Source organism: Pecten maximus, chromosome 3, assembly GCF_902652985.1.
Source record: "Pecten maximus chromosome 3, xPecMax1.1, whole genome shotgun sequence".
NCBI classification, from domain to species: domain Eukaryota; kingdom Metazoa; phylum Mollusca; class Bivalvia; order Pectinida; family Pectinidae; genus Pecten; species Pecten maximus.
In genome coordinates, this window is record NC_047017.1 from 5,697,713 (window position 1) to 5,834,883 (window position 137,171).

Sequence of the window (137,171 nt, forward strand, 5' to 3'; positions counted from 1 at the left end):
TTATCATCTTATTGTGGGGCTTAAGTCATATAAATATTTAGTTATGAGTAAATTTTCATCAAATCCAGTCACAGATTTTGATCTCTTAAAGTCATTGTAGAAATATGTATGTTTTCATTGAACAACTAATTTTCTATGTGTTAATCATGTGTTTTGGGGTAAGGTTGTAATAACTTGTGCCTTATTCATTGGTCATTATTGATTGACAATAAATATGTTAAATTTGATCTACTATTTCATCTACTCGTCAATATTTGCCGGAAGTTACATCGCGGTATAAAACCACTTTTGCTGTGTATTGTACGTATTTAATGTATTGTGTTGTAAAAGTATAATTAAAATGTTGGAAAATTTTGGTTAGGAAAATAAAACAAAGACATTCAAACTTGGAATTCGGACATTTCACTGGGTTTGTGTCTCCATTCCTACTTCCGTCTCTTTATCCTTCCTTCTCTCTCTCTTATTCCCTCAACCACTCCTAAACTTTTTTGAGGTTTCAATGGAAATTAATACTATTTATAGCCTGTATGTAACACTACGTGTTTGCATATAAACCTAAATTATATATATCTAGAAAATACCGGAGTAAATAAGTTTGTCTGTCAATATTTTTATCTGTAAAATTAATATAAGTATGGCCTCTATCTTAATTGATTTTAGTTAATTAATATACAATTGTAGTTCAGGATATCAGTGCGATATCCATGTGGTTCTGATAGAAATCCATTTTATCTACGTTACAATATGGACGCCAAATATTTTTTTTATATCAGTCAGCAATTTAAAACTCCAAGAATATTTAACTTTTTCCAACTTTAAAATCGTTTTAAGTTCTTTTATTTAACAATTATTAAAAGCTGATAATATGTTCCACATATGAGCGCGTTAATTTGATCAAAAGTCAAAATTGATAATTTCAGTAAACTACATGGACCCTCGTCTGATATTATTTCTTCATTTAAGATTTAGATACATATGACATGTATCTATTTTTACTTACTACGCAACATATCATTGCCTGTTAAGTGTTTTTCAATGCAGCTACTAATACAGGAGAGTGGGCCTAAAGTCTAGTAGGCCTAAGTATGAGAATTAAAATGTAAATTGAAAAACGAAAAAATGTAGAATTAGCAGCGATACCGATAAAGAAAAAAAGTATAACGCAGAAAGTCTAAATATAGTATCACAAACCTGTTGAACAATATTCATTTTTTTTTCTCGGTTCTTAAGTTCAATATGCATTGAAAACGACTGCGTTATTAATTTATAAAAAAAAAAGCATACGTCAATGTAGTTCGAGTTATTTATAGATATACAACATGTCGATATTATCTTTTAAGTAATGCTAAAATAATATGATGAAGATCACCAGCTGAAATTGTCTAAAACATGTAAGCGCCTTGAGAAACACTGTATCGTACACATGTGTGTATCTAAGAAAGGGGGCGTGTCCCTTTTTGTTGACATGAGGTTTTGTCACAACTCAAAACGCAAAAATAACGTTCATAATCCAATATCTCTTATTATTAAATGAATTAAGAATTTTATAGATGGTTTCCAGTATTTATCAAAACTATGAAACACTGTTAAAATCTTAAAACGGAAATATTTTATCATGCCAGAATGTGTTTTGACAGATCTCGTGACGATACTAACGTTTAGTACGTTACCCCACGAGAACTGGGCGCAGTGGAAAATGGCGATGAACTACGACAACCTGAATGGAGGTGAAATGGACACTTCTGACTCAAGAAAAAGGCCATTGGACACAGAAGTAGAAAATGGGGTCCCTAAACGATCTAACCAGGGAGGAGGTTAGACCATATGTTCATTATTCTATTTATTTCAGCGATTTTTCTGCAACCACTGTGGCTTATTTCCATTCAATATGGCGGCCTGTCAAACCCGAGCCGGGCCAATGTTTAGCAAGGGTAGAATTTTTTTTTGGAATTTCAATGCCATTTGTGTTTTTGGATAGCAATTTGTGATGTACTTGTAGTTTGTGCACTTTTTTAATACGTGGTTTGAATTTCAGTTGGTTTCTATGGAATTAGTGTATTTGTTTTGCCCATTGAACACATGACGATCCAGAGGAACGAAATTGATTCCGAGTGGAAGCATGCATGTTGTAACATGTGCCAACTGTAGGTATTATACGTACAATCCGGGCTCCCGGTGAACACACAAATAGGTCTTCAGTTTGACTAGAGACCAGAATAGGTCTAAACAGCTCTGGTGAAACAGGCAACCGAACAGCGGGCAGGAACCTACAGAAGGAAAGAACGAACGGAGGACATTTTGATTTTAGCAGACAACATTTCGTCACATCACTGAAATGACCTTACTCGACCTGTCTGGACCGAGCGGTCTAAATAGGGCTGAAGAACATATGACAGATTCTCAAGAGTTTATGAATTTTAACGTGTGGAGAGGTATAAATTAACTTAACAATTTTCACTATTTTATATCTCATCACTACTTGCCAACCGATGTTATTGGGCTACGTTTCTCCGCATGGCTGTCGGCAAACTGCAGCATACTGAATGAGGCATTACACGTGTCAGACAGTTTCATTCGGGAGAAACGATCTCGTGAAAAGTTTATAACATATATGGTTATTTCCTGAATGTAAAAATCTTTTATTTTATGTTCATCTTAGCCACAAGGGTGTTATATTGGAAAGTGTATTTTGTGCTATTGACTTCGCCTACTAGCACACATGTGTCAGTGTGTGTGTGTGTACTTGGATACTAGTGGCCAAGGGTATAACAGCTGTGCCCATGTTTGGCAGTTGGAGTACGTGTGGAATATTTCTGGAATGTTATCAATTTATTTAAGATATTTCTCTCTTGTTTTTGGTTTGATAATCCATTTCTTTTCATGAATACATATTTACTTTTTACATGGTACACATCTTAGAGAGAAATTGCAGTGAGATCTGCGTAGGATAAATATCTCAGGTAGTGTGTATGTGAGGCTCTCAACACACATATGACCTCTACACCAGCAAGCTGGGGCTAATGCACAGCTGATGGTTTCCCTAGGTAATGTTAATAACATTACAGAGTCTGTATTATCATATATATGTTGACTTTGAAGGATTCTGAGGGTTTTCACTTACGATACACAGGTAAGATACAGATGGATCTTCACTGCTGTTCTGTGTAGGTACAAACATAACTCTGACTTGGATGCTGTGTATTGGTACGTTTGATGTATTTATATATTGTATGGTATTAATAAGTCTTCTGAGCTACTGATTCTAATCAATGACCAGTTCATGTCTTGATAGTTCCATATGCCAACCAGGAGTTTGGTAGGGGGGGGGGGGGGGGGGGGGGGGGTGCTGGTGTAAAGTTGATTTAAGGATAATGATTTTATTTCAGGGATGGAGGATTTTCACTTCAATGGATAATTTGTTTTTAGTAGTGTTTCAAGGTGGGGGGGGGGGGGGGGGGGGGCAGGAAGAAGACATGTTCAGATCTGTTTGTTTGTTGAGGAATGATGATTTATTTTGTGTGTGTGTCAGGGGGGGGGGGGGGGTCAGAAATGGATGATGGCATAGTTCAAATTAAATGCCTCTTACCTTCCCCCCCAAAAACACATGTACACTGAAATTACAACACACATTTGTGAAACAGCATGCATGTGTGATACAAGTCATGTCTGTGATACAACATACACGTGTGTGATACAACATTAATGTGCGATACAACATACATGTGTGTGATACAACATACATGTGTGTGATACAACATACATGTGTGATACAACATACATGTGTGTGATACAACATTCATGTGCGATACAACATACATGTGTGTGATACAACATACATGTGTGTGATACAACATTCACATGTGTGATACAACATACACATGTGTGATACAATATACATGTGTGATACAACATACATGTGCGATACAACATACATGTGTGTGATACAACATTCATGTGCGATACAACATACATGTGTGTGATACAACATACACATGTGATACAACATACATGTGTGATACAACATACACGTGTGATACAACATACACGTGTGATACAACATACATGTGTGGTGATACAACATACACATGTGTGATACAACATACACGTGTGTGATACAACATACATGTGTGTGATACAACATACATGTGCGATACAACATACATGTGTGTGATACAACCTACTTGTGTGTGATACAACATACATGTGCGATACAACATACATGTGTGTGATACAACATACACATGTGTGATACAACATACATGTGTGATACAACATACATGTGTGTGATACAACATTCATGTGCGATACAACATTCATGTGTGTGATACAACATACATGTGTGTGATACAACATACATGTGTGATACAACATACATGTGTGTGATACAACATTCATGTGCGATACAACATACATGTGTGTGATACAACATACATGTGTGATACTACATACATGTGTGATACAACATACATGTGTGATACAACATACATGTGTGATACAACATACATGTGTGATACAACATACATGTGTGTGATACAACATACACATGTGATACAACATACATGTGTGTCATACAACATACATGTGTGATACAACATACATGTGTGTGATACAATATACATGTGTGATACAACATACATGTGTGATACAACATACATGTGTGTGATACAACATACATGTGTGATACAACATACATGTGTGTGATACAACATACATGTGTGTGATACAACATACACATGTGATACAACATACATGTGTGATACAATATACATGTCTGATACAACATACATGTCTGATACAACATACACATGTGTGATACAACATACATGTGTGATACAACATACACATGTGATACAACATACACGTGTGATACAACATACATGTGTGATACAACATACACATGTGATACAACATACACATGTGATACAACATACATGTGTGATACAACATACATGTGTGATACAACATACACATGTGATACAACATACACATGTGATACAACATACACATGTGTGATACAATATACATGTGTGTGATACAACATACACATGTGTGATACAACATACATGTGTGATACAACATACACGTGATACAACATACATGTGTGATACAACATACACATGTGATACAACATACATGTGTGATACAACATACACATGTGATACAACATACACATGTGATACAACATACACATGTGTGATACAATATACATGTGTGTGATACAATATACATGTGTGATACAACATACATGTGTGTGATACAACATACATGTGTGATACAACATACATGTGTGTGATATAACATTTGTGATACAATATACACGTGTAATACAACATACATGTGTGTGATACAACATACATGTGTGATACAACATGTGTGATACAATATACACGTGTAATACAACATACGTGTGTGATACAACATACATGTGTGTGATACAACATGTGTGATACAATATACATGTGTGATACAACATACATGTGTGTGATACAACATACATGTGTGATACAACATACATGTGTGTGATACAACATACATGTGTGATACAACATACATGTGTGATACAACATACACGTGTGATACAACATACATGTGTGATACAACATACACGTGTGTGATACAACATACATGTGTGTGATATAACATGTGTGATACAATATACACGTGTAATACAACATACATGTGTGTGATACAACATACATGTGTGATACAACATACATGTGTGTGATACAACATACATGTGTGATACAACATACATGTGTGATACAACATACACGTGTGTGATACAACATACACATGTCATACAACATACACGTGTGATACAACATACAAGTGTGATACAACATACATGTGTGATACAACATACATGTGTGTGATACAACATACATGTGTGATACAACATACATGTGTGTGATACAACATACACATGTTATACAACATACATGTGTGATACAACATACACATGTCATACAACATACATGTGTGATACAACATACACATGTGATACAACATACATGTGTGATACAACATACATGTGTGTGATACAACATACATGTGTGATACAACATACATGTGTGATACAACATACATGTGTGATACAACATACACATGTGATACAACATACACATGTGATACAACATACATGCGATACAACATACATGTGTGATACAACATACATGTGATACAACATACATGTGTGATACAACAAACACGTGTGTGATACAACATACACATGTCATACAACATACACGTGTGATACAACATACAAGTGTGATACAACATACATGTGTGATACAACATACATGTGTGATACAACATACACGTGTGTGATACAACATACACATGTCATACAACATACATGTGTGATACAACATACACATGTCATACAACATACATTTGTGTGATACAACATACACATGTCATACAACATACATTTGTGTGATACAACATACACATGTCATACAACATACATGTTATACAACATACATGTGTGATACAACATACATGTGTGTGATACAACATACATGTGTGATACAACATACACATGTCATACAACATACATTTGTGTGATACAACATACACATGTCATACAACATACATTGGTGTGATACAACATACACATGTGATACAACATACATGTGATACAACATACATGTGTGATACAACATACATGTGTGATACAACATACATGTGTGTGATACAACATACATGTGTGATACAACATACATGTGTGATACAACATACACGTGTGATACAACATACACGTCTGTGTGATACAACATACATGTGTGATACAACATGCATGTGTGATACAACATACATGTGTGATACAACATACATGTGTGTGATACAACATACACGTGTAATACAACATGCATGTGTGATACAACATACACATGTGATGCAACATACATGTGTGATACAACATACATGTGTGTGATACAACATACACGTGTAATACAACATGCATGTGTGATACAACATACACATGTGATACAACATACATGTGTAATACAACATGCATGTGTGATACAACATGTGTGCGATACAACATACATGTTACACATGTGTGTGATACAACATACACGTGTGATACAACATACATGTGTGATACAACATACATGTGTGATACAACATACATGTGTGATACAACATACATGTGTGTGTGATACAACATACATGTGTGATACAACATACACGTGTGATACAATATACTTGTGTGTGATACAAGATACATGTGTGTGATACAACATACACGTGTGATACAACATACACGTGTGTGATACAACATACATGTGTGATACAACATACATTTGTGATACAACATACACGTGTGATACAACATACACGTGTGTGATACAACATACTTGTGTGTGAAACAACATACTTGTGTGTGATACAACATACATGTGTGTGTGATACAACATACATGTGTGATACAACATACATGTGTGATACAACATACACGTGTGATACAACATACATGTGTGATACAACATACATGTGTGATACAACATACTTGTGATACAACATGAATCAGCCAATTCAGTGTTATCATGAACTTATATTGATACGGTAAATCTCCTGTCAGTTTGAATAGGTGGATTGTTTGAACACCTAAATTTAAAAAAAAAACAATAATTTTCTAGAGCTCTAGTAATAGTTCCAACTTTGATTAGTTATAACTTACCCTAATTCTGATAGTCTGACCTTCTCAAATGAAGAACATAAAGAAATCAATTGGGATTCTTGGCGATATCAACTCAGATAGTTTGAATGTTAACTCACACTTGTTTTCTAAAGCATAATTTTGTATGAATCGAACTGACTTAATGTTTTACTGTAGATACAAATATAGGTAATGATCCTTGCATTGTTCAATATACTGCTTACGTGTTTTAAACACTTCTCCTTTGGGTAGGAAGCAAGGGGCCTCCTGTATGATGTTCTGTGAGGTAGCTGCCAGCTACTACAAGGACCCCAAGGTGACGATTAACATGGCAATTTACCAAGCAGATAAACAGACATTAGCAGGAGTTAGGATTTTGTCATATAGCCAAATCAATTACATTTCTTCAAATACTGACATATACTTTTGAACCGAATTGAATAGCTGTATTGAAGTTTGCATAAAAGCATTAATTTTCTTTTGAACTATGTTTTTTCTCAGTACATTTTTAACTGCCAGGTATATATGTGTATTAGGTAATGTACATAGTGTACTAGTTTTGATGTTTACACAGGTAAACAACTGATTACCACCAGACCTATCTTTTAGACAATGGTGGTTCAGTGAGGGATACAATTGTACCAGGAAGGCGATGTACCGCATTATACCGTAATTATTCTACAAACACCTCCCGGTCTCCTGTTAGACATCGTACCAGGAAGGTGATGTACCGCATTATACCGTAATTATTCTATAAACACCTCCCCATCCTGTTAGTGTTAGACATTGTACCAGGAAAGTGATGTACCGCATTATACCGTAATTATTCTGTTAACACCTCCCGGCCTCCTGTTAGACATTGTACCAGGAAGGTGATGTACCACATTATACGGTAATTATTCTACAAACACCTCACGGTCTCCTGTTAGACATTGCTCAAGGAAGGCGATGTACCACATTATACCATAATTATTCTACAAACACCTCCCGGTCTCCTGTTAGACATTGTACCAGGAAGGCGATGTAGCGCATTATACCGTAATTATTCTACAAACACCTCCCGGCCTCCTGTTAGACATTATACCAGTTAGGTGATGTACCACATTATACTGTATTTATTCTACAAACACCTCCCGGCCTCCTGTTAGACATTGTACCAGTTAGGTGATGTACCACATTATACTGTAATTATTCTACAAACACCTCCCGGCCTCCTGTTAGACATTGTACCAGTTAGGCGATGTACCACATTATACTGTAATTATTCTACAAACACCTCCCGACCTCCTGTCAGACATTGCACCAGGAAGGTGATGTACCGCATTATACCGTAATTATTCTACAAACACCTCCCGACCTCCTGTTAGACATTATACCGTAATTATTCCACAAACACCTCCTGGCCTCCTGTTAGACATTGTACCAGGAGAGAGGGCGGTTACACTGATAGGCATATAAAAGAAAAAAATGATATTTTAACAAAACTGTTTGTGCATATTATTAAACCAAAAATTGAAGACAGCTCCTTTACTTTGAAAGGATATCAGGAAGCAAAAATTATAAATGTACCTACATTACTCATTACACGATTGACTTTGTAAGTGCTAAAGGAAACCAGACAGTTTCTAGAAGTTTATTAATTTATCAATGATAATGAAAAATACTTGATAGTATAATCCAACTCCATGAAGTTCTAGGGAGGATCAAGGAAGGGACCTATATTTTCCAAGTTATTCAAAAATACATAACCAATATTTTTTTCTTTTTACACATGGACCATGAAATTACACTCTATGAGAAGTTATAACAAAAATTTACAATATTGAACTATTGAATCTGATTTATTGAATTTCAAATTGTTTTTTTCTGTAAAGTGTATATACATACATGTACCATTGTAGGAGGAACAGCTGTTACTAAAGAATAGCTGGGCTGAGTTTATGTACTAGTATTACAGTGGTATTGATACTCGGCTGAGTTTATGTACTATACAGCTGTATGGATACGCTGGGTCGTGTGCTTTAGTTCACTGGTTATTTGTTAAAAATTAGACAGATGGAGCACCAAAGTACAAAACCAAATTGATGCAATAAAGTTTGTAGGATTGGCCACTGCTAGTCGGACCTCCTTCCATCACGGTTTGAGTTCATGTTAGTCGATACATATGCACTCCTCCACCCAAATACCTACTAAATCATATGAAAACATAGTGGTTTTCCTTTTATTGAATTAACTGTACTTAAAGAGGGGTTGTGCATTTTTTTCCGTCTGTTTTTCTGTACAAATTATGTCTTGAAGAGTGGAACAAAATTCACAGAGAATTTGATGCTGGTACCATTAACATATTTAACATCCTGGCTACGTGGTACCTTCTTTTGGGTTTGGAGGAGAATGGTTCTTAATTATTCCTCAACAAAGAACCTTTTCTCTCCTCTGCTATTATGATAATTAGTTATAGGGGTAAAATGCTGACTCTGCAAGAATACAAATGCCTCAAGTCCATCCGCCTGTGTTTGGTAGTATTTCGATATTTTAAATGTGGTTTGTGAATATTCTATTTTTATTGATGTATTTGAAGAAATCAACTCAATGTTGAAGGATTTTATATTGGTGTTCTCTGGAATTGAGGTTGATACGTGTAAGAATAATATACCATGGGTTCAATAAGGAAAGTGGTAGATATATAACCTTTCATCAATACATCATTGATCCGCCAGCGTCAAATAGAGTTGCTTTCTGTAAACATTTCTGGTTTAAATCTATAGTATGTTGAATATACCTGTTAGACAAATGTTACCAGTTTGATATTTACTGGAGATTGGCAAGTTTTGGTGAAAAAGGGCCATGGTGGTCGCGTGGTTAAGGTGTCCCGACACTTTATCACTTGCCCTCAACCTCTGGGTTGCTAGTTCAAAACCTACATGGGGCAGTTGCCAGGTACTGACCGTAGGCCGGTGGTTTTTCTCCGGGTACTCCGGCTTTCCTCCACCCCCAAAACCTGGCACGTCCTTAAATGACCGTGGCTGTTAATTATAATAGGACGTTGAACAAAAACAAACAAGCTTTGGTCACCATGGAGATGGTGCTGTTTTACTGAAAATATATTCAGTAATTAGCAACATATAGCACATTGAACTGGCAAACTTATCTAGCTGATCCATCTATTTGTGGATCCTTTGAAATGCTTGTTCTGGAACTTACACAGTCTCCACTGAACTTTTCAATTATTGATAAATCTTATCAAAGTTGCCTGAATATATTGGTATGGAATTTGAACTGCAATGATAGTGTACAATGTGTGATTAATATAAGCAGCTTGTAGTTATTATTTTCTCCCTGGCTCGAATAGACTAAAAAAATAGATATTGAAATTATATTTTACTCTCGAAAGAACCTTGATCACATGAAATCGGGATCATGGCTAGGATATATTCATGAATTCTATAATATTTTGTGACTATTTATATAATTTATTTTGAAAGTCAGCTTCTGCAGGGAATATTGAGTTCACACCCATGTTATATGCTCGTAGGATTTATCTGTTTGTGAAAGAAAATTGACAATTTAGTTTTGGCTCTACAAAGGATGTATATATTTATTCACATTGTGAAGTTTTCTTTCCCTTTTTTATGGCAACTTATTTCTGCATCTATACACACAAAAGCGTCCGATCCATATTCTGCTGTTTGGGATTGCATGTCGTGTGATCCCTTGTCAGAATACCTTCATCAACCTCCAGGTTTATTATACATAATGCTGCTTTTGGAGAATAATCTTCTGTATGCCATGGCAACAGAGATAAGTTGGTGGGTTTGAATACATGCCATGGTTGTCCACATCGCAGGTGTTATACCAGAAATATTCCTCATAACGCTATAGTTCCCGATGAGGACGTTTTACTGGAAATATTCCTCATAACATGCGAGTTCCTGACAGAGCTGTTATACTTGAAATATTCCACATAACACTGAATTTTTGGCGGAGATACTTTACTGGAAATATTCCACATAACACTGAATTCTTAGCGAAGGTGTTATACTGGAAATATTCCACAAAACACTGACTTCCCGACAGAGGTGTTATACTGGAAATATTCCACATGACACTGACTTCCACATTGCAGGTGATTTACCAGAAATATTCCTCCTAACACTTGAGTTCCTGACGGAGTTGTTATACTGGAAATATTCCACGTAACACTGACTTTCTGACGAAGGTGTTATACTGGAAATATTCCACATAATACTGAGTTCTCGACAGAGATGTTATACTGGAAATATTCCACATAACACCAACTTCCCGACGGAGACGTTTAACTGGAAATATTCCACAAAACACTGACTTCCCGACGGAGGTGTTATACTGGAAATATTCCACATAACACTGAATTCTTGGCGAAGGTGTTATACTGGAAATATTCCACATAACACTGACTCCCGAAAAAGGTGTTATACCAGAAATATTCCTCATAACACTGAGTTCAAGGCGGAGGTGTTATACTGGAAATATTGCACATAACACTTGAGTTCCCGACGGAGGTGTTATACTGGAAATATTCCACATAACACTGAATTCTTTCTTGACGAAGGTGTTATACTGGAAATATTCCACATAACACCAACTTCCCGATGGAGATATTTAACTGGAAATATTCCACATAACACTGAATTCTTGGCGAAGGTGTTATACTGGAAATATTCCACATAACACCAACTTCCCGACGGAGATGTTTAACTGGAAATATTCCACAAAACACTGACTTCCTGACGGAGGTGTTATACTGGAAATATGCCACATAACACTGAATTCTTGGAGAAGGTGTTATACTGGAAATATTCCACAAAACACTGACTTCCCGACAGAGGTGTTATACTGGGAATATGCCACATAACACTGAATTCTTGGCGAAGGTGTTATACTGGAAATATTCCACATAACACCAACTTCCCGACGGAGATGTTTAACTGGAAATATTCCACATAACACCAACTTCCCGACGGAGATGTTTAACTGGAAATATTCCACAAAACACTGACTTCCCGACGGAGGTGTTATACTGGAAATATTCCACATAACACTGAATTCTTGGAGAAGGTGTTATACTGGAAATATTCCACATAACACTGACTTCCCGACAGAGGTGTTATACTGGAAATATTCCACAAAACACTGACTTCCCGACAGGTGTCATACTGGAAATATTCCACATAACACTGAATTCTTGGCGAAGGTGTTATACTGGAAATATTCCACATAACACCAACTTCCCGACGGAGATGTTTAACTGGAAATATTTCACAAAACACTGACTTCCCGACGGAGGTGTTATACTGGAAATATTCCACATAACACTGAATTCTTGGAGAAGGTGTTATACTGGAAATATTCCACAAAACACTGACTTCCCGACGGAGGTGTTATACTGGAAATATTCCACAAAACACTGACTTCCCGACGGAGATGTTTAACTGGAAATATTCCACATGACACTGACTTCCCGATGAAGGTGTTATACTGGAAATATTCCACATAACACTGAATTCTTGGAGAAGGTGTTATACTGGAAATATTCCACAAAACACTGACTTCCCGATGGAGATGTTTAACTGGAAATATTCCACAAAACACTGACTTCCCGACGGAGGTGTTATACTGGAAATATTCCACATAGCGCTGAGTTCTTGACGAAGGAGTTAAACTTGAAATATTCCAGGTGTAACCCCAGTTGGATAGATATCCAAAAAGATTCCACAAATTTGAAGCCACCATATTTTTTCTCCATACATTTGTTCAAGGAGGCATAATCATTAGAAACTGATATAATCACTTGAAACATATAACAAAATTTTGACCCTATAGATGAGGTTTAAATGGTGGTCTTTTTAAAAGTCATTATAGAATCTTAAAAATTCTTTGCTATATTTCAAATAACAGAAATCTGAAATGTTTAAACTTTGCACAAACCGCAGTCTGTCAAATTTGGAGCAAGTTGCCTACAAGCAATGTAGGGTTGACAATCTTCCAAACTAGAGATAATCAAGTTATGTAAATCTTGTTAGGAACATATTGATCGTTAGCTGTTGGGGTTTCACGTCTTCATAGCAGATGAGGTCATATGGCTGTGGTTTGTGATTGGGTCACAGCCACTTAGCAGCTAGTTTACAGTGCTGTCAGCCTGAAATGTCAATACTTCAGACTAAAGAACGATGGTAACTCTTCATTTGTCATTCTGAAAACTCTGACCACAGAAACACAAATGATGTCAGGGGTATGTGGTGAAAAGCAAAGTATAGGAAAAGAGATGAGGCTTCAAGGATTTGGAGACATGAAATCAATTTTGGTCTATTTTCTGCCCTGAATTGTTAACAGATGCAGAAAAATTATATAAAGTACTATATCGCCCACCATCTGACATGACAAGGCCCTTCTGCATTATTTTGGAATTTTGGATGGTCAACAGGAGGTTTGCGATTATTCATTTAGTGTCCAGTTGATTGACAGGTTAGGACAAGAAGTGAGGCTATAGGTCATCATTATGTGGCTGATATGTAGGTATTTACTGTCAGAAATCCCATTGGCTGGCTGCCTAACAAGCTCATTCTACACCAAGTATTTAATGTATTCCTCAGGTATGCAATGGCCCAACATTGATTTTGTTTCTATCTCTCGGAAGAGAAGCCGCAGTAGAGCTTGTGTCATGTCGGTTTCTGCAAAAAAAAAAAAAAAAAATCCAGTCTTGGGTTTGAAAAATGAATGAAACTGTGAGATTTTCAAACTAATGAAGCTCTGAATTTAATCGTAGATTGGTATGAGATTTCTTGAATATGCAGTCTCTAGTTTTCTATGTTCCAAGAATACTGTACACAAGATATCATATTCAGTGTTACTCAACACAAGATATCATATTCAGTGTTACTTGACACAAGATATCATATTCAATGTTACCGTACACAAGATATCATATTCTGTGTTACTCGACACAAGATATCATATTCAGTGTTACTTGACACAAGATATCATATTCAGTGTTACTGTACACAAGATATCATATTCAGTGTTACCGTACACAAGATATCATATTCAGTGTTACTGTACACAAGATATCATATTCAGTGTTACTCGACACAAGATTTTATATTCAGTGTACACAAGATATAATATTCAGTGTTACTTGACACAAGAAATCGTATTCAGTGTTAATGTACACAAGATATTCAGTGTATTCAATGGGGAAAGGCTGTGTCTGAAGTGGACAGGGAACAACTCTGCACCAAGTCAAGTATTAGAGGAAGTTATTGATCATACCCATATATGGTGACCTGATCGTTTTTATTCACTGCAAATATCCTGTTGCATTGTAATAATTAGACATTGATTCATCACAGCTTTGGATGGATTGTGTCACTGCCCTTCCTCAGTACTTGGTATAAGTTAATAGGGCTACCTGTCTAAACTGAACTCTGTCTAATCAGGAAACCTGAATATATTGGTCAAATTAATTTATACTTATAAATAGGTTACCTGTGTAATGAGGAAGCCTGAATATTTTGACACATATGGTTTTATCAAACTGTTGCCTGTCTAAACTGAACTCTGTCTAATCAGGAAACCTGAATATATTGGTCAGATTGGTTTATATCTATAAATAGGTTACCTGTCTAATCAGGAAACCTGAATATATATAGCTGAAGACATAGGGTTTGTATAGATAGTGTTACCTGTCTTAAGCGTATTCTGTCTAATCTGGAAACCAAATTAAACATTAATCTGTGTAATATGAAATCTTTGGTTTTGGGAAATTGTGTTTATAGCAACCCATCTTAAAGAAGGATTCTAGGTATACATTGTTTGCATAATTGTGTAATGGATAAAGCACATCCAACATTTAATGCGTAAATTGAACTCTTAAAATCATTTAAAATTTGTGAGATACTGGGACTGTGTCATTTCAAAATAATGTGAGTTTATTTAAGATTTTAATTTGAAATTTAATGAATGTTTATATAGTTAAGTTAGAAAGCTTTGAAAAATTGAAATACATGCAGACACTTATAAGCATCCAAAAGAATTATACAAGTGTGGCTCTGGGTTAGACATCAGTGACACCATCAGATGTGTTATTATAGCTATAGGCTGTTACGATATGGAGACAAATTACTACAAGTTTGTGGTCGACAACATGGAAACTATCAGATACACACATATATATATATGGAGAAGTGTGTAGGGCTGATCAAAGTCCCATACAGACATGCCTTACCTGTAGGGTCAAGTGAGGTCACACAATACATAGCCTTAATGACATATCTGACTAGAGACACCCTAACCCTTGGGCACATCCATAAGGCTGACCTTGACCAAGGTCACCTACGCAACTAAACTGATGAGTGCTCAGTAGTTGTCTTCCAGGGCTTCAAGCTAACTACTACACATCTTTGTTCATGCAGGGACGGAGCATGTTACCTGGTGTTTTGTTTAAGATGTGATTTACTGCTATACTTGTATTTACTTTAAAAGATCTCTAGTGTACCAATCATAGCTATATAGGTATATATATAGGTATACAGTATATGTACAGCATTTTCCATGACCATTTGGGAAAATGCTACCTGGTGGAAATTGGGAATATTTTTACAGTGCAAAATTGTAAAATATGTGGGGAAAAGAGGTTATTATTAGGGTTCATGTACTTGCATGATAAATACCAAATTATAAGACTTGGGTAATTTTGATGACTTATATTAATTAATTTGAAAAAATAAACAGCACATAATTCAGAATTGGGCCTACTAGTTCTAGCTGACTCTGATATCTATTATGTATGGAAAATTCTGGACAGGTACATGAAATGGCTTGGTACAAGATGTTTCAAAGACTTGTGTCTTCTGAAAAACAATGATGCCTGTGACCTCTAAAAAATAAATGTAAATGACATAAACTTTGAACAATGTTCCTCTATAGCTTTACATTCAAGTAAACAATTAAGGCATTAATATGTTAAAAGTGGAGCTGTGTAAGCCAGTACTGGACATTCAGCTAAGGTTAGGTTTATCCAATAATACATTGTACGTGTTTACAGAGGCGTGTATGTGTATTAGAGGTGTATATAACATGCACACATAACACCTGTATTGTGTGTGCCAGTATACATTTATCACACACACACCTACTGTACTGACACATCTCGCCCTCCCTCGGCCACAACTACACACTGGTAATAATAACCTTATTACAAACATTTCCCTGCAAACCATCTAGATCTCCTTCCATGTCACGTCAGCTGTGACTTTGATCTATATGCAGAGGTCTGACTCTTGCTTCATTTTGGAGTTGATAATATAACGTCATGTGATCTATGACATCACAAACTTGTGATGTCATGGATGCATATATGACATCACATCAAATTTTGCTCCTAATCAGAGAATTCCAAATATGTTTGGTATAGAAAGAAAAATTCATATGTAATTTATTTGTATTCAATTTATGATAACCAGATCAGAAATTTATGAAAGTTCATCTCGATTTGTCTTCGCGATTGAATTAAAATACAACAAATGTTTAGCCCATATGTTCATTGGCGCCAAAACTCAACAGACGTCGGGCCACCATTTATTGCAGGGTTGTAAAATTGTAAAACAAAAGGCCAAATCCAAGAAAAATATTGGGACAACAAAGAGAGATTGTAAAACTGTTAAACTGAGGCCGTGCAAATTTTACCAACACTCAAGGGCCCATCCAATCATACAACGTCAAATTAATGGACATGCAAATATACATGTAGACAACAATGACCAACATTTACTGCAAACATCCGACGTTGCATGTCAGCATCAGATCGGAGAGCTCTTTGATAGGTTTATCACAAAGCATTTTGTCCCTGTGACTTTCAGACTGTAATTATTTTTTGTACAAATCTTTTTTCATCTGCTGGCCGATAGCCATTAGTCGGCTTGTTTAAGGATAATGGTACATTGTCTCTACTACTAGTATCACTGTGTTTCAAAAGCTTCTTTCACGATGATGTATCGCTGGACTTCCTACCACATTCATATTTCATTTATATAGCAACTTATATATACGAAGTACACTTTTCTGAGCTAGCATTTTGTATAGCAAATAACCTTTGTTAGGAACAAGTCTAGTTTTGAAACAGATCATGAAAGAAAGTTAGGCAAGCCTTACATTTGCCACCCCCAACCGATATTACCTAATGTAAAAATAATATTTTTCCATAAATGTCTAAAAGCAGTTTTCCATTTTTCGTTTTCCTTTTTTTTGACAATATGAATAATTTTGGGGGGAGGGGCAAATAGATGTCTTTCAGTTTTGCTTCATTCAATAGGAAAAAAATAAAAAATTTAAATTCATAAAATAAGATAAAAAATAAAATAAAAATAGTTGAGTATAATTTTGTAATGCTGTATGTTTTGAATCCTACATGAATGAAAAGAGTGAAACTATACTTTTCCAGGATCTGTTTGAAATATAAATTCCATCTACTTCAGTGCAGTTTCTGTCCAGTGGATTGTGTGTGACATACTGTAATTAAACACCATACATACATGTAGAGTTGATATCATCATCTGGATTAAATTACGATGGAGAGTCGCCAGTGAGTGGAGTATATTTTATACTCATACATATGGGGCACCGGACATTTTGTAACTGTGAAGTACCGTTATAGTTCGCAGTGAAAAAAGCTTTGATGATCTCATTAGTAAGTTGCACAGGGACATCGTGACTGTCATCACGGTAATGGGAAATAAAATCGAAAATAGCAATGTCTACGGGGAAGGACGTTATCAAATTGTCTTGGAATGTGACTATGTTTTCTCTAGGAACTTGTGAAGAGTAGACTATATTTTGATATTTGTACAACTGTATATCACTTTGTGGTTTTACGCAGTATGTACTATATATAGTTGTCTTAACGTTACTTATTGGTGTTTTTTTACATCGGCTATCACTCCATTGGTAGGGTGGTGATCACAGGTATATATGGTGGTGGCTCAATACAAGTCCACATATTGGATTTGGTTTCATTTATTTTTCTGGAAATTTTTTTGTGATATTTTTAAGCTAAATGTTTCTGGTGGGAGCAGGTGATTTGTGCAGATCTATGTAAAATGGCATTGTTTCCTTGTCAGAGCCAGTCACGTTGTTTGTCCACTGGAGTATCATACTGCGATAACACAGATAAAATATTTGTTCAAATTATCTGTTTATTTTGATCATCATCCATTTTTTCACATCTTCCTCCTGAACATGTCCAGTTGCTTCCTTCCTCATTTGTCATGGATTGATTTTCCTTTTCATTTCAAGGTTTTTCCTGGTTGTTACAGGTATAGGAGGATAAATTTAAAAAAATTACTTCAGTTTGGAAAGAGATAATTCAAGATCTAAAGGTCAAATTTTTTTTTTTTCATTCTTCATTAACTTTTCTTTTGCATTTTGATGCTTTACAATATTGACAATGCAAGAAAATACTATATTCTATGAGAGAACTTAAGAAATAGAATTTGAAGAGAAACAATGTAAATGGTGTACAATTGTAGGAGATCATAGTGGAGAATTGGTTTGTTGTCAACAGATTAATGTATTGTTCTATTTATTTTATTGTTTTGCTATATTTTGAATGTTGGTATATCAATTCAGTCATTTATAAAACATTACATAATTTTTTTTGTGAAAATATTTATTGAATCAGTTTTTACCATTACTGTTGGTCATATCAAAATATTACTGGCTTGTTAAATGTGAAAATGCCATCAATTTATAGGCCAAATAAACAAAGTAAGTGTGCAAATTCAAAAATGTATTTACCAACGGTTAGTGTAATGACAAATGAGAATCTGCAGCATTTCTGGAAAGTTTTTTACATTTCATTACAATTTGCATTAATCAGCACAGGATCTTTGATAATTGTTCTGCATATATATGCATATTTGAAAAAAATGAAATAATTTTGTTGAAAAATGAAATGTAAAAGAAAATCAGATATAGATAGATTATACTCAGTTAAGAAATTAAAAAAAATCTTTCAGCTAAATTTAAGGACTGCATTAATAATAATTGTTAACAGTTCTATTTAAGTGTGCCATAGATTCTCATAGATGACTGTTTTATTCTTGAAAAACAATTTCTAAAATATAATTAATTTTTTTAGGGTTACTATTTTTGAAAACAAAAAATATTATTGAAGTTTTTAATAAAAAAATGAAGTGTGAAAAATTGAAGGTATTTAATATTTAACATGGCCAGTTAATTCCTCATTCCTCATCGTGTTTATGCCCTTGCTTTCCTACATCATCGCCACATCATTATCCTTATTTTGTAGGCACGCCCGAACAGCTCCAGCATATGATGACGGATGACTCGAATGGCGACGCTTCTCTCGGTATTTATTTCATCTTCTTATGTCATCCTTATATATAGATATTTGTGATTTTCTTATTTTTTGAAATTTCAATAAAATATTAAGTATTGTTCAGTCTTTGAGCATATCTATAAGCTATCAAATAACAAAAAAAAAAAAAAGATCTTTTTTGCTTTAAAGTGTGCAAATTTACGATTTTGTAAAATATCAAAACCAACTATTTCTGAGCACTGCTTATTCTTGGATATCTGTTTTACAATTTATGCGATCAATTTGGAAAAAGAAATATTCAGAAGTTTGTATCAGTCTTGGAACACGTGATATATAAAAGTGCATGTCTTTATAAAATTATATGAGGTTATATAAAAACTCTCAAGTCATGCACCCAGGAAATTAGGAAATTTATGCTTCCTGTTTAGAAGATAGTTAGGTATCTTGATCAAACATAGTAATGATAACTCGGACATTTTTGATTATTACACCTACATAAAGGTGAAATCTGATAATTATGTACAACAAATATAAAATTTTAAATGTAAACAAACAAACACTCCAAGAATTCAGTGCAGAATATTTCTTAAGTAAGAAAATCACTTGTATAAGTTAACGTCAGCACTTTCGTCACTCAAAACTCCCTGCAATCTTTCAAAGCTCCAAATTTATAAATCACATTTGCCATCTTTTCATTATCATACTGTATCATTGCATCAGTTGGTGACAATTTCTAAATTCATCAAAATTGCCTTTGTTCACCTCATAAACTGTCCGTGTGATGGACGGGTTTTCTGTCATCCAGAAACTGGTGACTATGATAAATAATCAAGTCTGTTTCAAATTACGAAAATACATTTTAATAGCTGTACAATTGGAGCAATTTGGGTTTTGTTTGAGGGACGAGGATGTTTTTGGTCTCCGTGTTGTACCTTTGTCAGTTGTGTATATTAATTTCCATCTGGATTCTTTAGATTTAGACATTTGTTTTGTGCAGTGTACAACATTAACATATATACAAGTTGTTAAAATGTATATTGTGTGCTCAAGAAATAAATTATTTATACACGAATGCGTATACGTACTAGTTGAATGACGGACCTAGTCCCGTGTCCTAAATGAAGGAGATGCATTTTCTAAAAGGATCGCTCTAAATCAGAGTTTGAATATTTCTGTCTAAACAGAAAGGTAATATAATACTTTGTAATTATTAGGTTATCACAGTATCAGATTTTGAAATAAAAAGATTTAGACATGTTATATGAAATTCAATTGAAATGACAATGTCGGGACATTGAAGGACTTTGCTGTATAAAGAAGCTACACTTTCTGGAGCTAAGCACAGCGTGGAGCCCCTCTGATTGGTGGTTCGTTTTACCTGTGTAACGAGGACCATGTGAAATTACATGTGTGACAGGTGTGAGGTCATTTTCACCTGAATTATCACTCTAGACCGGCTTGATGGACAAAATAATTTCTGGACTTGTAAAATTTGACATATATCTGTTTCATTTAATGAGATTTGCGATTGAGCAATAGTTCATTATGATTTATTCACAGAACCATCCCATGACAGGAGAAATATAACTTTCAGCTACTTAAAAACTTAGTAGCTATTTCCAATGCAGTTGTGCATGTGATATCTACATTGAGAAATACTGGAAATTTTGTTCTAAGGACTTGTGTAAGTCTATAATGTGTTGTGTACACAAGCTTATAATTGATTGATTTGTGATATCGGATACATAACATATGGAACAAGAGGTAGGATCTTGGGGCAGCTAGATAGGGTAGGGCATTATAATTAAAGGTTTCTGACAGATGGATGCAAAGATGAAGCTGTGGAATTAGGTAGAGGATATTTGTAGAGACTTACCACCAAGTCTTTGGGCTATATCAGTGATATACCCTGTCTAAAGATTTCAATATATTTAGCTACAGGCATCACATCTGGTAGATTTCGGTGTATTATATATAATTAGTGTTAGGATTATGTCTAGTGGTCATTGTAACACCACTGTATCCCCTTACATAACTAGCATGATCACCCAAGCTATCTGATTTCTGATTAGATCTAGTGGTGTGTAGATAACATAATTATTATGGAGGGATATCTCTTAATGTTAGTATGCTAACACATGGTGTAAAAAGTTAATCACAATCTGGAATTTGTGAAGATGAAATGGGACTTAAAACTTTGATCCGTTTGATATGTTTGTTTAAAGTTTCCGTGTTCTTTACAAGGAGGGGATGACGTGAGAATCCACCAAGACAATTAATGGTTTACAAAAAATAAATTAAGAGCCTGCCGTCTGGTAGCCAGTTGGTATATGGGGGAACGGTTGTGTAATGTAGGAAACTGATTCTATTCTTGGAGCCAGCATGATAAAATATATTAAATTGAAATTGAAAACTTAAGAAAAAAAAATAGAGAGAAAATTTGATAATTTTCAATTATTTCTTAAAAGTTGCATGTTGTAAAAAAAAATTAACTAACATTACCCTAACTACTTGCACTTTAAAAGCTGTCAAGGGTATGAACAGCTGTGAGGATAGCTGACCACTATGTAATAATTAGATAACACACTTGAGAGGGACATAACACCTAAGACAGAGTTTTGGCTACTCTCCACTGTGCTTCCCACTCCCAATTAACAGTGAGAATACAGTAATACAGCGAGACAACAGGTTTCTGCCTGCTCTGTCACCCCTCCCAATTTACTTTCATGTAAATAGCAGGTATGGTGTACCAGACAGGTTGTGTAATTTTATAACTACTAGAGAAATACTTGGTTAACTTGAAACCAGTTGGGTGTAATGCTAATCCCTGCCCCAGGGTAACTTGATAATCAGTGGGGGTCTAATGCTAATCCTTGCCCCCTCCCTCTGTCATACACTCCAGGCAAATACCAGAGATACTGGAGGTGTTGTGTAATCGTAAATGACCATTACCCTGAGATCACAGGTAGATTTACCTGGTGTATGTCTTCATCCTACACCTGTCATATATATATACCTGGTGTTTTATCAGTGCTGTGAACCAGGTACTAGCTTAGGTTAAGTCACAACCAGCTCGTATTGTGTAAAAGGCAATGGACCTTGACTAAGCCTATCTTCTAAACATCTCGGTTGTGTCTATAGCTCTTTGTTTATTTATGATTTAGGATTGTCAAATGATTTCTCTATTAAAATCCTAGTAATAGAAATAATGAAAAAAATAGAAGGAAATATGAAAATAGATAGATAAGCATTTAAACGTTATAGATTTTGAAGCTTTATTGCACTGACGAAATATCAAGTTACGGCAGATGGCACAGTTCCAATCGCCACCAGGTACAAAAAAACAAATATAGTCTGGTAGTACCGGAGTATATATATGATGCTATTCCATGCATACATCAGTACTAAAAAATGTTCTTTTAAGAAAATTATGTCACGTCAAGAAATTTTCTTACAAATTATATGCAACAATCATCTCAATTTGTTTAAAGATATACAAATACATTTAGTTACTTCAGTAAAAAATTTTGTGGAGTAAATTAATTGTCAGATTTTCCCCAGATAAGATAGAAAGTAAAAACAGGAAAGTATGAATAAATTAAGGTCAAGAACATCAATCGATGGCTCTATCGAGGAGGCTCTTCATATTCCTTACATACTTCAAAATATCTTACAAAAAATTTCATTTAGAGATGGAATTATCATTTCCAGCCTTTCAAAACACTGCAATTTACCTAAAGTATGTTAAATACCCAAGTCGTAAACTTTGGCCCATAAGATATTTTACTTCAAAATCAATTCTTAGAAAAAAAGATGTACTTAAACATGTTATGCCCTGAAACTGCTTGTGGTTTATGAAAAAGGGGGGTGTCTTCTGGCTAAATATGCAAATTGTTAAGTGAAGTTTATTTCAACTACTAAACAAGTTTTGACTGTGTATAAATGTATAGATGGTTGTGTATTTGTGGGTGTGAACGGCTCTGTTTGGTACGCAGACAACACACAAAGTATTGCATTATTCTTCATGGGCCTGCAATAAATATATATATATATATACAGGGCATTTGAAATCTAGTATGCAGGTTGTTCGACCGTAAAATTGTACCATAATTGTTTAAAAGTGCATTTTGCACATTTCAGAAACATATTAATCATGTACATGTTTGAACTTGCAGGAAGTACTGGAGATTTAAAGAAGTTTTAGTGAATTTACTCCTCTCCCCTCTTCCCACCTCACTTTCAACCTCTTAACATCAGCAGATGAATTTGTTCCTGTTATCAACATATACAAAAGTTATTGGAACCCATTTACATTATATTTTCTAAAATCAGGAAATTTTCAATACAACAAACACCCCTCCCCCCACCCTTCAAATGTTCTCACTTTCTTTGTGTCTTGATTGCCTATTAAATTTTATTTTTATGATGGACAAGGAATATAGTAACTTTCAGAATTCCGTAGAGTAAAGGTGTCTTATTTGAAGTGATCAGTATTAATTGGTTCCAGCAGCTGTTGGAAGATACTTGCCTATCTGGTAAGGAGAGTGGATGCTGTTGGTTAATTGATGTTTAAAAGGGGTCTGTCAAAGTTGAGGAAGGGTTCCTGAGGGGTCTGAGGTGTGGGAGGGTCCCTGAGGGGTCAGAGAGGTAGGAGGGTCCCTTACGGGTCTTATGAGTGTCGGAGAGTCCCTAGGTGGTCTGAGATGTGGGACAGACCTTTATGGGTAGGTGTGGGATTGTCCCTGAAGGGTCTTGTGCGGTGTGGGAGGGTCCCTCAGGGTTCTGAGGTATGGGAGGGTCCCTGAGGGGTCAGAGAAGTAGGAGGGTCTTTGAAGGGTCTTGTGAGGTGTGGGAGAGTCCTTAAGTGGTCTGAGATGTGGGACAGTCCATAATTAGTCTTATGAGGTGTGGGAGGGTCCCTAAGTGGTCTGAGATGTGGGACAGTCCATAATTAGTCTTATGAGGTGTGGGAGGGACCTTAAGAGGTCTTTGAGGTGTAGAAGGTTCTGCAAGATGTGAAATAGTCTCTAAAGGATCTGAGGGTATCCTAAAGACTAAGGAGGTCTTTGGAGTGTGGGAGGGTCCGATATTGGTCTGTGGGGGTGTAGGATGGTTCCTTAGGGGTATATGTGTGGGGCACGTATGATGTTACAGCCTTTGTGTTGTTGTGATATCTGATATCACCCTGGTAATACAATGATGTGTGTCCTATACCCTATCTCCCTATGGCCTAGATCCTGTACAATCTGTGTCATACTGCCTCCCCTACAGAACATGTACAGGACAGCAGACAGCACCATGTGGTCTTCATATGTCCAGCAGCATAACATGTGGGGGAGGGGGGAGGAAGGGGGAGGGGGGGGGGGGGGGGGGGGGAGCTTCAGCTCTATCATATCTGATCACCCCAGTCCTGAACAGAACCGTTTGTCGGCTAGTTTTTGCTGGATAGTAATATCTATATTGGGCACTTCATCATTGTTTTCAGACCATGATAAAATTGAAATGCATAATTCAAAGAAATTTCATATTGCATCTGAAATGTAGCAGAATTTCAGTTTTGAGAATCATAATTTAGCCAACGCATGCTACAAAAGTGCAAATTTTTTGTTTTTGTTTTGTTTTATAGAAATCTTAAAGAGAAATTTGATCAGTATTATATATATAGTAAATTGGCTTTTTTCCGTCTGAAGCAATTTAATCTCAAAGTGTTGTCTAGATCTAAAAATACATAAAAGCATTAGATAAAGAAATAATAAGAGACTTAATTACTCATATGGGTACATTTTGCTCTGTTGGAAGAAAGGTTGATGGCCGCTTGAGATTTGGATCTTTTATAGAAAATTGTGATGTTGCTCTTGAGAGTGAATCTGCCTAGCAACAAGCCGATTGCCATACCATAGCAACACATTGTCATTCTATTCTTTTGATCATTTCTAGTGTGAAAATGTCATTAAACACAAAACAAAAGGGTTGTTATATTGTAGGATAAAGATTCTCTCTAATCTTTCAAGATGACCTTCACAAATGTGATGCAAGACTGATTATATTATCTTGTCAGAAATATGGCTGGTACATGTAATGAGAAATTATGGTAAGAATACTTCCAGTGTGAGCATTATGAGCTAGCCTCAATTCATTAACATTGAACCATGTACTTGAGAGGAGAAGTGTTTTGGTGCAGTTACATACCACAAGTATTTCTTCGTTTATTCCGTTGATGACCTACATTAAAGGGTTGTGTAATTTAGGGTTTTCAGGTATAAGGCTTTTTAGATTCTTGTGTCTGCTGAGTACTTCAATAATGGAGACAGCAATTGAAATGCATTTGAAAGTTTACAACTTCGACATCAAGCAATTCGCTCCAGTACATCTTCCTCATTAGATATTGATCATGCAGACATTTTCTTGTAAATCATTTTGGAAATTGTGCAGGACAAAGTTTGTGTTTACTTTGAACAAGCCAGTTTTTGAGGAAAAAATTAACAATTTTTCAATTAAAACTTTATTGCAAGTCATATGTCTGTTAATAGAAAATGTTTTTGATTCTGTTTCAAATACTAGAAGAATAAATTATCAAAAGGTGGCAAATTATCATATGAAGTATGGGAAAGTGACACATTTTGATTAAACATTATCAAAAGAGGAAAAATTATGATAAAAATATTTATGATATTCCGCGCATTCAAGATCGCTGAAATTTCAGGTTCAGAATGACTTTAACAGAAAATACAAGCTCAGACAATGGTGGTCCAAACATATTCTCAACTCATAGTTGAATGATCCCCTGATCTATAAATATATAATGACTACCAAGGTGAAGAAAGATTAAAGCAGGCGTATCACTTACATTAAACTTGGAATCAATTCCTGGACTGCCCTTTCATGTAATAGCAAATCTTTCCTTCTGTAGTTAATTTTTAATATTTTCTGTTCACAGAAGTGATAAAACATAGACTTTAAAATAAAAGTTAGTTACTATAAGCATAATTGTTGGTTTAGTACTGGTTACAGCAGAGGTCATGTTAATTTGGTCTCGTCCGAATAATTGATTTTCAAAATGAATATAAGACGCATATATATGTCAAATTTGTGGAGGTCCTTATTTTAATTCAGTTTCCTAAGGGCAATGGGTCAGAGAAACGGAGTCAAAGTTCAGAAAGCCATAAAACAAACCAGTTTAAGAGGGTAAAGTTCAGAAATGCCTACAAAGCTGTTCAGTGAAGGGGTTAAGCTATTTTAAATATCAACATGTAGGGTCAAAGCTCAAAATGGCTAAGGTTTGTAGTGGAGGAGCAAAGGGTTTTAAAGTTCAGATGATCTGGACAGGGGTCAAAGTGCATAATGGCCAAAAGGCAGTCCAGCAAATGTTGTTCAGAAAAGTAGTAAGATATGAAGGTCAAGGGGTCAAATTTAGCTATAAGGGGTCAAGGTCAAGTTCTAATCACCTGATTTGCTCAGATATTCTTGTATAATTTTGTTTTTTGGATACTTCGAATTCTTGTGTGGGGATTATTTGTGTCGTGACAGATTTTTTCCCATAGATTATATGTAGAACAGATGGATTATGGTCTAAGTTATTTATGATAGGTTATTTATCATTACTAATAGAATATTGAATAAGATACCTTACACTTTTTCGAGCTGGGATGACTTTCACAGACAGCCAGAACTGACACATCTCTCTCACGACTGGCATATACAAGCCCACACAAAACAAGTCTGCAACGGCTTGCTACCTAATTGTTTGTCGGTTCAGTGAAAAAACAGAATATGCAAATCTCTGTCTTTGTCTTCAAATACAAGGTTCATCGTTTGGAAACTTTGGTGTTTATATTTTTGTATACAGAAAGGTTGCTTTCCATGGTGGTAAAAAATCTGGTGTGTAATTATGATGTTAATCGACTGGGACTTTCTCCCACTATAGTCGTTCTACCTGCTGGGATTGTCATCATATTATAGCAATCATATTACCTTCGGAAATGTTACATTCCAATCGAGCACACCTGACCATTACTGTAAAATCAATTTGGGAAGATGTTGCCAAGTTTCATTGTCCATCAGCTTTCTCTCTTCTGTAAATAGCAAGAAAAGCAATTTAAGTCTAACTAAATTTTACTGTTAATGTCCAGCATGTCTGTATTTTCTTCAGGTTTTCAAGCTGTTTTCGATTAGAGTATGTACGTACACTTTGGTTCTCAAAAATGGCAAATTTTGATTTCAATACCAGATTTGACAGTTGATTAATTATATAAGGACCTGGGTGGTGACTGGTCCAGACTGGTAACCAGTAGGGTGAGCCCTGGGTGATTGACAGGCCAGACTGGTAACCAGTAGGGTTAGTCCTGGATGTTGACTGGTCCAGACTGGTAACCAGTAGGGTGAGCCCTGGGTGATTGACAGGCCAGACTGGTAACCAGTTGGGTTAGTCCTGGGTGATGGCTGGGCCTGACTGGTAACCAGTAGGGTGAGCCCTGGGTGATTGACAGGCCAGACTGGTAACCAGTAGGGTTAGTCCTGGGTGATGGCTGGGCCTGACTGGTAACCAGTTGGGTTAGTCCTGGGTGATGACTGGGCCTGACTGGTAATCAGTAGGGTTAGTCCTGGGTGATGACTGCTCCAGACTGGTAACCATTAGGGTTAGTCCTGGGTGATGACTGGGCCTGACTGGTAACCAGTAGGGTTAGTCCTGGGTGATGGCTGGGCCTGACTGGTAACCAGTAGGGTTAGTCCTGGGTGATGACTGTTCCAGACTAGTAACCAGTAGGGTTAGTCCTGAGTGATGACTGGGCCTGACTGGTAACCAGTAGGGTTAGTCCTGGGTGATGGCTGGGCCTGACTGGTAACCAGTAGGGTTAGTCCTGGGTGATGGCTGGGCCTGACTGGTAACCAGTTGGGTTAGTCCTGGGTGATGACTGGGCCTGACTGGTAATCAGTAGGGTTAGTCCTGGGTGATGACTGGGCCTGACTGGTAACCAGTAGGGTTAGTCCTGAGTGATGACTGGGCCTGACTGGTAACCAGTAGGGTTAGTCCTGGGTGATGACTGGGCCTGACTGGTAACCAGTAGGGTTAGTCCTGGGTGATGACTGGGCCTGACTGGTAACCATTAGGGTTAGTCCTGGGTGATGACTGGGCCTGACTGGTAACCAGTAGGGTTAGTCCTGGGTGATGGCTGGGCCTGACTGGTAACCAGTAGGGTTAGTCCTGGGTGATGACTGTTCCAGACTAGTAACCAGTAGGGTTAGTCCTGAGTGATGACTTGGCCTGACTGGTAACCAGTAGGGTTAGTCCTGGGTGATGGCTGGGCCTGACTGGTAACCAGTAGGGTTAGTCCTGGATGATGACTTGGCCTGACTGTTAACCAGTAGGGTTAGTCCTGGGTGATGACTGGTCCTGACTGGTAACCAGTAGGGTTAGTTCTGGCTGATGAGTGGTCCAGACTGGTAACCAGCTGTAGGGTTAGTCCTGGGTGATGACTGGTCCTGACTGGTAACCTGTACCATTAGTCCGGAGTTCGGACTGCTCCCTATATCCAGTAACAGTATGTAGCCACACTAAGCCATTATTAGGTATCAAAGATCAGTTCCAGTATCAGTTTTCCCTCACTTAAAGCTGTGCAGACACCAGACAGATACCAAAATAAAATGGCTGAATGTAAATGATTCTGTTTACTGTATCGCCCTATGGATATGAAATCCATTGAGGTGTATCTAGTTAGTTCCACAATATCCCCGTTGCTTTACACTGTCGTAGTAGTGTAGAGCGGGGGCCTGAAATTGTGCTTAGGTAGCAGATTTCACATTGGTGTCAGTAATCAATAGTATGGCTACCAGTGCTAATGCAGCCCATTGTTGCATACGAAGCCAGCATGGCAGAAGGTGTTTGAGTAGTGTGATGCTGATACAACTAGAGCACACCCTCCTGGGGAGGCCTCTCCATGAATGGAGGCTGAATCCTGGTAGCTCACCTCAGGGACACCAGTGTTTACTAGTAAGCCTCACTATTCAGGACTCAGCCAGCCAGTCAGGCAAATTGTTGGACACTCGGGTTATTGCAGGCAAATGTGAAACAAGGTTAAGTCAGTCTGTCAATAGGGAAGTATAGGAGCAAAACCATGATGTTATGTTGAGATCCAGTTGCCTGCACCCCAAGGATGAGCTTTGCAGAGGTTTAATTTTTGAACCCAAAGAAAGAAGAATGGCATAAATTATTAGACTAAAATTTGTAAATTAGACTAAAATTTGTTTTTATTTCTATATTAATTTATTATACTTTATTTGGTCCCTAACTAAGTTGTAGATTTAAAGTAAAGTTCGTCCAATAAATCGATTTTTAAAAATATAAATTATAAGATAAAAGTGACAAAAATTCTGCTTGTGTATATGAAGTTGTGGAGTTCCAAGTGATATATATAGCTACTAGTCACGGATACCTGTGGGAGGCTGGAGTTCCAACAATTACATTAACATCAGGTGTAAGTCAGACTTGTAGCATTCATCACCAAGGGCCCCTCTGGCAGAACCTTGAAGCAGAAGGCTATTGACTGTAGGTCTCAAGGGAACGGCTACTAGTACAGCATGGAGACCTACTCCGGTATAATTCCCACTGGCAGTGACGGATTCCTGGACCAGGGCGACTCTAGCTGTGGCAAGTTTATGTTTTGACGACAAAATTTGTTCCTTTTTCCTGTTGATAGGCCATTATACTTTTTATATACAAAGATAGATCAGGGTCTATTGATTGCTGATTATTGTAGCAACACTGTCAGTTGATGAATATTAATGTCCCTAAATTTTCCTGTTCAAAGATTTACATAGGTATTTTGGATTGTATATACAGTGACTTACACCTATATAATACAGCACTTTGTATATTGGTAAAGCTTATAATGATAAACACCTTTATGTAGTTTTCATGGAAGGTTGGTCCAATTTTTGGATGTTTGTTGGAAGTATTGAATGTGAACAAGCTTAATCACGTAAGCTGTGGCTCTATATGTACGTGTGCGTAATGCATGAACGGTCTGCACTTGTAGTGTATTGAATTCGACTGTTGTTCAAGGTGAGCAAGGCTAATTTATATAACGTGCTTAAGGTAGATATGGTATACCGGGTACTACCGGATACTTGAATATGTTTGATTTGGCCTGAAGTAGCTTATTATCTGCTGAGTTACTCGGTCGTACCTGGTAAGAATTACTGGCATGTAATGGGGCCAAACACTGCCTGTCGTCAGCAACAAATATATAACGATAAAAAATTACCCAGTTACTACTCTAGATAATTATTTACAGAAATTAAACACTGATTAATAATTTTAAAGCAAAAATGTTGACTTAGTTTGAAATCAATGCAATATTTAAAATTACTAAGTAAAAAAAAGTTTTATAGTGTGAAAAAAAAACTCAACGGCGGAATTTGTTCCTGTATTTGAACGAGGACCAACTTTTCCGTGAAAACTGTATATTATTCCGTAGCCAGGGCTCAGTTGGATCAAGCCTGTGTGTTGAAGGTTTCTTTGTATGTTTTTGGAGGCTGGTGTTTGAATTGTGAGTGTTAAAGCAGACATTCATGGTTGTGTGTACATGAAGGGTGGTGCCAGCCTTTCGTACTTCAGCTTTCTTATACAAGTGGAATATACTTTGTGTGTTACACCTGCTTATTAGCATATAAAACGCTCTGATAGAATGTGTAGGAGTATACCTTACCCCAGAGATGATACCGCTCGACCAGACATCAGGCTGACCGCCTTCTATACTTCTTCCTATAAACATGTCCACAAAACAAAACTTTGATGAAGTTTTGTGTTTTCATTGATGGTACAGGGAATGTTTGTGTTTCAGGTATAATTGAAACAACTTTTTTTCTGTCTCTGTGTAGCTAGGGATACAGGAGTTACAACATGAACCAATTTGTCTGCCTTTATCGCCTTCATTTGTAGACAGAATCTTGTCTAGAAAATCCTGGTATTATCATTTTCAGTTGGAATTTTGTGAACATTTTTCTGGTGCACTTCAAGCCGCACTCCCCGGTTTGGCACTTAATGCAATTAAAAATTTTGATTTTGTTTAGACAAATCCTAAAGTTTTCATCCAAATATCACTTAGAATTTTGCATCTGTGCTTATACTGTTTTTGATGGCTTTATTTTTTATCTCTTCATTTCATCAAATCTGTGAACATTTTAATTTATCTTGTCGAGTATATATTGATAAACTTGCCCTCTGTCTCTAGAATATTAAAATCATAAATAAAATTGAGCTTTATGATTTTGGTCTCTTTCCAAGTTTGGTTTCACCCCAAAGGGAGATAATCTGTCATATGAATTTAGCTGGGCAACTGAGGAGCTTTAGGTAGCTGTCTAAGTCATCCATAGAAAATGCCTGATGTGGCTTACACACAATGAAAAGTATGTAAAGATTTCAGCTTACATGTGGTCAACATTGTATGTGTACCTCCATAGGGGTAATTAAATATCAGGACCAGGTCATGTCAGTCAGACCTATCAGATGTTCCTCCCTAGGAACTCAGATGGACTTGGTGATAAAGAGCCCTGCTGGCCATCAGTAGTCTAGGAATGTTGCCTGGCTAAAGTCTGTTCAGATTGATTACGACTTTCTCCTTCAATGAATATTCAGCAGAAAGCCAAACATCTCATGTAACTTTCTGCGTCCTCATAAGGTGTACCAGCAGGCATGTGTTGTCTCCTGTGTAACAGGACAAATTTTCTGGGCAGTCGGCTGCCTGCACCAGCTGTTGTTGACAACATGTTGGACGTGTATATGCAGGATTCTAATATTTTTCATTTCTTTCCATCAAATTGATGTCATAATGGTTGGGAACTTACAGACTTTTAACAGATAATTTCTGAAATCAAATTTGGGTGCTATATATGAGAGTAACATTACATGGTTTGAGCAGATTCTTAAGAACATAATTATGTATACAAATTGTATATGTTAATTTCCTTTACTGATTCTGTTTTCTTAGTGGCTCAATGTCATAGACAGAGCTAGCTAGGTCATTCGATGCATTAAATGTTCTGTGGAAATTAGCTCAGCTTGGTCAAATCTCTGTCACATGTAGATGTGTAAACACAAATTTCTATTTGCTGTCAAACTTTGGTCCAAAAATATACAAATTCAATGTCACTCCAAAGCAAAAGTCCAGGGACTGGGCATTATAGCGTTGCTGTTCAAAGGAATTACGGGGTATCCATTTTGCAATACATAGGGAATTCTTTACAGATATTACAGAGATTAATATGGTTTTTTTTTGAATCTGTTTTAAGATTGATAAGCATGTTTATTATAATGGCTGGGGTTAATTTCAGCAGTAACCTTTAGACTGTAAGACTATATACTACATGACAATGATGGCTTTGTCTGAGCTACAGAGAATAAATACTGGACAGATCATTGGCTTTGTCAGTTGGAAGTCTTCTGTTGCTCTGTTAAGTCTGAAAAACTTGGAGAAGGTTCTCAAGGGGATAGACGGCTCTGTAATTTTAAATTGACGGTTACAAAATAGTAGCCATACAAATTGTCCCACCTGTCGAGTGATATAATGTTTTGACTAGATATACGGTAGGTATATCTAGAATTCATAGACATTTGAATCATATGACTAAAGATCAACAATTTATTTCGCTTCTTTGTAAGATAATGATAAAACTGTGCTTTTAAGACAGATCGATACATACAATTAATGGTATGTAATGGATTAAAGATAAAAAACTGTAAACTCAAGTTTGTCCATAGAAAGCATTATTAGAAATTAATGATAAATTCCTAAAGATCTTTAATGCCTTCTAAGTCCCCAACTAGGAAAGCTTGGTGAGCAGTGTATCATGTTTCAAGCGTAGGTCACTCTGACCTATATTTTGACCTTCTGCCATTATAAATCCTTGCTATACAAGTTTATTCTACTTATATATCTTTGCATTCTCGACATATGATTTCAAATCCACTGGGGGACTGTATATTAAATATGCAATTTGTCTTGTTTATGAAAAAATTTTTGTTAAGAAATTTCTTTATGTTAAAAAATGGGAGCAGGCCCTTTGAACAAGATTTTTTTTCTGGGGGAGTTGGGGTATGTGAAAAATGAATATTTCTCATCGATTTTCAAGCTTTAAATTTTTGTTTTCTTTTCAGCTTGTACACGAACTTGAGTAAATCCTATTATATATTGATTCACTGTAGTGACGTGCTTCACTCTCCCCAGAGAAGTAAGAAATGCTGACTGATATTCTTACAATTCTACTTAGAATCTTTAACTGCCAAAAAGTCAAAGGGTGCTTACAAATAATTTAACAAGATAAATGTAGAACGCTTGGCAGTTGGTAACATTTTCATGTCGGAAATCATTCAAAGTCACCTAATATATAAACGTTTTAAATCTGTCGGAGATCGGGATAAGTCTGGGAAAAATTACTATGATTATATATCCAACCCGAACATTTTATTCCATCACACATTTTGTCAATAATTCTTACTTCGGAAAACATCTCATTCAAAATATTTATTGAAAATCCAGACTGTTTAAACTAGCAGCTTAAGATATTTTATTTGAATTTGATTAAATAAAGGAGGATTTTATGAGAAAGTGTCTGGTACAGAAAGATTTTGTCATTATTCCATGGTATATGGTTTGTATTATTTAAATACAAATACAACATTTTAGAACATAAATATAATGATATACATCAAAAACTTATTGAACATACTGTTTGGAAATGATTGAATCATTGTTAAATACATTTGGGCCTTTTCTTTTGACTGCAATATCTATATTTAATTTTTTTTTTATCTATGTTATTACATTGTCTATAGATAATTTATCATGCATAGCTATCTCACAGTACTGTAGAACAGGAGGGCCCCTTTGACCTCTTGTTATAAACCTATCAAGTTAATAGCTACTTCTATAACCCTTGGAGTGCCTATGCCTGTTAGGTTTAACATTGTGAGTTCTGGTGGGTTTGTGACATAAGGAATAGCATCCTGTTTGAGTAGGGTGGATGTAAGGTTTTGTGGATGTGTGTAGGCTCCAACATCACAGAACCGCATGTGGTACTGATATCCTGTATGTGGTACTGATATCCTGTATGTCTGTCTTATGTACTAACTACAGGATGCTGCTATCAACTTTTGTCCATACTACAGTGCTTTATAAGGTTTCTTACTGAAATGTTTGAAATTAAATAGATTTGGTTCCAAAGGATGAAGTTGATTATTCAACGTTTTCAGGGTATAAATGAAAACCATGATGATTGTATATATTGTTTTTAGGATATAAGTGAAAACAATGATAGTTGTTAATTTTAGGAATGTTCAGACTGAACAACATATTGACCCATCTCGGATATTTTTGTTAATTAATCTACAAGTTTTGAAAAGAAATCTGCACATTATTGGCACTACATGTATAGGTTAATGGTGAGAAAATGTACTCTGTGGTACAAAAATGTTGAAATATCTACTAAAGTTAGCAATATCGACACCAATGATGAAGGGCTGTCTGCATAAACTTTGGATTTGAAGTGATTTTTATAGCGTTAGAGGTGATCATGAGGCTAAAATTTAGCTGTATGTCATTTTCTAACTGGATGTGGAGAAAAAAAAAAAATAAAAAAAAAATGATAGAAACTTTTAAATAGCAAAATAGTTTTATCTCATGACAACAAGGTAGAGAAATGTAAAAATGAAAACAAAAATGATAGAAACTTTTAAATAGCAAAATAGTTTTATCTCATGACAACAAGGTAAAGAAAACATGCCACACTGCACTGTGTATTGTCAACATATATATATGTATGTGGGTGTGTTTGATATCTAAAGAAGACCTACTTGTATACTGGAGTGTTCGAGCGGTTCCACAGAAGAATGATGTCGTGTGTGTTATAAGTATCCAACGATAACACTGTTATCATTCAATGGTATACTTTTAAACTGATATACGTAGGTATCCAAGATACTCGGGCTTCACATTGCATGTCTCTAATATCTTCATATCTATTATCTGCTGTTTCTGTCGGAGTTTGAAGGAGGTCAGAAACAGGTGCTTGTGTTACCAGGATAGATTGTGTATTTTATCAAATCTTTGAGATCTTCTTTTATTGTTGAACTTTATTGATTATGTAAGTAAAGGTTTTATAGCTTCTGTGTATCGTTGTCTTGGATTTTATTTAATAACTCAAGATTTTATCTTAAACTTGCGGTATTGTTCTGTTTGTTACTTAAAGTAGTCCGCTTCCACATACACAGTTGGTTTAGTGATAGTTATATATACAGTAAATTAATTGTTTTTTTGTGAAAATTTTATATGTTGTGAACTTGCGATATATGTTTTGTGGTGCTAAATTCAAGATTAATTGATACAATGCTATTTGAATTTTGTTAATATGATTGTCTAAATATAAAACAGCTCGGTGTATTGATACTGAAATATTATCTCTTCTGAAAAAAAATGCTCTTGATTTAAAAAAATCGGGCAAGATAGTGATATTTGAATATCGGCAATAAGATGTTTCCTGTGGAGGTGTCAAGTGTTCTCCGAGACATAAAACAGGACTAGCTGCTGATCGAGGTTCACTTGGAGTTGTTATTGATTAATGCTGGATCAAACAACATGCGTGTAGTATTTTCTGATATTTCTCCCGTTTCCTTGTTTAAATCAGTTTAGTGTCAACAAATTACACTGTGAAATCAAATCAAACGGTTATATTTTGAATATATGTAAAAAAAAAGGTAGCACATCTAGTCGATTCAATTACCTTGATTTATTGTAGTGTTAGATATGTGGAATTAAACATCATATTAATCTAGCCTCGTCTGACTGAATTATAACGTTATAATTATGGCTGAGCAAATCTAATGTATTCATTGAGAGGAGTGGGTATCATTGTAAATTTAAAATAAAGCGGTTTTTGTGGGGAGTAATGACATCATTGTGAATTAAGAAAGCTGTCGACACATTGTTAGAGTCAATGTTATTTGTTGAGCGCGCGGTGACTATAGAGCTGGCCGTGTAAACGCTGAATCAGCATTATTGTACTAGGACTACCTGATCTGGGCTCTGTACAATACACAGTGGATGACCATGTCACAACTAACACCGAGCCCAGTGTTTTATGACATGTATATGTGTATTGTACTCGCTCATGTGTGGCCGTCCATCATTTATTCTGCGACACACAACAGACCATTATCAGGACTAAATTTCTTCTGTAGAACAATGTTCCATTCAGCATTCGATATTCGGTGAAATATGGTCGTCTTATTTCTCTTATCTTAATAACGGTCTTTATACATGTATTTCTATACACCTTTCTGTTCAATCTTTTTCTGAAATTACTCAAATTCTGATCTTGATTTTTACTATTAATGATCATGATAAGTGTGGGTGTTTGCTGTTTTTTTTTTCTGGCTGATTTTAAATTCAAGATGGCCACTGGCTGTACTCGACACTGACTCAAATACCAATATGGTGTGTGTATTGCAGTGTAGGGAATCATTCCTCAAACAGTTGGTGATCGATAAGTGATTGATCATAATTAATTGAAAGGAAATATTCAATAAAGCATGAACATAAAACAGGAATGTCTGCCGGAGACCAGTGTCACTTAACTCAGTTGTATGTAAATCTTTTCAATAGAATCTCTGTAGGGATGGTGCTAGGTGATTAGGTGCTTTTGTATTTTGTGAAGTGGATCTTTAATATGTTTGGAGTTGTTAAATACTTAATCAAGACATTGTCCTTGATTATATACAGTTGAACCTGCCTTAACCCTGTCTATAAAGATCTGCACCCGTTTTGATCCTCATTGTTAAGTGGCCGTGGTGGCCGAGTGGTTAAGTTGTCTCGACACTTTATCATTAGCCAGGTATTGACCGTAGGCTGGTGGTTTTTCTCCGGGTACTCCGGCTTTCCTCCACTTCCGAATCTGGCATGTCCTTAAATGATCCTGGCTGTTAATAGGACGTTAAACAAAATAAACCAAACCAATCTCAATGTTAAAATTTTATAGTATATGAACCTCTGTATAAAGGCCACCTACTTTTTTGTGTGACCTTTATAGACAGGTGTAAATGCATGCTTACTAGGTATTTTTGACTTCATGATGATTTCCTGCCAGACTTTAGTGTTAAAAAGATCAAGGCTGGGAAACACCATTAAAAGGAGGTCCCAGTGTTACACTGTGATTGTGAGATTTTAATGATGATAAATCTGTCATGCCTGTATGCTGATCAGTACCTTTCTGTTTCCAGGGGACAACATACACCTCAAGATCCTTGTCCCCAGCATCGCCGCCGGAGCTATCATCGGTAAGGGCGGGGAGACCATCGCCCAAGTACAGAAGGAAGCTGGCGCCCGAGTTAAAATGTCCAAAGCAAATGACTTCTATCCAGGTTAGTTTTATATTATTTACAAATTTTCTGCAAGCATAACTCAGGCAAATACATGTTAAAATTGCAAGCTTTAATCACGCCTCTGAGTGCCTCTATAGAGATGCTGGCAGTACAGCTAAGCGATTTGGAAGCATGGATGTTTTTCCGTGGGTTAGATATTGTTTCTCTAGTCTTCAATAGTTTTCCTAAATCTCTACACTTAAATGCCATGATAAAGAATGTTTATTGATTAAACATTAAAAAAGAATCTTAATAGGTCATGCTTTTGACATCGGTGAATAGAGGAGTCGTAGGTGATCGTTGTTCTGATCAATACCACATTTGTATGCTAATAATGGGCCATTATATTGAATTAGCTGTACACGTTTGGAAGGAAACCCTTTAGAATACCTTGCCAAATTCCATTACAGTGTCGGAGACTAAATTCTCATCATGCATTTTAAGTATGGCTTTGAAAATATGAAAAACAATGCTTGATTTGATCATGTGAAGTCGGTCGCTTAGAGAGAAAAGGAAAGAAATATATCAAGAATAATCTGTTTCTGAATCAAAATTTTTTTTCTTAAAATTTCTTTATGTAAACTTATTACCTTTCAAGTAGAGTAACCATACACCATCCTTTAAATATAAGTATCCCCAGCCTATCATAACCCATCCCTTATAAGTATCCTCCAGTGTACCATAACCCATCCCTTATAAACATCCCCCATCTCTTATAAACATTCGCCAGTCTACCATCCCCCATCCCTTATAAACAACCCCCAGACTACCATACCCCATCCCTTATAAACATCCCCTATCCCTTATAAACATAACCCATCCCTTATAGACATCCCCCAGTCTACCATAACCCATCTCTTATAAACATCCCCCAGTCTACCATGACACATCCCTTATAAACATCCCCCAGTCTACCATACCCCATCCCTTATAAACATCCCCCAGTCTACCATAACCCATCTCTTATAAACAACCCCCAGTCTACCATGACACATCCCTTATAAACATCCCCCAGTCTACCATACCCCATCCCTTATAAACATCCCCCAGTCTACCATCACCCATCTCTTATAAACAACCCCCAGTCTACCATGACCCATCCCTTATAAACATCCCCCAGTCTACCATACCCCATCCCTTATAAACATCCCCCAGTCTATCATGACCCATCCCTTATAAACATCCCCCAGTCTACCATACCCCATCCCTTATAAACATCCCCCAGACTACCATCACCCATCCCTTATAAACATCCCTCAGACTACCATAACCCATCCCTTATAAACATCCCCCAGTCTACCATCACCCATCTCTTATAAACAACCCCCAGTCTACCATCACCCATCCCTTATAAACATCCCCCAGTCTACCATACCCCATCCCTTATAAACAACCCCCAGTCTACCATTACCCATCTCTTATAAACATCCCCCAGACTACCATCACCCATCCCTTATAAACATCCCTCAGACTACCAAGACCCATCCCTTATAAACATCCCCCAGTCTACCATGACCCATCCCTTATAAACATCCCTCAGACTACCAAGACCCATCCCTTATAAACATCCCCCAGACTACCATCACCCATCCCTTATAAACATCCCTCAGACTACCAAGACCCATCCCTTATAAACATCCCCCAGTCTACCATCACCCATCCCTTATAAACATCCCCCAGACTACCATCACCCATCCCTTATAAACATCCCCCAGTCTACCATCACCCATCCCTTATAAACATCCCCCAGTCTACCATACCCCATCCCTTATAAACAACCCCCAGACTACCATACCCCATCCCTTATAAACATCCCCCAGACTACCATACCCCATCCCTTATAAGTATCCCCCAGACTACCATACCCCATCCCTTATAAACATCCCCCAGTCTACCATAACCCATCCCTTATAAACATCCCCCAGACTACCATCACCCATCCCTTATAAACATCCCCAAGTCTACCATACCCAATCCCTTATAAACATCCCCCAGTCTACCATCACCCATCCCTTATAAACATCCCCAGTCTACCATAACCCATCCCTTATAAACATCCCCCAGCCTACCATATCCCATCCTTATAACATCCCCAGACTACCATACCCCATCCCTTATAAACATCCCCCAGTCTACCATACCCCATCCCTTATAAACATCCCCCAGTCTACCATACCCCATCCCTTATAAACATCCCCCAGTCTACCATCACCCATCCTTATAAACATCCCCCAGTCTACCATAACCCATCCCTTATAAACATCCCCCAGTCTACCATAACCCATCCCTTATAAACATCCCCCAGACTACCATCACCCATCCCTTATAAACATCCCCCAGTCTACCATACCCCATCCCTTATAAACATCCCCCAGTCTACCATCACCCATCCCTTATAAACATCCCCCAGTCTACCATACCCCATCCCTTATAAACATCCCCCAGTCTACCATCACCCATCCCTTATAAACATCCCCCAGTCTACCATCACCCATCCCTTATAAACATCCCCCAGTCTACCATAACCCATCCCTTATAAACATCCCCCAGTCTACCATCACCCATCCCTTATAAACATCCCCCAGTCTACCATCACCCATCCCTTATAAACATCCCGCAGTCTACCATACCCCATCCCTTATAAACATCCCCCAGTCTACCATCACCCATCCCTTATAAACATCCCCCAGCCTACCATACCCCATCCCTTATAAACATCCCCCAGTCTACCATCACCCATCCCTTATAAACATCCCCCAGTCTACCATCCCCCATCCCTTATAAACAACCCCCAGTCTACCATACCCCATCCCTTATAAGTATCCCCCAGTCTACCATCACCCATCCCTTATAAACAACCCCCAGTCTACCATACCCCATCCCTTATAAGTATCCCCCCCCCCCCCCCCCCCCCCGACCCCCCACCCCTGGTCACTAGTTTCTTGTCTCTTCACCAATTACACATTTTCTTGTAGTTATGTTTCTATTTACCCCAATTATTACCTTTCCAAGTTTCTATATGAATAACTTAAAAAACACATACTTGGTTAAGGAAAGTTTCCTTTAATTCTATGATACCTTTTCTTTGGAAAGTTTAAAGTTAAGGAATATCATAAGTTCAATAAGGTTGATGATAGCAGCCTGGGTGCTTTTTAGAGGAACTATTTTTAAGCATGATATTCACTGTCTGTAAATATAGTTCCCAGTGTTTACAGTTGTATGTCTGTGGGTATACATGTTGTTTACAGTGCATATATTTATATTCACATACCAGTCACAACCTAGTAAGTTCTGGACAAAACAGTTTATTTTCTATTTGGAGTGAAGTTTCTCACTGAAATCATACCTATTTTATGATATAGTCATCCCCAACATATCTTTGAAGATTTGGGAAGAAGTGTGATGGGCCACAGCCCTAGGGGCAGAGAAGTGTGGGCGATGTGTATCCCTGGGGTGGGGAGAATTAGAAGAGGGTTATGTACCCCTGGGGTAGGGAAGGATGAGAATAGGAATCTGTACCCCTGGGGTTAGGGAGGATGAGAATGAGGGATGTGGAAGATATGAATCCCAGAGGTGGGGAGGATTAAAAAAGTGTTGTGATAGATCTGTACCCCTGGGCTAGGGAGAATGAGAATGAATGTGATAATTCTGTACCCCAGGGATAGTGGAAGTGGGATGTGATAGATCTAGTGAACCCCTGGGATAGGGAGGATGAAAAAGAATGTGATATAGCTGTACCCCTGGGGTTGGGGAGGATGAGAAGTGGGATGTGATATATCTGTATCCCCGGGGTTGGGGAGGTGAAGGATGTGATTGATTTGTACTCCTGGGGTGGGGAGGATTAGAAAAGGGTTGTGATAGAGATCTGTATCCCTGGAGTAGGGAGGATGAGAATGAATGGGATAAGTTTGTAACCCAGGGATAGTGGAGGATGAGAAATAGGATGTGATAGATCTAGTGAACCCCTTGGGTAGGGAGGATGAAAAAGAATGTGATATAGCTGTACCCCTGGGGTTGGGGAGGATGACGTTGAGTGATGTGGATGGTCTGTATCCCAGGGGTGGGGAGGGTGAGGGATGTGATTAATTTGTACTCCTAGGGAAGGTAAAGATGAGAATAGGGATCTTTACCCCTGGGGTGGGGAAGGAGAGAATAGGGATGTGGTGGATTTGTACCATGAGGTGGGGGAATGTGAGGATTAGAAAGGCTGTAAAATTAAGCCTTGGGAAAGAGGAGGTGGTGAACATACAGGGTAGGGGAGAATTATCTTTTATTTTTAGGGTTGGGGAAGAAAGCAGGAAGGATATATCTGATAGGGAATGAGGAAGCATAGGAAGTATAAAAGGGATTGTAGAATTGGACTAGGATAGGCATGTACATGTTAAAGGTCTGTTGCTTAACAAAGATTTAACCTTATAAAATCTGTGTCTATAGATTTTGTATCACTTTTAGTTTTAGAGATTGATTGAATCTTACTTACTGCCAAATATATGACCTATACCTGCCTTCAATTGCTTGTTAATGGACAAACATGTACTTGTCAAAATAGGAACAGTTTCCAGAATTATAACTCCATTTATAGTAGATATTAATTGTATGTAATGGATCAATGTCACAGACAACTTTATTGATCCTAATGAATATGGTTACCTGTGAAAAAGTAATATTAGCAATACTTTCTCCACATTCTACACAGTTTCCACTGCGGAGCCCCAGGATGGGGTTAGCTGTTTGTCTGTTGTGCCAAAATTGGCAGCCTCTGGCATGGTGCCAATGTTTGAGATCTGCAGGCTTCACAACCTAAACCAATCCGTCCATCACTGCACTCCCTCTTCCTAGAATCAACAATTTAAGTCTGGGAGATGTGAAATCTGCACTGCCTTCTGATTGTGGGGACCCATCGGTCTGTCCCAACTTTTCCCACAGTTTTGACTCTCCCTTTATCAGAACCATAATTTGGCTTCAACTGGTCATCTCAAATAAGCAAAAGAGTAGATAATGGCACTGTGGAATTGGTCCCTTGGATAGACTTGTGTAGTCCAGGTGTCCGAGGTGTTACTGTAATAATACATCTGATACAACTTTCCATTATCAAGTTGTTGCCGATGTCAATTTGTCCTGGATAGGTTAGTGAGTTTTAGTGAAATGTTGGTGCTCTCCCAATTTGTAGGATGATTTAGTCCTTCCAGGCATATAGTCCTGTATAAACATAGACAACTGGTTAAGGTGTTATCTGGCACATGACCTCTTTTCTGTGAAGTCTTGTTTATGATCTTCTACTGCACATCCCTGATAGACGAGATATATTAATTGAACAGTATTTGAATCCCTTGAAGGTATACATAAATTCTTGTTATTAGCAGGGACCTTAATTTGTTTCTCTTCCACACATATTTTCCTTAGATGTATTTTCAATGTAATTAGCAATTATCAATATAAGTACACACTGAATGATTTTACTTAATGAAAAACAGGTAGCCTGGTGATGCATCACTTAATTAATGATATTTAAGGCAAGATCAGTAATATAACTGAATTGTATTTTAAGGAAGTGAAATTATTTGACATCACTGGAATGCAGACAGCATGATCGATTCCTGTAAAACAGGAATACAATATGACTTCCTTTCTTCAAAACTTGATCAGAATAAGAATGGTGGGACACTTACACGAGTATTCTGTACTGACAATACAAAGCCCCTGGGAGAGTTCTTGTGAAGAAACTGATAAAACACCAGTAGTCTCCTCACAATTCCATCAGAGCCTCCAGCTCTCCCGAGGTGAGCGAGTGTTCGACGCTGAAATGAGCCATCGTCGTTCAACACTACTTGTTAATTGACACACTTCATTTCTCCCCGATAATGAGAACATCAATTGTATCAAAAATTGATGTCCAGTACTGTACAATAGACAGTGTTTAAGAAAGTATAATGCTGGGTTGAATGGATTAGTAAGGGGAGATAACTCAGGACCAGCAATGGGTAAGGCCACTCTTAAAAATATCTTGGTTTGCTGTAACCCGACCAGGGGGTTTTACATATAGGTAGGTAGGTAGGGAGGACTAAATTTTTTTTTTAATTCAGTTCTGAAAACAGATTTTCAGCCTTGAATAGGAAAACAAACCAGGATATGGAAATCATTATTTATTTTCTGTTCCTAAACAAAAGAAACACACACCAACCTTATTTGGGTTTTGAAGACATAGTTTCAAACCTGCACATAACTTCCAGACATAAATATCCGGAATTGTCAAATTGTTAAAAAAAAAAATATTTTTCACAATAACATTTTTTGTGGGTCAGGCGGGTTACACCAAACCAATTATATTTTTATTTTGGCCTAACCTTCATTTAAATCCTGTCAAATCAGCATTAGTATTGACATCATCTTGCATCACACTGGTGCTCGCTTCAAGGGGAGATAATTCAGTCATGTACTGTACTTCAACAGCTCAACAAGGTCACCGGATAATTTCATGCTGAATTATTTGAAGACCTGAGAAACATCAATAATGGAATTGGCAAATCCACAAGGCACCAGGTTAAAATTCACTAGCTTCTCTGTGAGACAGCTATTGATCACGGTTAATTATTTAGTGTTCACACGGGGGTAAAATCTTCTTAATCCTGCTGAAACATAATTAACACTGCTAGAAATATTTCAAGTCTCGCAATATTTCGCTAGTCCTGAATTAGTCCATCACATGTAGCATTGATAATAATAAACACAGATATTTGTTTTGATTTAGTTATATTGTAGACTGTAAGATAGAAGAACCTTTTTAAACATTCACTTAATTCTGAACAGAAATAAAACAAGAATAGAATGAAGGAATTTAATCCTGAAATATGCTGACATGAAAAATTCCGAAAATCAAAGGCTTTATAAATGATCTGGACTTCTGTCGAATAATATCCAGACAGTGTTATAATATTAGTTAAATGCCCAGAGGACTAGTAGAAGCATCCTTGTATGCAATTGCTATTTATTGTTCTGAGTGGTGCAGGGGAAAAAAATAATTTGCCGTCAGGTTTACGAGGGTAATCTGGGATTGGGGGCAAATTATTTCCCTCCAGGTGTGGGGAGGAGAGAGTTATCCTTTCAAAAACCTGAGAGCAAATGTCTGGCAATTATGACCTTTGTTCCATAGTAATAATAACATGTGCCAATCAGTCTGTCCAATCTTTTCCTTTATCTGCCTGTCTTTGCTTTCATTTCCAAAGAAAGTCTTGGCATTTGGAAGTATAAAACCCCAGAAATGCTATATGGCAACACACATGCGAACATCTAAGAAGGGAAGAAAGTATGTTTATATGAAATATGAAGGTCAAATGTCAAGGTCACTGTTTCTAAACCTTTAACATGGAAATATACTGTATTTTCTTTATATATATACCGTATTTGACTGTCACAGATGTCGAGAACATAGTGTTATGAATAAATATTTGGTATAGCCAAATTGCATCATACTTGTACGTAACACCTTTCTAATATACATTCAGGTAGGGAAAATTTCCAAATTTAAATATACAGCCATATAATTTACTATATAATAAAGCTAGTTGTCAAGGTTGAACCTTTGAGAAAATACTTAAGGGTTGTCTTAAATAAATAAATATATAATTGACTGACGTGAAATTGTGGCCAAAATAATTATTTTGACGAGATAATAATGATAGCATTGTGATTCGATAGACGGTCATGTCTTTTTTACAGTCAATTAGAAATTCAAGATGGCTGTCAGGATGTTAATAATGTACTGCTGCAATTTGAACCTAAGAATATCTCATTCAGTTTTTGCTCATTATATTCCTTCAGTCTGTTTAAGTTTAAACAATATACATTAGGTAAGTGGTATATAGGCCTATTGGGTTTATTGTATATCTCCTTAGTCAGCATTGTACCTCAAGGGACAACAGCTGTATTATGTATCAGTATTTTAAATAATACTTACCTGTGTAGACCTATATACCGACAACTATCGGGCATTTATCTATTGCTGTTATATAAAGGAGCCAGGTATATACTTGTGTGTACACACACCTGGCACTGCGTAGAAAATGTATATGCGTGGCCTACAGGTAAGGGGAGGTAACTCTTGTCCATCTGGCCTGTAGCTGTGTGCAATGGAGATATATATGAATGCACACACAATTTGCCACACACATACGTGCTGTAATGAGCTATGTCTCGAACTGTCTCCAATCAGTCTGTGTAAGGGTTTGTAATAAAAGAGGTTTAGTAGAGCAGGTTGGGAAGTCTCTTTGATTATATTATGATCAATAATGTGTATTGAAGGTCACACAGGACTTGTTCACTCAGCAATACACCTAGAACCACAGCTGTACACATATAATATACGGCTGTTATAACCATGCTGGTCTGTATTAATCTCATTTGTACCAGGGTGTAGTCTAAGTATATCAGATCATTAACTCCAGTATCAAGTAAAGCAGTACATATAGTGTTATAACCCTGGCCCATGGGACCTATAGCTAACATTACAGTTAAACATTTATACCAGTGGACATAACACTATATTAAAGCATGTTTTAAAGTTTTACTCCACCCTAGTGAACCAAACACTAGTCAAACATGATTATAACTCCACCCCAGAGGACCTAATACTAGTCAAACATGTTTATAACTCCGTCCCCGGGTGGACCAAACACTAGTCAAACATGTTTTATAACTCCACCCCAGTGGACCAAACACTAGTCAAACATGTTTATATACCCCACCCCAGTGGACCAAACACTAGTCAAACATGTTTATATACCCCTACCCAGTGGACCAAACACTAGTCAAACATGTTTATATACCCCACCCCAGTGGACCAAACACTAGTCAAACATGTTTATAACTCCACCCCAGTGGACCAAACACTAGTCAAACGTGTTTATATACCCCACCCCAGTGGACCAAACACTAGTCAAACATGTTTATAACTCCACCCCAGTGGACCAAACACTAGTCAAACATGTTTATATACCCCACCCTAGGGGACCTTACACTACAGTCAAACATATTTTACAACCCCACCCTAGGGGACCTTACACTACAGTCAAACATATTTTACAACCCCACCCTAGGGGACCTTACACTACAGTCAAACATGTTTATATGCCCCGCCCCAGGGGACCTAACATATACAGTCAAACATATTTTATAACTCTTACCCAAGGGGACCTATCATTATACTGAAACATATTTATATCCCATCTCGGGGACCCAACACTATAGTCAAACATGTTTATATGACCCACCCCAGAGGATCTATATATAACAGTACCCCCCACCCCAGGGGATCTATATATAACACTACAGTCAGACATATTTATATACCCTGCCCCAGGGGACCTTACACTACAGTCAAACATGTTTATATACCCCGCCCTAGGGGACCTTACACTACAGTCAAACATATTTATATACCCCCACCCCAGGGGACCTTACACTACAGTCAAACATATTTATATACCCCCACCCCAGGGGACCTTACACTACAGTCAAACATGTTTATATACCCCCACCCCAGGGGACCTATCACTACGGTCAAACATGTTTATATACCTCGCCCCAGGGGACCTATCACTACGGTCAAACATGTTTATAAACCCCCACCCCAGGTGACCTTACACTACAGTCAAACATATTTATATACCCCGCCCTAGGGGACCTTACACTACAGTCAAACATGTTTATATACCCCCACCCCAGGGGACCTATCACTACGGTCAAACATGTTTTATAACTCTTACCTCAGAGGACCTAACATTATACTGAAACATGTTTATACCCCACCCTGGAGAACTAACAATTCCTTATAGGAAAACATGACCATACCTCAAGCTATGGACAGGGGACAATTTGAATTCTATTGATATCTAGTTAGAAATTTTCAAATAGTGCATTTCATGAAATTTTTAAAATCTTCGTGTTGTATATTTCAGGAACAACAGAAAGAGTATGCCTCATTATGGGAGGGATAGAAGCAGTCAGAAGAGTCCAGAATTTCATCATGGAAAAGATCAGAGAAAAGCCTGACCCCAACCCTAAACCAGAAGAAACAAACAAAAACTTTGAAAGACATAGACAAGTGAGTTTATAACCTGATATTGTTGATTTATACCTAGAACCATTTTGGGGAGATTATTTCTGGTGAAAAAATAGAATAGAATTAAACAATTTAAATGAAGTTGAAATATATCGTCTAAGATGCCTTCATGTTGTTGAGGATGAGAAACTTTTTGTTCCTCTCCAAGACAACAATGAGATCAGCAGGAAGAAAAAATAGTTTTAGTACATCACAAGAAAGAGGATTGTTAAAAACGGCATAACGTTTGTATCTGTCTCTGGGTGGACGTTCATGTTTTCTCTTCTTCGAGTATGCTTATATAGATGTGTCACAGTGATGAAAAAATATCAGAAGTAATGCTGGTACCATGCACAACTGCAGGGACCAGCCTCTATCGTTCATGATGAAATTAACCAGTCAGCTTTTAAGGAAACATATAAATGTGCTCTGTGGTAAATTTGGTAAATTTTGACACTAAACGAAGGCGATCATGGCATAGAGACTTAAATGAGCCCTAGAGAGTCATTTTCATTGTAACATGAAACCACTTTGTCCCGGTCAGTAGTCGCTACTACTATGAAGACCTCGTGTAGTATTCAAAATAAATTTGATGGATGGTCCGCATGGCCACAAAGTCAACATGTAGTTATGTACAGGAGCAGTAAATGTTGGGGAAAGCATGGAGCAGGAACATGCGTTGGCTCTAGTTTTAAGGCCAGAGGCTATTAACATCATTGCTTGCAGACATGCAATAACGACAACATCCCTCCTTGTTGCAGGTGAAGGTTTTAGTTCCAAACAGTACGGCTGGGATGATCATCGGAAAAGGAGGCAACTATATTAAACAGATTAAGGAAGAGAGTGGAGCGTATATACAAATATCTCAGAAGTCCAAGGAAACAAATTTGCCAGAACGGTGTGTCACTGTTGCGGGTAAGTTTGAGGACGGTACAGAGTGAAAACTTATCTTTCCTGGAAGTAGACAATGTGTAACAGAGCGCAGGATTAATTAAATGTAAATCACTGCCTCCGCTAGGGATCGAACCCTTAATATTGAACCCAGACGACTGGTTTTATATCCCATCTCCCGTGATAATTAGCGTGTACATTTTACTGTAGTTTATGGTCCCACTGCTTGCAGATCCATTTCCTTTATTGAATTCAAGATTTAGGAAGCTTCACCTTAAAGCTTCATCTTACAGTTGAATACTGCCAGTCTCGGTCACCAGTAAATATTTTGTTGGGTTATTTTTCATTGAGTTTACCTTAAAAAAGTCGAGAAGTCGCCTAATAATTCTGTAGTCCCTCCATTGATCTTTATTTACATCTGGTAGAGGAGAAAAATTATAGATCATTTTTGAAATAATTAAAAAAAACTTTCTTTATCAATGATTCTAGAGATTCTTAGCACATTATGAGTTCAAGGAGGTGGAGCTTTGCATTAATTCACCAATGTTCCCTTAAATGGGCATTTCTTTGTTCAGATATCAGAAACATACATAATTTCTATATGAATGATGATTATATTAGTGTCTGTGCCTACATATATGAAATTAACGCCGAAATGTATAAGAATAAGGTGTATCAAATACAAATACAAATACTCAGCCCACATCCTGTGCTTGATTGTCCCAGCTTTAAAAATGAAGACACCATGATATGTCAGGCAGAAATCTCCTTAAAAAGTAAATTCATTTGTGTCATGGGGAAGTGTCCTTGGTCTGGACACCTTCATGTCCATAAGGGGACTTGCAGAAATTTCTACAGTCAGAATACATGGTTGCTTCCAAATAGAAATCTCATAATCAGGACACTTATGTTGAAGAGGGAAGTCTTTATTCTCTGTATAACAAAATTCTTTGATGTCTTGGAGATGAAAGCTCCATATGGTAGTTTGAAGATTTTAAACTACTAAACCCATCTTTCAAATCTTATTAAAATACAGATCACCATGGTAGTTTGAAGATTTTATAGTCCTAAATCCATCTGTCAAATCTGATTAAAATATAGAGATCATAATTATTGCCTGAAAGAGGTCATGTTTAGGGTGCCTGAAATTCTTACCGTACAACATCATTTTTTCCACCAATCAAAACATGTCTCTCATGTGTTTGTTGGCAGCGTGGCAGTATGTCAAAATGGTAGTAAAAGATGTAACGATACAATGGGCAATCAAAACGGTGTTGGCTTTGAAGCCACTTATGTGCCTTTTTTTTTTTAAATTTTCTACTTCATTTTCTTCCGAGGTATTGTCAGTTATGATAACGGAAAATCCACAAACTTTGAATGCTTTGTCCAATAAATATACCATTTTAGATGTGAAGTTGCTTGTGATGGGCGTGGCCATCTTACGCTGTCTAAGATTCAATAATGACCAACCATGATTGATGAGCAATCTGATTAAAGTACACATAATCATTATATACTATGTTATAAAGATCTGTCAGTCATTCAGGTGACCTCCTCACCCAACCAATCAATATGTGGCAAAATTTTACCAGAGCAAGTTTCCCCTTGGCATATAGTTAAAGAGAACTTACATGACCTCTCCTGTCCTATATAAGTTGATTGTATACCTCAGAACTACTGTTTTGTAGAAAGAAGGTAAAATATTACACAATATTTTTTTTGTTTATTCTATTCATTGAATATAATGTGTGTTTTTGTTGCTGTTGGTTTCAATGCCTACATTATGATAAAAAGTCATTTTTCTTTATGTGTATACACACAACATGTTACACATCTGAAACAGGTGTGCAGAGATGAACATTTTAATCAATAAGAGGAAAGTAAAATGATTGGTAGTGTTAATTGTATTTTGGTTAAGTCTTTCTAATAGACATGCTTGTTTTACTGGAAATCTACAACACAATAAAACATTCAGTTGGTAAATATGTATCAATCATCATATACAAAAACAGTTCTCATCATTTGTCACAAGCACATTTTCATGGACAGGGACTTTCATGCTGACATGATTAATGGGTTTATAATATATGATAGCATTCATATTCTATCACTTTTAAAAAAAAACAATCGATTTTTATATGAATAAGTCACGACTTTTCATAGAAGAATTATTTTCTTTTCCTTCATTTTCCCCATGATTTTTACGATTTTCTGTTAAACAAATCCGGATTTTCCGGACATTTTATTTTAGAATATCCTTCTTTCCGGAACGGTGTCGAATTTTAGACATAACCTACATAGCGCAGTCTTTAAAACGCTTGACATGTATAGAAAACAAAGAAATTAAAAATCAAAATGGCAGCGAAAAGACCGAGTGACGACGAGAATTTAACTTCTACACCGAAAAAGAAAACGAAGAAGGCACAGCAAAGTAATTGATTAACTATCTTCACATTCATAAATCACAATAATCAGGCACAAAATAAAACGTATTCGCGTTTCAGACTGTAGCGACAGGCGTACATTGTTACTGTAGCAAAACACGTCTTTTACTAGTATTAGGCTGGTTTTGGAAAGAAGTGTGGTTTTGTCCGTGACAGTACTGAGAAAGTAACATTTTAAGTCATTAATATAGCATTCTATTTAGTGTTTTTGGCGGCACTGTTGATTTGTGTAGTATTGTGTCGGCTGTCAGAGTCGGATAGTCAGAAACACACGAAGACATCCAGAAGCTCGTCCAAATAAGTGGCTTTGTCACTGTATGCGCTTAGGTCACTTAATCTCCGCTTGTAAGCATCATTAATAATCCCTTTCGAAAACATGATTACGTAATTTCCAACTGCGACGAACGCTAGTTATACTCTGTTGTTTGGCTATAAATCCTTCCAAACTGAAAGTGAAACAAAGTCCTGGTTTACCACAAGTCGTCTCTTCTAACAGAAAAAAAACGATAACATTTTTCATTTCAAATGGTAAGAATGATCAGGAGTCTTGTGGTCATCTAGATCTGCCCCCTGCCACACATACACAAAATAAACAAATCCATGAATGTAACTTGCACTTGATTTGATTTTGTATACTGGAACACATTTTGATTGGATTAAAAAATGTGTACTGTGGCCTAGTTTGAATCGGTTGAAGAATGACATGTACTTTAATCTGTGTGTAGTCAGTTTATTTATGCCAAGATTGATGTGTACTTGTATTTTGTACTTGCAGGCGATCATGAGGCTAACCGTAAGGCAGTAGACCTGATCTTACAGAAAGTCGTTGAGGACCCGCAGAGTGGCAGCTGCCCTAACATCAGTTATGCAGACTACACAGGCCCGGTGGCTAGTGCTAATCCCACAGGCTCACCCTTCGCCAATACAAATTTCACACAAAATCGTAGCCAGGAGATGGTTGTCAATAACAGCAACTACCCGCAACAGGGTGCTACAGCTTACAGCATAGGCTTCAATGGAAATGGGTTTAACAATAGTATTGGCAGCGGTATTTCAAACCTCAATCTCAATGCCGCCCTGGGAGGTGGTCCTGGTGGAAGCATGTCTAGCGGTGCTCTAGAAAACTTAAAAATGACCCTACGGAGCAGTGGGTATTCAGATCAGGCTACGGAGGAAATTTCCATTGCCATGAACACTCTAGCTAGTTATGGAATTTTAGGGATGATTGGACTTAATCAGGTTCCTGGGGTGAGCAGTGTGGGACCCATGGCTAATATGCCTGTCACAGGGGGTGCTGGTAACGCCCAGATGGCTAGTATAAATATGGCTTCCTCAATGGCGGCCACTAATATGATGGTGACGCCAACATCTTCCCAGCAGAATGTTAACAACGGATCCTACCTGAATACCAGCAGTAACTCAGCAACTGGGAGCTTGTTTGGCCCCGTAGGGAGTGGTACATCGGGACTGGGGAGTTCGGGCTCCACTGGAGCAGGGTCTAGTCTGTTTGGGAGTTCTTCCCCTAGTATAGGCAACGAGAGATATGGTGGCAGTCCCATGTTGAATGACTCTTTTACAGGTGCCACAAGCTATGCGAGCAATCCAGCTACATACCCTCAACAGGCTATGGCAGAGCGCTCTCCCAACATCAACCTGAATCAAAATTCATTTGGTCTGGGTACAGGTATGTGTAGCCCCACAGAGGACAAACAGCCACCCCAGAAACAGGATCTGGAAGTGTCGGAGAGTATAGTGGGCGCCATTTTAGGACCTGGTGGGAAAGGAATTGTGGAGTTACAAAAGTTTACTCAAACCAATATCCAGATCTCTAAAAAAGGTGTATACGTTCCAGGAACACGAAACCGCATTGTCACAATAACTGGCATCGCCAATAACATTCAGAAAGCTACATACCTAATACAACAACGTATACAGCAGGAGGAAATCAAGAGAGCACATCAAGCGGCTCGCTAGGAAATCACATTATATATAGAGGCTTTAAGGAAATAACTCATTTCAAACAAGTATATTGTTCAATATTTTACCAGTCCTTGTCTTTATTTTCATTTTATTAATGATAATTTTTTTTAATTTATTTAAAATTTTTTGTGGTTTCCTAGTGACATATGCACCCATTTGTGATTGCATCATATGTAGTATTGAACCATAGTATAGAAGTAAAACCTGTGTGTAGTTTTCAGTTGATGCTGCATTCTCTGGCACACATTGTGTTGTTATGTACAGTTCTGCAGGGAATGTGATGACACTGTGATGATAATACGTTACGTGATGGCATGGAACTTGGAAAGCATGCAGTTTCTTGAGCATTTCTATCCAGGATTTATTTTGTACAGTGGATATCTTAACTCTATTTGTTAATCTGTTACTGAAATAGTCATGACTGTTGTAAATTATAAGGGTATGTATGTTGTCTTTTTTTTTTTTTTTTTCTTTTTCGTTTCATATTATAAATAAGCCTGTCCTTGTATGGCAGGGAATGTTCAGGGCAGGCAAATACATGTTACGTTGTGCATTCTACACATCACACACCCTATCTCTTCTCACCTTCTCGCCCCTATTGTCCATGATAGGACGATCTGCATGAAAGAAAGGGTTAATCCTCTAGGGAGTTGAGGGGTGGGCAGGTTAGGTTTTTGATGGTACCTCAGTCATACAGAAATGCATAAACTGTGTCCCTTTCATTCACTCGCTGTTCAAGTGGATTCGGCAACATTTCAACATTAATCTTCACTGTGTTTAGCCACATAGGGCATAAACTGTCACTCACCACAGGGAATTGTGTGCATTTTGAAGTGCTCTGTTTTTGATGAAACAAATACATTTCATCACTTTCCTCATTTAGACACCATTTTGATTTTTGAAAGTATACCACTTCTAACCGAATCATTTCAAAAATGGAACTGGACATGTCATCATTTCCACAAATTATAGCAGAAAATTGATCTCTCTCACCCTTTTTTGTTTTGGAAAATATGCTACATATCTTTGGTTACGTAGGTAATATTACATTATGCTCACAACACTGCATTGTTTTAGATGCTATATGTTACAAAAAACATAGTCATGCAGTCAGCAGAGAAGAATCCATTTACTTCATACCCATCAAACGTGGTCAACTTTCAGATTAGGGTTTGAAGCAGTTTGAAGCATATCACATTATGCTTCAACCAAATTGATAAGGGGAAAGTCCTCCGACACAGTACGTTGTCGTGTATGCCTGTTCGTTTACTGTTACTGAAGTTTTATATAACATGGGTTTTGTTTTGTTTGATTTCTTGTTTTATTAAGGCAGAGGTTTGTTACATATTGGTCATCGGTTTATGCTCACTCTGCATTGTATATGAGAGAAGAACCAATGTAGTCTTTCACTGAGGAATGTGTTGGAATTTCTGAGTTTTGTTTTGTTTCGAGTTGTGTAAAAGCCCATTGAAACATGGACATGGGAACTGTTTGGAATGTAACCAGGATTTTCGTTGAAAAACGCCAGTGGATTGGCATGTAACTTCATCATGGACCTCAGATTAGCTAATGAAATCAAGTGTTACATTATTATTATCTAGGATTTAAGTTGACTTGTGTGTTTGCACTGTGTTGAACTTTTTTTTTTCATATTATATAAAGATATAATATATATATATATATATTATTGCTGCAAGGGTGATCTCCCTTGTTTAGCGAGTTTTGTACATTAGTATGCCTTCATAAGTTATATCACTTCTAAACAAATATATGTAATATATAAAATATATTACCTTTATTGGAGTATGATTAAATTTGTTAATATATAATGTTGTAGTCAAATTTGATTGTTATTATTTAACTGAAAGTTGTTAACTATGTGTACTATATATAGAAGTGACCCTTTCCTAACCTCAACGGTTTTACAGGTTTATTTTCTCGACTTCTGATATTTATTGTCATAACTATATATTATTATTATTAAGATAATAATAATGATTGTTATTCCAGCCATTACACATATTTTGTGCTGAAAGAGATACTTGAAGCGCATGATTATTTATTTAACAGACTTCATCACACTAAGTTATAGGGGACACATAGCTTACATTATCAACCTGATTTTTGTGGTTTCTCCCCGCATGGTAAACAACATGTATGCTCCTGAACCACTGGCGTTTATTTTAGCCATTAGGCTCTTAATATGATGGGTATGCAATTCATACGCCACAATTATATATTTTTTGTGTGTGTGGAACAAGCTAGAATATTTTTTCTTCCCTAGCATTCTATCCTATACTGGTTTTTGTTTCCAAATTGCTTGTTGAAGAGACATTTTTCAGCCCATCTCATGTTTATATATATAAAATACATTATATATATAGATATCTTTATAATGAAAATTGTATAACAATATTTTTTTTTTTTTTTTTTGCATGTCTTTCAAAGATACACCATTGAATTTTTTGTTTATTTTTTTGTTCTCACACATAACACACCAACTATAGCATTTGAGTGTTGCATTGTAATATATTGGTATCATAGTAACACACTCTCCTCAGGCACCGTAGCCCCTGTACATCAGACATCTCACCCGTCATCCGCGGCATTTATCATGGTTTCTTGTTATTTGATGATGTGCCAGCTACACAGTCTTTCAAGATACTTTACCTTTGGGTCGCTATCAGTGTGTTTAATAGAATGATGGTGATCGATGGATTAATCATTTCGTACGAGTTCATTTTATTGTGTTTTGAAGGTGTTTGGGTCCTTGCTAGCTTTTTTTTTTTGTTGCGATTTAATATTACAAGCATATAAAGCTAATCACTTTTAGATGACGCTCTTTCACAGAGTGTGTCATTGTTAGTGTGGTGGGCTACACTTGTAGCCCGCTGGCTTTCGGATACAGTTTTCCTCCGAACACAAGGTCTTGATACCTTGAGGATGAATTGTAGTTCTCAAGATGGACCGTCAGAGGTCATTTGAATATTTTAAAGTGTAAAATTTTCTCTCTCTCTCTGTTTGTGTGAGGGAGTCTGTATCCCGATTGCCAGGTAACTGTACACAGTTATATATTATGAAAATGATGAGAGATCATGTGATGAGATGAAGAGATCATGTGATGAGATGAAGAGAGATCATGTGATGAGATGAAGAGAGATCATGTGATGAAAATTTGTGAGAAAAAGAATCATTATAAGTAATTAAGATGTTTATAATGTAATTTATGCAGTAATCATTTAGGACATCAACATTATAAACGTTTTGCCTCAAAATTTCAATATCAATCCGGTTTCAATTTCCATGCAAGTTCAAAATGCAAACAGATATTTTTTTATTTTTGTATACATAGTAAACATAGAAAGTGAGTGAAAACATTCGGTCATATCAAGTTTTTATTATCAGGTATTTTTTTCTCTCACCAGATTTTTTCAAGTCACTGGCATAATATGTTTGTTAACTGCAGCATAGTTACAATGTTTTCTTCCACCTTCTCTTAATCAACACTTTCCTCCATTTATCCACATTGTCAAAGAGCGATATGTGAGTGACCAGTATTACCTTAAGGGACATAGCCATGTTTCTGTTATGAGTTATGTCCCCTGACATAGCCACGTTTCTGTTTTGAGCTATGTCCCCATCCCGCATCCCCCTGATCTAGTCTTCTGCCAGTCTGAACTAAGAATGAGTGAAGAGGTAATATCATAGAGTATTTAGAACCAGAATTTTTTTCTTGGATGATTTTTTACTTTCTACAACATTATATGCAAGAGAAACAGTTTACTCATCTGTAATTAGTTTTCAGTAATTTATTTATTAACTGAGATTTATATTGTCGTGTGACACTTGTATGTATATATATCATGTTGAAGCACAAGGACCCAAATACCTAATTTCAAAACATATTATTGGGGGATTTTAGCATGAACGGGTCTACCCACAAGGAAGCAAGCCAAGCATAAATAAGTTTACCAATTTTTATACTCAGACTCCTAATTTCACCAGACAACCATGAGTTACATACCTGATTGGTCAACGAAACAAGAAATTCAGCCAATCAGATGTCTTTTTACTGGCAGTCTGAACAAAGTTGGGATTTTTAGTTTCTTGGAGCAACTGAAAATTTATTCTTATATCAAAATGCCAGTAGATACAAACAAGTTTGACTTCAATACTTTTTATTGTTCTTGAAAGACAACATGAATTTTTTCTTTTTGTTTTTGTTATTATCACACCAGAAAATTTATTTGATAGGGAAAGTGTCAGTTATACTCTTACCCCTATTTTTTGTCTTTTGGACTTTCCTTTAATTGATCTGGATGGGTCCATTGTGGTTTGTAAGGGTATGCTCACTTAATCTGCCAGAAAGTTTACGCATAGTAACTTAAGTTTTCTGAGTATTGGCTGTAAACTTCTCCCCAACATTTGGTAACGTTGAACTGTGATAAAATATCATCTGTACATAGTAACCACTAAACAATAGCAAGTATATATATATATAGTAAAACATTTCCTCATTTCCTCCATATATATATTGTACAGTAATATTTGTTGAATACATAAGTGAGTTGGAGAGTAGTTAGAATGTTACAGGACAGTCAGTTTTTTTTGCAAACATTACATTTAATTTATTATTAAGTTTGAAAGAATGCTGTACTGAGCCTGATAATGTGTAGAGATTTTGTCCCGGATCAGCCGGGTACATTAGGTTGGGTAGACCCTGTGTTACAATCCCCTGATGGCAAGGGGTGCATTTGGAAGGTTTGGAAGAGCACTGAAGATGTATTAGCAATAACATTAATTAACCAATAAAACCCAAGAGTACATAATACACACTTTTAACCATGTGCTGTCATGCACGGCCGCCTACAGTGATAAATCGATCAGGTTATAAGGGAAATAACTCTAGTTTCAATGACATAAAATGTTGCACATTTTAAAACCAAAATACTTTTTTTATCTGTTAACTCATTGCTTAACTGTACATCCAAATGATTTTTATAGGAAGTACATTCTGATTTTTAACACATTTAATGGTCACATTTGACATAACTAGTTTGAAACTATTTTTAAAAATGTTGATCAAATGCAAAATCAGATGGGAATTCCCTTTTACAATAAGAATGAATTTCAAAAACATTGAGAAATAAAATTATTGATATCAAAATGAATGAAATAGCAATTTATGTCGCTGGTGATGTATTGTTTTGATTAGAATTTAAATGTTTATTAAACTAAACAGCCATTGCTCCTTATTTATATATAATCATGTTTGGATAAAAATTAAGTGTGCAGATTTTGAACAATAAACAGTTTTTAGCCCAGTATGATTACAGTTCACCTGAAACATCAAAGGTGACGATTATAGTTAGAGTGAATCTATATATCTAGAGAATTACCTCCCCTTGCTCCAATATTTTTTTTGTAGTTAATATTTTATCTAATGGTATCTGTGGTAGAGTGTCGATATAGAAGTTGAATTGTGATTTTATGTATGCTTTCTTACCTACTTTGTAAAGTCTTTTTCAAAAGAGTGTGTTAAAAATTATCCCAAACAATCAAAAATTCCGTTTCTAGATGCATTATACGTATTGGTAGCCAGTCGGGAAAATTCTTCAAGGATAAAAAAATGATTAAAAAAAAAAAAGAATTTTAAATGTTTGTTGCAGATAAATTGTTTCTTGATTGTGATTTGTGATTTGCGAAACCATTATGTACTCTTGGCGGTGCATGAACCACTTGTATAGGACCTATGGATATACCCTCTCATTGTAGTGCATGGTTTTTATGGTATTTGCATTGATATCTTCAAGGTTCATATATTTTAATTGACTTACATGCCAGAAGTTTTGAAAGTGGGCACGGAGAGTTGGTGCGTCCCTTCCCCCCACAAGATGTCTGTTAATGAAACGGGACTGTTCTTCATCACCGCGCTCACTTTCAGTAGTATATTGTGATATATGAAAGTTTTCGAGTCATGTGATAGGTCATGTGATCCAGAGATCTTGCCAAACTTCACGATTAGCATGGGAGAGAAACCATTACGATAAGAGGACACTTCATTTGATAAATTGTTCATAAGTAGTTAAGAAAAGATGACATTCCTTTCAAAATATAGTATATATATTATTTATAATAGCAACACAAGAACATTTTTTATAAGGAGATATTTTGTAACCGCACAGATAATCACAATTCTTGTGCCATTTCCAAGTTGACCGCTCAGAGGTCTATTTTTAGCATACATCCATTGGTGATTTTACTTAAGTTCAAACATACTGTTTCATTTTTTTATATAGACAGATTTTATCGAATGTGTACAGGACACATTTTATCGGCTCAAAGAATCTTAAAAGATAAACTTGTTTATAGCCATCAGATATTTTTTATTTATTTCTGTCATTTCACTCGCTCATCCCAAGGTCTGTCAGACAAAAGTTTTATCTAAGGGCCTCCGTATCATTTTCTCCCAGGTATAGTGCTGTGATATTTTATTTCATTCTCATCAGTTTCACATTGAGTCACCACTTATACAACAAATGTTAAAAGTCTTATTATCTGTGGCTGTTGAACCCCTCTTGAAACAGTCGAGATGGAAACGCGTGATGTGATTTGGGCTTATTTGTCTGTTGATCCACTTCTAAACTTCCAGTATTCACATAACGTCAAACACTCTGCTACATTTTACAGAAGGTCAGGGGTATTGGACCAGACATTTTATTATTAACTCATTAAGTCGTGGACTGAAATGAAAAACAGTAGAATCTAATACTTGTTATTTATTTCGGCCCAAATCGCATCACCAGTTTCTGGCCTTGACGCACTGTTACCCAGCATGCGCCCAATAGATATATATATGCACTATATTTTTGATTTGGTGTTTTAAGAAACAGTAATAAACAGATTTTGAGTGTAAGTTTTATACTTCGTCTTTATACCTCCTGTCTCAGTACATATTGAAAAATTGTCACGAACAAAGAAAAATCATGGAAAATAACTTCACCAAAATCGGCACAATTTTATATATTACAGGTACCCATTATTTTACAGGCAAGGAAAATGAATGATGTGGGTGGTGGAAATACATGTCGAAATTATTTTTCACTTTTTTTGGAAAGCAAAAAAATTACAAGCAATATTGTCAAGATATTATAAAGATACCAGGTTTCTTTAGCATGTTTGACCGACTTGTTTCGGGGGTGGAGCTGGTCGAGGGTAGAAGGAACCCCCACTACTTGGTGCAGGGTATAGGTTACAGACAAGACTACCATTTACAGATGGTTGTCGAATACTTAATAAACTTTTAACATATAGATCTGTAATTAATGTCATCTTTTATTGAAACTTGTACAGAAACTAAAAACTAAAGCTTTTGGGCTGCCAGTTTGTTATGGATATAAATGAAGAGGTGAACTAGAAGGGGAAGCAACAATTTTAGCCCATGGTCTCTGGTTGGTTCCAGTATGATGTGAGTGTGCATGTGGTTTTTGTCAAGATTAAATTGAAAATAACTTTTAAAACGGGTGAACGTTCATGTAGATATGATTGCAAATACCACCTGGAAATAAAAATTTAAACAGATTTACACAGGAAATATCTTGGAATAAAAATTGGGCTGAAATGTAGTTGTGTTTGTTTTATTTTAATGTGTATCAAAGTATGTATTGAAACCTCTATGGATAGTTGACTCACTAGGCATAAATACATGTGTTTGAGTATAATTTATTTGTTGAGACCCCTACAAATAATTGAAAAGCTCACTAAGCATGAATTCATGTGTGGGAGTATAATTGAGACTCCCTTTGAATAATTTTAAAACACTCCAGCCACATACATTGGAGTTGGTGCTTCTGTCTTTGAACAACATATACACTGTCCTCTCCCCAGTGTCTGATGTTAATACTCTTTGGGTGTTCATTTTAGACAGATGGCCATGTCTGACCTACACTCATACATTGTAAGTAACATTGACCTTCACAAAGACCAATAGTTTTATATTATTGTATTTTGGTCAAAGGTCAACTTAACATTGCTGCATGTATGGTCAAACTAGGGTATGATAAAAGTTCAAGAAGTCACCAGAAAAGTGGTATCTACCCAGCAAGTACATGTAGGTCAGTTGTGTTGCTATATGAGTTTCCTAATAAATTACCAATATATCTACAGTCAAGGTCACATGGGTCAAATTGTTAAAAACTTCAAACGACATTATCTTAAAATTGATAAGGCGAGAATTTGGTCAAAGCTCAAGTTTTCAAACCAACACTGTATCGCTGTAACCTACATCACAAGATCAAAGATATAATAGGTGTACTTTTTCCACCAGATATATCATATCTACAGGCTAGGTTGAGGATAATGAAAACACTAAGGTACTGTCACCACTCGGGACTGGTATACATGTACATGTATATCGAAGTCTGTGCTGTATCCTGTTTTCTCCACAGGCGCTTGCATAGAAAGTGCGATTTTCATTTTTTTTCTTTTTAGTATGACAGTGGTATGTGTATTCTGTTAAGTACTTAACAGAATACACATAGTCAGGGCACGAGTCAAAAAGTTGTCTTCCTTTGGATTGTTACATACATTCCTGTTGACACAACTTCTGTGCAGAGATTTGTATATCATTGTATATATTGTACATAATTATATACATGTATTGTGATATACAAGTCTCTGTCCTGTGGTAAAATCCAAATTTTATAATATCTATCAAATTTCAATGTAAAATATTTTTCTTAGAAAAGATATTTTATCATGGTTTTATGAAGCAAATTTAATCTCAGTGAATTGAAAAGGTGTACGAATAACCAGTCAAAAGTCATTGTCTTAAGGTCAATCTTAAACAGACGAATCGCCAAACAGCATTGTTTAGTGTGAAGGGGAACAAATCTGGCAACCATGATATTTTGTTGTGAATGAATCGTGTAGCTCAGGTCAAAGGGAGATAATTCTATTTGTCAATAGGATTTTAATAGGATAATAGTGGATGCAGGCATTATTGCTTCTATATCTACATCAACATCAATTTAGATTAAACGTAATATCAGACTATAATAAGACGCTGTATGATCGTACTTCAAATCTAGATATTTCTAGAAATTGTCCAAATTTTCCCCAAGAGACGAAACAACATCTTGCGGGAGGCCATGCCATTCCAAACATCAATTATTCGTTTAATGGACATTGCTGGTTGAATAGTTTTCTTTTTGTTTTTGTTTTTTCATACTTTGACCACATGTTTTCCCAAAAGAAGCGAGTTGGAACACCTCTGCCACCAAATCCTGCCTATATATTTCTATATTCCATTCATAAACATGAACACGTTTATCATGTCTCCACGGAAACGTCTGTCTGATAAAGTTGGGAGATTTAATCGGCGTAGTCTCTCTTTGAAGCTTATGGTCTTGAATCCGAGAAATAATTTTTGTCGATGTCCTTTGGTGAATACTGTGGAGCCCGGAAAAAAACCGACACTGATAAATCGAGTTTCTGAATAAAAATCGGTTTATTTTTTATGTTGCTTTTTTACCTGGGTGTCCATCTTATAAATTATCATTTAAATAGATTCTATTATTTCAAAACTGTTTTAAATCATTATTGCCGAATTGCTTTTGACGATAACCGTCAGGTAGATAAATTAGTTGATTTCATTAAAATGTTTGTGATGAACGAAAATAAACAAACGACTTTGTTTATCACTATTTTGTACATGTTGCATCATTCATTAATCCTTAATCAAATGTTCAATATAATTCCAATATTATCAAGATTTTGTATCATATGATAACTGGATGGTAAGATAGAATCACGTACATATTAGAATATGTTGTATGCAATCGGCCGGTTATGACAGGTAGGCAATTAGTTTAGATATAATGCCAAATTATTTAACAGCGATTTTGAAACAAGTAACGTCATCTTAAACTTCTCGCTCTAGTTCTCCCGGTTGGAAGCGCGATATCTTATCACATCCGGTCGGGGAATTGAACCTCGATCGCATTGGGGAAAGACGGTGTTACCACTGCGCCACCTGGTTTGTTTGCCGTTGGTTTAACGTCCCGTTAATAGTTCATGAGTGGGAGTCTCCTTGTAGTAGCTAGTGGCTACATCACTGAACAACATACGAGAGGAAATTAAATAAATGACGTGTTCAATGATATGATAATGACAGCAAAAGTTTGTCTTTGATCTCAATTAAAAAAAAAAAATCTTCACCCGAGATTGCACTTGCGCCACCTAGTATCAGAATGGCAGATGTTATTAAAAAGATAATCTTGAAACATACTTAGAATATGGGTATTTATTTCTCACAAAAAAATCGGACAGAATGCATCGCCTCGCATTTAAGAGTTTCTTTTACAGGAGGAGGACTAATGCCAAGGTTGCCCGTTTGATGCAACGTCAAATTCTAAGTCTCGGAATCTCAAACTTGTTTGAAATGCATTTTAAGTATTTAAGATAAAATAATGATAATAATAAATGAGAAAACATGATTGAACAATTAAAAAAGAAATGGGAATGAAAGAGTGATATCGGCAGGTTTGTTGTTTCAGAACTGAACTAAACTCGAACTATTGTCTGTTGTCAGAACTCAAATGTACCGCAATTGCCCAAGACGCAACCATGACAGCACAGACCGGTCCGTTTCTCAACAAACTGACACGTGTTGGGAACGTCAAACCATCCACTTAGGATTTTCACCTGAGGTTACATGCTCAGAAATGACGAAATCACGAATCGGTCGAGTTGCGGATGGGGTCCGCTTATCTCTGACGAGCAGATGTTTTAAAGAACTATAGGAAGGTTGTATGGATCACCAGAACGCAGTTTGATTAAAAAAAAAAGTTTTACTTGTATCTTCGGTACAAATCACGCCGAGACGAGATCGCGATTAATTGATGACGTAACAATATATATATACATAGATACGCATGACGTCATAATTGGTATCCTGAACACTAACAAACATTCGCACGATATACATCTGAAGAAAAAGAATGGGCTGTTTTGATTTCTTTAAGTGTCTGAAACGTCACCGAAAACCAAAAGTACATCCTTATATGACCGAGGAAGAAATGGAAGGCGTGCAACCTCAGAAACCATTTGGCAAGGCTTATTTCCGCCTGGGACTTGCTCCGTCACCACGAGGACTGAAGATATTATTCACATACCCGATCTTAACACGAGGCAAAAGAGGCATTTGCTGGATTCGAGACAATGATCCAATTTACCCGTGTCCGCCGGCACCACCCCCGACGCCACTTCCGGCCAAAGCCAACCCAAAGCTTCCTGCGCTGTCATCACTTCCGCCTCAAAACAGACCCTTGTATCCTTTGCTTCCGCCTATTCAGATTGCATCTACTAGAGCCACCTCTTCTTCAAACTAACCTTATATATTTTTCAACTTCTAGACATTCGACAAGCAATAGGAACATGTGTCTGGAAGCTTCTAATCTCATGAAATATGGAGAATCTGTTTGCCGATCGACTGGCGAAAACTGAAGATTTAAGAATTAAAGAATTCGAAATGTGACACACTTATGGACATTGGTTTTAACAGCGGAAGATCATCAGCTGGCAAAACCCCATAAGTCAGGACCCGCCAATGAAATTGCCGATGTGCAAAAGGCTGCCAACCATATAAGGAAATGATGAAATTCTCAATTAAAGACGTTGCCGATCGATGGTATTTAAAAGCGTGACACAGACATCACAGGACTTTATCTACTTATATATGTTGATTATGATTTGCTTATTAATTAAATATTGTTAATTAACCAATCAGGTCTTTGTTATATTGATTTATTAATTTATAAATATTTTTCTGACTACACTTGCCGAGAGAGATATGAAGCTATTAAAGATCGTGACAACGATTTCAAATCGTCTATCTTCTGTTCGCTGACATGTGGCCTCGAAAAAGCATTTGGAATATTTTATGAGCCATCGGCTACAGACTATTCAAAATTCAAACGGAATTTAACACCAACATCATCACAAAAGTGAGATGCGAGTCACAAGCATTCATTTCTTTTGTAAAACGACACATTTATGTAGGATTTTGGCGGGAAACAAACTCGTAAAAGGAATTAGATGGTTAAAATGTTGAAGAAGAATATTTGTGTATCCTTCAAAGTGTTTTTTTTTTGTTTAACAGCAAGGGTCATTTTTTAAAATCTTTCCTTTGTGATCGCTTTCAAACTGTTAGTTTTAAAAACACTTTGAGTGGTTGTCAACAGTTAACTGTTGGTGTGCCACAGGGATCAATCCTTGGCCCTCTTATGTTTATCTTGTATGTTAATGACTTACCTCTTTTAAACAAAACATGTACCTCCCATATGTATGCTGATGATACAACAGTTGAATATTCCAATAAATCTATTGATGTCATCAATGATAACTTAAATGCTGATACTCAACTTATTTCCGAATGGTGCAAATCAAATAAAATGTGTATAAATACTGACAAGACCAAATCAACGTTGATTGGTACAGCGCACCAGCGTAAGTGTAGACAGAATCAGTGTCTGACTGTTATTATTAATGGTTCTGTGATTGAAAATGTAACAACTGAAAAACTTCTTGGTGTTACAGTAGATCATTGTTTATCTTGGAATAGCCAAATAGAAAATGTGTATAAAAAGCTGTCTTTTTACATTTTTCAAATGAAACGTTTAAGTCCATTCCTTAGTGAGACTTCTTGTGTGACATTGTTTAACTGTTTTGTGAATCCCCATTTTAATTATTGTGTAAACATCTGGGGAAATACTTCTCAAAATAACACTGGCAGGCTAGATAAACTACTAAAAAGGGCTGCCAGGATAATCTTAAAATGTAATTTTAATACTCCATCCCGTGATATGTTTAAAAAGTTGAACTGGCTGCCATTCTCCAAACGCGTTTTGTACACCCAGTCAGTTCTGATGTATAAAGTTTTACATGGCTTGGCTCCTAATTATTTGAATAATTTTAAATTTGCCTCTGCTGTCCAGTCAAGGTCTACTAGAGCATCGTCAAATAATTTATTTGACATTCCTGATTTTAAAACAAAAATGTTTAAGAGATCTTTTACTTATCAGGGCCCATCTACATGGAACATTTTACTAGAACATGTCAGGAATTCTACGTCACTATTATCATTTAAACAAAATGCCAAAAGATTTTTTATTGACTCATTTTAAATTATACCAGTAATAGCTACTTTATCCAGACTCTTTCTGGCTATTACTTATATGCTCATCTGTGATATTACATGTTTTTTATGTCTATTTTGTAAATACTGTACATATTATGCTTTGTGAACTTGACCAAAAGGGAGACGAGTCTTTGACTCATTTTGTTATCAAGTTTTTAAATAAAGACTTTATTATTATTATTATTATTATTATTACAAGCTTACCGGTTATAAGTATTTATATATTAAAGTATTTAAAATGCTGAAGTTTCCATCCACGTAAATATGGTATATCATATACACGTCTCTTCCAGAAGGTAGAAAGTTGTAGTTATCCAAACGAATCAGTCGTGGATACATTTATTATGAAGTGTTTACAAAGGGATACGATAGTAACGTGACCCTGGGGTCAGGGTCTGTTGAGAGTAGCCAGATCACCCCTGCAGACCAGTCAATTTTAAACAAATATGCACCCTGTACATGAGAAGTACAAATATACTTGATAGAACTATCCCGTGAAGTAATTCGACTATGGTTGAGAAGATGAATTATTTAACATGACCATATCCGTAAACTGTAAAACGAAAGTAGATCTTGCCCAACTACATATAGATTACGATACGATAGAGCTATGAATTAAATCAGTGTTACTTTCCATTGTAATTTAGCACAATGGTGTCTCAATAATTGCGAAAATAATCCGGTAATATCCAATGGTCTTCTGTTTTTATTATCGTCGTGTTTTCTGGGTCAAGTTCTAATAACCGACGCCACGAAATGTCATACAGCTAATGGACCGAAGTGTTATCCACTCAAAACCTCCACTTATCGACTATAGATGCCTGATTCTATACCATGTGGCCTTCCTACGTCATCAAGTTCATTTCCCGCGAAATTACTGGGAAATCTAAAACAATTCTTTAAATGAAATGAAGCGAAAGAAATAGAAAACGTCTAAATAAAAGCATCGTGATCAGTATTGAGTACAGCGTTAAAGTTCATTGTAAATAATTGCTACTATTTGCTAATCTAAAGCATAAGTAATTTAAATCAAATTATTTTAAAATCCATATTTCGTTTCTATTATAATCTTAAAATTTGTATCACAAGATCACTTAGAAGCTTTGCAGTACTTACTCTTCCAAACGCACAGATGCTTTGATTTTAACAAAGATGGCGACCTGAAGCTGCGAGGCGGTTTGGATTGGAATTAAATTGCGTATATTTCGGCAAGTAAACATCGTACAATGTTCCCGTATGGTCAGATCATCTAATTTTGTCATTATGTATTCAGAACAGTTGTTGTTTAGTCGCTACGGTCATTAACATAAAAATTCGGATTATTATATAAATACTTATTTAATTATAAGGAAGTGTCGGGACACCTTAACCACTCGGCCAACACGGCCCCATTCTTCAATGTTAGCATGTGACTATTCCAATGTCATAGTGGGAGAAGTCGTCTGTAAGTTGGAAAACTTACTGACTAAACCCCTTTGTCATTTTACATGCCAATAAAATATGTTTAAACTAATTATAATGCTTCGATCATTCGTCTTTTTAATGTACCTTTTGTTAAAAACGAGACAAGGAATCTTCATTTGCGATGAACTGGTATAGATTATACGTGCTAATATATGACGGAACTATTCAGGTATTGATTTTTCATCCGTTACACTGTAAAAAATAATAATAACCGCTTGTTTGAAGCGTATACTTTGTAGAGACGGCTGTTATCTTGGGAATTCATTTGAGGTTCTATAGCGTGTTATGTACAGTATAGCGAGATTACACATTACAGTCTAAGGGAGATAATAAAACTCCAGTTTGTATCGGAGTTATTCCCCCTTTTGTAAATCTTTTGTGATAAAAGATTATAATTAAAGGAATACAGAAAGATTTGGAACAGGAAAGACGTGTTTATTGTTCATTGCCTAACTATAATACCCTTGATGTAAATCAGCGAGTCCCCAACCAACCTCACAGTTCACTACAAGCGTTCCATTATGGTACCGTACCTTTTCAGTACAACTGGTATGAACCAAATAAAGCAACACACGGTAAACATATCCAAGCCTCAAGGTACTGTGTTGAGTAAAATTCCATTCCATACTGAGTACACATCCTGTTTTCAAGATTAATTCAAATATCATTGATGATAATTAACATTTTATCTACAAATCATTATAATTCAGTCTATCTAAAATGCTCGAACTGTTGTCTGTTGCCTCAGGATTCAACTACATTAGAATTATTGTCTGTTTTCTCATGACTCAACTGTACTCGAACTGTTGTCTGAGAACTCAAATGTACTCGAACTGTTGTTTGTTTTCTCACGACTCAACTGTACTCGAACTGTTGTCTGAGAACTCAAATGTACTCGAACTGTTGTCTGAGAACTCAACTGTACTCGAACTGTTGTCTGAGAACTCAAATGTACTCGAACTGTTGTCTGAGAACTCAACTGTACTCGAACTTTTGTCTGAGAACTCAAATGTACCCGAACTGTTGTTTGTTTTCTCAGGACTCAACTGTACTCGAACTGTTGTCTGATAACTCAAATGTACCCGAACTGTTGTTTGTTTTCTCAGGACTCAACTGTACTCGAACTGTTGTCTGAGAACTCAAATGTACCCGAACTGTTGTTGTGATGTTTCTGAAATCACACGGCAAATGTTAAATTTTCCGAAACTGTTGTTTGTTTTTCTCGAAGGAGAACTCAACTGTACCCGAACTGTTTTTGGTCCTGAGAACGCTCCCAATGTACTTTTTGGAACTGGGTTTTCGAGAACTCTAGAAGATCATCAACTGGCAAAACCCCATAAGTCAGGACCCGCCAATGAAATTGCCGATGTGCAAAAGGCTGCCTACCATATAAGGAAATGATGAAATTCTCAATTAAAGACGTTGCCGATCGATGGTATTTAAAAGCGTGACAGACATCACAGGACTTTATCTACTTATATATGTTGATTATGTTTTGCTTATTAATTAAATATTGTTAATTATATAATCAGGTCTTTGTTATATTGATTTATTAATTTATAAATATTTTTCTGACTACACTTGCCGAGAGAGATATAAAGCTATTAAAGATCATGACAACGATTTCAAATCGTCTATCTTCTGTTCGCCGACATTTTGCCTCGAAAAAGCATTTGGAATATTCTATGAACCATCGGCTACAGACTATTCAAAATTCAAATGGAATTTAACACCAACATCATCACAAAAGTGAGATGCGAGTCACAAGCATTCATTTCTTTTGTAAAACGACACATTTATGTAGGATTTTGGCGGGAAACAAACTCGTAAAAGGAATTAGATGGTTAAAATGTTGAAGAAGAATATTTGTGTATTCTTCAAAGTGTTTTTTTTGTTTAACAGCAAGGGTCATTTTTTAAAATCTTTCCTTTGTGATCGCTTTCAAACTGTTAGTTTTAAAAACACTTTGAGTGGTTGTCAACAGTTAACTGTTGGGGTGCCACAGGGATCAATCCTTGGCCCTCTTATGTTTATCTTGTATGTTAATGCCTTACCTCTTTTAAACAAAACATGTACCTCCCATATGTATGCTGATGATGCAACAGTTGAATATTCCAATAAATCTGTTGATGTCATCAATGATAACTTAAATGCTGATACTCAACTTATTTCCGAATGGTGCAAATCAAGTAAAATGTGTATAAATACTGACAAGACCAAATCAATGTTGATTGGTACGCACCAGCGTAAGTGTAGACAGAATCAGTGTCTGACTGTTATTATTAATGATTCTGTGATTGAAAATGTAACAACTGAAAAACTTCTTGGTGTTACAGTAGATCATTGTTTATCTTGGAATAGCCAAATAGAAAATGTGTATAAAAAACTGTCTTTTTTACATTTTTCAAATGAAACGTTTAAGTCCATTCCTTAGTGAGACTTCTTGTGTGACATTTTTAACTGTTTTGTGAATCCACATTTTTATTTTTGTGTATACATCTGGGGAAATACAAAACAAACACTGGCAGGCTAGATAAACTACTAAAAAGGGCTGCCAGGATAATCTTAAAATGTAATTTTAATACTCCATCCCGTGATATGTTTAAAAAGTTGAACTGGCTGCCATTCTCCAAACGCGTTTTGTACACCCAGTCAGTTCTGAGGTATAAAGTTTTACATGGCTTGGCTCCTAATTATTTGAATAATTTAAAATTTGCCTCTGCTGTCCAGTCAAGGTCTACTAGAGCATCGTCAAATAATTTATTTTACATTCCTGCTTTTAAATCAAAAATGTCTAAGAGATCCTTTACTTACCAGGGTCCATCTACATGGAACATTTTACCAGAACATGTCAGGAATTCTACGTCACTATTATCATTTAAACAAAATACCAAAAGATTTTGTATTGACTCATTTCAAATTATACCAGTAATAGCTACTTTATCAAGACTCTTTCTGGCTATTACTTATATGCTCATCTGTGATATTACATGTTTTTTATGTCTATTTTGTAAATACTGTACATATTATACAAGCGTTCCATTATGGTACCGTACCTTTTCAGTACAACTGGTATGAACCAAATATAGCAACACACGGTACATCTATCCAAGGTACTGTGTTGAGTAAAATTCCATTCCATACTGAGTACGCATCCTGTTTGCAAGATTAATTCAAATATCATTGATGGTAATTAACATTTTATCTACAAATCATTATAATTCAGTCTATCTAAAATGCTCGAACTGTTGTTTGTTGTCTCAGGATTCAACTACATTAGAATTGTTGTCTGTTTTCTCAGGACTCAACTGTACTCGAACTGTTGTCTGATAACTCAAATGTACTCGAACTGTTGTCTGATAACTCAAATGTACTCGAACCGTTGTCTGAGAACTCAAATGTGCTCGAACTGTTGTCTGTTTTCTCAGGACTCAACTGTACTCGAACTGTTGCCTGTTGTCTCAGAGTTCAATTGTACCCGAACTGTTGTCTGTTGTCTCAGAGTTCAATTGTACCCGAACTGTTGTCTGTTGTCTCAGAACTCAACTGTACCCGAACTGTTGTCTGTTGTCTCAGAGTTCAATTGTACCCGAACTGTTGTCTGTTGTCTCAGAACTCAACTGTACTCGAACTGTTGTCTGTTGTCTCAGAACTCAACTGTACCCGAACTGTTGTCTGTTGTCTCAGAGTTCAATTGTACCCGAACGGTTGTCTGTTGTCTCAGAACTCAACTGTACTCGAACTGTTGTCTGTTGTCTCAGAACTCAACTGTACCCGAACTGTTGTCTGTTGTCTCAGAACTCAACTGTACTCGAACTGTTGTCTGTTGTCTCAGAACTCAACTGTACCCGAACTGTTGTCTGTTGTCTCAGAGTTCAATTGTACCCGAACTGTTGTCTGTTGTCTCAGAACTCAACTGTACTCGAACTGTTGTATGTTGTCTCAGAACTCAACTGTACCCGAACTGTTGTCTGTTGTCTCAGAACTCAACTGTACCCGAACTGTTGTATGTTGTCTCAGAACTCAACTGTACCCGAACTGTTGTATGTTGTCTCAGAACTCAACTGTACCCGAACTGTTGTATGTTGTCTCAGAACTCAACTGTACCCGAACTGTTGTATGTTGTCTCAGAACTCAACTGTACCCGAACTGTTGTATGTTGTCTCAGAACTCAACTGTACCCGAACTGTTGTCTGTTGTCTCAGAACTCAACTGTACTCGAACTGTTGTCTCAGGACTTAACCTTACTCGAACATCAAAACATAAAATATATATTTGGTAAAAAAAAACATAATAGAAAATAAAAAAGTGACATTGGTAGTTTAGCATAAAACAGATTAGATAGCTCGAAAATACTCCGGTAATTAGCCAACCATATATCAGGATATCGGGAAGGTTTCGTGAAATATGCCTAAATTGACATGACCCTAGCTCATTCGAACTTTTACTGTAACTACAACGTAAGCTCTGAAAGATGTCAATTTTGAAATGTGGATATAATGATGTAAACAGCTTGTATAGTTTTCATAAATCTACAGTCTAATCACATACACTCGCCTGCCCGATCACGTTGGTTTTCCTCAGGTACTCCGGTTTCTTCCGGCACGACGAATTACCCAAATCTACCCAAATCTACCCAAATCCACCCAAATCTACCCAAATCTACCCAAATCTACCCAAATCCACCCAAATCTACCCAAATCTACCCAAATCCACCCAAATCCATATTTTTGATTTTGTAAAGTTTATTATATTAAATAATATTCGTTTCTGATAAAAAAAGAACAATTGAGAATAGATAAATAACGAATTCAAAACAATAGATAAATATTGAATTTAAAACAATTTTATTGCTAACAATACACAAAAGGATTGGGCGCAAGTTCAAATTCACAACTTATCAATGTCCTATCCATAATACAATTATACATATAACTGATCAATGTCCTCTCCCTAATACAATTACACATACAGTAGACAAACTTAGCAATGGTATAATGATCATCAGCATATAATAATTCTATCACAGTATTCTTAGAAAGCAGAAAAGAAAGTGAAGGATATGGGAGGAGGGACTTCATAGACATAGACATCAATACTTACTCTCAAAACAATATATATATTGTAAACGTCACTTTATACTACATATCGTGTAAAAACTGTCTTTATAACTGAAAATGTCTACTTATATATGTCCCGTAATCGAATATTTTTAATGTATTTCAGTGTACCTAAACGTAGAGAAAGAATCATTCTTTACAAGCAAACACGTAAACATGTAGTACTAAGAGATAAGAGCTCATTCGAACCCACACAGTGCTGAAAGGATTCTCGTTCTTATAGAAGGAAAACAGATTACGGTTATATTTTCATTATTTTAAAAATACAAACAAACCAGAGATAATATCGAAAAAATGTTTACTCAGTCATTTCAAGAAAGAACCCGTATTGTTTAGAAAGGTTCATTGTAAACAAACACTAAATGTTCGGATTAGCAAGGTTTTACGTTACGAACTCTGCACAAACCATGGTATCCGGTCTAGCGAGGTACAGCACTATATAGTATCCGGTCTAGCGAGGTACATCACTATACAGTATCCGGCCTAGCGAGGTACAGCACTATATCGTATCCGGTCTAGCGAGGTACAATACTATATAGTATCCGGTCTAGCGAGGTACATCACTATATAGTATCCGGTCTAGCGAGGTACAGCACTATATAGTATCCGGCCTAGCGAGGTACAACACTATATAGTATCCGGTCTAGCGAGGTACATCACTATATCATATCCGGTCTAGCGAGGTACATCACTATATAGTATCCGGCCTAGCGAGGTTCAACACTATATAGTATCCGGTCTAGCGAGGTACATCACTATATAGTATCCGGCCTAGCGAGGTACATCACTATATAGTATCCGGTCTAGCGAGGTACAGCACTATATCGTATCCGGTCTAGCGAGGTACAGCACTATATAGTATCCAGTCTAGCGAGGTACCGCACTATATAGTATCCGGTCTAGCGAGGTACAACACTATATAGTATCCGGTCTAGCGAGGTACAATACTATACAGTATCCGGCCTAGCGAGGTACATCACTATATAGTATCCGGTCTAGCGAGGTACAGCACTATATAGTATCCGGTCTAGCGAGGTACATCACTATATAATATCCGGTCTAGCGAGATACAGCACTATATAGTATCCAGTCTAGCGAGGTACCGCACTATATAGTATCCGGTCTAGCGAGGTACAATACTATATAGTATCCGGTCTAGCGAGGTACAACTCTATATAGTATCCGGTCTAGCGAGGTACAACACTATATAGTATCCGGTCTAGCGAGGTACAGCACTATATAGTATCCGACCTAGCGAGGTACAGCACTATATAGTATCCGGTCTAGCGAGGTACAACACTATATAGTATCCGGTCTAGCGAGGTACATCACTATATAGTATCCAGTCTAGCGAGGTACAGCACTATACAGTATCTGGCCTAGCGAGGTACAGCACTATATCGTATCCGGCCTAGCGAGGTTCAACACTATATAGTATCCGGCCTAGCGAGGTTCAACACTATATAGTATCCGGTCTAGCGAGGTACAACACTATATAGTAGCCGGTCTAGCGAGGTACAACACTATATAGTATCCGGTCTAGCGAGGTACAACACTATATAGTATCCGGCCTAGCGAGGTACATCACTATATAGTATCCGGTCTAGCGAGGTACAACACTATATACAAACCAGGGTGACCGGACTAGACAGGTGTCAATGTAAACAGAAACAAAGTTGTTTGAGTTGTAATGATTGCCACTGAATAAAGGTTTCCATACTAGTGAGATGTATATAACAGTAGGCGCTCAATTTACAAGGTTCTATTGTACAAACAAAACAACATCTCATAATTAGCCAAGCGTAAATTATGCTCAAAACAAAATGTCTGTACTAGCGAGGTTCCGCAGAAAATATGAAAATGAACACCATACAAACGTTTATTCCTGATTACCACTGAGGTGTAACCCAGTCTAGTCGACCTACCCTAAAGTACTCCTTGAAGCCATTAGAGTTGTTGTCGGTGGTTTGTCGTTACAGAACACGGAGCCATGTGCACTTTTATTTTAAAAGCATCTTTCAATAAACTTACGTACGTTCCTTATCGGTTAATCATCGTCACGTTCCACACTTAGCATTAATCCATTTTTTCCCTCGCGCTTCACACAATTTCTACAGATCCTGGAGTTTTACTGTTCCAGCATTACATACCGCGCGCGACGATTCCGTACAAACAGATATGGATTATAGAAAGTTCCATTAAATCATGTTTATTCCATTAAAACAAATCTATTTCCTTATCAAGATCTAGACGTACCGCTAGAAAATTAGAAATTTTCCTCTTGAGGGATTTCTGCCGCACTTCGACATCTTTCTGTACCTTTTCCCGGACGTTCTGCGGCATCGCCATTAACTCCGGGTTCGACAAGGCCCCCCGGCGTATATGAAAACGTTTACAATCATATGGTTTCGGGATGGGTTGTTCCTCCACATGATGAGCCTTAGACTCAATACTATTTCGTCTCTGCAGGAGTTGCTTCCCTTTAAATGACGACGATTGCGACGTCGGCCGTCTTGAGCTAAAACTCCATCGCCGACTTTTGAAACCAGAAACTGTTTCTCGCCTTCGTAATCCCATTTGTAATTTGCTTCCGAATCCGGACAGGGTTCGGCGTATACCTGGAGTCGGAACGCTGTTGTCTATATCGGATGTATACGTAATAGTCTGTCCTGTCGTCTGTATTATACCATTCATATTATCTGTTTTGATATTTTGTACCTCTGCTCCTCCGCCTGATGAATTGTTACTTGGAGAATCCGTATCACGATCCTCAATTTCAGCCGCACAAAACCGTTCTCCACCTATGCCATGCCTGCAACGAAACGACATTTCGGACGATTTCTAATGTACGGCGATCGGTCAAAACGAAAACAAACTGTCCAAACAGTACTTGTAGAGCTAATAATACTCCTCAATATCACAAACCAACAGGCTGATGAAAATCTGCTTCGTAAACGTGAAAATGATTATGATGTTCTAGTCTTTACAAACAATTTGGACAGGACACATCAGCCTGTAACACCGTACACAGTTTCAGAGTGTTAACGATGGCCTCCACTCGATCGAGATCACCTCAGATGTGTGAACTGTATGCGATACATGCTAGTTTGTAATCCCTATCAAGTCCATGACCGGTGATATGCCTGATTCTAATTTAACTTGCTCACTTCCGTGCATGCGATAATATCAATTAAAACCCAGCCCGACTTTCCAATCTTCTCGAAGTAACAGGATTAAATCGATGTGTTACAACAAACACCACGTGTGTTTGCAGACGATGCCCATCTGACGCCGCCGGACAACTAGATAATGGCGTTAACTGATTAATCCGGGTCACATTTTGTGTACTGACGTTAAGATTACGATCAGGTTAATTAGAACTGAGATAAAACAACTCGATATATAACACGCATGCGTGTTTTCGCGAGTGACTGTTTTACGACTAAGATTTTACGAAAGACGAAACAAAAGGTGTAACTAGCCCCTTTAATGCAAGAGATTTAGAAACAGGACAGAGCCAAAATGAATTATCAATTGCGTCATACAGCTGATTCATCCTTCTAGGACTCGTCAGGGATGTTAGGGACATCATACAGATGTTTCGTCCTTCTAGGACTCGTCAGTAATGTTAGGGACATCATGTAGCTGTTTCGTCCTTCTAGGACTCGTCAGTGAAGTTAGGGACATCATACAGATGTTTCGTCCTTCTAGGACTCGTCAGTAATGTTAGGGACATCATGTAGCTGTTTCGTCCTTCTAGGACTCGTCAGTGAAGTTAGGGACATCATGTAGCTGTTTCGTCCTTCTAGGACTCGTCAGTAATGTTAGGGACATCATACAGATGTTTCGTCCTTCTAGGACTCGGCAGTGATGTTAGGGACACCATACAGATGTTTCGTCCTTCTAGGACTCGTCAGTGATGTTAGGGACATCATATAGCTGTTTCGTCCGTCTAAGATTCGTCAGTGATGTTAGGGACACCATACAGATGTTTCGTCCTTCTAGGACTCGTCAGTGATGTTAGGGACATCATACAGATGTTTTGCCCTTCTAGGAATCGTCAGTGATGTTAGGGACATCATGCAATTGATAAGTCAATCTAGGACTCATCAGTGATGTTAGGGACATCATACAGCTGTTTGGCCCTTTTAGGAATCGTCAGTGATGTTAGGGACATCATACAGCTGTTTCGCCCGTCTATATTTTAAACAATAGTAACATTACTTAAACCATTAATTTGTAGGCTATATGGCAAACCTTGGGGAGTTGAGTCCACACGCAGTAGCTACCACCTGAAATTCATATTTATTTACATTAAATTTGTTATAAAGCAGCCATAGCGGGAATGGAACTTTGAAATTAAACGGATTTAAATGCAAAAAATTGCGTTTTGTCCAAATGATCTTATTGGCAATTTGCCTGGAAATAAATGTTTCACGTCCTTTTCAACCCTGGACATTATTGTAATTAATCACGTGATCGCCACTTCCGGTATACCAGTATTTGTCTGATTACTTCCTGTTTACAAATGAAACTTGCGGACACCAACCCGTAGGAACCAGACAATCGATAAGATATGGAGTGTTGACGTCATAGTGATTACAGAGTTCATAAGCTGGCCGTATACATTAAAAACATGCAAAATTTTGATAATTATAGACATCTGTCGTTTTCTGGTCAGTTAAACTTGTATAACGTCCACAGCTTGACGACGTTTGTTCTACACGCACCAAATCGATAATTTCAGAGTTTAAGAAATATGTATTATTGGACAATGATACTCGTGTATTATCTCGTGTGTTTGTTTTGATAAAAAAATAAAAAATAAAAAAAAATAAGCCAAAACAAAAATATTTAATGTTTTTTTACTGAGGACAGATGTCCCAGGTTTTTATGAATTCTACGTTTTGCACAAAAAAATAAACAGAAAAAAACCCCAACTAGACAGATTGAATACGGAACGTTTTTTTCGAATGAAAGGACCTTTGCTTATATGTTTCTTTCCATCACCTTAAACCCACAAAACCACTTGCTGCAATGTCCCAATGTCCTTTGGGGCTTCCTGGTAAAGCAATTATAAAAAGAAGATCACAACATTATTCCGTACATTTATATTGATAATAACAGCCAGTCACCAATGATCTTTAGCCGATTTAACAAATAAACAAAAGAAACTGCTTGAAATGGAAATATGGTAGATTAGGGTGGTCGGGTGGCACAGTGGTAACACATTTGTCTTTCACCTAGGCGACCGGGGTTCGATTCCCCGATCGGACGTGGAAAGGAATGGGGTCACCTGCCCGACCACGTGAGGTTTCCCCGGGTACTCCGGTTTCCTCCCACAGTACGACCCCTCGCGCGCTTCTATCAGGGCCAACAAGAGTGATTGATATAAGTTAATTTGATTTGTTTCGCAATTGTTGTAAGATATATAAAGTAGATAGCCTGTTCAGGGTAGATGTCTGGGTCTATACACCTGTCCAGGGTACATGTCTGGTCATCATTTCGCACGTGCCAATCCAATCAAACGGCACATTCGCATGACCGACATCAACATTGCGAACCAATAAATCTCAAATCACGTTTTTATCGATCATAATAACACAGCGTCGGTCCAATGTGGAATTACAATATTAAGCTGATATTAAGCCTCTTAACTCTTCCTGTGTCGGCAGACTATGACGCAGAATCTCCATTAAATTAGACATCTCGACAAATTTCCAGGATAGCTAACATCTTACGTTGATTTCGAGAATAATGGTTAAACTATCGTACTTCTGTCAAGAGAAGGTCGATGAGGTTTATGGTCGAAACCTGCAAGACATGTATCATGGCGATAAGTGATAGCCATTTTTTTTTTATATGATTCATGAATTTTCAAGACAAATTTTAATGAAATGATGGTTCTATTACGATTTCATTTTGAATATAGCATCATGAAATATTTATCTTGATAATTTAAGAATTCAATTGATTTCAAATTGTACAACTCGTCATAAATCAGGTCCTCGGGGGAAACATTTTCCAGGCACAGTCAATAAATTCTCATGTTTGTTTGCTGGGTTTGTCATCCAGTAAAAGATGTAGTAGCTGGTGGCTACCTCAACTAAAACATACGCGTCGCCTAAGACATGCTATCAATAGTCCCATGTTGATATGAAGTTCGGATTGTATTTTTGTCTAAGTTTTGTTAATGCATTCATAAGGAAGATTACCGAAGCCGTTAAGTGCAACAAAAAGTAAACTTTTGATGTCGTAATTACGAGATAGTTACGAGTAATTACGGGATAATAACGAGTAATTACGAGATAGCTATGTCGTAATTACGACTAAGATATCTGGGAATTATCTCGTAATACGACATCATGATCTCGTAATAACGACTATGTAATGTCGTAATGACTTAATATGTGGTAATTACGACAAAAAACTTTTTACGTCATGTGGCACTAACCAGCTTCCGTATTTTCAGTTTTCCTTTCGATTTCATCATATTCTTTGTTTTTTTAAGAAATAAAAAAATATATATCAAGTGAATTTTGATGCATGCGTTTTCAAGAAGTGATCCATTCCGTGGTCATAAAAGGGAGCATTTTAGCTACCCTGTACACACATAAGCCCGTGCTTGCACATAATTTTCCATAACGGGTGTAAAAGAAATGTTTACATTTGACGTCTGTTCTAAATTCTGTAATAAACATGTTGCGTCATCTAACTTACTGACCAGTAGGCTTACTGACCAGTAGGTTTCAATCTTAACGTGGATGAAAAACATTGAGTCATCAATTAAATTTTGTCGTGTCTGGTATTTGAATAGTCCAGATACGGCCAAATGGCACCATTTGAAGTTCCAATATATTTTTTTCCCGGATGACCCGGGACCCCATGTTGCCTATGCTAACGCATCAGGTATAGTCCACTACGCCTCTAATCACGATACCCGAGCCCCGTTCGATTTGCACTCTTCTCATTCTAGAATATATCTTCCGGTCACTCGATTTGAAGCTCTTCTGCTTCTGGAAGATCTTCTACCTCTTCCGTCTCGAAGCTGGAAGATTTATCTTCCAAGATGGCGGCGACCATGTTTTAAGTGTGCGAGTGATGAGTTTCACTAGAGACGGATTTATGACACATACATGCACATGTTTGTGTCATCGTGTTTGAGAAAACTTAAAAACTTGCTTATTTTTTGTTTTATTCTCCCGGTTTACTCGATTTACATATAACGGAATACGATCTTCTTAGAAGGCTTCTCTTCTTAGAAGAGTGCAAATCGAAAGGGGGTCAGGCCTCTATTCAATTCTTCTCTTCGGTTGTCGTTAGTATTGCAAACTACCAGTCCACTTTAGAAAGATAATGGATATTTCCATAAAAAAAATACCCAGGGGATGTTTTGACCTGACCTTATTCTCAGAAAAATCAACCAAAATGTTCTATTTTTTCTAAACTTTTTATGTTAAAGAGGCCTTAACACGGAACAGTTATTTTATTCTAAATAAACAATTGCGTTTCTGTCAATGACGTAATCAAATCGGATATTTGATAGTTCGAAAGGGAGTAATTAATATAGTTAAAGAGTCTCGTGGAACCTCTGAAAACAGTTACTATGGTTTTAGGCGGTGCCAATCCAATACAAGCAGATGTCACTCTTCATGTCCGACTGGCTGCATATCGTTGTGAGGATGGCGTCCTCCACGGACAATGTAATCTAGTTTCATTGTGATTCTTCTTCACATACATTATGATACCATATATACATTATTTTGTGTATTATTTGTATGAGCCACCATATACTTGTATGAGCCACCATATATTTATATGAGCCACCATTTGTATGAGCCAACTTATATTTGTATGAAACACTATATTTTGGAATCAACCCCCCACCCCCCCCCCCCCCCCCCTCCCATATATTTGAATCAGCCACTTTATCTTATGAATATTTTGTTATTTCCTTTCTAGATGACCACACTTTTATTTTGGCCCTAAGCATCACTCACAAGTCCTTAACTGTCTGTAACAAACACATATAACTTTCCATGTCAAATCTTATGACAGACAGACATTAATATTTTAGTTTACTACCGACATAACACCAAGGTACCTTATCCCCAATATTAAAAGGCTATACCCTGAGGACAGAACAAAGAAAATTATGTCGAATCGTCAATTTGTTTCTACGACGAACGTTCTTCTAACTGTTGTCATTATTGTCGTTGTCGTTTTCTTCGTCGACTTTGATTTGTCATCGTCGTTAATATCGTTTTTGTTGTCATCGTCATCGTTTTTGTTGTTGTCGTGATGATTTCTGTTGCTGTCGTGATGATTTTTGTTGTTGACGTCCTGATTTTTGTTGTTGTCGTCATGTTTTTGTTGTTGTCGTGATGATTTTTGTTGTTGTTGTCATGGTTTTTGTTGTTATCGTGATGATTTTTGTTGTTGTTGTCATGGTTTTTGTTGTTATCGTGATGATTTTTGTTGTTGTTATCGTGATGATTTTTGTTGTTGTTGTCATGGTTTTTGTTGTTATCGTCATGATTTTTGTTGTTGTTTTGTCATCGTGTTTGTTGCCGACGTCGTTGTTGTTATTGATTGTACAAGACAATGCTACGTTTTCATTGTTTTGATTAATTTCGTCTAATGGCCCTTCAATCTCATTTGACTGAGGAACATGCAATTAAAACTATACCCCAAGGCTTATTGTGATTCCTTCACGAGCCGCTGTAAAACGAACCCAGTTTTACGAAAAGCATTAAGTGTCAATATTGCCAACAATTACTGGCGAAATCTAATCCTACAGATTAAACGGAGACAGAAAAGTGTCGTTTAAGGCTTAAAGGTGACATGAGTAGAAGTTATAAAATCCATGTAGTTTTGTTTTGTTGCCTCGACAGTGAAACAATTATTTAAGTTAATACTTTAAATTAAACTATATTTCGAGGGCAAAAATTAAAGCAAACGGAGGCGTTTTCGCGGAAATTATGAAATGATTTTAATTTTTATTGATATTATATTCAAGCTATTTTTTCGTTTTTTGTTCTGTTTTTTGTTTTAATTTATTTTGACTTAAGCAATCAAAAAAAAAAGTCATATTTGTTCACATTCTCGATTTCCATACTTAAAGTTCAATTCATCACTGACGAGTCTTATAAGTAGATCACTGCCGAGTTCTATCAGTACATCACTGACGAGTCCTATCAATACATCACTGACGAGTCCTATAAGTACATCACTGACGAGTTCTATAAGTACATCACTGACGATTCCTATAATTACATCACTGACCAAGTCCTATAAGTACATCACTGACCAAGTCCTATTAGTACATCACTGACTAATCCTATAAGTACATCACTGACGATTCCTATAAGTACATCACTGACGAGTCGTATAAGTACATCACTGACGAGTCCTATAATTACATCACTGACGAGTCCTATAAGTACATCACTGACGATTCCTATAAGTACATCACTGACGAGTCCTATAAGTACATCACTGACGAGTCCTATAAGTACATCACTGACGAGTCCTATAATTACATCACTGACTAATCCTATAAGTACATCACTGACGATTCCTATAAGTACATCACTGACGATTCCTATAAGTACATCACTGACGATTCCTATAAGTACATCACTGACGAGTCATATAAGTACATCACTGACCAAGTCCTATAAGTACATCACTGACCAAGTCCTATAAGTACATCACTGACGAGTCCTATAAGTACATCACTGACGAGCCATATAAGTACATCACTGACAAGTACTATAAGTACATTACTGACGAGTCCTATCAATACATCACTGACGAGTCATATAAGTACATCACTGACGATTCCTATAAGCAAAACACTGACCAAATCCTATTAGTACATCACTGACCAAGTCCTATAAGTACATCACTGACGAGTCCTATAATTACATCACTGACTAATCCTATAAATACATCACTGACGATTCCTATAAGTACATCACTGACAAGTCCTCTAAGTACATCACTGACGAGTCGTATAAGTACATCACTGACGAGTCCTCTAAGTACATCACTGACGAGTCCTATAAGTACATCACTGACGAGTCCTCTAAGTACATCACTGACGAGTCCTATAAGTACATCAATGACCAAGTCCTATTAGTACATCACTGATTATCCTATAAGTACATCACTGACGAGTCCTATAAGTACATCACTGACGAGTCCTATAAGTACATCACTGACGAGTTCTATAAGTACATCACTGACGAGTTCTATAAGTACATCACTGACCAAGTCCTATAAGTACATCACTGACCAAGTCCTATTAGTACATTACTGACGAGTCCTATCAATACATCACTGACGAGTCATATAAGTACATCACTGACGATTCCTATAAGCAAAACACTGACCAAATCCTATAAGTACATCACTGACCAAGTCCTATAAGTACATCACTGACGAGTCCTATAATTACATCACTGACTAATCCTATAAATACATCACTGACGATTCCTATAAGTACATCACTGACGAGTCCTCTAAGTACATCACTGACGAGTCGTATAAGTACATCACTGACGAGTCCTCTAAGTACATCACTGACGAGTCCTATAAGTACATCACTGACGAGTCCTCTAAGTACATCACTGACGAGTCCTATAAGTACATCAATGACCAAGTCCTATTAGTACATCACTGACTAATCCTATAAGTACATCACTGACGAGTCCTATAAGTACATCACTGACGAGTCCTATAAGTACATCACTGACGAGTTCTATAAGTACATCACTGACGAGTTCTATAAGTACATCACTGACCAAGTCCTATAAGTACATCACTGACCAAGTCCTATTAGTACATCACTGACGAGTCCTATAAGTACATCACTGACTAGTCATATAAGTACATCGCTGAGGATTCCTATAAGTACATTACTGACGAGTCCTATAAGTACATCATTGACGAGTCATATAAGTACATCACTGACGAGTCCTATAAGCAAAACACTGACCAAGTCCTATAAGTACATCACTGACGAGTCCTATAAGTACATCACTGACGATTCCTATAAGTACATCACTGACGATTCCTATAACATCACTGACGAGTCCTATAAGTTCATCACTGACGAGTCCTATAAGTTCATCACTAACGAATCCTATAACATCATTGACGAGTCCTATAAGTACATCACTGACGAGTCCTATAAGTACATCACTGACGAGTCCTATAAGTACATCACTGACGATTCCTATAAGCAAAACACTGACCAAGTCCTATAAGTACATCACTGACCAAGTCCTATAAGTACATCACTGACGACTCCTATAATTACATCACTGACGATTCCTATAACATCACTGACGAGTCCTATAAGTACATCACTGACGAGTCCTATAGGTACATCACTGACGAGTCCTGTAATTACATCACTGACGAGTCCTATAAGTTCATCACTAACGAATCCTATAACATCACTGACGAGTCCTATAAGTACATCACTGACGAGTCCTATAAGTACATCACTGACGAGTCCTATAAGTACATCACTGACGAGTCATATAAGTACATCACTGACCAAGTCCTATAAGTACATCACTGACCAAGTCCTATAATTACATCACTGACGAGTCCTATAATTACATCACTGACGATTCCTATAAGTACATCACTGACGAGTCCTATAAGTACATCACTGACGAGTCCTATAAGTACATCACTGACGAGTCCTATAAGTACATCACTGACGAGTCCTATAAGTACATCACTGACGAGTCCTATAATTACATCACTGACTAATCCTATAAGTACATCACTGACGATTTCTATAACATCACTGACGAGTCCTATAAGTACATTACTGACGAGTCCTATAAGTACATCACTGACTTATCCTATAAGTACATCACTGACGATTCCTATAACATCACTGACGAGTCCTATAAGTACATCACTGACGAGTTCAATAAGTACATTACTGACTAATCCTATAAGTACATCACTGACGATTCCTATAAGTACATCACTGACGAGTCCTATAAGTACATCACTGACGGGTCCTATAATTACATCACTGACTAATCCTATAAGCAAAACACTGACCAAGTCCTATAAGTACATTACTGACCAAGTCCTATACGTACATCACTGACGAGTCCTATAATTACATCACTGACTAATCCTATAAGTACATCACTGACGAGTCCTATAATTACATCACTGACGAGTCATATAAGTACATCACTGACGAGTCCTATAAGTACATCACTGACGATTCCTATAAGTACATCACTGACCAAGTCCTATAAATACATCACTGACTAATCCTATAAGTACATCACTGACGAGTCCTCTAAGTACATCACTGACGAGTCCTATAAGTACATCACTGACCAAGTCCTATAAGTACATCACTGACGAGTCCTATGAGTACATCACTGACGAGTCATATAAGTACATCACTGACAAGTACTATAAGTACATTACTGACGAGTCCTATCAATACATCACTGACGAGTCATATAAGTACATCACTGACGATTCCTATAAGCAAAACACTGACCAAGTCCTATAAGTACATCACTGACCAAGTCCTATAAGTACATCACTGACGAGTCCTATAATTACATCACTGACTAATCCTATAAGTACATCACTGACGATTCCTATAAGTACATCACTGACGAGTCCTCTAAGTACATCACTGACGAGTCCTATAAGTATATCACTGACGAGTCCTCTAAGTACATCACTGACGAGTCCTATCAGTACATCACTGACCAAGTCCTATTAGTACATCACTGACTAATCCTATAAGTACATCACTGACAAGTTCTATAAGTACATCACTGACGAGTCCTATAAGTACATTACTGACGAGTCCTATCAATACATCATTGACGAGTCATATAAGTACATCACTGACGAGTCCTATAAGCAAAACACTGACCAAGTCCTATAAGTACATCACTGACGAGTCCTATAAGTACATCACTGACGATTCCTATAACATCACTGACGAGTCCTATAAGTTCATCACTGACGAGTCCTATAAGTTCATCACTAACGAATCCTATAACATCACTGACGAGTCCTATAAGTACATCACTGACGAGTCCTATAAGTACATCACTGACGATTCCTATAAGCAAAACACTGACCAAGTCCTATAAGTACATCACTGACCAAGTCCTATAAGTACATCACTGACGACTCCTATAATTACATCACTGACGATTCCTATAACATCACTGACGAGTCATATAAGTACATCACTGACAAGTACTATAAGTACATTACTGACGAGTCCTATCAATACATCACTGACGAGTCATATAAGTACATCACTGACGATTCCTATAAGCAAAACACTGACCAAGTCCTATAAGTACATCACTGACCAAGTCCTATAAGTACATCACTGACGAGTCCTATAATTACATCACTGACTAATCCTATAAATACATCACTGACGATTCCTATAAGTACATCACTGACGAGTCCTCTAAGTACATCACTGACGAGTCCTATAAGTACATCACTGACGAGTCCTCTAAGTACATCACTGACGAGTCCTATAAGTACATCACTGACCAAGTCCTATTAGTACATCACTGACGAGTCCTATAAGTACATCACTGACGAGTTCTATAGGTACATCACTGACCAAGTCCTATAAGTACATCACTGACCAAGTCCTATTAGTACATCACTGACGAGTCCTATAAGTACATCACTGACGAGTCATATAAGTACATCGCTGAGGATTCCTATAAGTACATTACTGACGAGTCCTATCAATACATCATTGACGAGTCATATAAGTACATCACTGACGAGTCCTATAAGCAAAACACTGACCAAGTCCTATAAGTACATCACTGACGAGTCCTATAAGTACATCACTGACGATTCCTATAACATCACTGACGAGTCCTATAAGTTCATCACTGACGAGTCCTATAAGTTCATCACTAACGAATCCTATAACATCACTGACGAGTCCTATAAGTACATCACTGACGAGTCCTATAAGTACATCACTGACGATTCCTATAAGCAAAACACTGACCAAGTCCTATAAGTACATCACTAACCAAGTCCTATAAGTACATCACTGACGACTCCTATAATTACATCACTGACGATTCCTATAACATCACTGACGAGTCCTATAAGTACATCACTGACGAGTCCTATAAGTACATCACTGACGATTCCTATAAGCAAAACACTGACCAAGTCCTATAAGTACATCACTGACCAAGTCCTATAAGAACATCACTGACGACTCCTATAATTACATCACTGACGATTCCTATAACATCACTGACGAGTCCTATAAGTACATCACTGACGAGTCCTATAGGTACATCACTGACGAGTCCTGTAATTACATCACTGACGAGTCCTATAAGTTCATCACTAACGAATCCTATAACATCACTGACGAGTCCTATAAGTACATCACTGACGAGTCCTATAAGTACATCACTGACGAGTCCTATAAGTACATCACTGACGATTCCTATAAGCAAAACACTGACCAAGTCCTATAAGTACATCACTGACGGGTCCTATAATTACATCACTGACGATTCCTATAAAATCACTGACGAGTCCTATAAGTACATCACTGACGAGTCCTATAAGTACATCACTGACGAGTCCTATAAGTACATCACTGACGAGTCCTATAAGTACATCACTGACGAGTCCTATAATTACATCACTGACTAATCCTATAAGTACATCACTGACGATTCCTATAAGTACATCACTGACTTATCCTATAAGTACATCACTGACGATTCCTATAACATCACTGACGAGTCCTATAAGTACATCACTGACGAGTTCAATAAGTACATTACTGACTAATCCTATAAGTACATCACTGACGATTCCTATAAGTACATCACTGACGAGTCCTATAAGTACATCACTGACGGGTCCTATAATTACATCACTGACTAATCCTATAAGCAAAACACTGACCAAGTCCTATAAGTACATTACTGACCAAGTCCTATAAGTACATCACTGACGAGTCCTATAATTACATCACTGACTAATCATATAAGTACATCACTGACGAGTCCTCTAAGTACATCACTGACGAGTCATATAAGTACATCACTGACGAGTCCTATAAGTACATCACTGACGATTCCTATAAGTACATCACTGACCAAGTCCTATAAGTACATCACTGACTAATCCTATAAGTACATCACTGACGAGTCCTCTAAGTACATCACTGACGAGTCCTATAAGTACATCACTGACGATTCCTATAAGTACATCACTGACCAAGTCCTATAAGTACATCACTGACGATTCCTATAAGTACATCACTGACGAGTAAGTATCAAAATAAAAAGTTCATTCTGTATCGATTTCTCCTTCATTATCAGAGATTATTTTCAATCTATATTCCATCCTATCCCGATATTCACGTGGCTGTTTTGAAAACGAGGTAGTCATTTTGTAAACATAAACACATGATTCATGTCTGGTTTTGGACATCGGATTAGGTTATAATTGTGGCAAATGCTATTTGATAACTCAAAGTCAATTCAAAATTATGAAAAGGTGACATTAATTCACAGCATTGTACCATATTATATCTGTAAGCGACAAGTAGAGCTGTTCATACGTTCATGATTCATTCGGTATCTCTGGGTTGCGAGTTCGAAACCAACGCGGGGCAGTTGCCAGGTACTGACCGTAGGCCGGTGGTTTTTCTCCGGGTAATCCGGCTTTCCTCCACCTCCAAAACCTGACACGTCCTTAAATAACCTTGGCTGTTAATAGGACGGTTAACAAAACAAACAAACAAACAAACATCATTCGGCACACCTCGGCAGGGTAATGAAAAACTTTCTTCGAGATATTCGACAAGTATTCGAGCTAACCGAGTTATTTGATATCGAAGATTTTCATAGTAAATACCATATCAATACCTATCGGATACAGAGATACCCCTTTTTTTCTATTTTAGGCATAATATGAAAACAGGAGAAAAATAAGACATTTAATCGAACGAAACTAAAAATTCTTCCAAGATTTAAACTTTAAGTCATTTAATACATAATTAATTTTGCAGTGTTCTGTGAAAATGAAGCTCCTTCGGAAACCAGCTAATTGATGTCATATAGTTGTTTTGTATTAGGAGCAAAGTATAATGTCCACACGAGTTCATCTCGCCTCTAACCTCTTGTTTACTCGTAAACTTTTTCCTGTGAGGCGGCCGGAAGTAATTATCACGACACAAACCCGACCCCGTCACTCTATAAAACTCTAATACACTGCTGGCTGGCGACGTTTATTGCAGTTTTGTGATTTAATAGCTTTTCCTATCCAGCTTATATTTTATCATCAAAGTTGAATGTTTGTGGGCAATTACAGTCCGCGACACTAACCAAGCGTCACTCCGGGGGACTGTTTTCTCATAGTTTCTTTCCTACATGTGAGTAACTACCTATCTAATATCCCACCACCTCTTTAATGTCATCAACAGCCCAACTTTAGTGCTTGCTGAGGATATATTTGAGCTTGATATTCAAGGATAAAGTTTTAGCGCTTACCAGGGGAATTTGTGTTTAATAATCTCGGAAAACAGTACAGGTAGCTTGTCTACTGCTAAACTCCATAGCAGTGTCACATTCCCAAGATATCGGATAAGTCAAATCGCGATTCAAAAGTAGATGTAATTTCGAAACAGTTTCCACTTTCCCCAAAATTCAGTGAGATAATATAAAATTTGAAAACGGCACAAAAAAGAAATAAATGGTTTTATGAGAAACAGACATTATAGAAATAGCACGGATCAATATTATGAAAGGACAGCGAGGTTTCTCAAAATGGAAAACAGTTAAATTTCTTATTTGATTATTTTTTCATCATTGAAATGTGTATCTGTCATATGCATTAAATAAGGCATGTGCTTTTGGAGAGACTTAACAGCTGCTTTCGGCATAAATAGTGTATGGGCTACTTTAGCTAAAAAAAAAAAAATAAAAAAAAATAAAAAAAAATAAAAATAAACCGCTGAATTTGTGATGAAACGCTTAATAAGTAGAATCCGTCGCCATATGACATTAGCTATCGCGATTGGGAAAAACCTATAAAAAAGCAAACAAACAGAAAAAAAAGAAACCAACAAAAGAATAAAAAACAAGCAAACAAACAAACAAAACAAAATTATGACCCTCCTGTGTTTACACTCTTATAAGTGTTTTGTTAAAACGCCCATTCCTTGTGGAAATGGCAGAAGTGTTATTCTAAGGAATTATTTGTATCATTAAGTACATTAAAATAATTTCAGCATCAATTTATCGAGAATTCTCGCAACTCTGTGACATTTTGACGAAAAGCGAACATCTTGAGACATCGGAACTAACACGTGCCATTTATGAGGAGGATCTGCCAATGAACAACGGACTCATAGCATAAAAGAAATTTATTTGTTTATTTATCATCATTGGTCAACTCCGCTTCGATAAAAGTCTAAAATAAAATCGCAATTCGTATTTTACTGTTAAACTAGCCAGGGGAAAATGTGATCATTGAAAAGAACAAAGATAACAGGACCATGTGTTGCCCAGGGTTGAGCGTCTCCCTGTTTCATCGATGTCATCCACCACGATACATCAAAATACCAAAAAGAATTGTCTTCAAAAAGGAATGGATGGAATTCAGATGGGGTGGTTGGAATGAAACACAAGGTATATCAATGTCAACGGTATAAAAAGCAACTTGTTCATATCGCAGAAAGAAATAAAATCTCTGACTTACATATTTAAGTCCATGATATAATTTTCCTTCAGGAGATCAGGATCGCGATGATAATAATAATACAACTTAGCTCACTGAGTGGATTGAAATTCGGAAATACATTTAAGGTTTTTAAAAGTAGGTCAACGGTCAAGGTCAGTAGGTCGGAAAATATAGTAGCAATGAAAGGTCTCTAGTCACAAAGAACACAAGTGAAATATGAAAGCCCTATCTCGTGTGGTTAACATACTGTGGCCAAGGTTAAAGTTGCTTAAAGTAGGTCAAAGGTCACGGTCAAGGTCGACAAGTCTCTTGTCACAAGGAACACATCTTTATAAAGCTGTAGCATAGCTGTCGGCGGACGACGCCGACGCCGGGGGTATAGCAATAGCCGACCTGGACTTCGACCCGGCGACCTGAAAACTGTCCGGGATGAGGGTTTCTTTTCTTCGAGTTGCGAGTTACAAAGTGCGAGTTGCGAGTTACAAAGTGCGAGTTGCGAGTTACAAAGTGCGAGTGGTGAGTTACAAAGTGCGAGCTGCGAGTTATTAAATGCGTGTTGCGAGTTGCAAAATGCGAGTTGCGAGTTCATTAGACAACTCTGTAATTCTGCACCACCGATTTCGGTGTTCTAGTATGATATAGGTATCACATACACAAAATGTATTCATGTATTTGTATTTTTGTTATATATTTACCTTTGTCTCGTCTTTTGTCTCATACTAGGTACCAACTTCACTTGGACAAGGGGTATCTGGATACATTACACATAGGGGTACATTTTGTCCATCGGTGGTGATACAGGATAGATACATACATACATGGCTAGGTAACCTCAGGTGAAGATCCGAGGTGCGTGGTTCAACAACTCCTACCCTTGTTGGTTGGTATTTCTCGGAAAGCTGAGACACAGTCCGGTCTATGCTGTCATGGTTGTGTCCTTGGGCAAGACACTTTACCCTAATTACTCTGGATAGCATGCGGCGGGTCTCCCGTTGTTGTAGTTAGGTAGTCACCAACTGCTACAAGAAGATTCAGCATGACTTTGTCTGTTTACGGGGCAATAAACCCAGCAAACAAACAAACAAACAAGTAGTCAGGTAGTCACCAGCTACTACAAGAAGACTCATCATGACCTTGTCTGTTTACGGGACAATAAACCCAGCAAACAAACAAACAAACAAACAAACAAACAAACAGACAACCTATAGTCACAGACTTAAATACATATATAGGTACATCCGTACGATAATGTATGTACATGTATATGTGGAAGGAGAAAACAAAGACATTAGGGTATGGATCGGATATTGACCAGACAGATTTCACAAGATTTAAATGCTGCTAGATTAGAAAACTATTAATGACTGTCTGGCCATATCAGTTCTTTTTATCCCTAATACATACAATCATTTGAGAAAAAACACTGGGAGATTATATTGATTGTGAACCCAAGATTATTGCGTGGGAGTCCAATATTATGAGGTTACTCGAAATTATTACAAAAAAAATAATAATAAAAAAATAAAGAAAGAAATAAAAAAAAGAAAAAAAAAAAGAAAGAAAGACAGAAATGAAGAAATTAACGAGACAATCCAATATAACTGTTAGCTGCTCCAATATCATGATGTAAGAACCCGATATTATTAAATGGAAATCCGTTCTTACCACAGACTAACATGGTTTTACGCAACATCGGTAGCTTGTACGATAGCCTCTCCCAGCCACTGTACAGAATGAACATTTTCTATAATTTGTGTCATATGGTCATTGGTCAGTTAAGTCTTTGTATTACGTCATAGTCTTACGTCTTATTTCATTGGTTATTCAATTTCGCGGTATTTCTTATGTTCCGGTCATTGTTTCACCATGTGACTGGTCAAGCGAACGGACAGACCGTTCGTGGTGTTGATGTAAGTGAAATCAAGAATCTCGAGGTCACGTCATTACTCGCCCGTCCGTCACAATGTCAAAAAAAAAAAAAAAAAATGTACACGTAACCAGACAAGTTCCTTCTAAAGAACTCTGTGTCAAACACCGAGTTCCAATATCTATATCTACTTGTACTTGTCTACAAATAAATGGTCCGAGAACTCACCAAGGTCTCGTGTGGTGTACCACAGTGAGAATCGAACTCACGACCCCTGTTTACAATAAAAGGTTTTCCAGAAAATATAAACCTGGCGTGGACATCAATGTGTAGTCCTTAGGGAGTGTGTTGGATGCCGAAACACCACATAACAATTCTTAGCCGCCGTTTCGTAAATCGGTCAAGGTCAAGGTGATGATCTTTATCTTGTACTTCATAAACCATCATCCATGTTGATATTCGTTCACTCAATTTGAGTAAGTTTACCGAGACAATTAATTGTTATCGGAACTACTTTATAACACTGACATGTATTTGTGAAAGCATAAACTCAAATTTGATTATTTACGGAACAAGGTCGTAAAAGTTCGTTGATATTTAATCTCTAGATCACCCACTTCCGTTCCTGTATATTACCTGTAGCGCCCTCTACTGCCGTGGGAGGCCTCTTCTTGTTTTACGAGCACCTGTCTACACAACTCGTAAGCAATAATGCATTGCACAAGTTGGTTTGACCGAGAAGTAGTTTAAAGCCCTTTGTTAAAAGGCCAAATCACAGCTTTATGACAAGACGTTCTCTTCAAAATGTCCAACTGAATCGCGGTATAAAATAAACATTTACAGAGATACAGGGCACGTGCAAACACTGCTTGATTTACATAGCTTCTGATCGGAATGCTCGTACTTTTTGGTTGCTATGTGAGCATGATCAATCAAATGTTTGATAGCATTGAATGGGAAGTTTATTAAGAAAATATCATTTTTCCGATCGCAACTTTAGGTGAAAAAATTTTTACGAAAAAAAAAAAAAAAAAAACTTAGAAGAATTTTTTGACTTGTATTGCGATAGAAATACAAACTAAAAAATGACAATACTTCTAACAGTCCTATCTTTCCAGACATAAATTTCAGTAATTTTCATCAAACTTTGCTAGGACGAGTCTATTGGACAAATGATCTTACTCAATCGGAGCCCGCCAACCTTATCCAGTAAACAAAATTGTTTTTTTTGATAAACTTCCGGAAAATTCCAAATGTTTTTCGCATTGTTTCGTGGTTATCACCCAATACATCCAATCTTGCTACCATTTGCCAAACAAACAATTATTAATGGCGTACTCCAGGCTTTCAACTGTATGCCGCTCATTGCCAAACCACATTTTGAATATTCATGAGATGAGGTATAGTCTGGATGGTACGTTATAAATGTTCGGTGTCCTGTGGTTTTACTTACTAACAAACACTCTTTGTGTACACGTCTGTTGGCCTACCCACAACAACTGAACAGACTTTATGATTATGCTCGGGGGACGGATTATATCTGAAAATTTCGTTGATGCTTTGAGTAGTAAAGACCTGAATTAACTTGAAAAAGAAAAAGAAAAAAAATCAATCTGAAATTGAGAAAAAAAGAAGGGACATGTATCACTTATCAGGAGAGTTCCTATCAAGGGAGACAACCAGTCAATAAAAGATAGGAGGAGGAACAGATCCAATCAAGAGCTGTGTTACCAATTATCAACAAACAAGACAAGGTTTCAAAGGTAAGTTTATATATCAGAGAGATATCGGATAATATAAACTTCTATATCTAGTTCACAATACAGTTTTTATCTAAAGTTAAAAAGATCGCAAGTTTACAAAACATTTTAATAAAAAAGGACAATTTTCATAAGGTTTTGGCCGTGGTCGTTGCATTGTCATGGCCGAAGTGTCTTGATATAAACCATGTTTGGCTGTGATCGATTCTTGTATTGAGTTGCATGGCTATGTCCGAAGTATCTTGATATTCAAAGGGTTTTGGTGTAGTGGTCGCCGAAATGTCTTGATATTCACAGAGTTTGGCCGTTGTAGTTGCCGAAGTGTCTTGATATTCACAGAGTTTTGGCGTGTTCGTTGCCGAAATGTCTTAATATTCACAGGGTTTTTGCGTTGTCGTTGCCGAAATATCTTGATATTTAGAATTTTTGGCTATGACCGTTGCCAAAGTGTCTTGATATCCACAGAGTTTTGGCCGTTGTAGTTGTCAAAGTGTCTTGATATTCACAGCTAGAGTTTTGCCCGTATCGTTGCCGAAATGTCTTGATATTCACAGGGTTTTTGCCGTGGTCGCTGCATGGTTGACGCAAACGTACCACTGTCGTTCCTAACAGTTGCTAAATCAAACAACAGCCGAAGATTCGTACAAAAGCCACATAAATATAAGTGAATATGACCTTTGAATATGTATGCCGAACAATGATATATAACTGTATCATATGTTTTGTCCTTAAAGTACTGTAAACGTGGTTATTTTCGCGAGGGTAAATTTCGCGATTTCGATATATAAACTATACGCGTGGGGGTAATTTTCGCGATCAAAAGGACACCGTAAAAGCATAAATTTCCCCCTCGCGTAAATTTTCACGTTTACAGTACTTGGCAGTGCTTGGGGCTAACAGTGCTAAATTTCATAAGGGAAGTCAGGGAAATAGAAATTGACGTAAAGACAACATAAAATGTGAAAAGGAGGTGTGTTTATCCAATAACTCTAGTATTTAGAGTACCATGCAGGGTAAACGCAAACATCAATTTAGACAACGTAGGACCCCCAACCTCAACCCCCTAACCCCAACTCCAAGCAACCCCCACTGTATGTTACTATTGTCATCTCCACATAATAAAAAATGGACGGACACGCGATCTTTTCCTGAAGTGCCTAATAGAAGATTAATACTATTACATATGTATTTGTTTAAACTTAATCATAATGGACGAGGTGGTCTGCAGGGAGATCCCTTACTTGTATCTTCTTTCTCTGAGTGCAGCTTCAAAAATTGTGTCGATATTTCGGCCTCGTCTCCATCGATATGAACCTTGAATAGTGTTATTTTTCTATATCTAGATAAAATAGCTAAATTATCAAAATAACATTTTATTAGAAAAACATAACAATAAAAAACAAAACCTTCCAGGTCATAAAAAAACTAACGGCATAAAAAATCAAACATTATTAAATCAGCATATTTTGTAGGCGTAGCCCGTCACCTTTGCTATGAAATGTAGATATTGCACTCGTGTTACAGATGTTTATCAACAAGAAACCAAACATATTAACAAACTCCATTACTGAAATAGCGCAGTACGTTACGTGATCGATTCATTTAGCCACACTGATTAAATCATTATTCCCTCGTCATAAGATTAAATATTTGCGAACCTTTATGATATATTTCTCTTGGACAGAAACATGACAGTTAATTTGCCTCGTTGTAAACTGATACTACTCCCCCATAATCTATTCATCATATCCGCCACTGGGACGTGGAACAATTCCCATTCAATGGTCAGTATAAATATTGCGTGTAAATACATTAACTTTGGTTTATTTTTGTTTAACGTCCTATTAACAGCCAGGGTCATTTAAGGACGTGCCAGGTTTTGGAGGTGGAGGAAAGCCGGAGTATCCGGAGAAAAACCACCGGCCTACGATCAGTACCTGGCAACTGCCCCACGTAGGTTTCGAACTCGCAACCCAGTGGTGGAGGGCTAGTGATAAAGTGTCGGTACACCTTAACCACTCGGCCACCGCGGCCCCTAAATACATTAACACGTGATACAGTTATATCAACTGTGTTTTGAAGAATTCGTAGCAAGTATTTGTGATATTTAGGACAGTTATTGATTAAGTTAAAACAAATTTTCAAATGCCTTACATACATACAATTGCAAACGTTTTTGTCCCCAAAGCATTTTATGTCTAAGTTCAATGACCGAAAAGGTATATGCAATTGTCCCTGGGGGATATTTTTACACGCGGATATTGCTTACCTCAAAATCTCTCTTAGGGCATTGGTGTCATCAAGTCAGTATTGCTTACATGTATAATACTTGAGTGTTTCCGGGAATCGATAGCCGAAACATAAAAAAAAAAAAAAAAAAAAAAATTAAACAAAAATCTAAAAGCTTTTATTCCAAATGCGATGTGTTATTTCTGTTGCTAAAATGTCTGTATGTATGTTTGGAGAGGTATAAATGAAATATTGATGCAATAGATATTTAAACAAATTCCATCTTTGTCAGCCTGCATGTCTCATATTTGCACTTTTAGGGAAAACCACGTGAGAATATGATCTGTACACTTACACGTGCAGTATCTCAGTGCGTCATTCTGATGTCAATATAGCGCCAATCGAATAGACGTCTGGCAAAATCGGAATTCGAGTTTATTCCTTCTTCTTCTTTTGCTTATTTCCGACAAAATTCTTTTCCTAAGCAAATCCTTAGGTTTTGACGATTCCAGTCCCTTATACATTTCTTTTGGTAGAATCTGTCTGCGTTTTGGCAGGACCACGCTTTCGGTATTCCGCCATTTTGTGTTGACTGCTAACCTGCCCGTTGCATTGTGGAACTAATTTGCATAGAAACTTGGTCCGTCGGACCCAGTTATTATTTTTGGAAATTCCACGTTTACTTTCATCAATACATATTTTCCTTCAGTTTTTGATTCGCGATAATTTGTTTGGTATATATTAAGTCTGAAAATTGTAAAGAGGTCAAAATGTAAACATATATAAATATTTCTTTGGGAGTAAGTAGCTTTAAAGACCGACGAGTTTGACTATAAGGATGTATTTCTCTAAAACTGGAATTAAGATATATTAAACATTAAATGTTAAGTATGACCCGTGTAATAATTACTGCAGAAATATCGAGAATTCGAACCTACCCGACAAAACTATGTTTGATTGGTTGTCATCGAATACCTTTATATGGAAAATGATGTACAAGTATCACGTGACAACATGCTGACATATTTCGTGTTTCTTAATGATAAGAATGATTCAACGATGAATCTAGATAAATATATATAATATTGATGATAGTATGACAATGAAAAACTCGACGACATGTTCGATGTTATCTTCAACAAAGCGATGAATCAGTTTCAGATAACTTACATTCTCCCTAAAAAATATTGATTTGATCAAATATATATTACCAGTCAGAAAAATGTTATGCAGACATTCTTGGAAAACACATCAATTTGATATGACACTGAACATCATATCTACACACATTACTCGCTAACATGTTGAATGCGTTAATCACGACCACGATCGGAATTCCTCTATTTAAATTTGAATCTGGTCCTCCCCGTCCCCACTTGCCAGCTGAAAAACTGCAATGGCAGACGTCAAAGCCGTTATATGCACAAGCATCCTTCCCTACCCACCAATCCCTACACACAAACATTCTTCGCCGCCCCCTACCTCATACACAAGCGTGCTTACCTCCCCGTCCCCACCCCTACACACAAGCATCCCCCCTTCCATCCCCATGCAACCTCCCCACCCCAACACACAAATACCCTTCCCCTCCCCATCCCCACCCCTACACACAACATCCTTCCCATCCCACCCCTACACACAATCACCCTTCTCCTCCCCTCTCCACCCCTACAGACAAGTAGTTTACCCCCCCCCCCATCCCTACACATACGCATGCTTCCCCTCACCCCACCCCTACACATGCATGCTTCCTTCCCCTCCCCACCCCTACACACACGCATGCTTGCCCTCCCCCTCCCCACCACTATACACACGCACCTCCCCCACCCCTACACATACGTACCTCCCCCTCACCACTCCTATACACACGCACCTCCCCCATCCCTACGCTCATGCACCTCCCCTCCCCACCCCTACACATACGCATGCTTCCCCTCCCCCTCTCCCACCCTCCCGAACAGCTCTCCCGATATACGAGGGATGGTTGAGTTGTGAGCCTCGTATTGAAGGAGGTACTCAAGGATGTTCTTTTTAAGTCCTACTATTCTCTGACTATAAAGGGCCGTGTACCCAAGGACTGGTCTCATTTGGTTAGTTTATATCGACGAGGTAGCACTCTAAAGTAAACAAGACAAGCGGCTTTTGCAAAATGGACAAAATCCGTTAGGGTTAAGAGAACGAGTCTGTCATTGCCGTGGCTGCCATTTACGATTGTGGCTTTAAACTGATTGTTCACCTTATCTCGTTCCATTAGATTTTCATCTATTTCCAAAACTGAAAACAGCTATTTCAGGCACCCTAACCCTAACCCTAACATGCAGTGGATAACTTTCTGAACAGCCAAAAAAAGGAGTTCTATAAAAGTAGCATTGAGGTCCTTAAACACTACTGGCAAAAATTGTATAGATACTGAAGGGGATTATGGTGAAAAATAATACAATATGTCCGGCAAAATTCCAATCCTTCAATATGAGGCTCACACATATAAATCAGTCCTCATACATCCATCGTTCTGTTAGGTTGTCTACACTTGGGTGTAAACCTGAAGCCATGCTAACATCTAGAAGTGCAACCGGGTCTCGTTTTTGCCCTAAAATGTTGGTATTGGAGTTAAAATTGCCTTAGACATGATATTAAAGTCCATTATGGACACTTATATGGTCCATTCTTACTGTCCAATATATTTAATACGTAACAGGGAAGATTGACAAAGAAAGCCATACCAGGAGATCTTGCGTTTGAAAAAGAAACCTGACCGTGCCACACACGGCACTATAATTATATTTGTTCAATGTATGGTCAGCTTAACCTGCAAATAACTTAAACATGTATCATCGTATAATTTAAAATCGTCCTCTATGAAATGCAGGATAAAACGCAGAAATCCTACAGCTAACATGTATAATCACATTAAATTACCAAGCAAATTAATATTTACATTTCAAGGTATAAAAATCACGTTTGAAACAAATGCAATAAGCTGTTAATTATTGACACAAACATTTCTCTGTATCATTCGGCATTGCTGTTCTCTCATCGAGGTAGTTTTTCTTTTATCGCAGAGATATCGAAATTGAACAATTTAAAACAAAAATTTCCGAGAATAACTCATTTCCCTGCATCCTAGGTCTGAGAAGCCAAGGAAATTTGACAAGTGATTGAGGGCTTTGCACTGAAATAATATTTTATCAGAATTTGGGAAAGCATATTACCAAATGTCTTTTGACGTCCGGTTCTGATTTGGGTGCTGTTGTCAAAAGTATTATATATTTGTATGTTAGAACGTGCGAGAAATGTTTTTTTTTCTGAAGAGTGATGTGAATTTAACTTTAAAATACAACACTGCCATGATTTTAGCAGCCACTATCCCACCAAATTTGTTTGATGTGTAAAAAAAAATTCCAAATATATCCAAAGACGAAATCCCCAACGTGTTGACATGACCGTGGTTCCGAAACCAGATCGATGGAATGAGGGAAAAGTATTCGAAACATACACAGAGATTTTTGAAAAAGATACAAATGAAATTATCATCGGATCTTTAGGAAAAGTAAGTGCCTTCTGCCTCATCGACTACAGCTATGTATATCTAGGTAAACTCAAATTAATGTAACGTTCTCTAAATGGGACCAGGGGTACTGAGCGAAATCAACTGAATCCCCGGGAAGTAGTGTTAGCAATACGACCGTCAGTGTTGTACAGAAATCACAGGCGCTTGTATTGTGGTGCGCTACCACAGAATAGAAACACAGGCGCTTGTATTGTGGTGAGCTACGACAGAATAGAAAACACAGGCTCTTGTACTATGGTGAACTACCACAGAATACGAAACTCAGGCGCTTGTATTGTGGTGAGCTACCACAGAGCATATAACACAGGCGCTTGTATTGTGGTGAGCTATGACAGAATACGAAACACAGGCGCTTGTATTGTGGTGAGCTACCACAGAATACGAAACTAAGGCGCTTGTACTATGGTGTTTTACAGAAATCACAGGAGCTTGTATTGTGGTGAGCTACCACAGAATACGAAACACAGGCGCTTGTACTGTGGTGAGCTACCACCGAATACGAAACACAGGCGCTTGTACTGTGGTGAGCTACCACAGAATATAAAACACATGCGCTTGTACTGTGGTGAACTACCATAGAACAGAAAACACAGGCGCTTGTACTGTGGTGAGCTACCACAGAATACGAAACACAGGCGCTTGTATTGTTGTGAGCTACCATATAACAGAAAACACAGGCGCTTGTACTGTGGTGAGCTACCACAGAGAACAATACACAGGCGCTTGTACTGTGGTGAGCTACACAGAATATAAAACACATGCGCTTGTACTCTGGTGAGCTACCATAGAACAGAAAACACAGGCGCTTGTAACAGTATTATTACACTTCCGTTTAATTTGAAGCTCATTTTCAAACAAAGATATGATTTACGAAGAATTTGGTTGAAGATTGGAATAAAACTAGAATGTTTTTTATACTACAATTGTTCCAAATTAAAGAATATGTTTAAAATGTATATAAATCTTTATGCATACAATAGATGGTGTTCAACAAAATTAATATACTAAAAATCTACAAAGAAGCCAAGAGGGACGAAAAACCAAGCCTTTTAAAACTGAGCGAGAATTAATTAACAAAAGTGTGCAGATCCCAATTGGGGTATATTGCCTACGGAACATATACGTAACCTTGACATAATTTGCATCATGCAAATGAGAAATAGTATGAATAAATCAGACGTCGTTCAAATGAACTTGAATTAGTAATTCCAAATCGCTAAGGGGAAGGTTCGGTCGCTCACGGACAGTAATATCTCGCCCACAGATATTACTGTAATTCGACAAGAAGGTTATTATATGCGTACGAATCATTCTCGTAACCATGACAACGGGAAATTAGGTTACTTTTTCTCAAATGACAGTTTACATCAATAACGATTTGTACATGCGCATTTAGGTAAGATAAACGCATGAGTCCAGATTTTAAAAAAATATTCTTCTACCACCAAGTTTGGAGGGGGAAAGCGAAATGTTCAAAATATTCAAAGATGGCCGAAATAGTTCGATTACTAATATATCACCAGGCATAACTCTCTAAAAGGAGAGAGGAGTCTCTCGAATATGACATAACTTTTAAAAGGTGTCATTTCTCTCTGAATAGGAATATAACTTTCTGAGAGGTGACATACTCTTTAAAGAAAATATTGGTCAATAACTAATATTTCTTTTCTAGTATCAGACATGTTCACATTCGGATCCTCCACACCTGTCGAGTCTTTACAGGATTAATCGTTATCATCAAAACCGAGGTGGAATATGACAAACTTTATGTGGAATGTAGCAAACAATCTACAATTGGAGATTTTTTCAGAAGCAATAAATTTATGATAACTTTATTTGTTTGTTGTTGTGAGTTTCTGGTGAACCTGGTTTAAGCAGTCACATGTCTAAAGCAGCCAGTTTCTGTTGGTCCCTTGGAAGACCACTTAATACGTGTCCGACTGTAGATGATAAGGCTATTGTGTGACCCTATCATCTGTAGACACCGTCGTCATATGACCTTTTCTGTTGTGTGGTCCCATCATATGTAGATACCGTCGTCATATGACCTTAGCTGTTGTGTGACCCCATCATCTGTAGACACCGTCGTCATATGACCTTAGCTGTTGTGTGACCCCACCATCTGTAGACACCGTCGTCATATGACCTTATCTGTTGTGTGACCCCACCATCTGTAGACACCGTCGTCATATGACCTTATCTGTTGTGTGATCCCATCATCTGCTGACACCATCGTCGTATGACCTTATCTGTTGTGTGACCCCATCATCTATAGACACCGTCGTCATTTGACCTTAGCTGTTGTGTGACCCAATCATCTATAGACACCGTCGTCATATGACCTTAGCTGTTGTGTGGCCCCATCATCTGTAGACACCGTCGTCATATGACCTTAGCTGTTGTGTGGCCCCCTCATCTGTAGACACCGTCGTCATATGACCTTAGCTGTTGTGTGGCCCCATCATCTGTGGATACCGTCGTCATATGACCTTATCTGTTGTGTGACCCCATTATCTGTAGACACCGTCGTCATATGACCTTAGCTGTTGTGTGACCCAATGATCTGTAGATACCGTCGTCATATGACCTCCGCTGTGTGGTCCCATGATAAACAATACACTTCTATATAGCTCTTTTCAAGAACACTTTCATGGTAAAAATATTTATCAAGCATGTTTCATAGAAAATGAGATTTGTTTAAAACATATATTTGGCAAAATAGACTGAGACTTTTGATTGTATTTGACGTTTTGGCTCGATTTTAGGTTAATTGACTCCTATCACTCCATGATATAAATGGGATCTATTGAAAGAAATACTTATCTGATGTGAAAACAGGAAGTGACGTCATTATGACGCCATACATTTATAACCAACCATGATAATCTACAAACAGAGTTTTGTCAAATGTATGGTAGACTTAGTGATCACAAGTTCTAGACTTGGAAGTTTATCATGGCCTTAGTGCGTTGTGAGGACATGATCAAAGTAGTGTTTGAAGTAAATTGTCTGTGTACAGTCTATTTATTCATTCAAAAGCGTGGATTATATTGACAATTGAACATAAGGATGTTACCAGTCGATATAAAACAGGTTATTTACAAATTTATTGATAATTTTCTAGACTGCGTCATTCTTAGAACTCTCTGGAGCAAGGGAAGCAACTCTAACACGATTTAATCAAAACCTCACACTGGACAGCTCTAATAAACCCTCTATTTCTTTTATACAATGCTTCTATGAAATGGAATAAAATAAAACACGTGTACTATTATGTATTGGACTGTAACCTTATAAATATGTTTAATTTGTTACATAATAATAAGTTCATAAGTAATATTATATAAAATTGAAAGTAATCTACATATTGTCGTTATGATAACCTGGCTTCATAGCAGACGACAGAACGCCACACATAACCCTGTAGTCAAAACACTTTACACAAACAGCACTGCACCTTAATGTCCGCTTTTGACGAACTATAACTACACATCTCATTAACGTCACCTTAAACTCATTGTCTATATTGTGTTCAGTGAATGCTAATTCATGAAAATATATCTTTATTCAAATCAATTGTAAAATTAATTTAGAAGCAAATTGAGAATCAAATCTGAATGACTGTTGAACTTCAAATTAAGGGAGTGGTCCCTGTTTAAGCTGCTATCAAGATGAAAAAATATATTCTGAGGACTCGCTGTACATTTTAGATGGCGTTTTACTGAGGTACTGAGCCATTGATACGATGGAAGGTCTATGATTCCTAGGGGGAAGAAAGACTCGAAATAAGTGGGCGCACAGGTACTTGGCACGAATTCCCAACGCAGGGTCAAGTGTAATTACTCTCCGGTAGAGAAAATCGAAAAAGAGAGAAAGAAGAAGAATTTTTTTTTTTTTGAAAATTCGGGATTATGGGTTGAGATGGATCATTGTTGTTTTGAATGGGAAAATATGCTAATGATAATGCGGGTTGTTGATATTGCGTGTGAATATTTTAGTAAAATATAAGATTTTTTCTCCTACTTGTATTCCTACTTAAGAGGTAAATAGACCCTAGGATAAGGATTCGTGACATATTACATAAGAAAGTCCGTTCTTCTTCTATTGTGTATGATATAGATAAGGTGGCATAGGACCTGAAAAGACGCGGAGTTTTGGACTCTCCAACTTTTCTAAAACCACATGGAAAATACTGCAAATTTCATGAAGATTTTCCCCATGAACATTTAAGAGATTATATTTAATTTGCCTGCGGTGTTTAAGCGTGTTTTTTACTTACATATATGGTGTTTTGAGGGACCAAATATTTAGAGACAGAGCAGAACTCACCATGGTTCAGTGACCCAACTTGTGACCACTACCAGCTATACAGCATTGTACTGGTTGACACTTACTTGTACATCTATATTGGACACCTGAATACATATATCATAGTGTATTTTGTGTTTGAGGAAATATCGCTTCAACCAGAAGTTCGAGCGCCAGCAACAGTAAACAGTCAAAGGGGCCTAATCCTGGGCAACTTAGTGATATATCGAGGGCAGAGATGTCTTCTTCTTCTTGGGTCGGACTCAAAGGATTGAGTGCAGTTGACCCTGCAGTTGTCCTCAGATGAAAAGCTTGACAATTTATACATGGTCATATCCACACTCATTGCGGATGAAATTTCAGAAAACAGAAAACTTGTTGAAAGGCTTGAGAGTCGTGTGTTTGATCTCGAGGGACAAAACGACGATTTAAAAGAGACAGCAAACTTGAGCAACAACTGGCAAAATCGGAAGACAAGCAATGTGAACAGGATAATAAACTTAACGATCTAGAGCAGCACGGGTGGAAAAATTCCATCCGAAAAGTGGGTCTACAGGATTCCAACAAGAATGGGGCTATGAAGAAGTGCGTTGAGAAGATAGTTAAATCTAATGAATATTGATGAAACTGATATTAACATTGCCCATAGACTTGGGGTATATCAGCGGGACAAACCTCGAAATATTATCTGCAAGTTTACCCGCCACAGGACGAAGTTTGAGATTATCAAACAGAGGAAATAACTGAAGGGATCGAGATGTTACAATATGAGGTAAAGTTTTCAAGCGTGTTATTTTAAAACTTATTCACAATTACTGTATGGAAGATTATCTATTCTAGAATTATCAATCGGAGTTTATGCCAGATCACCCAACTGTTCACCAGCTAATTGAAATTTATCACAACGTCTGTTTAGCACTAGAGGAGAAAAACACATTTGTTTAGCATTTTGTCAGTTGAATTGTTGATAAGGTTAAGTGGCTATCTTTCGAAGAGAAAACAAAGGACTTTCCTTTCAAATTCTTTTTTGACACTGGTGTTATTAATTAAAGCAGGAGTGCCACAGGGTTCTATCCTTGGTCCCCTACTGTTTCTAATTTACATTAATGATACTGCTGTATTTCTGCAATCAGCTGCCCGTCTTTTTGCTGATGATACGTCACTTATGAGCACATCTTTCTCTTGCAATGAAATTGAAAGCAACATCAGCCTTAGAATTGTTAAGTAATTAGGCAGAAAAATGGTTGGTAAATTTCAACCCAAGTAAAACACAAGTCATTTTTATTTCGAATTCTGCAATTTAGATGGTGATATCGTATCAAAATTTGATATTGATATACAGAGGCGTTTACTTTTTCTTAGTCTCCAAAATTTAAATGAAGTTATCAACTTCTCTGTGGAAATGAAAATCTGCCCTTAGACTCAAACATAATTATATTCAGAAATGTGCAGATGTTTATAAAAAAACAACAACAGCAAAATATTTAATAATGTTTTTTAAAATTAATTTCTTCTATACGTCCTCTGCTTTTGATTCTTTGGAGAACAATGTTACAAATTGTTTTTATTGATAACCTTCGCTTTTTGCCAAACGTTGAACGTTTGCAATTATTTGAGGAAAGGGGCTTTAATAATGTTACTATAACTTATGCCCAATATTAATTGCTTTCATTTTGGCAAAAAACATATGTCATGTGCTTAAGCACGAAATCTGTGCTCAATCCAACTTCCTTTAAAGTCGTTTAAATAAGAAAATAACAGTTTAAGAGGGAACCTAAACTTTGAAAAGAAACTTCTCTTGAAGTCTTTCTTAAATTCCTTCATATATCACCAAATGTATTTGAGTCTAAGAACGAATTGTTTATTTGAGCATGAGGTTGGTTTCATGAATACCGGCCCCGGAGTAAGTGAGAAGGATAACATGGAGCATGGACATATGTTTCTTTACAACACAAAGAAAAAAATCACCTCGTTCAACTCGGCTTCTTAAATATTAGGTTTCACGTTTTATGCAAGAAATCGTAACTTCTTCCATCAGCGTTAATTCAAATATCACATTTGATTTTAGTTTGGAGTATTTAATATGAATATAGCATGTTATTACATTTACACCTTTCCTCTGACATTTATATACTGATACGTCGCATATTGGGTAATGTGATGTGTTTTTTCAATGTGTCTAAAAAATCTACATTTATATCATAAAAAACACAAAGAAACCGGACATAATAACGAAACCGTAATTCCATCTGAAAATCGGTAAAACGAGTGCAAAATACAAAGTGAAAATACAGATTTGCGCGAAGACCCTCGCAAAGAGCAAGGAAAATAAGACCATATGTTCTTGGAGAATGAGCGTCCCCTCCTTCATCGATTACACCCATCATAGGAGAATAATAAAGCTACATGTATGTTTATTTATTTCGAGATAAACTGTCGGAACCGGGATTTATCAACGTGGATTTTCTCTGGATAATCTACTTTGCTCCAAATTGAAAGTGCGTTTTCCGTTCGCAACTGTACGAAAGATTTTTACAAGATGGTTTTACTTGAAAAATAATTCAAAGTTGATACAAAATAAAATCTTCTAGTTATTATCCAGTTATGGCCCGCGTGATTCATCCACTTGTTTCGACATTTGAATATTACATACAATCAAGAAATCGGGCAGTTCCCAATGGAACCTCATTTTAGTTTCTTTCTTTTTCTAATTACAGTGTATAGAAGTATGCGCGTGGGAGGTGTCGCACGGTCTCACGTCTGAGCGCTAGACTAAGCTTTGCACGGTAACATTCTGCATAGCGCCGGCAGTCCAATCGATGATGCTTCCTGAAGCTGGCACAGGGCAGCTGTGTCTCTACAACTATTAGCCGACCTATCTATCGAGTATTCATCCTGCAAATTACACTTCATCTGGTATTATTCCATACAAACAGAGAAAGCTTGACCCACTAATGAATTAAGTCTTAGCATTTGTGCTAGAAACAGTTTTCGTGCCTGAACTATTGGAAAAGATCGCGATCAAACACCCTGTCAGTGATTGCGCGCGATCTGGCCTCTATCTCATTCCCGCCCGGTTTATGTGGGATTAGCGCGCGAATACCATTCATCATGCCTGGGGGCGAGGTTTTCACAGCAACATAGTATAGGTAACGAGGATATATAGAGGGTGATCTAAATATCGGAGCGTTCGAGTGGTGAATGTCCTTCGTGAAAAAAGTCACTGTTCACGAAACAACATCCGACGATCGAATGCGATTACGATACTAAGTATTTGAATTCCCGAGGCTTCGGTAGAAATTAATTAGATTCTATTGCTCAAATATAATAACGTGTTTGCGGAATTCACAGAAGTATTTCACAAGAAAAATCTTATTCGATATGTATGGAATTCTAGCTTGTTGAAGAAATTGTTAATATGAGCACTAAATACTATGTATATGTACGAGTGATATATAGTTTATAAATAACCCCCGGTAGTAATTTCCAGGCTAATATGTCATATTTGGTTGACTAGTTCCTGTGATGGGACAGAACAACCGTGTTAACATAATTTATATATAAGTAAATGGAGATATTAAATCGGGATTTAAAAAAAATAGGTAAACCTAATTGATTGACAATTGATAATTGATAGATAAAGGGAGATAACCATGCCAAGGTAACCCATGTCCACGTGTTCTCGGTAGAAATAGGCTTACTACTCACGTACAGCATAATGGTGAAAAAATGACCACGAAAATAAAAGTCCACTGCAGCTGAGAACTATCAAAGGGCTCGCGTCTCGTCTCAAACAGAAGTCGCGAGAAATACAGGATAATCCACCGGTAAAGAGGAAACCAAGCTTGATATGTCCAGCAAGCCGATGGCTTTCAAAAGACAGCAAATGCAGTAATTTCAGTGAAACATGGAAACAGCACAGCGGCAAAAAGACGTCTCCGCGAGATGAAGAGAGATGTAAACACGAATATCGTTAGTCTTATGATTAAACAACAAAGTGGGAAACTTCGAATAGAACTAGAGCACGAGATTGTACTCCGTAGGGAAATACAGACACGTGACACCAACTTTTTCTATTATAGATTTTTTTCCGGTTTAGAATTGCATAATAATAATCTAATATTCAAAATAGTAAATTATAAAATAAGATATGAGAATGTTTGGACACCTATCCGACTGAGTATCTGACATGTTGAATACTGCACTTTATACAGATTTGTCAAGTTATGTAATTAAAGCACAGGGACTCAACATACAGTCTAACGGTCAGTCGGATATGTATATAACATATAGATGCTACGTATATACATGTATATTTGGTGGGCCATGTCCCTGTGCATACTGATGGGTTGACCTTCAGATTCCGTGAGGCAATGATTAATTATACCCAGTTTCATTAAAAACGAAATAGATAATATGTGCTAGTTTTATTGCGTCTGGCTTGAACAAAATCAAATAATAAAACTTATGTTTATGAAAAAACAGCCCCGAAAATATATTTCACTTAAACGAAGTAATTGAAAGTATGAATGGAAAGAGGCCAATCTCTATATATGGTTCCCTCCAATAGTGCTTAACGATGAAAATATTAAAGTTTTGCGCAGTAAACACAAGATGTACTTTCCTACATTGGGTCAACCATTGACATGCATAGCTTTTATTTCCATATCATAAATACTTCCAATATATCATGTTTGTGCTGAATTATACGACTCGCTACTATCACTCGGTATACTTAATACAAGCTTTGCTTTGCCAGGGATATATCGGCCAGTACTAGTATATTAATACTCACACGGCCCTGCAGCGCCCCGCACGATATCGTTAACCCCTGAATCTACAAGCTAATGCAATCCGCTCGATACAAATTGTCTTCGATCGGTGTGAATCAATCAATCTAAAATGTACTATAGTTTCTTGTTTGAAATTAAAAAGGAATGCTCACCAAAGCACGATGGTATATATATGTACGTGAACAGGTTTTGGTTAACTTTTGTTAGCTCTCTTCACTGAATCGTTCTCTTCCTATCAGAATAATCATTGTTACCGTTGACAAGGCGGGGTGTAATTCTTAATATACATCAGATCACCCCCTCCATCTGATCTGATGATTGACCCCTGGAGTGGATTCTACCAAGTCACCCGTCTACACATGACCTTAGGTGTTTCGGGGTCACTCAAACATTTGAAAACAATATTATGTACTTCTCAGCGTCTGGTATTTCCTACTTATGAATAATTCATAATACGTCATTCAAGGTGGATGTTTTATCCCCCCCCCCCCCGTCTCCCCCCCCCCCCCCCCCCCCCCCCGTAATATCATATCTAACGAGGGACGGAATTCCCACCTACGTAACTGCATAACGTAATTGCATTATGACGTAAGACCGTCTGCTGAAGTGATAATCGACGCACACATTTATATCATTGTTAAGCGCCGCGTTTCAAGAGTCCAAACGACCTGATAAGGTAACCTCGACGACTAAGACGCTTTGCATTTAGGGAAAAGGTCATCATCGATAAGGACACAGTCGAAGACAACCTCATTACACAATTGGAACATTTCGGCCAATTCCACCATGTTCTGAATCAATTCATGTGTAAAATCGCCTTTTTTAACGTGGAATATCCCTAGGCGGACGCCCTAACACTAGGCAAAATAGACATTCCGTATCAGTCTAAGCTAAAAAAAGTGACGATTATATTATATTCTACCACAATTGGTGGGTGTTATTCAACTACTAAGGCATGAAGTAATCATTACAACTGTTGAATAACATTTAGATTATACCAAACGTGGAATAATCTCTTAATGCGTTTTGATTGGTTGATAGGGTGACTTTTGACCAGGACTACGTTTTTAGAACTTGGTTCAATGCGTTTTGATTGGCTAACACTTGAAGGCCGCTTCACGAGGTCCCGGAAATGATAAAACACAAGAATTAGTTCACATTCTTTTTGTCAAATTTTTAAACATATGTATATATTTCTATCATTTTATCACTTTGAAAATAATAATTTTTGCTTATCATTAGTAATGTGTGTGTTTTTTAAATAGATTTTAATATCTACACACATTTCTGAAATTGTCTGTTTAGCATTTCAATTAGCGACATTTTGCTTGAAGTAATATCCTTACATCCTGATGATTATCATGATGATCACTATGTGAGATAATTATTGTAACTTGTAACTTATTGTATAGTATATATATATGTTGATTGTGATATATTGAGTGGATGATGATGATGATGATGATGATGATGATTATCATGATGATGATGATGATTATCATGATGATGATCGTGATGATGTACACTGTAGGTATAGGTGTGGTCACTACATTGTATGTTAAATATTTAAGAATTAATATGTGTAAAGGAATTGAATGTGTAGCATGAAAAGGATGATATAATGAACTATGATGATGATATCGATGATAATGATGATATCATATATGTGATGTGATTATGATCTTATGTGCGAGTGTAAGTGTATGTGTTATATTTATGTTTTTACTATGCTGAAAAAAACTTGAAAAATAAAATAAATACAAAAAAAAAAATATCCTTACATCCCACCTGATATGTGAAAAGAACACATGTTGACACAAAAATGGTAAATTCATCCTCAGAATAGGGGTTTCTTTGTGGTGGAAACACGTCACACACCATCGTAGTTGCTGTGTATAGTATTTTTTCCACTCTCGTTAGATAGTTTTCAAAAGTTACAAGAAGAACGGGTCACACAAAAGCTAAGGTCATATGACGACGGTGTCTACAGACGGTGTCACACAACAGCTAAGGTCATATGACGACGGTATCTACAGATGATGGGGTCACACTACAGCTAAGGTCATATGACGACGGTGTCTACAGATGATGGGGCCACACAACAGCTAAGGTCATATGACGACGGTGTCTACAGATGATGGGGCCACACAACAGCTAAGGTCATATGACGACGGTGTCTACAGATGATGGGGTCACACTACAGCTAAGGTCATATGACGACGGTGTCTACAGATGATGGGGCCACACAACAGCTAAGGTCATATGACGACGGTGTATACAGATGATGGGGCCACACAATAGCTAAGGTCATATGACGACGGTGTCTACAGATGATGGGGTCACACAACAGCCAAGGTCATATGACGACGATATCTACAGATGATGGGGTCACATAACAGCTAAGGTCATATGACGACGGTGTCTACAGATGAAGGAGTTACACACCTCGCTATTCTAACCAGAATATATGCCATATTTTCCCATATAGATGCTAAATAATTGATTTATTTATACATGTACATATAAACCTCCAAAACAGAATACATACATAATTAGGAGTCTGAGTGTTTTGTATCAACGTCATGCAAATGCATTTTAAGAAGTCAATAAAACGTCTGGTATCTCGCGAGCTGGCATTTCGGTATAACATTATCTCGTTATGGGTACGGTATTTGGCTATCCCCGGCCCACGTACACATTACAAAACCCTCTTACAATAGCCCAACTCCCCACCATTACAAGCACGTATTATGTGGTGTGTACTTTGCTAATGTTCAATGTTGAGCGTCCCAATATGGCTTAGTCCGCCGCGCAGTGAATAATTCATATTTGTTCGAAGCTTACTGTAGTCTTCTTTCACAAAGGTCGTTTATTCAAATACTTTTTGTTATCTAAGACATCCAGACTACATAGAACATGCAATATTTTCATTCTTTTGTTTGAAAATAGCGAACATTTCATGTTCTAAAGTAGATCATATGATATATCGCGTAGCAGACTAAGAAAGAAAAACATATTTCTCCAAATCACCCAAACCACGTTTAATTAATGTACCACAATCATGAAGTAAAGGACTATTGTTCCCCATAATATACCTCTTCACCCTAATTTGTCAGTATTAAACTGCTTTCATTTGAAACAAATGTCGATCTAAAACAGTTATTTCTAATTGCAACTTTTTCAAATTTTAATCTTTTACAAATGTTTGTGTCAGGCAGATTGTTTGACCGAAATTGAACTTTATCGCACATATTATTGATGAGTGCAATACAGCCACACAAGTAACAATCTTTCGTTGCGTTTGACCGTTTAAGGTCATGATTTTACGTTGTATCTGACCTTTTAAGGTCACGAATTTACGTTGTATCTGACCTTTTAAGGTCACGAATTTACGTTTTGTCGGACATTTTCGTTGTGTTCGACTTTTCAAAGCAACGATCTTATGTTGTGTTTGACCTATTAGGGCAACGTCATTAAGGCGTATCAGATATTCAAACTAAACCATCTTCTGTGAATCGACGTTTTCATATATTTTTCGCTATATCATGATCTCGATAGGAGGTTTTTGTGGGGGCTTGACGGGCATTTTCACTCTGTTCGGAGGTTGATGGTCTCTTATCAACCAATTTACACAAAATGCAGTCAGCTGAAAAGGAATTTTTGGAACAACAACAACAACAACAACAACAACAACAACAACAACAACAACAACAACAAAAACAACAACAGACAATGAGGAGACTTGGCTTCAACTACAAATGACTTTAACCATGTCCGATATCCTGATTCATTAAGTTGACACATGTAATGTCGCTGTCCCCATGGTCATAATTATTACGTCATACTAGTCATTTGAACAATAGCATTTACAGTTTGATAAATGCTTCTATCGTCTGATAGGTTTGGCATGCAAATGCTTAAGTGCCGCCATGTTTCGGTAATGGCTTGTCAACGTAATGCTTGGCAGTCCACCTTGTGTGATATTGTGTATAGTTTAGAATCAATCGCGTAAAAGATTAGGATTATCACAGCTCTGTTTTACCATAAAACTGATTATAGTCATGTCCAAAATACGGTTAATACTCGTAAGACAAGTTCTGCTTCTATTAATGATTATATTGGTATTTTTTTCTCCGTCCATTCCGCATAGATTCCACGTGTAATTGTCTTATCGATTTGTTGGGAAAGCCTTTGCGGTCAACACGTAGACTATATTCATGTAGATTGTAAGCGTTAAACATGGGAAAATATGATATCCTCGATAACTTTTTTTTCTTTATTAGTTTCGAGGGAACCATACTCGACCAGAATTACGATCAAGATCAATATGAACCATACTTGACCTATGAATTTATTAAGATAAGTCATGACCCTTCCATGGGAAATTCCGTGTTTTGTCATAATGCTGTACTTCCGGTCAAAACTTAATAGCAATGTCGAAAGTTATTTTTATTACAATGGTCAATACATATGGGGAAATGCTGAAGTAATGCAAACACACATGGACTTACTCATGCCTTAACCTCTATACATATTCTTTAAAGATACGGACCATAATGAGGTGTTCCGAAAGGTTCACTTTCCCATATACATACACAGCATCGTACTTTCGTTTGACCTTTCCAGATATCATTGACGTGAATTGTTCTAAATTTGAAATTCAAACGAAATCTTTAACAAGGGAAGATGACACACAGCGTTAAAGGATATTTTTACGGTACAGAGTAGAAGAAAGATAAAAAGAAGCACTATCGACCGGCGACATCAATGCTTAATTCTACAAGTACTTTTACCTGTATATCTATTGTGTAGTATTTCGACACTGTCAATTCTAGGCTTAACGTTGATGGCATTGACTTTTTGGGTAAACTCTTAAAAAATTATTAGGAATTCATACATCCCTTTCAAGCCACAACATATTAATATCTATGTTAAATGTGAATTTGTCTTATTCAACAGTTTAAGAATGTTTCAATTTTACGGAATGCCCTCCTTAAAATTTTACGGAATGCCCTCCTTAAAAAAAAAACAAAAAAAAAAACGCATGGCATGTAGAACAGCCGTTACACGTCCGGATTAGTGAAACAGTATCACGTGGTCTGAAAGTCAATTTATATTAAAGGACGTTCAATACATGAATTGGGTCGTGTACCATTTTCGAAGATGCTTAAAGCTCCGAATAAAGCTTAAGCGATTTGTTTTCACGGAACTTGAGGTATTTTTGGCGTGTGTGGCAAATTGAAAGGCTAATTATCAGATTGGTGTTCTCGAAAATAGTGATTATTCCAATCTGACAGACACGGAGTCCCGAATATAGGAAATACTGGGATTCCAGACTGTGATAAATGGAACCGATACTCGGAATCCGGCCCTTCTATTGAGTCTAAAATTATATATCTTTGGTCGTTCTTGCTTAAAATCCCATCTTTAATAATAAAAGAATTGGCTCCGGTACCATTTTGATAATTTAATTTGAACAGGAAAAGAATAAATAAAGCGGAAATTATCGGGAATTGTAATCATTGGAGATCGAGATTATGCGAGAGTTAAACGTGACTTGAGCATAAAATACGAAAACTACCAGGCAGTTAATATCCGATCGCGAGATGATACTATTTAGTACATTGTTTTATATCATGTTATTTACAAAACAGATACACCGATATACAGACATACGGTATATTTACTCTTATCTCAATATCAAATAATGATTATTGTTAAACCACCATATAGAGGGGAAAATAATAATAATAATAATAATAAAAAAGAGAAGAAACTAGACAACTCACTGAATTTTACTGTAGAGATTCGATCAATATGTAGACAGTTTGCCTCCTTTCGGTGTGTCGAGGTCAATATTTACTGTATTTAAATTCTAGATGAAAAAATACATGTCTATGAAATAAGAGTGAATTACATGCTTTAGTAGGTTTTTTTTTATTAGTTATAGGGAAAAAATAAATTCAAGGACTGGACACCCGTTGGTTACTAAATTTATTGTCGATATCGCTTAGTTTTTGGGAAAGGTTTTAACTTTGATTCAGTTTGACTGTACAAGAGAACAGAGACACAGAACGTTGACTGTTGGCAGAAGAGAAAGGGCGTGGCTGAATGCTATGTCTGGAATGTCAATTTCCAGGTCACGTGATAGTAATGTGACGACTGAGTCAGTGATTATAGTATAGACAAAGGGCAGTGAACCCTAAATTTTCAACTTATCTTCTTTTGAATGACATAATTACTGCTATTTTTGCTTCACTTGCGGTACTTTTCCAGAATATCGTGGCAGACGAAACATTTACGATATTAGTCAGGAAAGGAGTGTACAATTTGTAGCATTATCGAGAGGTTATTTATTAAAGTCAGTTTGGACAAAATAACGTGTTGTTTCGTCTGACGGGTCATCTCCTGAAGTAATACCTACGCAAGCATTGTCTATTTCGATATATATTTTATTTTTTATCGCGAAGATATCGATTTTGGAACTTATATCTATCAAATGGCATATACAGTCGATGGGATCTCTTAAAATCTAACTTTAACCTTTATTTAGATAGACTACATGTATATGACAATTTTCTTTTTACAATTCGTTAATCACAATTACTGTTAAGATGTCGAGTTCCTGAGCTTCCATTCACTAATCAAGTTTATCCGTATACTCTCAAAATTAGAGTTTTTAAGGTCATTTCTGCGGTAAGCGGATGGTTTGAAGATTAAGCGAATTACATTATCAGGTAAATAGATCTATACTTTGTATTCGACAAATAAGTATCTGCGTCTTTCAAATGGGGAGAATGTTTGTGATGCGGAAGTTGAGTTTACTGAAAAATCACCCATAGGTCTTTCAGGCGGAAGAAAAGGCATGCGGGTAGGAAACTTACTTTTTCCTCGGATATCTGTTATTTTTTCCCTAGCTCCTTTTTCTTATATGTGTTTCTCATTGCACGTAGATTCAGAGCCATCAAGAGCTTCAAATAATATTAAGCTCCCGGATACTCTGCCTGAACTCTTGTGTTCATTTTCCTGCTGAGACGCCAACACAAAATATATTGACGTAACGACAACCGAGTAAATCGTTTACACTAGATCTCAATAAATTTACATAAAAAAAGGTGAAATTACCAGCTAAATACGCTGACTTGTCACTAACCAGGGTTTTTATCAAAAAGTCGAAGTTCCTATGGCAGTGTACCTCTGACATACCTACGCTAGGTTCGTGCCAAGACGCTGTGGTATATTATATCTGTGTATGTTGACGCTGTGGTATATTATATCTGTGTATGTTGACGCTGTGGTTTATTATATCCGTGAATGTTGACGCTGTGGTATATTATATATGTTTGTGTTGACGCTGTGGTATATCATATCTGTGTGTGTTGACGCTGTGGTATATTATATCCGTGTGTGTTGACGCTGTGGTATATTATATCTGTGTATGTTGACACAGTGGTATATTATATCCGTGTGTGTTGACGCTGTGGTATATTATATCCGTGCATGTTGACGCTGTGGTATATTATATCTGTGTATGTTGACGCTGTGGTATATTATATATGTGTATGTTGACGCTGTGGTATATTATATCTGTGTGTGTTGACGCTGTGGTATATTATATCTGTGTGTGTTGACGCCGTGGTATATTATATCTGTGTGTGTTGACGTTGTGGTATATTATATCCGTGCATGTTGACGCTGTGGTATATTATATCTGTTTGTGTTGACGATTTGGTATATTATATCTGTGTATGTTGACGCTGTGGTATATTATATCTATGTGTGTTGACACAGTGGTATATTATATATGTGTGTGTTGACGCTGCGGTATATTATATCCGTGTGTGTTGACGCTGTGGTATATTATGTCCGTTCATGTTGACGCTGTGGTATATTATATCTGTGTATGTTGACGCTGTGGTATATTATATCTGTGTGTGTTGACGCTGTGGTATATTATATCTGTGTGTGTTGACACTGTGGTATATTATATCTGTGTGTGTTGACGCTGTGGTATATTATATCTGTGTGTGTTGACGATGTGGTATATTATATCTATGTGTGTTGACGCTGTGAAATATTATATCCGTGTGTGTGTCTTTTGACACTGTGGTATATTATATCTGTGTTTGTTGACGCTGTGGTATATTATATCTGTGTGTGTTGACGCTGTGGTATATTATATCTATGTGTGTTGACGCTGTGGTATATTATATCTGTGTGTGTTGACGCTGTGGTATATTATATCTGTGTGTGTTGACGATGTGGTATATTATATCTGTGTGTGTTGACGATGTGGTATATTATATCTGTGTGTGTTGACGCTGTAGTATAGTATATCTGTGTGTGTTGACGCTGTAGTATATTATATCTGTGTGTGTTGACGATGTGGTATATTATATCTGTTTGTGTTGACGATTTGGTATATTATATCCGTGTGTGTTGACGCTGTGGTATATTATGTCCGTGCATGTTGACGCTGTGGTATATTATATCCGTGCGTGTTGACGCTGTGGTATATTATATCTGTTTGTGTTGACGCTGTGGTATATTATATCTGTGTGTGTTGACACTGTGGTATATTATATCTGTGTATGTTGACACTGTGGTATATTATATCCGTGTGTGTTGACGATGTGGTATATTATATCTGTGTGTGTTGACGCTGTGGTATATTATATCTGTGTATGTTGACACAGTGGTATATTATATCCGTGCATGTTGACGCTGTGGTATATTATATCCGTATATGTTGACGCTGTGGTATATTATATCCGCGTGTGTTGACGCTGTGGTATATTATATCTGTGTGTGTTGACGCTGCATGTGGTATATTTTATCTGTTTGTGTTGACGCTGTGGTATATTATATATGTGTGTGTTGACGTTGTGGTATATTATATCTGTATTTCTTGACGCTGTGGTATATTATATCTGTGTGTCTTGACGATGTGGTATATTATATCTGTGTGTCTTGACGATGTGGTATATGTAGTTACTAACAATGATGTTTAGCTCGGCCATCTCAAAAGTCACGAAACACAATATTCCTATTGATATTTGTATGTATACATGAATACATTACCCACAGCTCTCATCGACAATGAATACATTTAACGTTATTTCGTGTGTGCTATTATTGATTAAAAACTAAAAAATGTAGATATTTCCAGAGTGAATGCCAGCTATCTAAGTTACAGACTTACCTTATAATGGTCATATCTATCATTTCCGAGGAACTTTCATCAACAAGGAATTAATGATTTCTGCAGTAAAAGACACTCGTGGTACAATATATTAAGAGTGCATTGGCCATTTGGGACATTCTGTGTGGAAACTGGCCAGTCCTTCGTGTAGACATTGGATCAGGTCCCGACAGTTATGTCCAAGATGTTGGTTTTATTGTGAATATCGAGAAAAAAAAAACTCTAGGACAATAGTTTATAAATAACCCAGTCTATGGATTTCCACGCCGTTCTTTAATGAATATAGTTGTTAAAAAAAAAACCCCCCCCAAAAAAAAAACAAAAAAAAACAAGAACCCCCCCCCCCCCCCCCCAAAAAAAGACCCAACAACAACAAAAAAACAAAAACAAAAAAATACAAACAAACAAACAAAATAACAAAACAACTTACTTTACTCCATTGTGTTCATGTCGACACAGCTGTAAATGTAGTTGAGCAGTGCAAGAGATGTCACGTGCAAGCTGTTAGCGCCTAAATTGCTCCCCGGAGACTTGAGAAAGACATTGGCTGGTTACTTAACGATTTATAACAACGGAGACAAAATTGTGAGGCGCATTAAGACTATTCTGTCGCTATGATATAGCTGTATAAAAACCTCCAAATTATTAATCATTTTCATAAATGTAGAAACTTTAATGGAAGATGTTTGTTGAAAACCTCAACAAACGTTAATGTCAAATATACCCATTATCATGTCAATTCTCGGAAAACAAACCATGTAAGTATGCTCGTCTAAGTAGGACTAGATGAGGATTATACATTTTTATATCAATTAAGGCACTTTAAGCTATCAGAAATGAATGGAGTGAATTTTAATGCATTTTATTAGGACAGGAGAAAGTAGAACACAGACAATTGCAAAGTGGAGTCACAGATTGAATGTACGTAATTTTGTAAAAGTATATTGGGACTTAAAAGCTGGTGAAAATGGCTACAGTGTGCATTTCAAGCAATCTATGAAATGACCAATACTGAAACTTTTGAGGGTTTATAGCTCCCAATCCATATTTCGATTTGGCCATTTATTAAGTTTCCTCGGTCGGCTCCTAGGTGTTAACCCTGTAGGCTCTTCGCTTTTGGTTTATTTTGTTTAACATCCTATTAACAGCCAGGGTTATTTAAGGACGTGCCAGGTTTTGGAGATGGAGGAAAGCCGGAATACCCGAAAAAACACTGACCATAGATAAGTACCAGGCAACTGCCCTACGTAGGTTTCGAACTCCTAACCCAGAGGTGGAGGGTTAGTTATAAAATGCTTGTTAACATACCTAATAGTTCGGTTGTCAACAACCTAACTCTCACTTGAAATTGTTACTTAACCCGGATTTGACCTAGATTTGTATGGCGGGTGTTGTCGATGAAACTGAAGACGGTTACTCCCCTGGGCAACATGATCTTATTCTCCTTGTACTTTTATGTGCTCTTTATAATTTACCTTCGTTTAATCGATTTTCATTTTGAATCATGGTTTTGTTATTATGTCGGTATTCTTTGTTGTTTTGGTATTGAAATGTGCCTGTGTATTTTTTATGTATTTCTTTACTTGCTGTTTGTTACAAAAACCGTTTCAGCTCATTGTCACACAAAGACATATTCATACATGCCTATCGATATGTCCCTGGGGACGCAAAATAATGTTATATGAAAGGCACAAAAACAGACTTTATTAGGTTTCTCCCGACGGAATTTAATGCACCAAATAGTATCTGTAGACACTAAGCAAGCTTCGGAAACCATATAAAATGGAAACTTCACAGGAAATGTGATCATGCTGCTTTTTGTTCGTTTTTCGGTCAAGTTATAAAGAGTGTATTATTGCAATGAAAGCCGTTATTTCGTATCATAAAAATGTTGTTTTTTTTTTTTTTTTGCAATAAATCTGCGATATTATCTTTCGATGTTACCGACATCAAGGGAAAGCGGTGCAGTCAAGGGAAAGGCGTTACTTAAATGTTTATATGAAAACGATGGCCAAAGTTAGAATAATTGCTATGAAATTAAGAAAATTGAATATTTGTAGATGAAAAGTTTGCTTTTAATAAAATTTAATGGGTTCAACAGAAGACACACATGATTCTAACATTATTCAATTCAAGAAAAGTATTACAGTAGAAAAATACAATGAATTAAACTTAAAACTAAATAATGCAACTTTGGCTCACTTTTAAACAATAACACTAAACATATTTGATACCATGAATTAGACTTTATCTACACAATTGAAAATTTGATTCCTAAAAGTATAGATTCTATTTTGGGACAGGGAGACGTAACCTAACGTTTAAGGATCAATTAGAGGAGGCCATTTTGCTAAATATACGACGGAAATGTGTTACAAGATTTGTGTTTTACCTTGAAGACGAGGTGACGTTCTGGCGAACGCGCTGGACACAATCTTGATGTATTGGTCGTCTGATATCTTACATACAATCTTTACTTATTCACTTAAAACACTCGCGTCCTTCAAAAGCACAAACAGAGCTACTTTTGCAACAAATCAATGTTCTTTGTTCGGTAAACAGATATCTCACGAATTCTCGATACAATTTTTTTTTCATATTGCAAAGAGAATTAAAGAAGTTATCATATTTTATTTATTTCATGTATTATGTAAATACACTGTGTTTTCCATAACATAAAATAATATTTCATTTTGGATAATGAAATATTGTGGACTCGCAGAGTTTTTCCAGTCATTCAATATATGAACTTTTAGCAACGTTGTCACTTCTATTTGTCTTTGCGAGTCGACTTGTTGCAACAAGGGGCCGCGGTGGCCGAGTGGTTAAGTTGTACCGACACTTATCACTAGTCCTCCACCTCTAGGTCTGGGAAACCTACGTGGGGCAGTTGCCAGGTACTGACCGTAGGCCGGTGGTTTTTCTCCGGGTACTCCGGCTTTCACCTCCAAAACCTGGCACGTCCCTAAATGACCCTGGTTGTTAATAGGACGTTAAACAAAAACAAAAACAAACAAACTATTGCGAGAAACGAGCTTCAGTTTCTGAGCATGCACCAGGCTTACAACAATATAATTCGAAATACACGACTTTCTGTGATATCAGTAAATCATATGAAAGACTGAGACACGGAGTGTTGAAATTCAAGTTGATGATTTTTTTTTTTATATATGTATAATTCTGGAATAGTTTTTACATAACCTACCTCCTAAATATCAGCATTTTAGGCCCCTAGCATCACTGACAATCCCTGGTAGGACGTTCAAGCTGTGTGACGAAGTTTAATTCATCTTTGGCTACACGTAGCTAGCAGTCAATCTGAAATGAAAGGTATCTTATATGGCTTTGGTAGAATACTACTTAAAAGTAGACAGAATGAGAACATAAGATGGTGCAGTAGTTAATTACTTGTCTTTCATGACCTTACAGAAGGCACAGGGTTTACCTCCCTTACCTTCCATTGGCGTGTTTCCAAGAGGCCACCAAGGGTGATTTATATAAGCTGATATGCCGTGCATCCTGGTTTCTAAATTAAAAGAAACGTGTGTATTGTAAGGACATAAGTCTAAGTGGAATACCTGAACAAAGCAGGTGAATTAATCAGGTCAAGGTTTTAACTTTAATACATATTCCATATAACACTGTATTGATTTTATTTCAAACGTCATTTGAGATATTTTATTTTCGCTTTCTGCTGTTTGGGGAATGGAACGGAATGCATTTGATATATAAAACGATCAAATGGGAAATAAACTATTTCTAAATACGAAAAAGGCGAATTAATTTAAATCCAAATAATACTTGAACTGCCCTGGAGGCAGATAAATTTGACGATGTTGCTTCTATTCTCCAAGGACGTTGCTCATCAAAAACGTATTTTTATCAGCCATGGTTAATATCCTACTATATAAGCATATAAAGCCTATAAATAAAATACTACATTTATAATTACGTTAATCACAACTGATATGTACTTTGACCTTGAGACAATAGTATGTCATGAAGGACTGGACGTGAAACCAGGCATACAGTGTTAGGGCGAGGATCTGTAAATTGTCGAATACATTTGTATACTGATATTAGTCGAAGGCTGCAATGTACTGCATGTTTGTTAAAGGGCCTGTTTCCAGTAATGTTAATTCTCCATAGGAGCCTGCCCCCGTATAATTTCTTACCTAGCTCAACTACAGTTTTCTTCTTTTCCGAAGAATAATTTTACACCTTTTCGACACCCAGATTTCATAATGTCAGTGAAAATGTATTTTTATAAAGTTGTCATTTTGAGCATCAAAGACATAAGGTCGTAAATAAAAGAAGGTTTTCTCGAAATTGTAATTCGCAACATAGTATAAATTTCTTTTGATAAATATTTCCAAAACATCGTGTTTATTCATAAAACATAAAACAAAAATTTTCTCGGATGAAAATGCACTTGCAGAGACACAATTATGAAGAAAAATGCCATAAAATTGCAATTTTCTCCCGTTATATAGTTTTGGATGCAAATTTCCATCACAAAATCGGATAGAGCTTTACTTGTTTCATATGTGTACCAAAAATCAGCTAATTCCATGTGGTGGAACGTTCTCATATCGCCGCCTGAATGTGGTTGTAAATTGAAAGAAAAGGGGAAATGAGTAACAACCTTGTCTGAAACCCTATTATATAGCTTATTATATACAAAATTTTATATTGAATATCAGAGCGGATATTTTCATGACAGTTTTATGATATCTAACGACTAAATAAACATCGGTGGCTTGCTATTTTGTTACTTTATCGACGCTTCATAAACCAATCGTTATTGTTTCAAGATGGAGGGTAAATGTGTTGGAGAAGGCTGTCAACTATACTTCAAGAAACGTAGTGGCAATAAGAACAGAAGTGCACGCAATGTAAATAGTCCACAATATAAATGGCTCCTAGATACGTTGGTGCAACAAGCATTGATGTCAGCAAAGGAACAAGCACTTATTTGCCAGAAGTGCTACATGAAGTATCTTCGAACAAAAATCAGCCTGAACCTGAACCTGAGCAGAACCAGGAAATAGAGGAAGAAGACGACTCCCCGTCCCATATCCTGCCGTTGCTGACCCTTCATGATCTTTTGAATGGATCATCTTCACACAAAAAATGCTGTCTCTGTCTTGTTACCTTTGCAATAAATGGAACAAAATCATCAGTCTTACCAAAACGTGTAAGACATCACCTGATCTATTCACACAATTGTGGTGTCCCACCTCATCCCGCGTCTGCTCCATTCACCTTATTGGTAACGACTTAGATCCGTCTACAGAGGTTGTCCTTGATGGTAGAGGTTCCTTGGAATCTCAGTTACCATCAAAATCGTCCGAAATCATTAATGACCTCCTAGAGGTGTCGCACGTCCTTTCACAGAACCAGTCTGCGTTTGCAATAAGCTTTTCTTCTCTTGATGACTCGGCATGCATGGCCTGGACAGGTTGGTCCAAAGATCAGTTCCTCGAAATCCACTCGCACTGTTCCCCATATCTTTCATCTGTCCAGATGACAACCACAAGCTCCAGAGAATGTCCTACTGTGGCCAGAAGAAGAGAAACTTCATGAGCATAGCCTTACCAGATGGCTACATTCTGGACACAGTAGGACCATTCACTGGCAGCGAAAATGATGCCACAATTACAAAAAAAGTCATGGACAAGCTAGTTACTTGGCTACAACCAGATGACAATGTTGTCGTTGACCGAGGTTTTAGAGATGTCCTACCAGTTCTCGAAGCCTCTGGCCTCAATGCTTAGCATGCCGTCATACCTGAAACCCGGTCAAAGTCAACATTCTGACGTCCATGCAAATCTTGACAGAACTATCACCAAATCGAGGTGGACTGTGGAATCCTATCATGGTCGTCTGAAACACTGGACGTTCTTCCGAACGCAATTGGTGTCTAACAGCTTTATCAATGTCATCGAGGCTTTGCTTCGAACCGTCACAGCCTGTCTGAATGGTATTAGAGGACCGATCTACCAGAGATCTCCAGAGAGAGATGCCAAAGATAGGCTAATGGCTGAACGTATGAAGGACCGTTTGACAACACCGAATGGTTTAGCTCAGAGAGTCAAGACAGATCCGGATCTATCTAGACGGGCAAGGTCCGAGTTTGTCAAGATGGATGCATCTTCCGTACTGTTTCCCCGTCTCGATCTCGATTACTTGAGAACCATTACGTGTGGAACGTATCAGATGTTTCTGGCTCCTGGTTACACCGCCGAGCATTTAAGTGATGATGGAGACTATGAGGTGTGGCTTTACCAGCACTCCCCAGACCTTCTTCGATGTCAAATACATTCTCGACACAAAAGCCAAACGAAATATAACGTTTGGATACGGTTCACCGTTTCACCCGATGAGGCCCCATTGAAGGACTACTACTGCCAGTGCCCAGTTGGAGAGAGAACGATGGGAATGTGTGCGGACATCTCCAGTATCTTGTACTACCTTGGGTATTACAGGGCGCTGGAAAACCCTCGACCATTACAACCACAGGTGAAGAAATTCCGACAAAACTTGAAATAGTTTTCCATGCGGCAACGGAGTGCCTATATCGAAAGTATGTTTGGGGCTCGATATGAAAGATCCCCGTTACCATGTGACTAACCAAACTTATAAATATAGGTATTATACAATCGTCCGTAGCTATGAACACTCCCGTAAATGCGAAAACCAACCAAAATCATAAGGAACACGTTTTGTTTGTTGTTCTGTCTATTTGTCAGCCAATGTCTTCAACCACGGGGACTTGTGAAGTAGCCATCTTGGATTTTTTTTTTTATGAAAAAGTGTTTCTCTCACTTTTTTCATATCTGTGTACATATTCTCAACATACCGAGCAAATACTCTCGTGTTTTTGTTAATTATCTAAAGAAAGTCGAAAATCGGCAATTCAACCATAGGCTAATTCAACCCAAGATTTGAAAATGTTCCACCACTTACATGTTGATGATTTTTCCTCTCCTCAATAGCATATTACTTACTGCTTAATAGGATAAAAATTGGTTTGCATCCAACGCCCGTTTTTGTGTCTAAAATGTTATCATCGAAAATGGCATTTTTGAGATTGTTTCTTCCATAAAACAGCCAAATGGCGCGATGGAAACATGATTTTTTGTCACAATCATGCCATGAATGTATTCTTTACGGTGATTCTCATTTGATTCGATTTTCATTAATATTTTACATAACATGCACATTTTATCAACACTTAGACAGCTTCTGAAAGGTACAACTTTGAGGAGCCATAAAAAACAAACCAAGTAACCTAAATCTTTATACTTTATAGATTTGTGACCACAACGGCATGGGCAATGCACCACCAACAGGAAATTTGAATCAGAGAAGGGGCCATTTTGGAAACAGGCCCTTTCACGTGATGACATTTCGCTATTGTCCCAGTCGGATTTAGTTAACAGGTATTAACTTTCGCATAACCACGCATTGAAACCACTCCTATACATTTGTGCGTATATATAAATATTCGATGTTTCAAACTGTACAGTATCCTTGCTATAGGTAGGCATTAAATTCTTTAAAAATGTCATTTAATATATGTTTACATGATAAAACGCGTATTTTCTATTAGATAAGGTAAAAAACCATGTTGCTCCAGTTTTTATGATAATCTGCATATTTCAATTTCATTAACATTAGTAACAGCAGTATATTGAATAGCATGGCAGATGAAGAAAACCGGGAATGCTGAAGCCAGAAAACCGCAATTTCATTGAATGAATAATCTTAAGAAACTGCCATGTAGATGTACTTACAAGAAGACAAAGGTACACTGGTTAGTGTTAAATGTTCTTATTACACAGCATACACCATTTAATTTACTTACATTTGTCTTAGTCTGTGAATAATGAAACTTTCAAAGTAAAAAATGACGCTTTTTAAGCTATGCAAACAAAAGTATATCATTTACAAAGCAAAAAACCACAGAAACATATGTAAATAGGAGCATGAATTTGAATATTGGCGTCTCATATCAGAATAGAAAGTGGGAATGGATTACGAACAAAGGAAATTTAGATTTTTTTTCTGGGTAATTACAATTTTGTGTACTGGTGTAAGATAATTAAGTAGTGATTTCTATACCCATTTGAATACTCCTATTTTCTCATTTGAAACAATAAGAATCTTCAGCCAATCATAGCCCGGCTAGTAACTAGTACACGTTTGTTCATTAAACACGTTTTTAAGAGCGTCTTACGACAGTGATTCCACTGTAGTTATGTAGTAAATGAAGGAAAATATGAATTTTCCGAGAGCACATCCACCCGGCTATAATTATATGCCTTTTGTTGAAGTCATAGTCCTTATCTTATTTCACCACTGGCATTATATTATAGTGACTCAAGAGTCATATTCCGTACCACAATTCATCGCTGGTAGTATATCAAGTTGGCTGATGAGTTACAGTCCTTATCATATTTCACCTGTGTAGTATATTATGATAGCTAATTTATCATAGTCCGTATCATATTTCATGTTGGCGGTATATTATAATTATAATTGCTAAAGAGTCATAGTCCGTTCCATGTTGCTCTACTGGCATTATATTATAAAGGCTAAACAGTCTAACCGGTAGTCCATACTATATTCCATCAATGTATACCATATTGAATGAGGAAGTTATAGTCCGTATCATATTTCACCGTACAGATTATTACAATATTTCACCTCGGTCAATATATCATACTAGCTAAATTCATAGTCCGTAATATACATGTTGCAGTCTGTTACAATGGCTTATGTCTGTAGTACATTTTATTACTGACAGTATATATACCTTTATTTCCCAAATATGAAATAATTATGCTACTTTAAATCAGCCTTGTCCAACGTACTTATAACTTCATTCTTGGATCTAACCGTGACGTAATTAACTTCTGCTAGGTCTACAAGAAAAAATAATTTCATCTTTATATTTCCTAATTATCATCATATGTCGAGAGAGTCTAGTTTACTGCTAAAAGTTCATCCGCTAAAAAATGGGATATTTATAGCATTACAAACCTAGGTGAGCTACAGCTATTTTATCATTTTCGGCATAGCCGTATAATATTCTTTTGGCCCCGGATATGACGCGACAGATGGCGTTACTGGTCAAGATAAAGTATGTGATTGGTCAATGTAGCGGTAAATGCAAAATGCAGATATACAGTTAAAAACGAAACAAAGTTAAGATTGAATGCAAGCTGAATAAGTGGATGTATCTTTTTAAATGACACATTAGTTTTATTCCTGATTCAAATGCAGTCTTATTATGAAATGATTCAAACTGATATAATGTTGTTATCTGTGCTGATACGCATTAGTTCGTTGATTTATTTCACCAGCAGTTTAACATTATAACGACCAGCATTAAAACTATGCCATTTATCTTTTTTAAAGATATTTCTTGTTTTTTTTGTTTGTTTTTTTTTTTGAAAATAGCTTCATGCTGCATGACCATCCGATACATACATAATAACTATCAGGCATGTTTTCCCTTTTCTATAATCCTTTTTGCTAATGAATAAGTATAAGATGAGTTGGATTCCCACGTAAAACAAGATTCTTGTATTATATTAATCGTGAACAGCTAAGTTTTGTCAATTTTGCTATGTAATTGATTTAAATATATTAAATTAAACAAGATAGGCATTACAGAAATTGTATGTGTCAAAGTGATATTCTTGTTATAAGGTGTTTAAAATGTATTGTCATTCTGGAGTGAAATTTGAATGCAGAGGAAAACATATTATCATATGTAGTAAGTTTTCGTTAAGTACAAGTGATTTGAAATTGTTTATAATGATTCCATTTTCAGCTGAAATTGAATTTTGGATAATATTTTTAAACTCTTTTGGTAATAAGCCGAGAAATATAAAATGATTGTCTTAACCACTTCGCAGACTCTAAATGATACCAGAACATATTTCTTGAGAAGCGTTAGCACGCTAATGATTTTACCATATCAGATGAGGAGAGCTGAGACTTGGCAGCTGGCGTGAAAGATAAATCAAGTCCATTAGTTTAACGAGAGAAGATGGTGAAGTTTTGAACAAACACATTATACCAGAATTTTATCCCAGGAACTGAAACAGAGACTACTGTTATGCCGCCATTTTGCTTGACACGAGAATAACATCACGTGCAAAGTTGACTCTTGGGAAACGAGAGGATGGAATAGAATAGATATGGCTGTTACGACAATGTTCCCGACAATGTTCCTACACTTCCTATGATTTTATTTAATTAAAATCAGACTTCCTGTTCAATCAACCGTAACAATAAGATAGCAGCTCTTTCAATCACATTACATTCGGTTAAACCAATATGGCAGCCTACCATGGACAAACTAGAAAACCCTGTCCATGCAGAAAACATCGTATTTCTTAATATAGTATGATTACACTTGAATTTAATAAGTTTCATCGATCACTGAAATATATTATTTGAGGGGGATAGTATTTGCCGTATTTAAGCAATCGTGAGCAATTGCTACAAGATAAACAGTAAACCAAACAGCTCACAGAAATTTCCGAAAAATCGAAGCTACATCAGTTGACAACTGTAAAAAATAAAAACAGGTTAACAGCTTTTTTTTTTAGTTCGACTAGAACATTGACCGGTCAGCAAGGACCCGTCGTGTGGCTACAAATCCCCATCATCATCAAGAAGCCATGCTTGCTAAGCTTGACGTTTGACATTTAGTATTACAAAACATTCACAAGGAAGCACAATGTACATTATACATGCACTATGATATGAAAAATGTTTCCTTCCACCGCGTATTTGCTGGGCTGATACCAGTAAAGTGCAAATCGGTGACTGGTAAGCTTTGATTTGTTTAATTTTAACATTAAATACCTTTCGCTCTAACAGGCTACAGTTATTGTAGATATCTACTTTTTCCATAACCTCTGGATTCAAACGTAATTGACCTTTGATGCATTGACTTTGAAATTCGGTCAGTTGATTTCTTGTTTTATTCGTAGCAAATTTCATAACAAAATGTTCATCAGTTAAAAAAAGATACAAAATTTGATACTGATATTTAATCTTTGAACCCAGTGGCCTTGACCTCAAACCTGCATGGTCCTTCGGTCAGTTGACGGATTTTTTTTTCGATATTACAACAAAATGTTCCTGAGTGAAAAAGATACCAATTGACATCACCTTGGACCGAGTGACTTTGACTTTTTCAGTTGGTAATTCGTTAAATCCAGACAACTTTGCTTCATCATGTCATAGCAAAATATTCATCAGTATAAAGATTGATTTTAAACTTTACCTTAGGAACATTATACGACTTATTACAGTGTAACACCGTGTGAATATTATTATGATTTGTCATTTTTTAGGGCATCATATAACGTATTTTTGACAGTATATTTGAATATTGTAAACTTACTTGATAGTGCTATCTTGCTATATCTAATTTGACATCTACATCCAGGCAACTTTGTGATATTGATTCCAGTCTCTTGGGGTTTGATATCTATATTCAGATAACATTTCGTTACCATTCACACTATCTAAGATTATCATATCAGTACATTGTAATATACACATGGCTACATTTCAAGTTCAATCTGTTACAATGACATAAGATATATTTGGGGGCTGCATTGCTACATCTGGGCAACATTCTGTTATCATTGTGAGCCTCTGGGTGATACTACTCTATAGAGTGTTGCAACCTTTCTTAAATTACATAAATTACATAAATTAGATACTTTTCGAGAGGTTTTCCTTTCAAATTTTAACAAACCAGTTCCTTAAATTGCACCTCTACAACATTTTAAACTACACATCTTTATATAAAAAATAACATTTCAGTTTACACATTGAGGAATTGGCCAAATACATGATAGTAGTAGTCAATTCTAGTAGTTTGGTTTGGGTTGTTTTGTTTAACGTCCTATTAACAGCCAGGTTCATTTAAGGACGTGCCAGGTTTTGGAGGTGGCGGAAAGCCGGAGTACCCGGAGAAAAAATAGGACTGACAATAACCAATTATCCATACCATAAAAAAAAGATTTTTTTTTTTAATTCAAAAAAGTGTAGGTTTATTTTCATATCGTGGCACAACCAACATTGGCAAGAACTAATGCGAACTATTCACAAATATGCATGGCAATGGTACAAACAATATTACTGATGTGGTCATTAGCGATGTTGATGTTTGTATTAAGCACAACTGGGAGTATTTGATGTGTCTTGACAACAGAAACAATCAATACTTTTGTCGAGATGGACAAAAACGAATGCTGGGACATGACATTCGAGGATTACTGTCATCTCTGCCTCAATATATTGTAAATTTACGCTTAGTCCGCGTAATTTAGGGTGATTGAGCGTGCGAATTTAAAATTTTAAATAAGTCAATTTTAAAACTGTCAAACCGATTTTGATTTGATATATTCCTTCGGCTCTGTTTGTGCCAAATCACCAAGTATATTAATCTCTGAAGTGAAATATTTGTCATTTATTCATATCAATTAATTGACGTATCTAAAGTTATACAGTGAAGAAACATGTTCAATTCTACGTGTGCCCCGGGAATACTGTATAAGCTATATCGTGTGTTAATGGCTACCAAAATTCTAACTCATAAAAATAAATAAGATAGAATAAAATAAAAACGAAAATGTGGGCAAATTATGCACATAAATTCCGGCCTTGCATAGTGACTCTTGAAAAAACACAATGAGAATAGGACCAGGTGTTTCGGAAGAGTAAGTGTCTTCTGCTTCATCGACCACACCCGCTATAAAAATTAACAGGTTAAGTCACATTCAATAAGAACTACAGCGGTGACCGGATCAATAGGCCTTTATCAGTTATCAATAGAAATCCTGATTTGTGGTGTCACCATTAAGAAACCACTTTGAAAAATATGAATATCTATGACTATGAACTATTAAAAGTAAGGTTTTTACCAACTTTTCCGATGTAAGCGTGGTCTAATATGGAAATATCTAAATGTTTTTTTTACCAACTTTTCCTATGAAAACATGGTCTAATATGTAACTATCAATGACCATTTACCAACTTTTCCGATTTAAGCGTGGTCGAATATGGAACTATCCAACAGTTATTTACCGACTGTTGCTGTGCTAGCTTTGTCTAATATGTAATTAGTAATGGTAATTTACCAGCTTTTCCTACGTAAACGTCGGCTAATTTGTAACTACATTTGTACTTAATGGTTACTTACCAACTTTCCCCTTGTAAGCGGGATCTAATATGTAACTATTAATGATCATTTACCAACATTCCTACGTAAACATTTTCTAATATTTAAGTACTTAATGGTTATTTACCAATTTTTCCTTTATAAGCGGAATCTAATATGAAACTATTTAATGGCTTTTTCTATTTTCTATTTAATCCATTAAGATGGTAAATATCTTAATAATGGTATTGAGATATCTGTCTACATTATCTACCTGCCAAGCCTTACTTTTAATGTAGGGTTTTATAAGATATATTTCTTTTTTTTTTCGAATTATATCTCCCTATCTATAATGATTTACATATATAAACCGTTGGCAGGGCAGACGTCTAACAGAAAACTGCCGTCATGACATTAAATAAGCAATTGTTGATAGAATCATATAATTACAACAATGACACAGCTGTCTGTATGGCAGTATTGTTTTTATATCGTCAGTGTTGATCTTTTATCGCACGAAATCAATCTAACTCAAAAGGAAGGCACTGTTGTGATGATTTGTCGGACAACCTAATATGCAAACAAGGAGACCTGCACCTTATTGTTTACTTTATGTATCTTTATAATCAAAATTGGAATGGATATGTCGGTGAATATAAATAATTTCAATTTAATGGCGAGGTAAATAAGCTTCATTGTTCTCTCCGCTATAAAATGTATTTCGTACTTCGCACGCAATGACTTCCGTTCGACTGTATTTACGAGTCTCATATGGTTCGGAGTTTCCTAAATGCCACGACCCTGTCTGAACACGGACACACAGAAAAAAAAATGTTCAAAAAGGATAGTTACGTTTTGTTAAGAACATTAATATAACTGATGTGTACATCATCAAATGACTAGCAATTTGTAGTCTTGAATTTTGCTCTTTGTGTTCAATGCGATTACGTCACATGCATCCCCTGGTAGAATTTATGCTAAACTGTGCATGTTTCGTGTTTACATAATTGAATTCATGTTGTTGTTGCCTGTATAGATGCGTGTGGGTAGCGAACTATATATCACGTCCTTCGGCAAAATCCTTGGTGCACAGCTTGATAACTGTTACGGCTTATACGCTTAATGTCCATACTGCCATTGTGAGTGCATTCAAGAATAAGCTTCAGACAATTCTCTCCTACAACACGAGTTCAAATCGCACAGGCACCAGAGGGAGCTTTTTGTTGGCTTACCTCATGAGCATGTACTATTTGCTAAAATTGTGAACAGTACTTGATGTATATCTGGTTGAATGTACTGTATATCTACAGTCAATTTATAAAAATGTAAATAAAAGAAAAAGATAGTAACAAATGGTCAAAGATAGGCCACTTATATATCTGAAATGACCTTTCATGATGAAGACAGTGGGAAAGTTTTAGTTCAACATCATGATCTCACTTTGAAATATTCTATTTCCTGATGCAAAATATGAAGTAAGTTGTGTTCAATGCTTGTTGATGATGCTAGCGGTTATTTCGTCACTACACTCAATCTATTTTAAGAATAAGACTTAACCCCGATTTTACCTAGATTTGTATGCCGGATGTATTCATCAAAGCAGAAGACGCATACTCTCTCGGAGCTCCTGGTCGTATTATCATGGATCTCGATGCAAATCTATATGTTTTGTTAATGTTTGCCTCTTGTTTTATCGAATTTGAGTTAGAATCACGGTTTATTTGAGTATTTTGTTTTTTCCCATGTTGTACCGATAAGATAAAATCCAAATGATATTTCTGTGTAATATGTCATATGTACAATGTAATGTTAAACAGGAAAAAATCCGTAAGCAACCTATGCAATACTGAAATATTGTAGCAGATCGATACATTCCGAGTGAAATATGTGAAGTACTGATGTTATATTCGTTAGCAGAGAGACATCCGAGTAAAACTTGTGTAATAACTACATGTATCGACTAGAGAATATCCGAGTGGCATATTTTAAATTCTTGTCTGGAAAAAAAAATGTCTAGATAAAATTTGACTGATCACAGCATAATTCTGATATAACTCTCAATAATGATAACCCAAGAGACATCTGTGCAAATCCTATACGAAATATTAACTTATTCAATATTTATGATATGTAGTGTTGACCAGAGAGGACCAGAGTAATGCTTGTTGTGTATCATATTATATACCTACAAACCAGAGATAACCCGAACGACAGGTACATACCCCGTTTGTGCTGACACCAGCGATAAATGTTGTTGAAGGTGTTTTGTGCGAACCACTTTTCGTAGTCTAAGGAATATCTATGCGTTTCCTTCCATGGAATTTTGGCATCTTCTTGTGTCCGATTGTTATTCCTTGATTTTGTATTTGCATCATTTCTGATTTTCATGTCTATAAACAAAATGACAATAACTTAATAAGATGATAACATTCAAAATATGTTTTTATTATTTAGGTAAAGCGCACTGATGTTATGAAAATAAGAATAGTGTATTTAGACTTTCCGGGCGTTATTTACGCCTCATAGCAGGAATTCATCAATATACATGACAGTTACCTATACCTACTTTGGTAATGGCAGCCTGATCCCATGTACAATGTATAAAACATCAAAAAGGAAACATTTCTCATCGTAACACCAGGACAAGGAAATAAAGGACACGTGTTCATTTTGGATTTTGAGCTCTTAATTCTTTTATATCTGGAATCCACTCTCCGTATTATCCATTCCATGGCGTATTATTCCAGCGAATCCATTAATTCGTTGAAATTCATATTCGCATTCTACAGCGGAACGTCTCCGATGGCTACGCATAACACAAAAGTACTAAAATTAGCGGTTGTAGAATTACTCGTAAAAGAAACGCGTGGAAGTAATGCGGTTTAAGTAACATAGATGCATTCATATCGGAATTACTTTCTATGCTAGTTTCAGTTTAAGTTGGAAAATGGTGTAGAATGGCTGTGAAGTTGGCAAAACTCGACTTTCTTTAAAGAGGCTTACCCGCAGACGGACCGGTAAACGGCACATCTCTGATCACTAAATAAACTTCAGTACACGTTTCTATGTGACAAAATTAGAGGCTTTCCGACTTTATTTCTTGAAAACAATTACAGAATATGTATTTAAAAGACGTTTTAAAACTCAACCTGAGAGGGAAATGTATGGAATATAACGGCAAATCTTCTTTGTAAATCGCCGCTGCCTTTGAAGTTATCATTGTGCGGCACTGTGCACGTGCTTGTTTCTTTGATGTGTCAATCAAATTAGACTCCACTTTATAGCGGGGACTTATTGCGGGTTGCGATTAAATAAATAATATTTAAAAAATGAGGTTTTAATATCACTTTTCAGCGTTTTATAAGGAAAATAAAATGAAAAACTCAACAATTCCAACAATCTGTCATGTGTAAAAAATCTTTTTCTATTAGCCAATTTTTCTGATCTCTCTGCGGGCAAGCCTCTTTAAACATTGTTCAAAGCTGAAGTATTTTGTCTCTCCGTACGGGCACGTTTGATGGCTTTAACTTGTACCACATCTCCAGTAAGTCTCTAAGCTATTTTTCTACAGTCATTAGAAACAAAATCAGTGGCTTCCTTCTGCAGTAACAAGAAAGGGTACCGAAAAAATAACTAAACCACAATTCAATCTCAAAATCGATTAAACGAGGGCAAGATATAAGCAAAAATAGAAGTAGGGCCCCTGAATAAGTAATTTAAAGATTTTTTTCTTTTAAAGATTTTAATGTTTTAAAAGGTAAAACAAGACCAGGTGTTCTGGAAGCGTAAGCGTCTTTTGCTTCATCGACGACACCAGGTCATACAAATCTAGGTCACGACGACACCCGCCATACAAATCTATGTCACGGCGACACCCGACATCCAAATCTAGGTTAAATCCGGGAAATACTAAAAACACAGGCGGAGTTTTCTTTTTCATGATGACGAACTCTCAACATAAGTTGTCAGGTCAGTGTATCTTATTTGTACAGCCGTCCCAAACATTTATCACTGGCGTCCTCTCCTATCATATGTTGTGGTGCATTAATATAGTATTAGCATTGTGGTAAATTTCATCAATATGGACAATCGTAAACATTTCTGAATATCCCAACTCAAACCCTCTCCACGATAACTGGGTTTCGTATCTGAAGATACTATACACGTGTTTAACAATTTGGGGATTATTGGCTGTTACGATATATCTTTTTTATAAAGGCGCAGCTGTTAATCCTGTTGTTAATATCATACAGGAGATCTAGCAGATATTAATACCGCATGAGGATGAGTAAAAAAATGTAACGCAACAAATTGGCTGTAGAGATCAACCAACCAATTGTTTTCCCATAGACCTTAGTGTTAACGTTTTGGATTATTTCATTCAAATTCTTGAATTGAATATGACGATTATGGTTTATAACAAAAGTTTAGGGTCTGATATAACACCTAATCAAAAAAAAAAGTTGGGTCCTTCAGCTCAAATTTTCTCCAGGGTAGCCATTTTGAAAATAGGTGAATTTCGCAGTAAAAATTCTCAAAAATCTTAAATGTTTACCTGTTTACTATTATTACGTGAACTTTTGGGAAAAAAACCAATCGGACTTAAGAAATTTATATCAACATTTCTTATTGATAGTTACCTATCAGGCTACATATCTATTTTCTCACTTCATAACATACTGGCCAATCAGTGGCTGCCAGACATTTTATCCTTGGCTCAACGTTCTATACACAGGGGCTGTTTCAAAAAGATATTTTTTCAATTGGTTGGTTGTTCCCTATATCAATTTTGCACGATTTTGTCGTAAAAACTATTTTATGGAAATATATTTC

The 137,171-nt window shown here is 36.8% G+C and overlaps 1 protein-coding gene across 5 annotated transcripts; it reads left to right on the forward strand.

Annotated features, from left to right (window-relative positions):
- The first annotated feature begins 1,671 nt into the window (after positions 1-1,671).
- LOC117323029 (RNA-binding protein Nova-1-like) lies at positions 1,672-61,481 on the forward strand. Of its 5 annotated transcripts, none has more exons than XM_033878016.1 (6): positions 1,672-1,814; positions 20,007-20,066; positions 38,305-38,445; positions 48,399-48,544; positions 49,300-49,456; positions 52,652-61,481. In XM_033878016.1, exons 1-6 carry the CDS (start codon positions 1,697-1,699, stop codon positions 53,848-53,850), a joined length of 1,821 nt encoding a protein of 606 aa, XP_033733907.1. In that variant the 5' UTR covers positions 1,672-1,696; the 3' UTR covers positions 53,851-61,481. The 5 variants fall into 5 exon arrangements, with proteins under 5 accessions (XP_033733907.1, XP_033733908.1, XP_033733910.1 ...); XM_033878017.1 differs by having other exon boundaries at positions 49,303-49,456; XM_033878018.1 differs by lacking the exon at positions 1,672-1,814 and adding an exon at positions 1,910-2,432.
- Positions 61,482-137,171: the final 75,690 nt, after the last annotated feature.

What these genes read in the sequence shown, in the direction of transcription:
- LOC117323029 (XM_033878016.1), top strand. Translation starts at nt 1,697, where the DNA reads ATGGCGATGAACTACGACAACCTGAATGGAGGTGAAATGGACACTTCT. An exon ending in ACTTTGAAAGACATAGACAA is followed by an intron (nt 48,545 to 49,299) that starts GTGAGTTTATAA and finishes CCCTCCTTGTTG; the next exon opens with CAGGTGAAGGTTTTAGTTCC. An exon ending in ACGGTGTGTCACTGTTGCGG is followed by an intron (nt 49,457 to 52,651) that starts GTAAGTTTGAGG and finishes TTGTACTTGCAG; the next exon opens with GCGATCATGAGGCTAACCGT.